This window comes from Lepidochelys kempii, chromosome 2 (genome assembly GCF_965140285.1).
Source record: "Lepidochelys kempii isolate rLepKem1 chromosome 2, rLepKem1.hap1, whole genome shotgun sequence".
Lineage (NCBI taxonomy): Eukaryota > Metazoa > Chordata > Testudines > Cheloniidae > Lepidochelys > Lepidochelys kempii.
The window spans coordinates 208,272,663-208,402,557 of record NC_136381.1 but is presented as its reverse complement, the minus strand read 5'-3'; the positions used below and the strand labels follow the sequence as shown (position 1 = coordinate 208,402,557).

At 42.7% G+C, this 129,895-nt stretch overlaps 2 protein-coding genes and 1 long non-coding RNA gene across 8 annotated transcripts; all 3 read left to right on the top strand.

The window, feature by feature from the left end:
- Positions 1-16,925: 16,925 nt before the first annotated feature.
- LOC140907518 (uncharacterized) lies at positions 16,926-22,942 on the top strand. Its single transcript, XM_073333662.2, has 2 exons — positions 16,926-21,673; positions 22,342-22,942. The coding sequence occupies exons 1-2, from the start codon at positions 21,172-21,174 to the stop codon at positions 22,587-22,589; spliced, it is 750 nt and encodes a 249-aa protein (XP_073189763.2). The 5' UTR covers positions 16,926-21,171; the 3' UTR covers positions 22,590-22,942.
- Positions 22,943-30,584: 7,642 nt separating this feature from the next.
- SNX10 (sorting nexin 10) lies at positions 30,585-97,025 on the top strand. 4 transcript variants are annotated; one of them, XM_073333652.2, is made up of 8 exons: positions 30,591-30,777; positions 61,011-61,060; positions 66,003-66,213; positions 77,177-77,263; positions 80,779-80,879; positions 81,789-81,887; positions 92,507-92,722; positions 93,148-97,025. In XM_073333652.2, the coding sequence occupies exons 3-8, from the start codon at positions 66,088-66,090 to the stop codon at positions 93,227-93,229; spliced, it is 711 nt and encodes a 236-aa protein (XP_073189753.1). In that variant the 5' UTR covers positions 30,591-30,777; positions 61,011-61,060; positions 66,003-66,087; the 3' UTR covers positions 93,230-97,025. The 4 variants fall into 4 exon arrangements, with proteins under 4 accessions (XP_073189754.1, XP_073189753.1, XP_078707893.1 ...); XM_078851767.1 differs by lacking the exon at positions 66,003-66,213 and adding an exon at positions 41,948-42,060; XM_073333653.2 differs by lacking the exon at positions 81,789-81,887 and having other exon boundaries at positions 30,585-30,777.
- Positions 97,026-97,889: 864 nt separating this feature from the next.
- On the top strand, positions 97,890-106,275 carry LOC140907515 (uncharacterized). Of its 3 annotated transcripts, none has more exons than XR_012157512.2 (5): positions 97,890-98,064; positions 98,863-98,929; positions 101,743-101,775; positions 102,839-102,934; positions 103,549-106,275. It is a non-coding gene; the product is annotated as an uncharacterized LOC140907515 (long non-coding RNA). The 3 variants fall into 3 exon arrangements; XR_012157510.2 differs by having other exon boundaries at positions 101,685-101,775; XR_012157511.2 differs by lacking the exon at positions 98,863-98,929 and having other exon boundaries at positions 101,685-101,775.
- Positions 106,276-129,895: the final 23,620 nt, after the last annotated feature.

The window sequence follows — 129,895 nt, the reverse complement described above, 5'->3', positions numbered from 1 at the left end:
GAGACTAACCAATTTATTTGAGCATGAGCTTTCGTGAGCTACAGCTCAAGTAGCTCACGAAAGCTCATGCTCAAATAAATTGGTTAGTCTCTAAGGTGCCACAAGTACTCCTTTTCTTTTTGTGAATACAGACTAACACGGCTGTTACTCTGAAACCACTCAGTGCTTGTTTCCCAAGCCCAAAAGCAGCGTTCCACTGTGGTCAGCACCTCCTTAAATGCCACAAGCAATCTCGTGTCGTAGCTACTACGCGTGGCGAGATCAATGTCTCACTTCTCTTGCCCTTGTAGTTTAAGGAATAACTCCACTGCTACTCATGATTTGTTGGTCAGAGCGAGCAACATACTGGTCAGCAGTTCGGAATCCCGAAAGAGGCAGGGCACGCAGTACACAAACCGTGGAAAGATAGTGCCAAATGCGGACAGAAGCACAAGGATTGCTGGGATGCAAAGCAGTGCATCACAGGGCCTTGGGACAGGACCCACGATGCCCCGCAACCCCCTCCCACAAGTCTTTGTGGCAAAAGAGAAAGAGGTGCTCTGTGGGATAGCTGTCCAGAGTGCGCCGCTCCGAATAGTGCTGCAGGTGTGAACATGCTATTACGCAGGCAGCTGTCAGTGTGAACACACAACAGCGGTTTTCCTTCTGCGCTCTCTGAGCGGCTCTCTAACTTTGTCAGTGTAGAGGTGCCCTTACTCTGGGTATTTACACTGGAGTTATAAATAATCTTACAACTGGAAAAATTATGTGTTTAGTGGATTAGGGGAGATGCTCTGGGCACCCTGCTGGCTCATGTGCTTGACTACTGCTTTCTGAAGAAAGCTTTCCTTATTGGAGTTTCCAGTGGGGTACAGTGTTCCCATCTGCTACTGCTTTTTGTTGCCTGATTCTCTTTCTCATAAGCTGAAAGCTCTCGCTAACTTCCTTTCCCAGTTCTACAACACCAAACTTATTTTCAAAGTGACTTAGAGGAGGAGAATATACTTTTTTTTCCTTCTGTGTAACATATAAGGAATGCTTGAAATTCCCACACCATTATAATAAAAAGAGATGGTGGTGGATGGTAGCTTTGTTGGGTTTTCTTTACAAATATCAAATCTTGTCTCCCCTATGTTTGCTTAAAAATTAGAGAACTGAAGCCTGGAGCTCTGTCAACTCTCAATTTAGGTGCATAGTAGCAGGCTCTTGAATCATTGCCTTACATATTTGCAAGGGGGTTGAGTTAATTAACAAAAACAAAATTTTGAACTAAACCTATCTTTGTGTCTCAGTTCAGCTTTCATGTCATCATCCTGTTGTTCAGCAAAACCAGGGGAGATAAGCCTGATATTTTTAGTGCACCAAAAAGCCATGCTAAAATAGTCTATTACCTGGATGCTTCCACTGTTGCAATCAGCTGAGAAATATTTAAATGTCATTATTTTAATAGTAATAGGCTTCATTATTAGCATTCAGGTGAGATGGGTGTGCTTAGTGCTGTTGTTCAGTTTGCTTACTTGAAAGGACTATATTGGTATACCTCTTACAATTCCATAGAAAACCTTAGGGAGATCCCAAATTCTCAGAATTTATGGATTTTTTTCCCTTTCCTGTGAATTTTTCCTTTTATAGTCATGTATCTTAAGATAGCATCCATGTGGATTGATCTTCCATGGGAGGCTGCTGACAGCACATATACTATCTCAATTAAAAAAAGAAAATCTAAACCAGTACTTATGATTGTTTGTTTGCTGACCTCTTTCCCTCGCTCTCCTTTTTACTCCTCTGAAGAATGTTGTCATTCATGGATAGTTTGAAATACAGTAGTTGCTGGGTTTGGGCATTTAAGCAAGTAGGATAATGTATCTCCAGGACAGCTGTTTTTGATACAAATGCTATCCAATTACAAAGTCTAACCAAAACATTTCAGGCAATGATGGGGAGTATGCAGTAGATGGCTCTCTTCTCTGGGAGACATATACTTGCCTGTTCCCAGTCCCAGACTTCAGTTGTTTCTGTCACCAGTAGGTGGAGTATCAGTGCCCTTACTGGACTGAGCAAAAGAGAAAATGGACTAGACCACACAGAATTTTGGCTTTTGTTGCACAAGAGACCAACAGCTCGCACTTGGTTTGTGTCAGCCCTCCAAGAACTGCAACAATGGTTCAAAAAAGAGCTAGTTAAACTCATATAGGATAGGTCCATCAATGGCTATTAGCCAGGATGGGCAGGGATGGTGTCCCTAGCCCAGAGGTCTCAAACATGCAGCTCGCAGAGTTATTTCCTGAGGCCTGCCATAGCTCCCCTGCCTCCGCCCCCTCCCCCCCCCCGAGTGCTGTGTCCCCGCTCCTCTGCCTACCTCCCAGCACTTCCCGCCACCCAACAGCTGTTTGGCGGCACTTAGGACTTTCCAGGGGGGAAGAGCGGGGATGGAGCACGCTCAGGGGTGGAGGTAGAGAAGAGGCGGTGGTGGGGATTTGGGGAAGGGGTTGGAATAGGAGCGGGGAAAGGGTGGGAAGAGGTAGGGTGGGGCCTCATGGAAGGGGTGGAGTGGGGGCAGGGGCAGAGCAGGGGGCTTTTGAATCTTTATATGAAAAGGTGACAGTGATGTCGCCCTCAGGCCAATGTACTAGTCCTCTTGTGGCCCTCGTGGTGATTTGAGATTGAGATCACTGCCCTAGCCTCTGTTTGCCAGAAGCTGTGAAAGGGTGATGGGATGGATCACTTGATGATGACCTGTTCTGTTCATTCTGTCTGGGGCACCTGGCACTGGCCACTGTCAGAAGATAGGACACTGGGCTAGATGGACTTTTGATCTGACCCAGTACAGGTTTCAGAGTAGCAGCCGTGTTAGTCTGTATCCACAAAAAGAAAAGGAGGACCTGTGGCACCTTAGAGACTAACCAATTTATTTGAGCATAAGCTTTCGTGAGCTACAAGTACTCCTTTTCTTTTGACCCAGTACAGTTGTTCTTATGTAACATGCATGGCTCTTCTAGGAGCTCCAAAGCTAGGAAGTGCCCATGCTGCCAGACTTCCACAGAAAGCAGCCCACCAGTGTGGTTTTCCTCCTCTTGCTGGCTGCGTTGGAGCTGGGGGGAGGTGTAGAGGAATGGAAGGGTTTTTCAAAGCAAAACAACAAGGTGAGGGCCAAGCATTATGTGTTTTGCTAGGAGAGTAAAGAGCTTCAAGCCCTGCCTGTGAAGAACTACACCTGATTTTTTCCCCAAGGCAAAGCCATTGTTAGAACGGTTCTGTGCTTTATACAGAAGACAACGCCATCCTTTCACCTAAACCAGGATATCGTATTGCTGTCCTGCTCCAGTCTCCGTAACCGTTTTGAAACTCGGACCCACTATCTGATTCTTACAGGACTGCTATGAATCTCTTGAAAGGGCTGTAGGACTGCACAGAGTTCAGGTCCATTCTCTTCAACTGGATAAAGCTCCTTGTCAAGGAACTACTTTTCAGCTCAAGCAAACAAGTCCTGATGCTTTCAAAGTCCAAGTTGAAAGTTGGCTCTGTCCTGGGTGGCAAAGTTGTGTGCATCATTACTGGAGATATGCGAGGCAGCCACCAGGAATATTTGTTTACATTTTCTAAATACCATCAATTCATGCATTTTTCAGTAAGAAAGTGCTTCTCTCTAACGTATGGCACAGCACTCTTTTGGGAGATCAGAAGTATCTAGGTTTGCCAAAACAATTGAAGAGAGGGAAATTTGCCTTTGTTAAATTTTTTTCCCCAAGAAGTCTATGCAGTGTGACTGTGTATATTAAATTTCTGTTTGTTTTTGACATTTCAAGTCAGAGTTGTGAATTGCTTTGAACTATGGGAGTCAGTAAGCCCCTTCTATACAGGGGTTGACATCACCAAAAGGTCTCAATGGACTGTCTCCACCTTCTGGCAGGGAGGAGCTGTGCAGACTAGCACAGAAGATCTGGAAAAAAGAAAATGTTCCTCTTTTTGCCCAATACAATTTGGTTAATTGTGCTGCATAATTTGTACATTGCACCAAGCAATATCAGACTCCTTGGTGTCCCTTCTCAAATGCACTTTTTCCACCTACTGTCCTATCCTTAACCTCCACTTTGATGTCATTCTGCCCTGAGTCCCCACATATTTCAATACTTTTTTTTAAAAAATGCATTACATAACTGTACATAAATCTTTAGTTATTGTAACCCTTGACCTCCTATGCCCCTACTTCTTGCCCCTTTGTCATCCCTTGTTGTGGTGATATCTGGTTTACACTGCAAGCTTCTCTTGGGAAGGACTGAACATCTCTTAATTGTCTGCAAAGCATCAGTGGTTCTGAACTAATAGTAATGGCTTGTCTACACTTACAATGCTACATCACCAACCTAGCACTGTTTACACCAGGGGTTAGGTCTGCTTAACTACATCACTCAGGGATATGGATTTTTCACACCCCTGGGTGATGTAGCTGGGTGCAACTAACTATTTAGTGTAGACCAGGCTTTAGTCATGGTTGCAGTAGTCAAAGTTCAAATTCATCTAGTTGCCAGTTGGCTATGTTCAACATTTGCTCTAAAGCAGTGATACTCATACTTCAGGGGCTCAGGAGCTAACTTAGCCATCAATACGATTTGAGGACTTCAATAGCTCAGACATAGGTGAGAGGTTTTTCGCAGGAGTGGGTGGGTGAGATTCTGTGGCCTGCGTTGTGCAGGAGGTCAGACTAGATGATCATAATGGTCCCTTCTGACCTTAGTATCTATGAACATTACCCAAAAGAGCCACAGTAGTGTGAATTCATGGTTTAATTTACTATATCTATTTTTTCTCAACAGCAAAATAACTGACCAAGTATTATTATAACCAACTACAATTGGTTAATAACATAGTAAAGGCATCCTGATTGGTTAATGACTTAGATTGGTTAATAATTAAATTGCAGTGTTTAAGGACTTGGCTACATTTGCAGATATAGAGCACTTTGAGTTAAAGCAGCCTTCGGAAAGCGCAGTAGGGAAAGCGCTGCAGTCTGTCCACACTGACAGCTACAACCGTACTGGCATGGTCACACTTGCAGCACTTGCAGCAGCATTGGGAGCGGTGCATTATGGGCAGCTATCCCAGCGTTCAGGTGGCTGCAATGGGCTTTTCGAATGGTGGGGGTGGAGTGTGACAGGGAGTGTGTTGTGTGTATGTGGGGGAAGAGAGTGGGTTTTTGGGGTGCTGAGAGTGTGTCAGCATGCTGTCTTGTAAGTTCAAATCCCCCCCCGCCTCTGTCTCTCTCACTCACTCAAAGCAAATATAAATGTTTGCTTTTTTCTCAGTCCAGATAAGCAGCCGCTGTCTGAAACTGAGCTTTGAAAGGGCACTTCTGCATTCCTGCAGCCGATTTCACAGCAATGGGAAGAGTGGCCACTTGGCTTAAGGGGATTATGGGATATTTCTGGAGGTCAATCAGAGCGCAGTAATGTAACTCCTTATTCACGCTGGGGCATCTCAGGCAATACGCATCAGACATTATTCCTCTCACTGAGGTGGATTACCAGGAGCGCTCTAGCCAGGGAGTCAGAGCGCTCTACGTGCCTTGCCAGTGTGGACGGGGAGCGAGGAAGAGCGCTCTGGGTGGCTTTATTGCGGTATAACGTGCAAATGTAGCCAAGCCCTTACTATCATGTGCTGCAAAGAGCTGCAGGAGACACATTAAAGAGCCACTTGCGGCTCCCGAGCCTCAGTTTGAATATTGCTGCTCTAAAGTATCCTTCAGCAAGCACATAGTGGATAATCAAATTCAACTGTGGCCATAATACCTGCTAATGGGTGATCTGGGCCTTTTAGAAGAGTTCAGGTACTGGCTGTGTGTAACTGTGACTAGTCCTTGATCAGTAGACTACCACAAGGCTTGCTGAGAGAGGAAGTGGGAATAAAACCAAACCATATTCTCAATGCGAGACTTTTTTCTAATATCTTCTCACAAGTGCCAATTTTTATAAGAACCATTCTGAGAAATCTGGATGATAAGAGCTATGCTATGAAGTAGATGTGAATACATATTAAGTTGTATATAATTTAGAGATGGAGAAGATCTCTCAGAGACTGTTTTTGTATGTATTTGTGCATTAGCTAGCACAGCAGGGTCCCAGTCCTGACGGGCCTCTCAGAGCTACTGTGATGTAAATATTAAGTAGAAATAATAAGTAATCTGAAATGCTCACAACCACCAGTGAAGAATTGTTCCCTACAGTATATTATCTAGTGCTTCAAACAAACCTAGAACTAGGAGTAACCTGAATATTGCTGCAATTCTTGGTTTTAAGAGCCATCTATCACAAAGAGAAAAGGAGTACTTGTGGCACCTTAGAGACTAACCAATTTATTAGAGCATAAGCTTTCGTGAGCTACAGCTCACTTCCTCAGATGCATATCGTGGAAACTGCAGCAGGCTTTATATATACACAGAGAATATGAAACAATACCTCCTCCCACCCCACTGTCCTGCTGGTAATAGCTTATCTAAAGTGATCATCAGGTGGGCCATTTCCAGCACAAATCCAGGTTTTCTCACCCTCCACCCCCCCACACAAATTCACTCTCCTGCTGGTGATAGCCCATCCAAAGTGACAACTCTTTACACAATGTGCATGACAATCAAGTTGGGCTATTTCCTGCACAAATCCAGGTTTTCTCACATCCCCTCCACCCATGCATCTGAGGAAGTGAGCTGTAGCTCACGAAAGCTTATGCTCTAATAAATTGGTTAGTCTCTAAGGTGCCACAAGTACTCCTTTTCTTTTTGCGAATACAGACTAACACGGCTGTTACTCTGAAACCTATCACAAAGATACACTCACCTGAGTGGCAAGACAGACCGGAGTATACAATGGGACTGTGTGTGGCTCTGTTTAAGGCTGATAATATGCCTGAGGAGTTTGCACTTGGTGGACTTGGTTGGTGAAATCTAAGTTTTCGAACTTATGACCAGTTTGGGGTTTGTGCCCTGTTTTTTTTTTTAAATAACAGACTGCCCTGAGATTGGTCCTCATGCTCTTGTGGGAGCATCACAACATGGTGGAGCTTCCCAAATTGTATTGGATCCATTGATGGGACCCATGTGCCTATTATTTTCCCACCACCAGGCCTTAGAATTTGTCCACAGAAAGAGATACTTTCTCCATGATGATGCAAAGTCTGGTTGGTCACCAATGTTAATGTGTGCTGATCTGGAAAGGTCCATGACACCAGGATCTTAGACACTTATTCTTATTTTATGCAATGAAAAAATGAATTTTTCCTGCCAAGACATTAATAATATTGTGATTCCCCCCTGTCATTCTGGGAAACATAGCCAGCTTACCCTCTGCTTCTCTGGCTTATGAACCCTTTAATAAAGCACTTGGATAGGAGAAAGGAGCTGTTTAACTGTACCCAGAGTAGCTGCAGAACCGCAGTGGAGTGTGTATTCTGAAGGTGGAGGTGTCTAATGATAAGACTGGATGTTTCTGAGAAATAACTGCCTTGTGTTATAGCTGCTTGCTATGTTTTCCACAACATCTGTGAGAGTAGGGGGGAGAGAGGTAGGCTTGTGGTGGTTCTCCTTGTTATGGGGGATAAAATAGCATGGGAAGGGCCTGCCCTTTGTAGCTGGAGGATTTAAAAGGGGCTTTCAGTATCCTGTGTTCTCAACCATCTGCAGAACACTACTAGGTTGCAATGAGCAACAGTGTTCTCCAGAGGTTGGTCTGCTTCTGCATCATGCCTAGCATCTTTTCCTGAATGACCCTTTTTCTGTCCATACGTTTCCTTGATGGCTCCCTATTCTTATTCCAGAGCATGAAACCTTCCCTCCACTCTTCTGTCTTTTTGGCCCTCTGCTAGGATGCTGTGACAAGGTCAGCAAATATGTCCTTCATCCTCTCTCTTTGCCAGGTGTTCAGCAACTGATAATGCCTCTCTCTGTGAGGTCTGTGGTGCATCAGGTGCCAGGAGAAGAGAAAAATCTTACATTATTAGCTATTGTCCCAATACTAGTGTTCAGGGCAAGAATGAAAATATATTGCTTTTTTTCTCCATGTAGAATTCCTTTTCCTTCTGCTCTTCCCAGGCCACATCTACACCACAGCGGCTACAGAGGCATAGCTTCGGCACTGCAGCTACACTGCTACACTGACAGAAGGGGCTTTTCCATTGCTGTAGTTAATCGCCTCTCTGGGAGGTAGTAGCTAGGTCAACAAAATAATTCATTGTTCTTTGCAAGCTGCTCCTGTCTCAGACCTGACAAACTCACTACACCTAATACCCTGTTTTTATGGTATTTATCCATAAAGGATAGTATGTGAGGTCTCTACTGAAAGCTTGTAACTTAAAGATATTCATAATCATTATGAGATGTGTTTATGGGTAATATTTAAGGAATAATGCAATTATATTAAGAATTATGCTCTTATCTTGGAGTGAAAGTGCATCAGCAGGAAATATGTCTTGGTCATGGCCCATTCAAGCGGAAAGGAGTTGTTGGGGCCCTCCCTGGCTAGCTGATGCTCATGCTCATGATGCTCAAAGCTCATGCTCAAATAAATTGGTTAGTCTCTAAGGTGCCACAAGTACTCCTTTTCTTTTTGCGAATACAGACTAACACGGCTGTTACTCTGAAACCTGATTATATAATGTATTGCTCAATTGTCTACCTTTGCACCAATCTGGAGAAGTCAATGGAAAGCCATCAAACACAAACGATAAACATTAAAACCATTTGGAAAAGAACAGGAAAGCTTTGACAGGGAGGGGATCTGTGAATAAAGACAAAAGACAAAAGATTCAGTATATCAGAGGGTGGAGAAAGACACTCTATTCTGGATCCATTCTCTGAGATACCCTGATGAGTGGGGGTGCTTCATGAAAAACTGGGTCCTCCTATATAATGCCTGCATCTGTAATTTTCACTCCATGCATCTGAAGAAGTGGTTTTTTATCCACAGAACTGTTGCCAGCACAGAGTGCCCGAGGCAAGCAACAGTTGGGTTTGTTGTCCGGTGTGCGTCGCGCCAATGACCACAACGGGGTGGAGAAGCAGAAAGTTTTATTTGAAGCTTCAGATAGGGCGCAGGGAGACTGAACTGTCTTAAATCCTACAGCCCCGCATGCAGATTCCAGTATACATTTTATACCTTTTTTTATTTTACTATATAAGCTTATGCAACTAATTATTTGTTGCCCCGTACAATACCGTAGCCAATCAGCTAAAGCAGTCAGTTATGTTATTTCTTAGTAGCATTGCCCGAGCCTTGCTTTATTTGGTTCTATTTGTTACTGGTTTTTGCTACACATTTTTGTCTTATTTATACGTTTCTTAGGCCGAAGCTGGCCTTGGCTAGCGAGCCATGTGCAAACCTGTCTGTTTGTGTGCTAGCTTCCTCATAGTCGGACAGGGTCACAAAAAGTTCAAGGAGCGGAGGGGCTTCAGTTTGCCTGGGCCTAGAGCAAGAGGGCTTCCTCGACACTCGTGGTCTTCCGCCCTCCCGAGTTACCTAGAGTAGTGCCCAGTGTCACCAACAAAAGCTTATGCCCAAATAAATCTGTTAGTCTTTAAGGTGCCACGGGACTCCATGTTGTTTTTGTGGGTCCTCCTAGTTCCTTGGGGCTTGCAAGTACTGCAAAAGACTGAACTTTGGAGTGAGAAGCTATTAGATAGGAAAGGTAGCTATTAATAAGTAAAGGTCCTAGTTTGTGTTTTATGGTTTTGTTTTATAGTTGTTTTCCAAGCACTCAGACTTGTTTCTATCTGAATGTCTACTCTTTCTTAAATTTCATTTTGTTTTACTATAATTGAACTCAAGTGCTGTGTGGGATACAGGACCTGGGGGCTAAGATGAAACTGTAAACTGGAGGATACTATTCCTTTGGGAACAGAGGATCTGGGACTTCTAAGGGATATCCAGTAATCAGGGGCTTGATACCACAGGGGAACACTTTTAAGGGATTAGGGGGCTAGGGCGCATCTGTTGTCACCCTGCAAGGAAAAGACAGACAGGGCTTGTATAGTCCAGAGGAGAGTGCTTCCTTGAGTGGCTGACAGGCTAATTGTTTTAGGGAGCTAACATCTAGTGGGCACAGGCAAGATTCCCTCCTCACCTGCTGGAGGCAGGTGCCAACAAGGTGACTCTCAGTCCTGGGTGCCCCGAGAAGTGTATACGGGTTCCCAAGGTTAATCCCAAGATTAGTAATTGCACATGCTCATCTGCAGGCTATCCTGGAGGATGTTACCCTGAGGTGTGTCTCCAAGAGGCAGAAAAGGATCCTGTTAAAGAAGGCAGTGGGCAAACCAGGACGTATGCAGCCTTGCTATAACTGACATGAGTTAGCTGTCTCCCTGTAAAATCCTAGTGGAAACAAGACACAGTTGTTATTTTGAGGTAGCTAAGTGAGGTTGACACTGTAACCCTTATCCAGAGTTGACCTCACCTAGCTACATCAAGGTAAAAACTACCTGTGTCTTGTCTCTACTAGGATTTTAACACTGGCTCCAATAAAACAAAACAACCCCAGTAATTCTTCGGGCTGAGAATCCAATAGGTTTTGTCTACTCAAAAAAATTCCCACCAGCGCCCCCTCTGGTTTGGTTGCACTAATATTGGCATTGGTGGTTATCAGATGATTTTAAATGCCCCCAAACTGCCAGAGCCTTTTTATACTAAGGATTTAATTAGTGCTGCCAAATATTTTTTTTCCTAGAAGACCTAACGAAGACATGGCTGTAGAGTTTTGGGATTTGTAATCTGAGATAGGTAAATCAAACCATATTTTGAAAGTGATGAATCAATGAACTGTCTGAAAGAATGGATAGCTAAGGAATATTTACACACCTAAAATATTCCTTGGCCTGAAAGTCTTTGGCCAGCTAAGACAATATCAAACAAACCTCTAAGCAAGTAATTTAGAGCAGACAAAGCAACAGTCTGTGTTATCGTAGCAATGCAAAGTACACCACCTCCTTTGATGTGACTCTTCATATCAGAGGATATCAGGCAATAGAATTCCTGGCTTTGTAATGATTCATGTGGTGATGAGATATTGCTGCACCTTAGGCAATTCGGCTCAGAAAGTTTAGTCCCATCACTACCAAAAAGAGGCAATAGTCCAGCATCACACATGCCCTAAACTGTTATTGCACTTATAAAATGGCCATGCAAACATTTACGTGAGGAAAAATCCTATTACATATTTTCATAAATGGTGTGTGGCCTTGTGCCATAAAAGCCAGAGGTTAAGTAAAAACTAATTATTAAAATTATTCTTTAAGAACTGTCCTAATTCTCTGCGATAGCCTCTGTGGGACAGGAGAATATGGAGTCATTCTCCTAAGATGTACGTGATACATGGACAGTACTGATAGCGCAGTTTATCTGACAATAGCAGGCTTGTGGCACTGTACTGTTTCTGATGCAGATGACCTGTTATGTAGCCAAGACCTCTGTGAAGGGAACTTGAAACGTGCTGCTGAGAGGATTCTAAAAAGAGGTAGTTCCCAATAACAACTTAGGGCATTTCAGCTTGCCTCCTCCTCCCTGCTAAAACAAGCCAGCTGAATCAGAATGCACTATTTTCAGGTTTCAGAGTAGCAGCCATGTTAGTCTGTATCCGCAAAAAGAACAGGAGTACTTGTGGCACCTATTCCCCTTCATACTTACCCCCTTGAGGTGTTAATATTGTAACTGAGGTGTTAATACCATCATTTAACTACAGCCATTTAAATGTTCATGTTAAATTCAGCAGCCAAAAAGCTTGTCTACATATACAAGTTGTAACACTTTAACTATATCTGTATAGGTAATGTGGTACAACTTCCGACGAAGTGAGCTGTAGCTCACGAAAGCTTATGCTCAAATAAATTTATTAGTCTCTAAGGTGCCACAAGTACTCCTGTTCTTTTTACGGATACAGACTAACACGGCTGCTACTCTGAAACTCCTCTAATGTGGAGGCAATTATATTGGTGTAGAAGGGTCTTATGTTTGTGTATATTCTGTCCATCAGGGAAAGAAAATAAACTGAACCAGTCCAAGGTACCTTTTTCTAGTAAAGCTCCATCCATATCTGGGGTTGTACCAGTGCAACTATTTGGGTAAAAACGTCACACCTGTAACTAAAATAGTTATAGCAGTACAAAAATTGAGTGTAGAAACAAACATGCTCCTCAGAGCAGGTGATCTGTTCTTATTTGTATTATAAATCATTATACACATGTAGGGTAAACACACCTTTACCCTAGTCTAAAGAACAATAGCCTGGACTGTGTGGGGAATATCCACTCTAGCTTTACAAACTTTGTTATGTACTCAAGTTACTTGACAATCCATTAAGTCAAGATAAAAACAATCGTATGGAGCTATGTATCAGTGGTTCTCAAATTTTCGTATTGGTGACCCCTTACACACCGCAAGCCTATGTGTGTGAACCCCCTTATAAATTAAAAACACTTTTTTTATATTTAACACTATTATAAATGCTGGAGGCACAGCAGGGTTTGGTGGTGAAGGCTGACAGCTTGCGACCCACCCCCCCCACGTAATAACCTCGTGACCCCTCCAGTTTGATATAATGAATAAACTAATAATAAAAATCAACATTAAGGGCACATTTAAAGGTGGTTTGCTTTATGCCCTCGCCCTATAATTTTGTTAGAATGGACTCTTCATCCTTGTGTTCCCTAAATCAGAAATGTTCTGTGTGCTGGTGTGGGAAAGGGACAGTTTCCCTGCCAATGCACCCATGGAATTGTTTTCCTTTTTACCAGGAGAACAACTGTACTCTTCTAAGTTGTGATGGATACCAGCCTTTTCCCCAATCCATGTAGTAATGCAGCCATTTTATCTGACAAACTTTGTTGAGGTTCTGCCCAATAGTTCCAGGCTCTGGCCTTCCCCCAAACTCCCCTCCATAACTGACATCTCTGCTTTCCTGGGTGCTCTCCCAGCTCCAGCATTTCCTGTCTCTCTGCCCTAATCACAGCTTCCCAAAGCAACCTGGTCAGTAAGCCTGCATGTTCTTCTCAATTCCACCCCTCCCAGGAAACACGCTCATCCCAGACTTCAGAGGAACAGCCGTGTTAGTCTGTATTCGCAAAAAGAAAAGGAGTACTTGTGGCACCTTAGAGACTAACCAATTTATTTGAGCATGAGCTTTCGTGAGCTACAGCTCACTTCATCAGATGTTTACCGTGGTAAACATCAGATGTTTACGCTCATCCCAGACTCAGTGTATCACTCAGCACCTTCCTCAACAAGTCTTCCTGTTTTCCTTTATCTCTCCTCAGAAAAACATTTTCCCCCTCCGTCTGTTCCCCACTATAGGCTCCCCCTGTGCTCTCTCCATAATAATCCTGTAGACTCTGACACCCAGCTGAGTTTTCTGTCCTGGGACAGTGAAAGCTTGTCTTAGCAACAGTAATTAGATAGGCACTAGTGAGGTGGCTAACATAGGGTGGTTAGAACTGCCATATTGGATGAGATCAGTTGTCCATCTAGCCCAATATCCTGTCTCTGGCAGTGGCCAGTTCCAGGGGAAAGTTCAAGAAACCCTGTAGTGGAAAATCAGAGTAACCTGCCATGTTGAAGAGATCTTCATTTAGAAATGCATCTGTAAAACAGATTTAAAAGCAGCTCTTTTTTGAAGGTTTGTAAGGTACGATTAATCACAAAATTCTGCAGATTGAGGGCAACATCTCAGCAGAAGTTTCTTCAAATTCCATTGGCTCCACTGCCTTAAAGGAAACAAAGGACAAATACATGTGGTAGCCTGGGCCTTTGGGCTCCCTGACAGACCACCAGACTGTTGGTGGCTTGTTCTTATTCTTTCTTACTCTTACTATCTCTGAAGACATCAGGACTGTGGTGTGAGACAAATGATGGACCACTCTCCCATATTATCTTCAAATCCCATGCATGTTTTCCTCTGCTGAGATGCCAGCTTATTGGAATGCCACTTTCAGTTGCTCCATGTGAAACTGTATCCTCAAGAAATCCTGTTGTTCAATGTTTTGTTTAGTAAGGGAATATGGACTGAGATCAGCAGTGGACCATATCTTTCCTAACACTCCCACCAAGAAGATGACCCATGAAGAGCGCAGTAGGGAATAGGCCTAGCTGCCTATTCTTCCTGTCCTTCGACTAGTGGATGTCTACTACACAGAACCAGAGGTAGGAGAACTAGGGAGGAAGGGGGACTGGGAGGTAGAGGAGAAGCCCCTGTCCTTTTTCTTGAACAAAAACAGCCAAAGCATTGATCTAAAGTTCTGCAAAATACAAACACAGAAACTATTTATTTGGGATGTAATAAGAAACTTCTGGATAAATTAAATAGCACCTAAACCACACAAATTTGATTAACAGACATTATTTTATATGATAATAGTCTGATTTGTTATTGTCACAAAAGTGAAAATTGAATTGAAGCATACATATTTTATCATTTTCACTTGCTGTTTGTTTACTTATGTTTGTGACTAATAGATAAGTAAGGCTGTAAGAAAATCACTAACTTTCAACACACACTGCAACTTTTTTGCAACAGCACTCACTGAAATTTGGCCCGAGTGCGCCTCCATCATAATGGAGAGGCAGCTGGGCCAAATTTTAGTAAGTGGTGTTGTGACCTATGCATGGGATGGGGACAGTGGTGGATGAGGAGGAAGACAGGGCCGGGGACCCATATGGGGTGAGACCTGACTCTCCAGGGAGCTCCTCAGAGGTGGCAGATAGCTAGGGCTAGAAGGGACTCAGTCCCATGCCAATCTGAGTTACCCTACTACCCCCACACACAGGCCAGCTTGGGAGGCAAAGCCCTGCCACTCGCAGCATCAGGGCCTGCTTGGCGCTGAGCCTCCTGGCTGCGCAGCAGCAAGACAAGGGAGAGTTACTAGAGCCTGGTGACCGGCAGCGAGATGAGTCTGCAGCACAATATGGTGCTGTGGACAGAGGCTGTCCTGAGTGAAGACAGCTCCCAGCAAGCCAGCCCTGTCCCTGGTGCAGCGGGCCAGCAATCCGTCCTTCCCAGGTGCTTTCAAGTGAAGTCTGGGGTTGGGGTCAGGGCCATGGAGTGAGTAAATGAGACAGATGGAGGAGAGGAGAGGGGGAATGACTGTGGATGAGGGAGCCAGGCACAGCCATAGCTAGCTGTGGCCACCGGTACCATCACATAGCTCCCTGTGGCTCCCAGCCCCTCCAACAGCTTCCCACCCAACCCCTCCACCCTGCTATAAACCCCCAACCCACCCCGTTCCCACAGCCCCACACAACCCCCAGCTCCTGTTTAAACCCATTCAACCCCCTGCTACCCCATCCCCAAATAAACACACCCAGTTGGAATTATTAATATTTGAAATTATTAATATGGGAAACCACCAAACACTAATGTAAAGGACTTATACAATTGTTCTAAATGTGCCTAAAAAGCCTAAACAATAAGCAATTTACTACATCCGAAAAGTAACAAAACATTCATAAGCATTTTATCAAGATACTTACACATGGGCTAATTCCAGGGGTGTTTAGATCCATATTGGCCCCAGTGTGATCAGGCAGATACTAGCAATGAAGCCTTTAAGAGTTTACTTTTTTACCCCCTTCAGCAAACAAGGTATGTCATTCTGACCTCATCTAAAAACCAATTTGAGTTCACCTTTATTTCCAGTCTTAATCCAGATAAGATTTACAACCTCCATTCTTCCCAAGGCCTTTCCTCCCCTCCTTCTTGCTGTTCGTTTTTCCATTGCAGGTGGGTTCACATCAGCTTTAACACTGGTGTGGGGGTTGGGAAGGTCCATGTTAGCACAGGCGCTGATTTTCCAATCAGCCGGGGGTGTGTGTGCACCCCTTCCCACCCCATTCCGCCCCCTCCCCCAAGCACACTACATCCTTGCTCCTCCCCTCTCCCCCCCCAGAGCTTCTTGCATACTGCAAAACAGCTAATCTCGGTGGGCAGGAGGCACGGGGAGGGAGGGGAAGGCACTGATCAGCAGGGCTGCCGGCAGGCGGAAGGCACTGGCTGGGGGGGAGCTGATATGGTGCTTCTAGTGGGTGCTCAGCACCCATCATTTTTTCCCCATAGGTGTTCCAGCCCCGAAGCACCCTCCTAGTTGGCGCCTATGCACGTTGGCTCATTTTGAGACCGGTTCTCTTTGTTTATTTAAAATCATCTGCAGTTACCCCTGTTGGTCAGAGGCCTTCTTTTTAGAAACTTCTCCTTATCTCATTAGTTATTCTTTGAACCAGATATCCTCCCTACTTTATTCCATCTGGCCTTCCACTTATTATTTTCAAGGCCTTCCTTCTACTTGCTAGTCAGGGCCTTTCTTTACAACACATATATATTTCCTTAACCAAACTTAAGCTAACTCTAATTCTTTAATTTCATATTTATCCTACACACCCCAACTCCCTCCCAGGCCTCAGATAAACCCAAACCATGGGCGGTGGGTGAACCATGGGTGCGGGGAGGGCTAGTCCCTGCCCCCGCTCGCCCGTTCCACCTGAGGCCCTGCTCCTCCCACCCCCCTTCCCCTGCCAAAGCCCAGAGAGTTCCCCCCCACGGCCACCAGGCCATCCCCCCCAGCCCTGGGCCACACGAGCGCCTCCAACCCTGGAGTGCCGTGTGGGTGGGTGATGCACCCCACCCCCTGAAAGAGCACGAGGCGGTGTTGCCCCAGTGCTACCCCAACTCCCAGTCTCAGCCCCAGCCCCACCCAGTAGGCTTCCCAGAAGAGGAGGCAGCCTGCCTGGGCTGGGGTGTGGGGCAACTAGTGGCCAGCAGGAGGGGGCCTTGGGGTGGAACATGGTCGGAGCCACGTGGAGCTGTTTGGGGAGGCACAGCCATCCCCAGCCTAAGCTACGTGCCGCCCATGTCCCAAACCCTCCTCCTGCCACAGTCTCCTGTTGCACAACCCTCCCAGTAAATGCCCCCAGTAAAACATCGCCGGGCCAAAACCCTCCCCCACCCCTTTTCTCCACTCCCCAAAGCCCCACATTCCCACCCCCAACCCTCCCCTGCTGCTGCCTACCATTTCTCTAAGCCCCATTCCCCAATAAAGGGAAGGCCACGGTGAATGGGGCTGGGCAGAGGCTGGGGCTTGTGCTTCCTGCTGGATGCAGGACTGGGATAGGGCAGCCCTGACAGTGCTAGAACTGCACAGGGCCTCCAGGGGTCTCTGAGGTGGGGCTGGCTCTAGGGCTTGCGGTCATGCCCCCCCACCCTGGGGACTGAAGGAATAGGGGAGCATCCAGTCCCTGTTGGAGGATTAAGGATGCTGCTGCCAACTCAACAGCCAGTCAGTTACAACATGAGTTTATGTTCTGCATCCTCCAAGCCACCAACACGCCTAAAAGTCCGGTGGAAGGAGGACCTGCACCTCCACACCACCTTTTATGGAACTGAATTGACCACACGGAACCCATCACTTTAACAAACTATGGCCACAACTTTTGAACCAAGAAATCTGTACAATTCAACTCAGTATTTATGTGTGTGGGTTTGTTAAAAGTGATGTGCAAAAACAGACAGAGAGAATATCATTGCTCGTCTTCCCTCTTTGCTGGAGGACTCTGTGGAGTACCTGAGAGCTGGAGTTGGAGCTTTCATAGCTCTCAGGGAAGGAGGTAGGGATGTTGAATCTTTCCTAAAGTGTTAGTCTGCTGTTTGAATTAAATGGGTGATCACAAAATTAAGTTTTCATTAAACAATTTTTCCTCTCTCCATTGCTCAGTTTCTTCTCTTCAGACTAGTGGTGTCATATTTCTACTAGTTATCAAGTCTTCCATGGAGTAATCCAAGAATAATAGGGTACATAAGATTGGAATTCCTAATGTAAAAAAACCAAGCAGATTTTAAAAACCAAAACAACCCCTTTTCATGCTCTTAAAAAAATAAGGCAAACAAAACAGACCACAAACACACAAACTCTTTTATTTCTAATGCAGGGCGCCTTTAAGACTGCAAGTTTGGGGTTACTGTTTAAACACACATGGTGTTTCACTTGAAAAAGTAATTTGAGTCAGGTGCATTTCTGTCATTAGAATTTCTAGTAACTGTGTATCTTAAAAAACTTGTTTGTCCTCTGTCCTATTCAAAACCCTCCCCCAGTCACAAACGCACACAAAGACAAAACAAGGCCAACAGCTTTATGCCTCCAGCAATTTTAGATACAAGATTATCTGTCAAAACAGTTCGATGGAATGAGTTATTTTGTGGTTATATTATCCAACTGCTTTCAGTTCCTTTCTTCTATTTTTGTATATTTCTGAAAATAGGATAAAAATATATATATGAGTCAGACACACGGAATAAACCGAATGTGTCCTGCTTGTTTCGTGCTTGTTTAAATGAAAACAAACAACGTGAATCACTATTCGCCAAATGCAAAGGGCAAAATTGTTGAGGGAAAGCGTTTTCAGCTATTGAACAATAATAAATATAAAGCATTTGACAAGGTTCCCTTTGAATTAAACAAACTGCTACATTCTTTTCTATTCAGATTCTTATACCATGGATGACCATATCTACAGGCCTTCCAGAAATGCATTAAGCAGTGTGACTATTATATTTTTTGAATTACAGTAGTGCCTAGGAGCCACAGTCTCAGACCAAGACCCTATTGTGCTAGGCACTGTACAAAAACAGAACAAAAGATTAATATTTGTCATGTATGATTCCCTCTTTCTCTCTTCAAGGGCAAGAGAGAGAGTTTTTTCATTTTGTTTTTATTTAATATGTATTATGCTGTGTGTGTTTGTTATTGAAGGCAAGGTCAAAGAAGTACAGCTTGCCCATATATGAACTGGTGCATATGAGATGGATCCTGTAAAGTGATCAACCAGGCACCAATGTGGCATTTTTCGGGTGCATGGGATCGACACTGATAGAACACAATTGAAGGGACAATTGGCAGTTCAGGCAAGGTATTAATGAGTCACAGAGTTGAAGGCTAGAAGGGACCACCAGATCATCAAGTCTGACCTCCACCAACACCACTCAGTGCCCACCCATCACACCTGACAACAGTGGCATTTCAACCACTGTGATACTTAGGGCTTTTCTACATGGGGAATATGACCGGCATAGTGATATCTTTGCCAATATTATTTTATTCCTGAATCAAAGTGACCTTTTCCAGAATAACTACTCTGAGTGGATGCAGTATTGGTGTAGCTGTGCTGGTCCCAGTATAGTAGAGACACAAGGTGGGTGAGGTAAAATATTTTATTGAACCAACTTCAGCTAGTGAAAGAGACAAGCTTTTGAGCTTACACAGAGCTCTTCTTCAGGTCACTCTGAGTAGAGTAATTACAATTATTCTGCTATAGTTTTGCTGGTCAGTTTCCCCATGTAGACAAGCCCTTCACACAGTGGGTTGGAAAAGGGGTGGTTAAAAACACCAACAGCTCGTCTACATCATTTCTATGACAGCTGGAGCTGCACTTGTGACAGAACGTCACAAAAATTTTGGTGTAGACACAGTTTTAGGCAGCTGTGTCTATGCAAAATCTGTCAGGTACAAAAAGTCTGACAAAAATAGTGATATCTGAAGAACAGTTGTTTCCTTTTTGCAAACTTTAAATATTGCTGTAAATATTCCCCATGCAAAACTTGTCCACAAACACAGTCGTCTTCTGCTTAACCCCAACTGAATTAATTTTCCCTCCTCCACCACTTCTATCCCTCCCTACAATCCATTAATTCCCCCTCTTCTTCCACTCTATTAGGCCTAAATCCATAAAGATATTTAAGCACCTACCTCACATTAATGGGAGTTAGGTGACTAAATACCATTGAGCATCTGGGCCTTAGTCCTTCCCCAGACCCTCAGTTTTTTTCCTCCAGCCCCCTCAGCCCTTCCCACCATTTCCCCCACGTGAATCCACATGGGCTAGGTGGGGCCCCTTACTTAGCAGCTGCAGGAGCTCCTTCTACTTTTGCAGTTTTGCTCCTGGCTCCCTTCCTTGGTACAGGTCAGTGGTTCCTACTCTGAGTTCTTCCCCGCAACATCCTCTGAGTCTCTCACTGGAGATCATGAAAGAGTTGAAGGCAGCCTGACTGGCTGGCAGGAGAAGGAAGGAATGCAGGTTGAGCCAATGGCCCCAACCCATCCACAGCTAACTAAAAGCCTGAGATGGTGGTGGCTGAAGAACAGAATATAAAGTTGGAGCCACCAGCCAAAAGCTGGAGATAGGCATGTGTGGTCTACACTGGCAAAAACAGGATGCATAATTCACCACCAGTGCAGGATAATAGCAATGGCAAAAGCAGTAGGGTCATGTGTGTTTACTGTAGATCCCTCGGAATCCATGAGGTTTGGAAGCAGAATGCTGTCCAAACCCTACCCTTCCTCCTCTTGTTGAGGAAACTCATCAAGGAGATCCTGGTGCAGTCTTCCACTCCATGAACACTGTACCCTCCATGGACCCTGTATTTTGTAATGAGGGAATGATTTGGCCCAGGTCCTTTTATAGCATAGGAGTATGAAAGAGCAAAATAGTCCTATAGGAAAGTTTGTATAGTTCACAAGTACATTCTGTAGCTCACTTCATACAGTCATCTGAGTCCTGATGTTTTCCAACCTCTGTTCCATCTGGAAAATGTCTGCAATCCCTATCCTTATAGCAAAATGTAGTGCACAGTTCCAATTCAAAATGATGTGCAAGAGAGACAGAATATAAAAATCTGAAACAGGAATAAAATAAATTACATTAAAAACAAGTAAATACTGAAAGTGGTACTTGAAGGACAATTGCTGCAAGTGAAAAATACTTTTCTTTAAGTGTCATAAGTTCTTCCTACGGGCATGGCTACACTTGCGAGTTAGAGTGCATTAAAGCAGCCCTGGGCGCCCTAACTCCCGACGCATCTGCACTGGCAAGGCACGTAGAACGCCCAGACTCCACGGCTGGAGCACTCCTGGTAATCCACCTCAACGAGAAGCATAACACTTGCTGAGCACCAGCTGGAGCGCCGCGGCGCCAGTGTGGACGCCCTGGTCTATTAATGCGCTCTGATAGGCCTCCAGAGGTGTCCCACAATGCCTGTTCTAGCCACTCTGGTCGTCACTTTGAACTCTACTGCCCTGCCCTCATGTGACCAACTGTCAGACCCGCCCTTTAAATTCTCTGAAAATCCCCTTCCTGTTTGCTCAGCCAGGCATGGAGTGCTGTCAGCGAATCTTTCCCGGTGACCATGCCTCCACACACCAGGCGATCCCCAGTATGGAGCAATGGCGAGGTGCTGGACCTCATCAGTGTTTGGGGGGAGGAAGCTGTCCAGTCCCAGCTGCGTTCCAGCTGTAGGAATTATGATACCTTCAGGCAGATACCAAGGGACATGATGGAAAGGGCCCATGACTGGGACGCACTGCAGTGCAGGGTTAAAGTGAAGGAGCTGCAGAATGCCTACCACAAAGCCCATGAGGCAAACTGCCGCTCCGGTGCTGCCCCCACGACCTGCCATTTCCACAAAGAGCTGGACGCAATACTTGGGGGCGACACCACCTCCACTCCGAGGACCACCATGGACATGTCAGAGCCCAGTTCAATAAGGCAGGAGGAGGAGGAGGAGGAGGAGGGAGACAGCCCAGCCTCCCTAGATGCATGCAGCCAGGAGCTGTTCTCAAGCCAGGAGGAAGGTAGCCAGTCGCAGCAGATGGTGCGTGGGGAAGGACAAACACCAGAGGAGGTTCCCAGTAAGCGGCTTTTAGTTTGGGAAGGAAGTTGTTCAGTGTGGGCTCTTGGGGTAAGGAGAGTTAGGGCTGCATGTATGCCTAGATGCGGAATAGGGCGTTGAGGTGCTCTCTCATATCACGGTAATCGGCTTCAGTGATCTCTTCAAAGGTCTCATGCAGAAGCTGGGAAATGAACTTGTGCAGGTTCCTTTCCAGAGCTACTGTGCTCCTTGTCCCAGTCAGGCTAACATGTCTGCGCCACTGTGTCATGAGGGGCGGGGGGACCACTGCTGCACACAGGCAAGCTGCATATGGGCCAGGGTGGAAGCCACTTTGTAGTAGAAGACCATCCCTTGCTTCCCAGGTCACCCTCAGCAGCGAGATATCTTCCAGGACAAACTCCTGTGGAAAATGTGGGGACAGTGTTCAGTATAGGGGCCCCCTGCAGCTGTTAGTTCTCCCCAAGGCACAGAACCCCAGAGGACAGTACAGCTGTGAAACAATCAGTCCCCCTTGCCCCTGTGCTTACTCACCATTTTGGGGATCCTGTGGGTTATGTGCACTCGCTTTGGGATGGGCAAATTCTGCTATTGTGTAGACTGTGCTTGTCTTTTAAGTACGGGGGAATCATTGCTCTGGGGGCTGTGAACAATGCTGCCTCTGTTAAGTGTTGCATTTTGGCTTTACAGATGCAACTCTGAGATCTCAGCTGTCCTTGTTATCACCAACTGAAAAACTCCAAAGAATTAGGAAGCGGCCACGTAGAAGCAAAGAGGACATGCTGCATGAAGTAATGCGGCAGTCCCTTAATGAAAATCAGAAAGCGCAGGAGTGGTGGGAGAGTGGAAAGAGGGTCCGCCAGCAGAATGCGGATCGCCGGCACCAAAGCACGGAGCAGCTGCAAAGCATTATGGAGCGCTGTAGAAATGCAGGCTGAGAACTACCATGCCCGCTGCCCCCCCCCAGCCCTTGTCCCAAAACTCTTTCCCTTGTGTCCCCATGTCACCTCCAACCCACTTTCTTATCGCCACCAGCTGCCTCCAATACCTGTAGTTTCACCACCCAGCCCTGCAAACTATGACCCTTACCCACTGCAACTCCCATCACTATGCATTTTAGCCAGCCTGAAGTGCAGCACTCATTGCACAGCACTCCAGACAGGAAGTCTGAGTATTATACCAGGACATACGCAAATCTGTGATTGAACCGTTCCCCACCCCACCCCCTGGCCCTTTCTGTTTCCCAAGCAGTTGTGTTTCTTTTCAATAAATGGATTTTTGGCTTTGAAAACATTCTTTATTATTGCATTAAGTTAAAGATACCTTAGCCCAGGAAAGCTACAGGCACTGCAAGTCAATGTAGCAAACACCGATTCCTACTAACATTGGAACCACTGCTTTTCACTCTTGTGCAGGGCAACAAACATTTCTGGTGATTTTCAGCCTCAAATTGCTCCCTCGAGGCATCCCTAATCCTTGCAGCCCCGTGCTGGGCCCCTCTAATAGCCCTGCTCTCTGGCTGTTCAAATTCAGCCTCCAGGTGTTGAACCTCCACGTTCCATGCCTAAGTGAACCTTTCACCCTTCCCTTCACAAATGTTATGGAGGGTACAGCACGCGGATATAACTGTGGGGATGTTGTCATTGGCCAGGTCCAGCTTCCCATACAGATAGTGCCAGTGGCCCTTTAAACAGCCAAAAGCACACTCCACAGTCATTTTGCACCGACTCAGCCTGTTGCTGAACCACTCCTTGCTGTTGTCAAGGCTCCCTGTGTAGGGTTTCATGAGCCACGGCATTAAAGGGTAAGCAGGGTCTCCAAGGATCACAATGGGCATTTCGACTTCCCCTATGGTGATCGTCTGGTCTGGGACAAAAATCGCAGCTTGCAGCTTCCTGAACAGGCCAGTGTTCTGAAAGATGCATGTGTCATGCACCTTTCCGGGACAGCCTGCGTTAATGTTAATGAAACGTCCACAGTGATCCACAAGCACCTGGAGAACCATAGAGAAATACCCTTCCAATTAACGTACTCAGAGGCTAAGTGGGCTGGTGCCAGAATTGGAATATGTGTCCCATCTATCGCCTCTCCGCAGTTAGGGAAACCCATTTATGCAAAGACAGCCACAATGTCATTCACGTTACCCAGAGTCATGGTTCTTCTGAGCAGCATGCAATTAATGGTCCTGCAAACTTGCGTCAACACGATTCCAGTGGTCGACTTTCCCACTCCAAACTGGTTAGTGACCGATTGGTAGCTGTCTGGAGTTGCCAGCTTCCAGATTGCAATAGCCACCCACTTCTCCACCATCAGGGCAACTCTCAATCTCATGTCCTTGCGCTGCAGGGTAGGGGCGAGCTCATCACACAGTCCCATGAAAGTGACTTTTCTCATCCGAAAGTTCTGCAGCCAGTGCTCGTCATCCCAGACTTGCACGACGATGTGCTCCCACCACTCATTTTCCGAGCCCAAAAGCAGCGTTCCACGGTGGTGAGCATGTCCATGAATGCCACAAGCAATCTCATGTCATATGCGTTATGCGAGTCGACATTGTCGTCGGACTCCTCACTGTCAGTTTGTAGCTTAAGGAGTAACTCGACTGCCAAACGTGACGTGCTGGCAAGACCCATCAGCATATTCCTCAGCACTTCGGGATCCATTCCTGCAGACTGAAAGGGAAGACAGCACACGCAGTACAAAAAATGTTGAAAGATGGTGCCAAATGTGGATGGAAGCACAGGGACTGCTGGGATGCGAAGTGATGCATCATGGGGCATTGGGACAGGACCCAGAATGTCCCACCGTCCCTGTCCATGACTGTTTTTTCCACCGAATGCATCCGATGAAGTAAGCTGTAGCTCACGAAAGCTTATGCTCAAATAAATTTGTTAGTCTCTAAGGTGCCCCAAGTACTCCTTTTCTTTTTGCGAATAAAGACTAACACGGCTGTTACTCTGAAACCCCTAGTGTGGATAAAGATATAGCAGTATATAGACGCTTTATACTAGTGTAGCTATTCTTGTATGGGAATGGGGGAATAACTATATTGATAAGTTACCTTTATACCAGTATATCTGCGTCCACATTAGTGTGTTTTCCAGTATAACTGTATCAGTTAAAAAAAAAAAATCACGCTGCCAACCAACATAGTTATACTAGTAAAACTTTTAAGTGTAGACCATGCCTTAGGCTATACCAGCAGAACTGCTTAGCAGAGATGCAGCTAATTCCAGGTTCATTTACCAGTATAGCTTTTACCAGTTCTCTGAATGAAATAAGCTAAACTGGCAAAAGACTTTTTTGCCGATATATCTGCATCAACCTCGGGCTTTTGCTGGCACAGCGATGCCGGTTAGGGGTGTGATTTTTTTCATACTTTTAACTGACATAGCTATGCCAACAGAACTTTTTAAGTGTAGACCAGGCCTGAATCACCAAACTGAAACTACCATTGCCAGAATAATCCACTGCAAGGGCAGAAAATGGGACCAAATGACTCACAGGTGGCCAGTGGGGGATTACCGGTCTCAAGGAGATTTCTGGTTTATTTAAGCCATATTCAAAAATTGACTTGAAACCTGAATTGTGCACATAGCTAGTGTACGTAACTCTGTGTCCCTGTCAGTGTTAGGGCTTATCTACACAGTGCTTTAGTCTGTACCAGAGGGGTGTAAATTTTAGTCCACATTAAGGTGTTGTGCACTAACTGACCCAGGTAGACTCTGCTATTGGCCTGCCCTAAAAATTCCCTAGTATGTGGCAAAGTTGGGAGCCTTCATGCAGACAAGGTGCAGATGAACATCAGTGCTTTTACCATCATATCATATAAACCTACACTGAGCAGGGTTACAGGATGCAGTGATTTAAAATCCCAGAAGTCACCTAGAACCCTGCCTAGTGTTCCCATCATTGCTAACACTGCATCAGCTTTAGCAATAACGGCAAATTTTTCAGAAAAAGAGACTGATGTAAACACAAGCTGGGTGTTGCACTGTTTACATCCACTGCAAGTCTTTGGGGCAGGGAGTATCTCTTGTTAGGGCCCAGATTCTCATACCTTTACTCATTCTGGATAGCATGTTGCTTCATAAGTAATCACAATTAAGTCACCTTTGTTCACATTTGTCCCTAAGGGTTTGCACAGTGCCTGACCTAATGGTACCTTGATCTGATTGAAACTTCTGCGTACTACTGTCATTCAAATTAATAATAACCATCTTCTTTCTATTGTCTGAGGCCACACAACATAGTTTCCCCCTAGAACTTGATTCAATTCAATGTCTTACAGGAAAGATCAGATCATATTTGATATAAGCACTAAGTAAGAAAACAAAGGATCCCAGGCCTCCCTATATTCAGAACTAAATTCACAACTCATCTCTTGCCTTCAGTGATGGAGTCTCTGTTGAGTTTGATAGACTTGCACAGAGAGTTGTTTAAAATGATACTAGGTCATGCACAACTAGTCACACTCTCTCATCCTTGTTGGCCATTTTGTCCACTGGAGCAAAAGGTTGTAATGAGTTGGCAGACAAAGATGCAGCACTTTTGTGCATTGCTAGTGAGACAATAAAGGCAATAGCAAGTAGAACGCATTGAAGGCCAAGGTGCCCACACCACATCCCAGTGCCTGGGCTGTGCAGCAGTGCCGAAGCTTGCTTGCTAACGCTACTGCAAACTGAAGCAGAATCACTAACAAGCCCACCAGCTTTTTTTCCCCTCTGTCCCCTGTGACTGGAGAGGTGTTAACGGACCACTTCACCTTGAATGGTCCCATGAGATATGCGCAGGGCCCTTCAATTTCAGTTTTTATTTTATTTAATTTTTCTTGGGAATTTATCGGTGTTTATTACTGCAAAAACAAAAACAGGTGAAAATCAGGGCAAAAAACTATTAATAATTTTCCTGGGTAAATATTGGGATTTATTTTAGTGGATGGAAAGATGGGGGGGGGAAGTGTTCAGTAGATTAATGCTTTGAATTCTGATCATCAATGTGGTTTGCTGCAGAACTAAAACAGAACTCAAAACACAAGGCCAATTCTGAGTTTAAAAAAACAAGATACCTCTAATCCCCAAATAAAACTTTTCATTTGAATAAACAGTTTATTGTGGTAGATTTAGAACTATTAGCCTATAACTATTTACATTTAATTGGGCCACACCATTTGCTGCGCATACACTCAACTTCATCCTTTTCTCCTATTTTTGTTTTTTTTTTAACTTTTGAATACTACCTTATGTTCTGAAATGTATTCTGATACAGATTTTTGTTTTCTTCCCATTTTAGTGTGTCAAATCTTTAAACTGTTATCTGCGAACAGCTTGAAATGTGTACGTGGTGGGTGTGAGATTCATCAGTACATTCAGATGCACACGCACTTCAGAGCTCGCATGCCTGCCTGTTTGTTTATTGTGTGCACCTTCTAGACTAATACATAGCCTTACTTCAACAGGCAGCTTTGCATATACACACAGACTAATGTATTACTGATATAGACGATATCTCATGCAATGTATTGTATTTTCTTAATAAAACAAGTTATTTTTGTATATTTGAATGATACAAAAGTAGGGTGAAAATCAGAAAAAAATGAATAATACCTTTTGTAAAACCCGGGGACTTTTTGGTAAAAATTGGTTTAAGCTGAAAACGAAGGGGCTTAGATATGTGCTAACTCCTTCTGCTAAACAACCTGTTCCACCTTGTATTTAGCTGTGACACTCAATTCAGGTTTCAAGTCAATTTTTTAATATGGCTTAAATAAACCAGAAATCTTAGAGACTCAAAACCTCTCTGATGTTAATAGCAACCCTCTGGGTTCCTCTGACAGCCCTAGCATCTGGCTGTTCAAACTGTGCAGCCAAGCGCTCTGCCTCAGTGCTCCACACCTGAGCAAACATTTCACTCTTAGATTCACACAGATTATGCAAAGTGCAGCATGCAGCTATGACCACGGGAATATTTTTATCCTTGGTAAGGTCTAGCCCGCCATTTAAACACCTCCAGCGAGCTTTCAAACGGCCAAAGGCACATTTGACTACCATGCGGCACCTGCTCAGCCTGTTGTTAAAATGCTCCTTGCTGCTGTCCAGGTGCCCTGTGTAAGGTTTCATGAGCCAGGGCTGTAAGGGGTAAGACCGGTCTCCCAGGATTACCATGGGCATTTCCACATCCCGCACTGTGAACTTGTGAACTGGTAAGAAAGTCCCCGCCTGCAGCTTTCTGTACAGGCCACTGTTCCTGAAGATGCATGCATCATGTGTCTTTCCAGACCAGCCTGCACTGATGTCCGTGAAACACCCCCGGTGATCCACAAGCACCTGCAACACTATGGAGAAGTATCCCTTCCTATTGATGTATTCAGAGGCAAGGTGGTCTGGCGCTAAAATTGGAATGTGTGTGCCATCAATCGCCCCGCCACAGTTAGGGAAACCCATCTCTGCAGAGCCATCCACTATTTCATGCACATTTCCCAGAGTCATGGTCCTATGCAGCAGGATGTGATTTATTGCTCTGCACACTGGGAGTAATACAGCCCCAACAGTGGACTTTCCTACTCCAAACTGATTTGCAACTGACCGGTAGCAGTCTGGATTCACCAGCTTCTACACAGTGATTGCAACATGCTTCTCTACCGGAAGGGCAGCTCTCAATCTGGTGTCCTTGTGCCGCAGGTTGGGGGATAGCTCAGCACGTAACTCCAGGAAACGTAACTCCAGGAAGGTTGCTTTATGCATCCTAAAGTTCTGTACCCATTGATCGTCATCCCACACCTGCATGACAATGTGATCCCACCAATCAGTGCTTGTTTCCCTAGCCCAAAAGCGACGGTCTACCATACTCAGCTGCTCTGTGAATGCACAAAGCACTGATAAGTTGCTGCCGTCCATATCACACTCGGGTGCCTGCGATTCATCTTCTGCTAACTTTGCGAGTAACTGTGCTGCCATGCGCGATGTCCTCACGACAGCTGACAGCTAACAGCACATAGGAGAGAAGTGCGGGATTCATCCTCTCTCACTGCAGATGCTGGCGCACACTACAAAAGAATGACAGTTGGAAAAACAGTGCGAAAGGAATCCAAAGACCTGTGGAGGGCTGGGACACAAAGCGGTGCATGATGGTACATTTTGCACATCCCAGGATGCGCCATGCTCCGTTTCCGCATTCCCACAACACCTAGTGACGGATGGTGCCGCCAGGCATTGTGGGATACATACCCATAGTCCATTGTTCTCACTGTCAACAAAGGTGCCCAGAATGTGGACACAATCTGTCGACAGAGGGAGAAAATGTAGACACACTTTGGTGACTTTGCTTTTGTCGATTTTTCCTTGGTGACATTAGTTTAATCAAAAAAACTTGCCAGTGTAGACAAGTCCCAAGTCCCTGGACTCTACACTATACGTCCCACCCCTTAGCTGATCACTGGCTTATGGGCCCATCTGAATTCCTTGCTTACTGCTCTTCCTTCATTTGCAGAAGTTGCTAGATTACAACATCTAGGGTAACAACTGGGGTAGATTCCTGAAATGTGGTTTTTGTGGCTTGCCTCTGCCTTTCTTCACTGACAGCTACTACTGTTGCCATCCTGAGTTCATAATGGATTCCTCCCCAAAATCTATTTTTAAATTAAAATGAGCTGGAGGTGTCTCTCTTAAATTCACTTTTCTTTTTTCTTAAATAAAAGACTTAAAAAACCCAGCTTTTCTTGAAGAGGGAATAAAGGGAAGTTTGATTTGCTGGACTCCTAGAAGAAAAGATGTTCTGCCTTGATACATTTGAGAGATTCAGAGTGCTAGTATGCCTGAGTGAAATCTCTACGTATGAAGGCATCTGCAGTCTTGGGTCATTTATTTTATATCTAAGATAGAAAGTCTTTTGTTCCTTAATTCTGTTTGTCACAACCTGACCTCGTACAGTCTGGTACACTGTATGGTCCCCAGTCTGTTGTGGTCCCATGTACTTCTAAGCCCCCAAATGGGCCTAACTCACCAGAAATAAAATATGTGACCTCTATCCCAGGGCACGTAACTGGCCATTTCACAACTATGTGCTTAGCAAAAGGCTAGCTGAATGGGATAAGCCTTGCATGCTGCACCTAAGGTGGCAAAACTCAGGCTCTAGAGGTTGTAAATTTCATGGAGGCAATAAATTCCACAGCTGAGAGTACCTGTCCCCAATCTGGGGTTCATCTGCCTTATTGCCCCCTTGAAAACGTTGAAGACAAGAAGCGGGATCCTGAAATGGGTGGTTAGGCAACCAGAGTGGAGTGCAGAATATCAAAGGTTTCAGAGTAACAGCCGTGTTAGTCTGTATTTGCAAAAAGAAAAGGAGGACTTGTGGCACCTTAGAGACTAACCAATTTATTTGAGCATGAGCTTTCGTGAGCTGTAAAGCTCATGCTCAAATAAATTGGTTAGTCTCTAAGGTGCCACAAGTACTCCTTTTCTTTTTGCAGAATATCAAAGGGATGTTTTAAAGAGAAGGTGGGTGAGGTAATATCTGTTAGTGGCCCAACTTCTGTTGGTGAGAGAGACAAGCTTTGGCTTGCAGAGAGCCCTTTAAGTTCCCAGAATATTTTATTACTGAACTTTGCTTTATGCTAAATCAGATCAGGTGACCAGATAGCAAGTGAGAAAAATCAGGACACTTTTTTGTTTTGTTTTTGTTTTTTGTTCAGAGGGAGGGGGGTATAGTTGCATGTCTAAACCAAAGCCCCTAATATCCGGATGTGGTGAGGTCATCCTCAGCCTGATTCACACAGGACACCCAGCCAGAGGCACCTGCTGTCATCCCCCCGCGGAAGCACAGCTGCAGCAGCCGCAGGATGGCGTGACTGACTGTGCAGCCGCAGACGCCGGCGCCCAGCAGACCCCATCCGCCTCCAGCGCGGACGAGTGTCCTCCTTCCCGCCTCCCCCAGCCACCCACGCGCCCTCCCAGCGGGTCCCGCCCGCCCGCCAAGCCGGCCCTGGCGGCAGCCGCAGCTCCTCCCGCGGCGGGACACGTGAGCGCCGAGTCCCCGCCCGTGGCTGGCTCGGACTAGGTGTGCGGCTGTGGCCGGGCTGCCGAGCCTGTGCCGACGCCGCGGCTGGGGAGCGCGGGAGCCGCCGCTGTTGGTGTGAGTAGGGCAGGCGCGGCTGCTGGCCGAGAGCGGGGCCCGGCTGGGGTTCGTTCCCGAGCGGCGGCTAGGAGCGGCCGCTCCGAGTGGACAGGACAAGCGGGGCACGCGGGGGCCCCAGCTGCGCTGTCCGGCGGGCGGGCGGGCGGGCTCCCTGGCCCCGCGGGGGAGGAGGACCGGGGGCGGGAGCGGCGGGGCGTCATGTCGCTCTCTGCTCTGCCCGGGCCGGCGCTTGGCGGCTCTGTCACCCTGCGGCGCTCGGGTGCCCGTGGGGAGGAGGCAGACGCACCGGGTAGCCTGAGTCTGGGGCTCCGCGCCAGCCGGGCATGGGGATGTCGGGGTGTGTGGAGACGGGGGATCCTCGTTCACAACCCTCTGGGTCCAAGGGAGCCGCCTTTGCTTTCGGGTGGCCTAGGAGGGGAGTCATTGGCTCCCCTGCTCAAGCGGGAGGGGCGGCCGGTGAGATTTAGCGCGTCCCCCCTCGACCAGCCCTTACTGTCTTGAGTTGTCTGGGAAGCGCCAAAAGGGATAATGAATTTCTTGATATGTGTTCGAGTGGATGTTAAGGCACCGCTGCCCCAACACTGCCGCTTAATGGGGACGGTCATAGGAGATGCCACGGGCTGTATAGTCTGGTATTCGCTCTTCGAGTCCATGCCTACCGTGGCAATTTTAGGTAGCTCTCCCCCTGTTGCAGTAGCAGTGGTGAGGGAAAACGTGTACCTTGGTTATTTGTATTCATACCACTAAGTCAGGTGAGGGGGGATCCCCTGAGCCCAGCTAGCCACGGGTCTAGGCTAGTACTCTCACCAGCAATACTAGTGCTAGTGTAATGAGTGGGAGATTTTAAGAAAATCTTAGTGCAGACCCAGTCTGGGCTATGGATTGGGGCAAATGATACAATAATTGTACTACAGGTACCATAGTTGCAACAGGATTTGGTCTTGTGCATGCAGGAAAACCAAACCGTACTGTAACACAATCAAGGCACTACTGTATAGTAGTAGTATAGATCAGTACATAGTGGTTATTGCCAGACCCAGTTCCTGCAGAATGGGCCGCTGGTTTGGGCGGGCTTACTGGAGTGAAGGGATGCAGTTTTTAATGAAATTTAGGTGAATGAATTAGATTTGAGCTATTGCCACCTTTGGGGACGCTGGCTATAGCAGTATGTGCCGAAGGGTGTGATTGTTATATGTACACTGGGGACTTTTTCCATTTGAGATCCCACATTTGGTATAAAACTATTACTGATTCCCTTTCAGAATATGCCTTTCTTGCAAATTTGTTAGCTATCACAGGACTTGCTTCTCCAGTATAGTATAAAGTACTAATTGGAGCAACAGAGAAATAATTTCTCCCTGTCCTAGGCTGTTAAGCAAAATTATATCACACAGAACACTGTTACTGTGATTTCATAGGGTTTTTTTCTTTGATAAACTGCTGCTGTTGACTATAAATAAGAAGTCCTGTACTATGCCCAGCATTATCTAATAAGGCTTTAATTCCACTGAGCTTTTCTAAAAACATTGTAAGTGGTATGTTCACGTCACCAAGGCACCAGATGGGTTTATAAAGCTTGAGCCTTATTCTGCTCTCTCATCCTTCAGTGTAAAGCAGTAAATAGTAAACTTAGAGCATAAGTGAGATCAGAATCAGGCCCCTTAAAATATAATAATAATAATTAGTGTAGTATCTGGAATCCCCACTTATGGACCAGAACCATTGTGCTAGGCACTGTACAAACAGAACAAAAAGACAGGTTTCAGAGTAACAGCCGTGTTAGTCTGTATTCGCAAAAAGAAAAGGAGGACTTGTGGCACCTTAGAGACTAACCAATTTATTTGAGCATAAGCTTTCGTGAGCTACAGCTCGCTTCCTCAGATGCATATCGTGGAAACTGCAGCAGGCTTTATATATACACAGATTTCAGAGGAACAGCCGTGTTAGTCTGTATTCGCAAAAAGAAAAGGAGTACTTGTGGCACCTTAGAGACTAACCAATTTATTTGAGCATGAGCTTTCGTGAGCTCATGCTCAAATAAATTGGTTAGTCTCTAAGGTGCCACAAGTACTCCTTTTCTTTTTGTATATACACAGAGAATATGAAACAATACCTCCTCCCACCCCACTGTCCTGCTGGTAATAGCTTATCTAAAGTGATCATCAGGTGGGCCATTTCCAGCACAAATCCAGGTTTTCTCACCTGCGAGAAACTGCTGAATTGGAATTCATTTGCAAATTGGATACTATTAATTTAGGCTTAAATAGAGACTGGGAGTGGCTAAGTCATTATGCAAGGTAGCCTGTTTCCTCTTGTTTTTTCCTAATCCCCCCCCCCCCCCAGATGTTCTGGTTTAACTTGGATTTAAACTTGAAGAGTGGTCAGTTTGGATGAGCTATTACCAGCAGGAGAGTGAGTTTGTGTGTGTATGGGGGTGGGGGGGGATGTGAGAAAACCTGGATTTGTGTAGGAAATAGCCCAACTTGATTGTCATGCACATTGTGTAAAGAGTTGTCACTTTGGATGGGCTATCACCAGCAGGAGAGTGAATTTGTGTGGGGGGGTGGAGGGTGAGAAAACCTGGATTTGTGCTGGAAATGGCCCACCTGATGATCACTTTAGATAAGCTATTACCAGCAGGACAGTGGGGTGGGAGGAGGTATTGTTTCATATTCTCTGTGTATATATAAAGCCTGCTGCAGTTTCCACGATATGCATCTGAGGAAGTGAGCTGTAGCTCACGAAAGCTTATGCTCTAATAAATTGGTTAGTCTCTAAGGTGCCACAAGTACTCCTTTTCTTTTTAGAACAAAAAGACAGTTCCTGGCTCAAAGAGCTCACAATCTAATGTAAGAGACATCTGATGGATAGACAGACAAATATATTCATTACTTACAACGTAACTTTTTAACTTCCCCTATATTTAATTTTGCCTCCACCCACACATTTCTGCTCTCTTCTTTCCCATCTTGATTTTTTTAAAACAGCCATGTTAGTTTTCACAAATTCATACAAAGTTGTTCACTTTTCTATCATTTTCTTATAAATCCAATACTGGACACTAGTATTAGTTTGTTTTAATATGGCATATAGTATATCCACAACTGTTCATAACACTGAAAATTCATTAAGAAATTCTACCAGCATTTTAATACATTTTGAATTTATATACCTAAATAAAAAATACAGCTGTATTACTTGAATGTATTTATACTAATTCTAGGTGAGTTCATAAGGAGAGGTCCAAAGTTCCAGATATGGCAGTTAATCGATAACCACCAGTGAAATTTTGCTTGTGTATTCTAAAATCCCCATTTTCTTCCTATTTGGCTGCAACATGAACTGCTAGAGTTAGAGATTAATGCTTTTATACTACCTGAAAGAAGTAGTTCCCAGCTTTCACATTATAAAGTTACAAGTATTACTTCCTAGATCTAGCTGTTTTGAGATTGTGATGGCTGAAATACTGTCTTCTTTAAAGTGCACGTTTGACAAAGATAGTAATTAGAATTATGTGATTTTTAAGGTGCATTTTGCCCACAATCTGTTACCATCCCAATGGAAAAACATCACTTCTTTTTTGTCCTTGTGGTACATAAGCATAATATTTCAAGTCTGATCCCCTATAAACTTTCAGTTTTCTGGTTTCTCCTTGCTCCCGATTTTGTGATGTGGCTGGCTAAATATTATCTTTATCCTTCATGGTCTCTCTCAGGGCTTGTTGACACTTGAAAGTTGTTTCAGATTGTTTGTTTGTGTTAACTGATTAGGAACAAAAAGAAAAGGAGGACTTGTGGCACCTTAGAGACTAACCAATTTATTAGAGCATAAGCTTTCGTGAGCTACAGCTCACTTCTTCAGATGCATATCGTGGAAACTGCAGCAGGCTTTATATATACACAGAGAATATGAAACAATACCTATTCCCACCCCACTGTCCTGCTGGTAATAGCTTATCTAAAGTGATTTCCAGCACAAATCCAGGTTTTCTCACCCTCCACCCCCCCACACAAATTCACTCTCCTGCTGGTGATAGCCCATCCAAAGTGATAACTCTTTACACAATGTGCATGACAATTAAGCTGGGCTATTTCCTGCATAAATCCAGGTTCTCACATCCCCCCCACCCCCATACACACACAAACTCACTCTCCTGCTGGTAATAGCTCATACAAACTGACCACTCTTCAAGTTAAAATCCAAGTTAAACCAGAACATCTGGGGGGGGGGGGTAGGAGCAGCTTGTCCTCACTGCTTTATGCCCGTTAAAGCTGGTTGCTTTTTGAATCATCTTGTCCCTATGGTGCTGTGTTTTACTGAAATATGTGCACAGCATTCAGGGCAGAAATCCCATGGTGCAATGTTCTGCTGCTAGGCTCAATGCATTTGGGGATTTTTCTTGTGGCACGTAATAGGATACCTACTAGAAGCCACTGGAATTCTGGGACTTGGGGGTCAAATGAAAAAATTCCCATGATTCCTCTCCTTTTATCCTATTATTCATCTGGATTTTGGAAGCCAGTGCCATTGTCAGACTGCTGTCAGGCAGCATGCGGGGAGACATGGCTGAGTGCTGTGATCCTGATGGTAGTTAATACAAACTGGCAGATGCACATGTATTGGCAGTCATGCTTTGGGTAACTTGAGAGACAGCCATGGTGGTGCTGTGGCAATATGAGCACAGGAGGAGGATGAAATTGAGCAGTGACCTCTGTACAATCTTTTCTAGGAGCAAGGGCTTCTCTTAGTGAGCTGCCACTTCTGGACTCAGGCAACCAGCACTTCCTAGTGAGCAGGATAGTGCTGCAGACCTGGGAAGACTAGCAATGGTACTGGTACTTAAGGATGAGAAAGCCCACTCTACTAGAAATCTGTGCAGAGCTCACTCAATGCTATAGTAGTGGAACACATACATGACAGCTCCCTTCAGCATGGAGACGCATGTGGCTATTGCTGTCTGGAAGCTTGCCATCACGATTGCGAGTGGTCTTTCGTTAACCAGTTTGGTATTGGTAGATCAACTGTGGAGCTGTTGTCCTGGAGGTATGTGCGGCTATCAAGAAGTACCAGCTCCTTTTTATAACTTGTTTTAATGAAACTCCTCTTAATTCTATCCCTGATGACCTTCGTGTGGGACACCACAAACTCCTACATGTTTGTCATATCTCTTTTGTAATTTCTTGACATTTGGAAGAAAAGAAGGAAACATTTCTCTGGCTGGTTGATTTAAAAACAAAACAAAAAACCGCAACAACTTGTTAGAAGTTGATCAGAGGTGTGGAATGTTTTAAGTAATCCTGGCCCAAATGGAGAAGTTGACAGAGGGCAGGTGACTAATTCAATGTGGCATGTTTCTGCAATATATTGATATCACTTCCTCATATGTGATCTATAGCATGCATAGGCTCTTGGTTTTGGAATCAAGGAAAGGTGCTGCATCTGGATAATTTAAGATCAGGTGATCTTTTTCCTAGTTAAATATTCTGCTAAAACCTATTTAATCACAGGAAAATAACTCTGCAGCTTATTTTTTCTGATACTAAAAGTAAATGGGCCCAGATCCTCAAAGGTATTTAGGCACCTAACTTCCATAAAAACCAGTGGAAGTTAGGAGCCTGTATTTCTTTGAGGATCTGAGCCTAGGAGAAAACTGTAGCTGTATCCTACAGGAATTCCAGGCTCCAGACAAAATAAATCTTGATATTGAGTGTTAAATCCTGCTCATCTTACTCATTCACTCAAAAGGCCCTAATGAAGCCAAAGGGGCTATGTGTAAGAATTTAGCCCCAAATCTATCTGTCTAGGTATTTATATTGTCCAGTCAATATAATATCTAAATTCTGCCCACTATTTAAAAATAGAAACAATTAATCTCTCTTTCTCCTTTCCCAGCCTGTAAAAATAGATTGGTTAATGTATATGGTTTTGAAACATGTATTTGTTTGTGTGGGGGAAGAATTTATTGAAGCTGAGCTATATCAAGGAAATGAGTTTGGCATTTAGCTTTCGGAAATGGGTAGGCCTGTGGCCACTCCTGTCACTGAGTTAGATCTATTAATTAGGTGCATATCTCATATGAAAACCTTCCTCTGCTGGTCATCAGGATGAATGTTCCATTGAAACTAGTGTGGAGAGAGAAAGAGAGGAGGTAATTTGGTCAGCTATGAACAGTCCTAACTGAGGGCTCTGAACATCAAGACAGGATCTTGAACCAAATTCTGTATTCAATGGGAAATCATTGCAGAGAGTGGAGCATTGCAATGACTTATTAACAGTGACTTGTGATGCTAAGGAAACTGGCTGCTGCTTTTTATATGAGCTGGAGCTTTATTCTTATATATGAGATGAAGTGATCAAGCCAAATGGTAATGAATTCATGGATCTCTATGGGCAGCCTACATCCACTGGGATGGGACACAATCTTCTGTCCATTTGCAGATGGAAGCAGACACTGTTTACCCCCATGGCTATTAGGGCACCCATTGGCCCTAAGAATTGCAAAAAGATCCCAAACCCTGAAAACCAGTTTGACAATCCAAGGACAGATCAGGCCCTCATCAGTGAGGAATGTTACAGAAGAAGCAAGTTCTTTGAAGCCTTCTCCTCTTCTTACCAGCATTGTCTGAATCTTACCTGAGCTCAGCTTTAGCCAGTTGCTCTTCATCCAGGTCCTGATTTCTTCCTGACATAAAGATAACTGGAAGATGGCTTTTGTAGCAGGATTCAGTCCCAGAGCGCACCCCCTCAGGGCATGGTAAGGCACTACAGGCACCCTGCCTTCAATTCCCTCAGGTTTTTCCCCAATAATTCATTCGCAGTGTAGAATACTAAAACTACATGTTCCCTCTTGGGACCTAATTTGTTAAGTCCTTACATATTACAGTCCCCTTTGGCCCTTCTGAGCCATTATCCTTCCTTCTCTGGGCTTCCAGTTCACTCTTGTTCCAGGGCTTCAGGTCCCAGTTCCTCTGACCCTGGAGAGCTGACTGTCATGCTCCAGCTCCTGACCTCTCTGGGGAGTCTTTCCCACAGTTTCCTTGTACCCTGGTCTTTAGACTCTCAAACTTCTTACCCCTGGTTCAGGGGCTCCACAGCCCTCCTTCCTGTGGCTGGGCTGTGATTCAGTCAAGCTTCCTCATCCCACCAGCATCTGAGTTCTGATCCTGCTCCAAGAAGCTTCCCTTGGTCTCTGGACTCACGCTCTATTTCTCCTTGGTTCTGGGGCTGTACTGTAACTTATGGCTAGGGCCCTTTGTTTTCAGTTTTCAGTTTTCATTTTAATATTTCCTGGGAATTTATCAGTTCATTACCACAACAATAAAAACAGGTGAAAAGCAGTGCAAAAAAACTATTAATTTTTCTGAGTAAATATTGGGGTTTATCTTGATGAATGGAAAGATGGGGGGTAAAAGTATTCAGTAGCTTTGAATTCCATTCACCAATGTGGTTTGCTGCAGAACTAAAACAGAACTCAAAACACAATACCACCTCTGAGTTTAAGAAAACAATATATCTCTAATTTCCAAATAAAACTTTTCATTTGAATAAACCATTTACTTAGAACTATTAGCCCATAAATATTTAATAATTGGGCCGCACCATTTGCAGCGAATACACTCAACTTTATCCTTTTCTCCTGTTTTTGTTTTTTTAAAGCTTTTGAATACTTTCTTATGTTCTGAAACATATTCTGATACAGATTTTTGTTTTCCCATTTTAGTGTGTCAAATCTTTAAATTGTTATCTGTGAACAGCTTGAAATGTGTACATGTTGGGCATGTGAGTCATCGGCACATTCAGATGCACACACACTTCAGAGCTTGTGTACATACCTGTTTGTTTATAGTGTGTATCTTCTAAACCAATACATAGCCTTACTTCAACAGGCAGCTTTGCATAAAGACACAGACTAATGCGTGTGAGATACATGTATTACGATAATATAAGGTATTTATTTTCCTAATAAAGCAAGTTGGTTTTTTAAATATATTTGAATGATACAAAAGCAGGGTGAAAATCAGAAAAAACTGAATAATACTTTTTGTAAAACCCAGGAATTTTTCTGTAAAAATTGGTTTAAACTGAAAACAAAAGGGCTTACTTATGGCAGATATCCTCAGCCCACCAACATGCAGATGCTGGTTCCCATCCAGGAACCCTTTCCACAGGCCCTAACCCCATGCTTCTGCTTCTCTTCCGCAGCTCAGTACTGGGTTTTATCATGTCAAGAGGCATCTGATTAACACCTGGCCCCATTCCCAGCTTGGCTGCTGATCCCTAGAACACTGGTTTTCATAAAGAGGGCACATCATGGAACAGGGGTTGGCTGGCCCCCAGGCTCCATTGCTCATAAAGTGGACAGACCACCTTGTTACAGAGCTGTTTACATTTGCTGTAAAAGAGGTGCATTGTAGGGTACTGTCTGCATCCTGCTGGCACGTCAGACTCTCTCCCTCAGTAGCTTCAATGACTAGATATTAAATAGTAAGAGCAAGAGGATTGAACTTTGCAGGAGAGGGCTCATAACAACCCTATAGTCTTGGCCTGAAAGAAAGGACTTAAGCCATTTCAAATGAGTTTCTGTTTGCTCCTGCATCATCTTAGAGACAGGATTTATTTGTGTTCAGTGGCATACAATGCCACAGAGAGGTCTAGCAGGATGTGTGCTGGTGTATTTCCATTGTCTAAGAACAAACGAACACTGAAACATAAGGGTTCTGTACCATAAGATCTTCCATAAGATGTCTTGGGGAATTCTGAGTGTGAAATGAAAACATGTCTTGTGAGCATGATGATGATTTTTTCCTTGCTGTTGCCTTGTATCACGTGTCTTGAAGTGTCTGTCCTTTAGTATTTTGGGGGTTTTCTGGCTTAAGAAAATACTTTTTTTTTCCCTACCAGAGTGGACAGATGGAAGAGAAACACCCACTTTACTGGAATGTGAACAGTGTTTCATTTAGGGGAGAAACACTGTGACCTTTCCGTGTATGTGCAGCCAACAAATTATCGGAATCTTAATTCCAGCTTCCTGCTGCTCCTTTCCCTCAAGGTCCTAACTCCTAGCCAATTCTTTGTATACACACAATAATTATAATATAATTGGGTGTCTATTAATAAACTTGTCATTTTTAATCACTTGTGTAGTCGGAATGTAAGTTTTGGATTAGTCATAATTTTGGTATCTGTTGTAATGAGATCTTGGTCACGTTCTGGGAATGGGAATTTTTATTTCACCCAAGATGTTTTACTCAGACCGGGGGAGAAAGAGGTTCTAAAAATCCAGAATTAAAGGGTAAATTCAAAAGCTGAATGGAAGACAGTACTTTACAGGGGGAAGGGCAATAGCTAAGTAACATATGTAGGCATATGCCTTGTTGATAAAAGAGCATTTTGGCAGTGTCAACATGTCTAACGTGCCTATGACATCCCCACTCACAAGAATTTGCAACCGTGCACAAGTGTTCACAACTGCCATTGTGACTGAACTTGCTTTCAGCAAGGCTAAATTCTCTAACTTTGTCCACACTAGTGGTGTAGCTAGGAATGGAAATTTGGGTGGGTCCCAATTTGTGGTGGATAGGCAATGACCAAAGGTCTGATATCACAGCAGCCCGTAGCCTCTAGGGCAGGTAACCAGTCCCAAGCTTCCTCCTTTTTCCACCCAGGGTGACCTGAAGTGCTCTCATCTTGGCTGCAGAGTGTCATCTTGCACAGCTCCTTGCACTTCCTTGCCTCCTTCAGATAGGGATGGGTCTAGCCTGCCTTGGTCTCCCTTCCCTGTATTCGCAAAAAGAAAAGGAGTACTTGTGGCACCTTAGAGACTAACAAATTTATTTGAGCATAAGCTTTCGTGAGCTACAGCTCACTGCATCCGATGAAGTGAGCTGTAGCTCACGAAAGCTTATGCTCAAATAAATTTGTTAGTCTCTAAGGTGCCACAAGTACTCCTTTTCTTTTTGCGAAAACAGACTAATACGGCTGCTACTCTGAAACCTTCCCTGTAGTGGCTTTGGGCACAGGCCAAAGCTGACCAGTGCCACCCACTGAGGAGGTACCTGTAGGAGGCTGGCTGGAACAGGTGGTGTTTGAGATTTACTAATTTGGGTTTAGCTTAAAGTTGATGCTTAAAATAAAGTAAAATAAGCCACTCAAACTGAAATAATGTTCACACAGGGGTTTGCACTTGTTTAAATAATTTTTAAAAACTGATTTAAACTAGTGAAGTTTATTGTATAGACGAGGCCCAATTTGCTACCTCTCCCAAACATACAGGAGTAAACTTGAGAACTCTGGAACAACGCAGGTATGAGATGTGCCCCCAGTTTGCAGGGAAGCTACTTGTCTGACGCCTTGGATGCTGTACTTTATTATTGATATTCAGAGGTGCCTAAAAGTATGCTAAGTGCTGTGCTAACAAATATAGGAAGGCATAGTCCAACTCAGTGAGCTTTCAGTCTAAAATGACAGACTGATGAACGGTGTAGGAAAGAGTTGGTACGTACCAGTAAAGTGGTCAAAGTAATGATTAGCCAAGTCTTCACATCTCTCTTTGTTCTTTTTAAAATTATAAGATATTCTCAACTAGCCTTTTACCGCCTCGTATTATTTAACTAATATCTCCTCGGAGGTCAAAGGGTATGTCTCACTGGGATCGGCAGTGTGACTGCCGCTCAGATAGGTATACCCTCAGCAGTTTTAATCTAGCTAGTTCAACTAAAAATAGCAATGAAGATGCAGCAGCATGTACCATATAAGCCTGCCCAGAACCCTGGTATGTCCATGCGTTACTAACCCATGCCAGGATCTGTGGTACTGTATCTTCATTGTTCTTTTAGCTGGGTGAAATTCTAAGGTCTGTGTCATACAGGAGCTCACAGTAGATCATTATAATGGTTCCTTCTGGCCTTAAAGCATAAGAATTGGTAAATTAAGTTTATCCTAGAAGCACAGCGACTTGAAGTAGAGCTGATCAAAATGCACAGAGAGCTGACTTCACTCACTAAACTCTTTTTCTTATCTTTCCTCATACTTTGTGGTGCAATTGTGTAAGCTGTTTGGGATTGGTCAGTCTCAGGGAAGTGTAGTGGATGCTGTCATTCAAGAGATGAGAACCTTTGCATTTATTATGGTTATTTTACTTTACAATATATATACCCTGTCTCCTCAGACCACTGATATTGGGCTGGCAGTTCTAGTTCTGGACTTCAGAGCAGGCGTCTCCTTTTCATTTTACTTCGTTGGTCTCAGGAAACAGACCAGATTGTAGCACACTTCCTACAGGTGACTAGACCCTGCTTCTCAAAAATACCAGTTTTGACACACCATGCAAAACAGAACAAGGAAGGTTGTTTAAAAAAAAAAAAAGATTATGTAACTCTTTGGAAAGGCAATTCAAAGTAGCAGAAATCTTAAATACAGAAAACATAAATTAGATGAGAAGTTTAAGAAATGATTGGAGCTAGGCCCGAGCTGGGACCTCAGATCACAAAGTATGCAAAAGGTTCAGAACGTTAAAAGGAGAAAGTGTGGAGGGGAAGGATGAGATGGTGGCAGCTTTTGCATGTGTGAGTCTATTTGAAAAAGTAGTGTTGCAGTAAGCATGCACTGTGTTCACTAGCTTCTGCTCTGCTCAATTAGCATTAAAAGGACAGCATTTGGTCCTCCCTTACAAGGAGGGTTGTTATTCTAGAGACATACTTTGAGAAAGTAATACTTTTCAGAATAGACTTAATTTACATTTATAATATGTAATAACTCCTTAGACATGCCCATATTGTTTCTGACATAGGTTCAAGATCTTCCTTCTAACCAAGGATTTTGGCCAAGGCTCCAGGATGCTGATAGGTCACGCCCACATCCCCTAATCTATTTGTGTAACTAACTGACTTCCTTTGAGGATCCAGGTCTCAGTCTCTATTTATCTGCATGGGATCCTTGCTGCTGCCTCTCTTTCCAACTATAAGTATAAGTGACAAAGTGTATAAGTGACAAAGCTCCAGTTTAGTTGTTTGTAACTGCATCATACAAAAATGTCTGCCTTAGGGTCTTATACTGCTGCCCATCACCCATAGCATTTGAGCACCTGATCTCTGTGTGTGTGTGTGTGTGTGTGTATATATCTATATCTATATCTATAATTTATTTATGCATATTTGTATTTATAAGTGTATATATGCACATCTATGTATTTGTATTTTGTAACTGAATATAAATAATCAACACACGTTTGACTCCCTACACTAAACTTTTGATTTTACGTGGAAGATGCTCAGATACTGAAGCAATAGGTGCCAGGATAAAGCTGTAAGATAAGATTAAAAACAGCATTTTCTCTCAGGGTACAGAAAAGGGAATCACAAACATTTTCATAAGGCAAGAATACATATTAACAGAGAAATAGTCTTGTGAGCTACCAGCCCTTCTGTTTGTGGAGATCTCTCCTCTCATAGACCATTGTCTAATACCCTTCTGACAACTACAGCAATTGCTTACACAGAAAAGTAACTTTAGGAAATTTATTTAATGTAGTTAGTGGCTGTTGCAAACAAGTAGCAGAGCCCACATTATGTGACAATCCATCTCTCTGTGGACCAGTAGTACGTTCTGCATGGAGCACTGTTGGAGAGCTGGAGCTATAGAAGAAGAATTTTGAAGGCTTCCAGAATGACTGCAACAAACTCACATCCTTCCCCAGTGAATAGCCAGTTGTCATGATGAAAACTGACACACATCACAAAATCAGTCCCACCACCCATGCCTACCATCTCCAATAGTTGCCTAATAATTGGCATAGCTCTGGCCTTTTGAGTGTTCTCTAACCAAGATTAGACTGACGTAATGGGTAAGCAACCAGATGAAATAGCAGAAAGTGTATGAGATCCCTTGATGGAGCTTATGTCTGTTATCTGAGGACTCTACAATGGGAAGATGGGAGAAAAAGAAAATACATTGTAGGCTGTGTATGAATGTCTTGTTTTTTAAATTATGGCCATCTTGAAGCTTCTCAGAGGTTTGGAATGTGAGTCATTCTGCAGCTAGAGAGGGATTATTAGACAGAGTGCAGGTGACACAGTCAGACTTGCTTAATAAATTTCATTTGCAGAGTCATGTAATATCACCTGTCTGTCACTGCCACGTGCTGGTGTGTGTATAATTATTTTTTGGGGGAGGGCTGATGATGATCAAGTTTGATTAGTTAAATTAATGGCTCTTTGATTCCCAGGTTCCTGAGTAATGCATGACATTCTCCTAGATAAATGTTTTTTAGGTGATTTCAATTCATTTTCTGATAGAGCAGTTCTTGATAGCAAGGATGCTTGCCACATAGTAGAATGGTGAGCATGCTTGATTGGAAGTAGGCATCATGACGTTAAAGAGAAATCTTTGTATAAGATGAGCATTTCATCAGCCATTGAGCTGAAGTCCTGCATGAATGTGAGCAGTTTCACCTCGGCCTCTTGGCAGTGGCTGCTCAAAGTCCAGATTTCAGGAGGAACTCTGTAACTTGCTTCAGCATGCTTTACCAAAGGGCTGTTTTTGAAATTGTCCCTCATTGCTGGCTTATGGCCAGTGCTTAAATTGTAATGAAAGAGGTGCCGGGGCTCAAGCAATTTTTTTTACATTCATAACCAATGCAGCAAACCCAGAGGTGCTGGGGCTATGAACTGCCAAGCCTAGAGATGCTGGGGCTGAGCCCCAGCACAAATTAAACACTGGTTGTGGCTGCCGAAATCCTGCTGATAATATGGAGTCCCTTATGGAAAAGTGCCCAGTTTCGTTTGAAACTGTCCTTGTTTCCTTTTAATAGCCACGTCAACGAAGTGCTTTTGCTGCTGGTGTGGAAGACCATGACTGGAATGTGTATTGGCAACCTGAGGCACAAGGACAGCTGGTCCTCATGGATCTTTAATTTGGTTAAATTAATATCTGAATACTGCATAGAATTAAGATACATTTATTTTCCTTTGATTATTTCCTCATATTTTCAATGGGGCAGTGCTCTAGTAACCACAGCTCCACTGCAGCTTGGCAGCAAAAGAAGGACAAGTTGATGCTGTGAATGCCAAACTGAGGTATGAGAGAGAAGCAGAGATCCTGTTTGGACAAACAGAAATGGACATGTCCATGGCCTAGAGTAATGGACAAAATCCTTTGTCTGTGGGAAGAACGATTCAGACCTAGGCACAAATGCCCCATATGTCTCTGTTAAAAATTTTAATACTAAGTTGTTTCCTTGTTTCAGGAAGTAACTTATTGTATGTTTTATGTAAGTAGTCTTGTGTCTTTTAACATATTAGTGATGGGGTCCATCTGCATCTATCCCAGCTGATTCGCTAAGGCCACGGGAATGATCCAAGATTTGGAAAACATGCCTTATAGTGAAAGTTTCAAGGAGCTCATTCTGTTCACCTTAACAAGGTAAAGAGGTGACTTGATCGTAGTCAATAAGTACCTTCCTATGGAAATTTGATAATAGAGGGCTCTTCAGTCTCGCAGACAAAGCTATAACAAGATCCAGTGGCTGAGAGTTGAAGCTAGACAAGTTCAGAGTAGAAATAAGGCAAAAAAATTTAAGTGAGGGATAATTAACTATTGGAACAACTCAGGAGGTTGTGATGGATTCTCCATCACTAGAAATTTTTAAATCAAGATTGGATGTTTTTCTAAAAGAGATGCTGTAGTTCAAACAGGAATTAATCCAGGGAAATCCTATGGACTATGTTAGGCAGGAGGTCAGACTATATGATTACAGTGGTCGCTTCTGATTTTATACTCTATGAAAGAATAGCTTGACTTCAGCTGGCAGCTTGAAGTGAGTATTTTCACAATCCCACTTGAGTGTCATAGGCTATAGCCAAAAGGGAACTAGCAACCCTACTTATTAATACACTGAGGGTCATATTCATTGCTGGTATAACACTGGTTGAAGTCAATAGCTTACACCAGAGCTGAATTGATTCAAAATTGTCTAGAGAGATCTGCATGTGGAGTAATGGAAGCACATGTGAATGAAACATAAGAGGAAGTGAAATTGAAACAGGAGAGCTTATTGTGATGTGAGGAGTTGCTGGTTAATGCAGTGTATTTCTTGTGTGTGTGTGAATTTTATGTTGAATATAGAGAGGCCAGTGACACTGGATCCCTGCAAGTGTAAGGAAGACTACAGTCCTGGCAGGGCAGGACCTAGCCAGAGGTGGAGGACAAGCCCCCATTTGGGGGAGGCTACCTGGCTGATGAATGACTCCTACCCAGGGACTGAGCCATTCAGCCTCAGAGTGGCCTCCTGCCACCCTAGCGGCGGTGGCTCCTTGCACTACTGGCCAGAGGTCTCTGCCCTGGAAGGAGCATCCTCAGCCTGCCTGGACCTTGTGCCTGCAGGGATCAGGTGTCACTGCAGGGAACTTTCTGCAGCCCTGCTGTCATGGGGGTCTCCGCTGTGCCCCACGACAACCACAACCTTCCTTGTACCTGCCGGCCTGGGTATTGCCAGCCTTGTTGCAGCACAGGGAGCACTCTGCAGCTCCGCACAGCTCCACTCACTCACCTTAGGGCAGCAGGATTGCGGAGGGCTCTCTGCATTGCCACAGGACCGGTGACAACCAATCCCTGAAGGCGTGTGTGTGGGGTGGGGGGTGAGGCTGAACTTGCTTGTTACCAATGGATATTTTTTGTTGTTGATTTCAGTGTGTCAGCTGAAACCCATGTTTGCTAATATCTATTGATTTATATCGAATCCTGCCTAGCCTAAATGTCTAGTACCTGTAAAAGGTGCCAGACTGGTAACATTGGAAACCAAAGCTCTTTAATAAACAGAAATAGTCCTGCTTTGGGCAGTGCCAAGTCATTTCCCACCTCTTCTCTCCATTGTGCTGCAAACTCTGTTATTCTGAAAGGACTACTCTAGGGGTGAGAGGGTAGTCCCAGTGCCACACCCTTTGCCTCTGCTGAAATTAGCAGTGGTGGCTACAGTGACCTGAACAGATACTACCAACTCACTTCACATAGGACAATTAGCTTCCACCTGTAGGTAAGCCTCTGTAAAAAGTGGAACTCATTCTTCCTGAAATGTCTTTTATACCCCTAATGTGGTCCTGAGATGATAGACAATAGTTCTGCAATAGGTACATATCCCAGTTCTATAAAAGATTTAATGGTGGTATGATCCATTTACTCCTTTATAGAAGTTCAAAAGTTTGTCTTTCACCAACAGAAGTTGGTCCAATAAGATATTACCTCACCCACCTTGTCTCACTTTATAGAATGTGCATTTTATAAATCTAATTACATTTAGATGTCTAAATTTTGAAAATACTTGGCCATTGAACAACTGTGTTCAATAACCGGGTAAGATATTGCTTCCCATTTCTTCTGATCTATTAACAGTGAGCTGGAAGAACATCCAGTGCATACCCCTGCCTGACATGTGGTCTTTGAGGATATGTTTATGCTGCAATTAAAAATCCAAGTGTAGACTCTTGGGTTGGAGCACAGGCTCTAGGGCTCTGCAAGGTGGGAGGCTCACAGAGCTCGGGGTGCAGCCCAATACTGAACATCTATACTGCAATTAAACAGCCCCTTAGCCTGAATCCCACGAGCCTGAGTCAGCTGGCATGAGCCAGCTGTGAGTGTTTAATTGCAGTGTCGACATACCCTTAGAAATAGCCCTGAGCCTGGGCCTTAAGCAAAAGCAATAGTCAGTCACTCCCAGAAGGAGGCCCTGGATGTCCTGTGTTCCGTGTATAGGACTTCTGACTCCTCACAAAAAATGTCCCAGTAACACAATCACCTGTGAAATAGCCAGCTCTATTATCCCTTTTTTATTTTAAAATTAAGCTCCTCCCCTCCTGTTTGCTCACTTTTTCTCTCAGTATCTGCATTTTCTTTACAAATCCCCATGGAAGATCCTTCATTCTGGAACATAGTAAATTCAGTGTGCATTTGAGTTTTATAGGTTATTTGGAATGGAATCCACATGAAGATAAAATTTAAACATTAGTTGTTCCCTCATCATGACTACAGTAAAATGGCAAGGATCATTTTATATTTGTAGAGATACTCAAAATAACTTGTCATCCTTGCAATTTTTCAAAGTCAGGGAGAAAGGAGAATACAGTGAGCGTTAAGTATTGTTAGAGATTTAATTATGATCTGTCACAGGGAACCCTAGAAGGAAAATTCTGTGAAATAACTACCAGAAAATGCGTATGAGGGCTTTGGTTGTATGTGGTAGATTTTGGTAGTGAATGGTCAACTGTTACCCAGGTCTGAAAACAAAATTACTCTTCCGTAGCAACAATTGAAGTTGGTTGTTTGGATATCTCTAAAGGAGCCAACATAAGATGGATGGATGTATATTGAATAGGGGATCAGTGTTTCTTGTTTACGGGAAGCATAACAAGAGGATTTGTGGAATGGACTAGAGGTTTGTGAATAATATCAGAACACTTAAAAGAACCAGCAGATGCCACCAAATAACAAAAGGCTGATCATACAATTGCCATATAATCGAATATAAATACAACCTAAGCTGTTGGGAGAGGTGAGAGATTTCTCTCTCCTTTATTCCATATTCTGCTGCCAGTGATTTAGAGGCTGCCAATCCCTGAGTGAGTTGCAGAACTTGAATAGGATGCTGGGGCAGAAAGCAATTGGTTCTTTTGATCATGTTTATTTGCTTTATTTGCTCAGGCCATCCCTGAGTACTCACACTGGCAATTTTTTGTGCCTATATAGTATTGCTTTAAGTTTGGCTATTAGTTAGGTTTGGGAGTGTAGGGAAATTGTTACTGTCAGCCTGTCCTGCAGTGGCTCAAGAGTGTATCAATCTCAGGGGAGACTGTTAAGAAGCAGAGTACAAACACCAAATTGGTTGAGAGTTCTGTGCTTAGATTTCACCAGCCAGTTATCAAGTGTAAACTCTTCAAGCACTGTAACAGCCTAACTCTGAAGTCAGACAGTCCTCTTGGGAACCTGATGTTTCTCACCATCTAAACAAGCTTGCCTTTGTGATAGATGGTCCCTTACACCAAAAATCACAACAGTATACTTCAAAGAGAAACTGCTGAGCTTCAGTTTATTTGCAAATTTGACACCATCAGCTCAGGATTAAACAAAGACTGTGAATGGCTAGCCAACTACAAAAGCAGTTTCTCCTCCCTTGGTGTTCACACCTCAACTGCTAGAAGAGGGCCTCATCCTCCCTGATTCCTTGCATATTTATATCTGCCTCTGGAAATTTCCACTACATGAATCCGACAAAGTGGGTATTCACCCATGAAAGCTTATGCTCCGATACGTCTTAGTATATAAGATGCCACAGGACTCTCTGCCGCTTTTACAGATCCAGACTAACACAGTTACCCTTCTGATACTTAACAATATTTAGGCTACATCCACTCCCAAAGGACCAGTCACTTATCTTAGGTGCAACTGACCTGGGGTCTCACACCAAAGACAACACTTGTAGTCAATCCTACAATAAACTATCTGAAGATGTATTAACTAGGAAAAGGAAATGAGTTATTTGTAGGGTTAAAGCAGGTAAACATACACACAAATGAGTTAGTTTTAAGTTTCAAAAGGTAATAGAAGCTTCTATAATAAGCAAGCTCTATATGTTCCCTGGGGCTAATCCAGACTTAACACTGGGGATCTCTTGTTTATGCCGAGAAAACCTTGCTCTCTGGAGTCCAAGCAGCATAGAGATGCTGTTCCTCCTTTCTAGGACTTTTTATTCCTTTCCCCCTTCTGCTTTGAGTTGCAAACTTAGCTGATGGGAGGAATTCACTTGCATGTCTCCTTTTCATGGAGGGGTGCGATGGGGGCGGAGTGCAATCAACAAAGTCTTTTGTTCTCTGATGTTCCACAGTAATTTATCTGGTGTTGATGGGCTTTCTCTGGCAGGACCTAACACAGGGGTGGGCAAACTTTTTGGCCCGAGGGCCACATCTGGGTATTGGTATGGAAATTGTATGGTGGGCCATCAATGCTCACAAAATTAACAATTCAGAGATAGTCAAACAAACTTTATTAAATAAAGATACATTCTAGTGTGAAAAAAACAAAAACCTTATTATAAATATACCATCGTAACAACGTATTACAATAATTAAACCAAACTTACCCCCTTTCCACGCCCTCTCTCTCTAGCCCGGATTTGTTGGGCATCAGCTTCCAGTCATTGGAACTCATTGAGATTCACCAGCCCCCTGCCCTCAGAAATCTCCTTCTCCTCCACGTAGGTTCTGACAGCCCATAACTTTGAAACAGCCACAGAGCACTCCCTGGCCAACTACTCTTTGTTTTATCCTCAATAATGGAAAATTAACACTACTAAAACATAAGCGTCACCTAAGCCAACAAGTAGCAGGCATGTGGGCTTGCATGTTCCAGGCTCTGACGGTGCATGAGGTGCGTCTGGGTTATGCAGCTGGAGTAACGTGTCCCCTCACGCCCATCATGCAGGTCCTGAACACGCTGGAGCGCTGGGCTCACGCAGCGGGGCAAGCCCCTGACCCCGTTCCCCGGCCGAAGCGAGGCAATGGAGCTTCAGGGCTGAATCCAAAGGTCTGATGGGCCGGAGTTTGCCTGCCCCTGACCTGACACCTTCTTTTGGATGCCAGCATTTCACAGTAGTTAGTATCTGTTTCCTGTCTGGTGATTTACGCAGTTTTAGAGGCTTACAAAGCAAATGCTCACACATTACCTTACAATATATAATACAGAGGTTATAAGTGAGATTAATGCATGCAACAACTTACAAACATTCAGTAAAAGCTAAACATGTTTTTATAATTCTTATACCCATTTTAACAATACTAACACACAGGTGAACCAGACTGATTCCAGCTATGTGTTTGTCAGTATTCAAGTGAGGCATGGGAACCTTGGCATAAGCTGGCACCTGGTTTGCCAGTGTCATAGCTATTCATCTAATAGCAAAACTTAGTTTTCAAGATAGTGATATTCCTGGGAATGTTCTATTGCAGGGGTCAGCAAACTTTTTGGTCCGAGGGCCATGTCTGGGTGGGGAAATTGCATGCAGGGCCATGAATGTAGGGCTGGGGCAAGGGTTTGGGGTGCTGGAGGGAGTGCAGGGTGTGGGAGTGGGTGCGGTGTGCAGAAAGGGGCTCAGGGCAAGGGATTGGGGCAGAGGAGGGTGCAGGGTGTACAAGGGGGCTCAGAAGGGGGTTGGGGTGCAGGAGGGGGTTCACAGTGTGGGAGGGGAGCCTCTGGGAAGGAGAAGATCCTGTGATCCTTGAAACACATGCAGCTGGTAGAGGAAAAAAAAAAGGGACAGTGGTATTTAAAAAGACACATTTTATAGAACAATGGGTACACTCGTTCACGGTAAACCTTGCTGTTAACGTTACATACACAGCACATGTGCTTTCGTTCCAAGGTCGCATTTTGCCTCCCCTCAGCGCGTGGCTAGCCCCTTCCCCCTCCCCGTGGCTAACAGCGGGGAACATTTCTGTTCAGCCACAGGCAAACAGCCCAGCAGGAATGGGCACCTCTGAATGTCCCCTTAAAAAAGCACCCTATTTCAACCAGGTGACCATGAATGATATCACTCTCCTGAGGATAACATAGAGAGATAAAGAATGGATATTGCTTGAATGCCAACAAACATACACTGCAATGCTTTGTTCTACAATGATTCCTGAGTACGTGCTACTGGCCTGGTGTGGTAAAGTGTCCTACCATGGTGGACAGAATAAGGCTGCCCTCCCCAGAAACCTTTTGCAAAGGCTTTGGGAGTACATCCAGGAGAGCCCCAAATGCCAGGGCAAATTAATCATTAAACATGCTTGCTTTTAAACCATGTATACTATTTTAAAAGGTTTCAGAGAAACAGCCGTGTTAGTCTGTATTCGCAAAAAGAAAAGGAGTACTTGTGGCACCTTAGAGACTAACCAATTTATTTGAGCATGAGCTTTCGTGAGCTACAGCTCACTTCATCAGATGCATGCCGTGGAAACTGCAGCAGACTTTATATATACACATATCTACACATACATACACATACATATCTAAGGTGCCACAAGTACTCCTTTTATTTTAAAAGGTACACTCACCAGAGGTCCCTTCTCCACCTGGCAGGTCCGGGAGGCAGCCTTGGGTGGGTTCGGGGGGTACTGGCTCCAGGTCTAGGGTGAGAAACAGTTCCTGGCTGTCAGGAAAACTGGTTTCTCCGCTTGCTTGCTGTGAGCTATCATCTTCCTCGTCCCCAAAACCTGCTTCTGTGTTGCCTCCATCTCCATTGAAGGAGTCAAACAACACGGCTGGGGTAGTGGTGGCTGAACCCCCTAAAATAGCATGCAGCTCATCATAGAAGCGGCATGTTTGGGGCTCTGACCCGGAGCGGCCGTTCGCCTCTCTGGTTTTCTGGTTGGCTTGCCTCAGCTCCTTAAGTTTCATGCGGCACTGCTTCGGGTCCCTGTTATGACCTCTGTCCTTCATGCCCTGGGAGATTTTGACAAATGTTTTGGCATTTTGAAAACTGGAACGGAGTTCTGATAGCACGGATTCCTCTCACCATACAGCGATCAGATCCCGTACCTCCCGTTCGGTCCATGCTGGAGCTCTTTTGTGATTCTGGGACTCCATCATTGTCACCTCTGCTGATGAGCTCTGCATGGTCACCTCTGCTGATGAGCTCTGGCCAGCATGGCAAGCTGCAGGTGACCATGCAAACAGGAAATTGAAATTCAAAAGTTTGCGGGCCTTTTCCTGTCTACCTGGCCAGTGCATCTGAGTTGAGAGTGCTGTCCAGAGCGGTCACAATAGAGCACTCTGGGATACCTTTTGGAGGCCAATACCGTCTAATTGTGTCCACAGTACCCCAAATTCGACCCGGCAAGGCCTATTTAAGCGCTAATCCCCTTGTCGGGGGTGGAGTAAGGAAAATAGATTTTAAGAGCTCTTTAAGTCGAAAAAAAGAGCTTCATCGTGTGGACAGGTGCAGGGTTAAATCGATTTAATGCTGCTAAATTCGACTTCAACTCCTAGTGTAGACCAGAGCTGAGAGAACTAGCAGCTTTCTGCTTTGTTTCTGTAGGCCATATCCGTCACAACTGTGGTTTTTTAAAACAGGATCTTGGCTTAAGCAAACATTTGAACTGTTGACTCCTGCACTCAGTGCTTCAGTGAGTCTTGCACTTGCTAGAAAACTGCAGTATATATCAAATGCCTTTATCGAATTACAGAAGAAGAAAAATCACTATCTTTTTCAAAATGTTTAAAATTTTATGAATGAAATCTTGGCCCCATTTAAGTCAAATCAATGTTGCTGTCTTGCTGGCATGACTATGTAATTTGTGAAATGGGAAATGCAATTTGCTATTTGAATGCAAGAAATTGTTAAAAATTGTTGCAAGTTTTAGTGTTTAAAGTTTCTAATACAAAAGGTCCCGTCATAATACTAGTAGTAATAGTAATTGCATTACAAAAGTTTGGAAGGCTTCTTCCTTTTCTCATGCATTCAAATGCCAAGAGCTTTGGCTGATTTCCAACTTTATAGGATTTTCCTTGTTTCCGACTACTTTTTTGGTTTATGCCAGGGTAGTCAACTATTTTTTGTCAAGGTCTAAATGTTTTGGTCAAGGTACAGTCAAGGTCCAGACTTCGGAGAAAATAATAATAAAAAAAAGTTAGTAAATAAAATGATTTCGGGGACTGTTCAAAAGCATCTGGCAGTCTGGATTTGGCTTGTGGTCCACCTGTAGACTACCTCTATGCTCAATAGATTTAGTGACGTACCAAGCATATATGACATACTTGCTCTTCATACAATTCCTGCTGTTAACTTATCTGAATTTTTCAATTAAAAAAAAATCAGCTGCCCCATAGAAATGGGATCCCACTGTAGCCCACGCTTGCTGGAGTGAGCAAGCAGTAATACCTCTCATTTTCTGCTGAACTTTCAGGTTAGCTTTATGGTAGGCTTACTGTAATAGACAGTAAGAGTCATGGAGTAGATACTTCATCATAAAGCAAATTTTTTTAAAATGGGATACTAGGTCTGATTCTGCACTAATTTATACTAGCGTATATGGAGTAACTCCCCTGAAGTCAAGGCAATTACATTGGTAAAAAACTGATGGAAGGGAAAGCAGAATCAGACCCTGGGTTTTTAAAGGCATTTGAATATTGCAATTATTTTTAATCAGTCTCTCTCTTATCTTTACAATTGCCAATAAAATATTATTGTTGAAAACTGAAATGGGGTCTGAGCTGCTTATCTGGGGATAGCCAGCATCTGACACAGAGTGAACAGTCTCTGGCCTCCCAAAAGGGATGAAGGAAGCAGATAGAATTGCCTGGGTACAAGTCCTGGGGAGGCAGAAAGGTGCAGCTTTTCTCCCCGATATACTGCTACAATAGGGTTGGTGAAGGTGGCAAATGGGCACATAGAGAGCCAGCTGGTTTGAAAGGTACTAGCCACAGATATAGTCAGTGTTAAAGTACAGGTGATGGAGGAGATGGCATTGCAGCTTCCTGGTCTTAGAAACAAATATTTGGCTTCATTCTAGTCCTCTCAGACTATTTATTGAAACCTGAGTTCAAACACTGGCTGCTGAAGACAGAAGTTCTCTCTAGAGATTCAGGTTTGTATGAATTGCTTGTGTAACCCAACTTGCACAAGCTTCTGGTCCCAGACTGTGGAACTGACTGCCACAGGAAGTAAGGCCCAATGCAAACCTTACTACCTTCTGGTCCACTTCCTCATCCTTGCCTTCACTAACGCATTTAACAGCCTGTACATATTTATACATATAAAAACCTAATCAAAATTACCAAAATGCTACATTGTGCACACAGCTTCCCCCATGAGGAGAGGATGAGAGAGAAAAATGAACCACGGATGTTAGTCCTGTTGCTTAATGCACTATTGAAAGTTGTTCAGATGCTGTGGTGATGAGGGTGGTGTCACCGTGCCTCAGTGGGTCACAGCTGAGAATACCAGATTCAGGTTAAACTGCTGAGAAATAAGGCAGACTCACCCGCAAACTGGTGGTTATTCTACCATTAGATATACCAAGCCAGAAACAGAAGTAAGCTTCTGTCTCACCACACTGGTTAACAAGAAGTCAAAAATGGAAAAGAAGCCCTAGAGGGATTTCACTTATGATTTCAACAATTTCCATCCCACCATCAACCTCAGCCTAGATCAATCCACATAAGCAGTCCATTTCCGGGACACTACTGTGCTAATAAGCGATGGTTACACAAACACCACTCTATACCGGAAACCTACTGACCACTATACTTACCTGCATGCCTCCAGCTTCCATCCAGAACACACCACACGATCCATTGTCTACAGCCAAGCTCTAAGATAAAACTGCATTTGCTCCTATCCCTCAGACAGAGACAAACACCTACAAGATCTCTATCAAGCATTCTTAAAACTACAATACCCACCTGCTGAAATGAAAAAACAAATTGACAGAGGCAGAAGAGTACCCAGAAGTCACCTACTACAGGACAGGCCCAACAAAGAAAATAGCAGAATGCCACTCGCCGTCACCTTCAGCCCCCAACTAAAACCTCTCCAGCGCATCATCAAAGATTTACAACTTATCCTGAAAAACGATCTGTCACTCTCACAGATCTTGGGAGACAGACCAGTCCTCGCTTACAGACAGCCCCCCAACCTGAAAAAAATACTCTCCAGCAACCACACGCCACACAACAAAAACACTAACCCAGGAACCTATCCTTGCAACAAAGCCCGATGCCAAATGTGTCCACGTATTTATTCAAGTGACACCATCATAGGACCTGTCAAGGTTCCTCCCCCACTCTGAACTCTAGGGTACAGATGTGGGGACCTGCATGAAAAACCTCCTAAGCTTATCTTTACCAGCTTAGGTCAAAACTTCCCCAAGGTACAAAATATTACCCCCGTTATCCTTGGACTGGCCGCTACCACCACCAAACTAATACTGGTTACTGGGGAAGAGCTGTTTGGACGCGTCCTTCCCCCCAAAATACTTCCCAAAACCTTGCACCCCACTTCCTGGACAAGGTTTGGTAAAAAGCCTCACCAATTTGCATAGGTGACCACAGACCCAAACCCTTGGATCTGAAAACAATGAAAAAGCATTCAGTGTTTTACAAGAAGACTTTTAATAAAAAATAGAAGTAAATAGAAATAAAGAAATCCCCCCTGTAAAATCAGGATGGTAGATATCTTACAGGGTAATTAGATTCAAAAACATAGAGAACCCCTCTAGGCAAAACCTTAAGTTACAAAAAAGATACACAGACAGAAATAGTTATTCTATTCAGCACAATTCTTTTCTCAGCCATTTAAAGAAATCATAATCTAACACATACCTAGCTAGATTACTTACTAAAAGTTCTAAGACTCCATTCCTGTTCTGTCCCCGGCCAAGACGACTACAGACCGACACAGACCCTTTGTTTCTCTCCCTCCTCCCAGCTTTTGAAAGTATCTTGTCTCCTCATTGGTCATTTTGGTCAGGTGCCAGCGAGGTTACCTTTAGCTTCTTAACCCTTTACAGGTGAGAGGAGCTTTCCCCTGGCCAGGAGGGATTTCAAAGGGGTTTACCCTTCCCTTTATATTTATGACAGGACCTAATCACAGCCACGCCATCAGGGGCTCGTTCACCTGCACATCTACCAATATGATATATGCCATCATGTGCCAGCAATGCCCCTCTGCCATGTACATTGGCCAAACTGGACAGTCTCTATGCAAAAGAATAAATGGACACAAATCTGACATCAGGAATCATAACATTCAAAAACCAATAGGAGAACACTTCAACCTCTCTGGCCACTCAGTAAAAGACTTAAGGGTGGCAATTTTGCAACAGAAAAGCTTCAATAACAGACTCGAGCAAGAAACTGCTAAGTTTGAATTAATATGCAAACTAGATACCATTAACTTGGGTTTGAATAGAGACTGGGAGTGGCTGGGTCATTACACATATTGAATCTATATCCCTATGTTAAGTATCCTCACACCTTGTCAACTGTCTAAATGGGTCATCTTGATTATCACTACAAAAGTTTTTTTTCCTCCCGCTGATAATAGCTTATCTTAATAAATTAGTATCTTACAGTTTGTATGGCAACTTCCACCTTATCTGAATGTGTGTGTGTGTGTGTGTATATATATACACACACGCACACTATATGTTCCATTCTATGCATCCGATGAAGTGAGCTGTAGCCCACAAAAGCTTATGTTCTAATAAATTTGTTCGTATCTAAGGTGCCACAAGTACTCCTGTTCTAAAAGCAGTCTCCTTAGGCATTCCAGCACTTATTTCACCACCCAGACACTAGATGATCACTTTAGATAAGCTATTATCAGCAGGACAGTGGGGTGGGAGGAGGTATTGTTTCATATTCTCTGTGTATATATAAAGCCTGCTGCAGTTTCCACGATATGCATCTGAGGAAGTGAGCTGTAGCTCACGAAAGCTTATGCTCTAATAAATTGGTTAGTCTCTAAGGTGCCACAAGTACTCCTTTTCTTTTTTAGACTTTAAATGGTTATTGAAAACCAGTTTAAACCAGTTCTTCTGATCTCAAGAGATCAGCCACATTGCCAAGTCAATATATAACTCAGATCTTACCCAATAATCATGCTGCTTCCAATCCTTTCATAACTAAAATCTAAAGGTTTAAGAGAAAAGAAGAGAGGTTAAAATGGTATACTCACACAATCATTCCTTTGGATCAGGTTTGTAGCAGTGGTGTTACAGACTGTTGGCTTGAAAAGTCTCTGGTAGCTTCCAAAAGATTGGAAGGTCTTCAGTCCATAGTCAGAGTGCTCCTTTTAGTTATATGTCCAGAGTATTAGAACAGGAAAGAGGCAACATGGAGATGTTCCAGGCGTCTTTTATATCCTCTGTCATGTGGATGGAATTTTACTATCTCAAACAAAGCTCATAGCCTAGTTTATGGAAAGATACTGGCACAAGATGGAGTCCAGGGTCACCTGATTATGTCACATGCCCTTACATGGCTTGCTGACTCACAGGTGCAGCCACTGGCCATTTGGAATCTACAGGAAGATCCATCTGGGCAGAATGAGTTTCTTCAATGGCCCATTGTGAGAGTTAATTGCCTTTTGATGGGCCATCAACACAAAGCTGTCTGTCTTCAATGTAGATTTTACCAGGAGGGTGTTAGCTCAGGAACAAACACATTTGGGATATAGATCTATAGCCAATATTTATAACTTCAGATAAAGTGGTGATACATGGATTTAAAGAAGATAATCATCTTTAATGAATCATAACTTTTCCATTGACTCCTTACATGATATACTTTGTACAAGTTTTGTTGTACTTGTCTAACTGGCAATATTAATGACATAAATGGTTATATTTCAATCATACAGCATCACAAGTGGTATAAGAACCTATATAATAGAACCTACTGACTTCACAAATAGAGCAGCTTGAAATACGTATTGTAAACATTTTCACAGAATTCCCCACTGCCACTCTTATTTTTGAAATTATTTTGTTCAACCCTAGTTCTCATCATAAATGATGGGGTCACCTCATCTTAATGATGTAATAAAATAATTTTTCCTCCAAACTGGTTTGGACATGTTGGTAATGGGTGAAACATGTTATCTTATGTCTGCTTTGAAGGACAACTTTCACCTTCAGAGTATCAAAACACAATATGCTAATCAGTTCCGCCCGCAGGCATGTTAATAAAACCTTTATGTTAAACAACATCATCATATACTATGTATATGCCATATGTTGCAGAAAAAGTATTTTTGGAATATTGTAGAGGTTTTTAAAATATATTGGGACTACATTTTTGTATCTCACTGCTGTGAATTCAACTATACGGACTTTCGGGGCAGGGAAAATAAAACTAAGGCCTTATTTACACAGAAATTGGAACTGAAATAACTAAATTTGTTGTAATTCACTTTTGCTATTTCAGTGAAGGCTTGAGTCTGGACACTCTTATTCCAAAATAAGGCCCTGACCCTGAAATGACTTACACTTATACTTAATCTTGCTATTATGAGTGATTGCATTGAAATCAATGGAACTACTCAGTGTAGTAAAGTTAAGTATGTGTGTAAGCAGGATCGGGACCTAAGAATGTCCACATACAGACTTGTACCTAAATAATTAGAGGTGTGAATTAGGTACAATTTAGTTATTTTGGTTCTAGTTTCCATATGGATAAGGTTCAATTTAATAAACGTGTAAGACTCTCTTCTAAAATTACTAGTAGTATATTTTCTAGATATAACGTGCAGTGACTGGAAAGTCTGATAGCTCAGGAGATTCCAGAGTGAGACGCAAGTGCTGTCCATATCCTTTGGAAGGTACCAATGATGTGGTGGTCTACCCTTTCTAATGGTATAAGCTCCTGTTTTTGGTCTTTAAGTATGTGAAATTGAAACTGAAACCTTTCACTGGTGCACAGATAAATATTGTCCATTGTGGGCTGTGGGTAATCCTGAGGGAGAAATAGCACTCTCTCTCAGGTAGATTTGGAAAGAAAAAGTTGTTTTGAAACTACTCAGAGATTTGGAATGTATTCCCGGAAGAGACTAGGTTAGTGGGTAGAGTGTAGGTGCAATGGTCAGAGGTGCATGCAACATTGTAGAGCCATATGCATTATAACTTAATTTTGGACATGGGCACCACTTCCACATAGGGGTTTGTGTGTAGCTATATAAACTGCATACAACCCAGTCTAGCTTTTCAGCGGTATTCATCTATCCTGAACACATTCACTAATTTTAGAGAAGAACTTAACACCCCCCCCACACACACACAACATAACTCTGACTCCATGAAATCTACCCACACCTAAAGCTTGTATTCTGGAAGGTCGCTCATAGTGTGCGAAGATTTTTCTTTACAACCATGTTCTAGACTAGGTTATCTATAGCATGTTTTAAGACATATTTATGAAAAAAATCCCTATATCAATCCTAATGCAGATGTTCTTTGTCTTATTCCCTAATGTATAATATGATTCCAAAAATAGTTCTGCACTCTAATTCATATCGGTGTGCTTCTTTATGATCCATATTGTGCCTATAGGTATGACCTTATGAATCATGAGAATGGATTATGTAATTTATAGCACAGTTTTATAATTTTGTGAGAAGCAGGGAAAGTCCCACATTACTTTTCATACTATCTGTTTTGCACAGTATTTATTAACATTTAATCTGTCTCAAAAAGTTACTCTAGTGATTTTATACTGTGGCTGGGGGGCAGGTGGGGAGGGAAGGACCCCTTTCTACCCTCCTTAGGGAAGCTGTGCTGGAATCCAGATAACAACAACCCTATGTCATGGTTCTTGCTGGCATGGTTCCAGTTTTAGTGTGGACAAGATCTTGGTAATATTCTGGTATAATTGGACTGAGCATATTATGTGATTCACCAAGTAAGGCTGTAGGCAGTTATGAAATAAGATATCACAATACATTTTGCAAAATGCTTTTCCAGTTCCTGTTTCAGAGCAGGGGGAGGGATAGCTCAGTGGTTTGAGCATTGGCCTGCTAAACCCAGGATTGTGAGTTCAATCTCTTAGGGGGGAAAAAAATTGGGAATTGTGCCTGCTTTGAGCAGGGGGTTGGACCAGATGATCTCCTGAGGTCCCTTCCAACTCTGATATTCTATGATTCTATGAATACTTATAAATTATTGTGCAAAGAAAGTTAATGGGTCAGGTAATCTACTTAATCCAGATCATCCTGGACACAGCAGAAGAGAGTGTCAGGAAGCCATTTGCAGCTCCTCGAGTTTCTGCTTGGCCCCAGCTCCAAGGTTGCAGTTTAGACCCCAGTTTTTGCTGTAGTTCCTCAAAGGACCATCTGTAGCTGGATGGAGTGTATCGTGTCCTCCACTCCCCCAACCCAGGCACACAGGACTGTGCAGAGGCTGCAGGGAGAAAGGCATAGGCAGCACCTACTCCATCTCTGTCTACAAAGGACTCCTGCGTGCCAGAGAAATGCCCATGAGGGAACTTGCACTGTGCCTCCACTCCATTTGTTGACGTTTTCCATCTGAAGTGTATAGTTTTAGGTAGGGGTTCAAGCCACTTGTTTATTCTCTCAGAGACCCCCTAGCTATAACCCTAGGCACCATATTATATAGAACCTGATCTGGCCTGTTCTCTTGTGGCAGAAGGATTACATAGCCCTATTTTACAGTAAGTTAAGGGCTAACTAGTTTTCCCATTTTGTTTTACAGGTTGATTTTTAGCTTCTGTTTTGAGGATGACCCCAAAACATGAAAAACAGGTATGTGACTTTAACGATAATAAATAAATGCCAAGTTTGATGGTGAGTATTGATAGAATTTTACTGTACAAAGCCGTGTAGACTGGAGCTTGGAAGATCATAGGGGCAAGCTAACTTGTTGGGTAACCATTAGAGCAGTGGTGTGCAAACTTTTCCAGTTGTGCCCCCACTCCGCCCCACCATCAACGGAATCTGTCTGTGTCCCCCCTCCATTACTACACAACCAAGGCTTCCTCAGCAGTAGAGCCTGGGCTGAAGGCAGAGCTGGGAATGGGGGAGAAGCTGGGCCTAGAGATGGAGTTGGTCTGGGGCAGAGAGGGAATGAAGGCAGAGCTGGGTTGGGGGTGGAATGGGTCAGGGGGTGGATCTGGCCTGAAGGTGAAGCTGGGCCAGAGGGAGAGCAGGACTAGGGGCTGAATGGGGGTGGTGGCAAAGCTGGGTTTGGGGCATGGCGCTCCCTTCCCGGCCCCCATGGGGGCTCTCCTGGGCCTGGAGGCAGAGCAGGACTGGGGGCTGAACGGGGTTGTGGGAGGAGCGAGGCTGGGGTGGAGAAGGGATGGAAGTGTGGTGCTCCCGCCCCACCCCCTGTGAGGGCTGGCCTGGGTCTGGCCACATGGCACCCTGAACATTCCTCTGTGACCCTCTAGGGGGCATGTCCCACAGTTTGGGGACCATTAGAGCTGAGTGACCAATGGAAAACTGACAATAGAAAAGGGGTATATGGTAGTGGAGGAAGAGGGGGATACATCTGTGAAAGTCCAGGCACCTCAAGAATAAAAAACGAAGGTTTAACCCCCCACCCCAAATAAGCAGTTAAACCAACTATTTGCATACTGTGATATTTAATTGTCAGAGTATATTGAGTAAGCTCTTTTATGAAAGCTTGTAATGCACTGAGCTCAATAGTCACGATGAGATGTGAATACAGGTTACGGTGATGAACGTATGTGTGCGTATTTTTATACATATAATATGATGAAGAAAATTGTAATTGCAACTGTGGTGCAACTTCTTCAGCATCACCTTATAACAGGGCAGTGAAGTTATCAGTTGGAGAGGGGCAACCTCCCCAAAAAGATACAACTGGCTTCAAGCACCTAGCTAATGTTAGCCCAGGAAAAAACAATGAGGAACCATCAGAGCAAATGGGAACAGCTTAAAACTGAAAAGAAAACTTCAGTCTTCAAAAATTAAGATAGGATGGAGCTTTCCCCACTTTAAATATCTATAGTGACTGAAGAAAAAATCCCTGCAAACGCTTTTGAAATGGAAGGTGTTTGAACTGAAGGGTATCCAGATCTTGGTGAAAAAGAGGTGGGAGGCTGTCCAGGAACTCTGGATCCCTCTTATAGCTACAGGTACACGGGGAAACTGTTCGACGGCAGTGGTTCTAATAGTTATTTGTTTGCACCCCTCTTCCATGTGTCTGTAATAATTTACACCCCCAGGTGCCCGGCCAGCAGCCACTGCTCTCCAGTTGCCCAGCTCTGAAGGCAGAGTGGAGAGTGGCAGCTGCTGGCCGGGTGCCCAGCTCTGAAGGCAGAGTGGAGAGTGGCAGCTGCTGGCCGGGTGCCCAGCTCTGAAGGCAGAGTGGCAGCTGCTGGCCGGGTGCCCAGCTCTGAAGGCAGAGTGGCAGCTGCTGGCCGGGTGCCCAGCTCTGAAGGCAGAGTGGCAGCTGCTGGCCGGGTGCCCAGCTCTGAAGGCAGAGTGGCAGCTGCTGGCCGGGTGCCCAGCTCTGAAGGCAGAGTGGCAGCTGCTGGCCGGGTGCCCAGCTCTGAAGGCAGTGCCGCTGCCAGTAGCAGCACAGAAGGAAGGGTGGCGTAGTATGGTATTGCCACCTTTCTCTGCTTCTGCTGGCAGTGATGATGCCTTCAGAGCTGGGCACCTGGCCAGCAGCTGCTATGCTCTGAAGGCAGTGTGGAAGTAAGGTTGATAATATTGCAACCCTCACCCCAATAGGCTTGGGGCCCACTTTTGGGTCAGGATCCCCACTTTGAGAAATGCTGTGTACTTCTGTATACTTTTACCCTACTTTTTTTGTGTAAGAGTACACAAAAGGCCAGATTTTACAGTCCGTGACGTGATTCTCATGGTCATGAATTTGATAGACCCCTATGTACGGGTGTTTTTCTTATTTATTATTAGACATTAAAATGAATTCATAGATTAATTCATGCACACAGCTTTAATTTACAATTAAAATATATATCTATGGTTATGGGTTTGAATGACAACTAATCTATTGGCCCAAACTAAATCAACATTTCTGTTTAATGTGACAGAACAAAAACACAAACCATGAGAAAGTTGAGTTGCTATAACTGAAAAATAAACATAGCAGGCAGTTTTGCTGTACGATTCCTTGGAGATTTATATTGCTTCCATTATTGTGGCTCCTGCCATGAAGTACCATGCTGGTATTTTTTTCTGTTGAGTGGCTTGCCTAATGAGTGTATTTTTAGAGGTACATTATTGAAATATTTCCCTTTTAAACTGATGAACGCTGCAAATTGCATGTTCCCGCTAATGGCTAGTGACTTGAACTATAAGCTCACGCAGGGGGGATCAGAGAGTAAGAATCAGGACTACCCAGGTCTTGGATTGAGGCACACAAGAGTAAGCCAGTGCTCATGCCTGCTGCTCCCTGCACTCAGAGCAGGTAGGTGGGGATTGGGTGGAGTCTTGGCTCTATTTCCAATGCTGTGCAGGTGAACTGGTCTGGGGCACTTGTAATTTGCTGCTGGGATGGGTGCACTGGCATTTTGCTTAGACAAGCCAAGACCAAACTGTTTCATCATAATCAGGGGACTTTTGTGTTATAGAAGAATCCCCAAAAATGATAATGTTTGCTGTGTAGGCAGCTCTTATGCTCCACTGCATTGGCCTAGAACAAAATTGGGAAGCTATGTTTGAAGAGCTATAAATCTCATGCCTGGAATATTGATATAAAGGGGTATGGCTTGCTCAGGAAGGACATGTAGGAGAAAAAAGGGAGGAGGTGTTGCTTTGTACATCAAGAATATATACACTTGTTCTGAGGTTCAGAAAGAGGTGAGAGTCAGACCAGTTGAAAGTGTCTGGGTGAAGATATAAGGGGGGGAAAATAGGGGTGATGTAATGGTAGGAGTCTACTATAGACCACCAAACCAGGAGATGGATGAGGGTTTTCTAGAATAACAAATATCGAAAACACAAGACTTGGTGATAATTGGGGAATTTAACTACCAGATATGTGCTGCAAAAGTAATAAAGCAAAACTCAAAATGTCCAATGAGTTCTTGGAATGTGTTGGTGTCATGGGGACCTGTACTCATCACCGGAGTACCTCCTTCTGGCCATGTCTGGGGAGTAGCTCTGCCAGCCTGAGAGTCTCTTCTTGCAGTTGTTAGGCCCGTCATCTCACGCTCTCGCTCTGTGGCCTTTCTCTTGCTCCTCAGGAGCTGCTACACCTCATCTTCGTGCCTTAGCCCTCCAGCCAGGTCACAGCAGTCCTCCCCATCTGGAGTACTGTCAGTCTTCCACACCGCCCCAGGCAGTCCTTAACTCCACTGCCTTAGCTGAGCCACTCCCTCAGTGACTAGAATGAACGGTCCTAGACAGTCGTCAAATTCATTGACCAGATTGTGCCACTCACTCAGTGGCTGGTAGGGGAACCCAGGCTCATCCCCTATACTGGTTTCAGCCCAGGGGCCCTGTCTCCAGCAGCTAAGGTCAATACTACCACAAACCTTCCTGTCATGCCCCAGAACTAGTTCCTGTGTTGCCTATCCCAAGCTTGCATTGTCTGCCCGACTAGCTAAACCCCTGTCTCTGAGTCTGCTAGACAAACTCTTCCTTGTCCCAGGGAAAGTGACTACAGCTCTCCTCCCTGCAGCCCCCTTTCTGCTACCTGCAGCGCTGTCCTTAGAGGGGTGCAGGGTCCAGGACAAATCAGCCTGTATGGGCTCCCATTAACATTTTTTATACGGGTTAAATCTGGTGTGGGGCGGGGACACCAGTGCCAGGGGGCGAGGGATGATGGAGAGTTGCAGGGTGGCACATGTGCTAGGGGCGAGGGGGCCCCCTATTCTGGTGGGGGGGGGTCCCAGAAAAGGGAGGGATCGGGGTGGAAGGGCAATGGATGGGGTCAGCCTGGCGCTGGTGTGTTCCAGTGGCGCTAGGATGCTGGCGCCTGGTGCAGCGGCGGTTGATGCTGGGAGCCAGCGGGGCTGGGCTGGGGTCACTGCTGGAGACTGAGCCCTGCGATGCCAAGCAAGAAAAAGAAATACAATGTGCTGGAGGGTGCTCCCTGCTGGTGAGTGCAGGCCCGACCCTTGCTTCCAGCGCCAGGCCCCCCGCTGCCAGCCGGCCTGGCCTCCCCAAACTCCTAATCCCACCTCCCAGGCTGGTCTGGCCCCCCAGGCACCCCTAACCTCACCTGACCCAGGCTGACCTAGCGCCCCCACACACACACACTGAAGCGCAGGGCCCGGAGCAGTCGCCCCTATTCGCTGTACCCAAGGGGCGGCTCTGGCTACCAGCTCCGTGGTCTTATAGAAGCCCTGTCTGTTCCCGCACAGGTGAGTGGCCATTAATTAGGGCTCTCCTCTCAAGGTAAATGTCTCACGGTTTGCAGTCTATTAGGTTAATTGCACCCTCTGGCCTATGTTAATCCCTTCAGGGTGAGTGTGGGGAGCACATCTCCATCACAGCTGGGGACAACTTCTTGTTTCAGGTTTCAGAGTGGTAGTCGTGTTAGTCTGTATCAGCAAAAACAACGAGGAGTCCTTGTGGCACCTTAGAGACTAACAAATTTTTTGGGCATAAGCTTTTGTGGGCTAAAACTGACTTCACCTGTGCATCTGATGAAGTGGGTTCTAGCCCACGTAAGCTTATGCCCAGATAAATTTGTTAATCTCTAAGGTGCCACAAGGACTCCTCATTGTTTTTCTTCTTGTTTCAGAAGATGGAGGAAGTAACAAGTGAGGCAGTCATAGATTCTGACCAACAGAGAGGAATTGTTTGCAGATCTGAAGGTGAAAGGCAACATGAGTGAAAGTGATCATGAAATGTCTGAGTTCGAGATTTTAAGGCAAGGAAGAAATGAGAGCATAAGGACATGGGAACCAACTCTGTGGATGCCTTGGGACTGGAGCACCCACAGGGGAAAAATGGTGGGTACTGAGCACTCACCCGTAGCCCCCCATTACCTCACTTTCCCCAGCCCCTCCTATTTGCTGTTGGCCCCCGCTGATCAACAGCTCCCCCTTCCTTCCCAGTGCCTCCTGCCTGCTGCGATCAGCTATTTCGTGGCATGCAGGAGGCGCTTGGAGGGAGTGGGGAGGAACGAGGGCATGGTGTACTTGGGGGAGGGGGCAGAACGGGGCAGGAAGAGATGGGGTGGAAGAGGTAGGGTGGGGGTTGGGACAGAGCTGGTGGGGTCAAGCATGCCCTGGCATATTGGAAATTCGGCGCCTCTGCATAAGGACAATGGACTTCAAAAAAAGCGTACTTTAACAAACTCAGACAACTGGTAGATAAGGTCCCATGGGAAGAAGAACTAAGGGAAAAAGTAGTTCAGGAGAGCTGGCAGTTCCTCAAAGGGACAATATTACAGACAGGACAACAAACTATCCTAATGCGAAGGAAAGATAGGAAGAATAAGAAGAGGCTAATATGGCTTCCACAAGAGCTCTTTAATGACCTCAGAATCAAAAAGGAATCTTACAAAGGGTGGAAACATGAACAAATTGCTAAGGAGGAGTACAAAAGAATAGCACAAGCATGTAAGGACAAATTGAGTTGCACCTAACAAAGGCAGTAAGAAAAGGTTTTATAATTAGGAGTGAGAGAAAGATGTAGGAGAGTGTAGATCCCCTCTTTAGTGGAGCTAATAACAGATGACCGAGAAGGCTGAGGAGTTTAATGCCTATTTTGCTTCAGTCTTCACTAAAAAGGTTAACGGTGACAGATGCTTACACAATTAATACTAACAACAATGTGGAAGGAACACAAACCAGAATAGGGAAAGAACAGGTTAAAGAATATTTAGATAAGTTAGATGTATTCAGGTGGGCAGGATCTGATGATTTGGGGGTCATGGTGGATAATCAGCTGAACATGAACTCCCAGTGTGAATTTATGGCCAAAAGAGCTAATGTGATCCTAGGATACGTAAATAGGGGAATCTTGAGTAGGAGTAGAGAGATTATTTTACCTCTGTATTTGATACTGGTGCAAGCACTGCTGGAATACTGTGTCCAGTTCTGGTGCCCACAATTCAAGAAGGATGTTGATAAATTGGAGAGGGTTCGGAGAAGAGCCATGAGAATGAGTAAAGGATTAGAAACAATGCCTTATAGTGATAGACTCAGGGAGCTCAGTCTATTTAGCTTAACAGAGAAGGTTAAGGGGTGACTTGATTAGTCTGTAAGTACCTACATGGGGAACAAATGTTTGATAATGGGCTTTTCAGTCTATCAGAGAAAGGTATAACATGATCCAATGGCTGGAAGTTCAAGCTAGACAAATTCAGACTGTGAATAAGGTATACAGTTTTAATGGTAAAAGTAAAAACAAAAACAAAAAAACCACCAATGGAACAATTTACCGAGGATTGTGGTGGATTCTCCATTATTGGAAATTTAAAAATTAAGATTTGAAGTTTTTCTAAAATATATGTTCCAGGAATAATTTTGGGGAAGTTTTATGGACTGTATTATACAGGAGTTCAGTCTAGATGATCACAATGCTTCCTTTTGGCCTTGAAATCTATGAAATTCACTCTAGGGTATTTAAAGACCTAGCTGAAGCAATCTTGGAACCATTAATGATTACCTTCGAGAACTCCTGGAGGATGGTTAAGGTCCCAAGGACTGGAGAAGAACAAACATAGTTGTGACATATCCAGGGTACAATCCAGACTAATGAGTAGCTATGTCCCCCTGCCCTCTAACGTGGGGTGCCCTTTACACTGCTTTGCTGTTGTAGCCTCCAGTCTGGACTGCTCACAAATAGGCCTCCAGCATGTAAGTCACTCCCAGTTTTGTGTGTGTGTGTGTGTGCTGCAGCCAGCCACACATTGACTCTTACCCATTTTGTTTATACTGCAGGGTGACTCCAACACACTCCGAGTCTTAGATTTCCCCACAGAAATGTATGTCCTGTACTGCCCTGCCCTCACCTGAACAGTACAAGCTTATAAAATGTCTGTCATTTAATTAATAGAAATGGAGTTTCCCGGACACTTCAATTCAAACACGCTGGATTAGATAAAACAATAAAACAAGTTCATTAACTACGGAGAGAGAGAGATTTTAAGTGAGTACAAGTAATGAGGCATAAAAGTCAAAAATGGTTACAAGCAAAATAAAGATAAAACACAATTGGTGCCTAACTTAACAAACTATATTAAATTCAAAGCAAGGTTTTCTCACCACATGCTTTAGTAGATTACTGGCCATACTCTTAGGTCAGGACTTCTCTCCCTGTCCAGTGCTGCTTCCTTTGTCCTTCAGGTTCTGTGGGCAGAGAGCGAGAGAGAGGGGGGCACTCTTGGGGTATCTCCCCTTTCTCTCTATAGTCCTCTTCCCCACTTTGAGAAGCCTCTCCAGCTGGGAGCATGGTGACAGGCAGTCTGTGTGGATGGGAACCCTATGCTGTTTCTTTGCTAAGATGTAAATTTTTTTGTGCCCTGTTTCCTATCAAAGAAAGGCCATTTAGCAGGTAATGGCCCATTGGCCTTGTTTACACCTGGCTGAGGTGCCAGCTTGACTTTGTCTCTGAGGAACTGGTTTGGCCACTACCCAGACTTGGAACATGTGTTAGAAACACCATACAGTGGAATTTTATAATTTTACATTAAACAGTGTTGCCACACATATTTTACCAGAACAATAATGACCAGCATTATTGACCATAATGACCAAAACTGTAAATTTTCAAATGATACCTCAGAAGGCATACCTTGCACAAAGACTTACAATAGTGTGCAAGGGGTGAATACAGGGGTACAGTCTGTCACAGTAGATTCTGTCTTTAAAAAGGGAAACAAAAAGGACCAGGGAATTATAGGTCAGGCAGCCTAACTTCTATACCCAGAAAGATACTGCAACAAATTATAACAATACGTTTGTGATCACCTAGAGAATAATAGGCCAACATTGATTTGTCAAGAACAAATCATGCCAAACCAACCTAATTTTCTTCTTTGACAGGGTTACTGGCCTACTTGATGGGGAAGCAGTAAATATGATATATCTTGATTTTTAGTAAGGTTTTTGATACGGTCCCACATCACATTCTCATAAGCAAACTAAGGAAGTATGATCAGATATAATTACTATAAAGTGAGTGCACAACTGGTTGGAAGACCATACTCCTAGAGTAATTATCGGTGGTTCACCCTCTGACTGGGAGGATGTATCCAGAGAGGTCCTACAGAGATCTTTCTTTGGTCTGGTACTATTCAATATTTTCATTAATGATTTAGATAATGGAGTGGAAAGCATACTTATAAAATTTGTGGATGACACCAAGCTAGGAGGGGTGGCAAGCACTTTAGAGGACAGGACTGGAATTCAAAATGATCTTGTTAAGTTGGAGAATTGGTCTGAAACTCAAGATGAACATGAATAAAAACAAGTGAAAAGTACTAGAATCAGGAAAGAAAAAGCAAATGCATAAGTACAAAAATGGGGAATGACTGGCTAGGCAGTAGTATTGCATAAAGGATCTGGGATTTATAGGGGATCCGAAATTGGATATGAGTCTACAATGTGATGCAGTTTCAAAAAAGACTAATATTCTGCTAGGGTCTACTAGCAGGAATGTTGTATGCAAGACTAGAGGTAATTGTTGTGCTCTACTCTGAACTGGTGAGGCCTCAGCTGGAGTATTGTGTCAAGTTTTGTGTACCACACTTTAAGGAAGATATGGACAAACTGCGGAGTCCAGAAGAGAGCAACAAAAATGATAAAAGGTTTAGAAAGGTATGACCTATGAGGAAAGGCTAAAAAAACTGGGCGTGTTTAGTCTTCAGAAAAGAAGAATGAAGATGGACATAATAACAGTCTTCAAATATGTTAAGGGCTGTGATAAAGAGGATAGTAATCAAGTGTTCTCCATGTCCACTGAATGTAGGACAAGATGTAATCAGCCTGATCTGCAGCAAGGGAAATTTAAGTTATTAGGAAAACTTTTCTAACTATGAGGACAGTTAAGTGCTAGAATAGATTACCTAAGGAGGTTGTAGAATCCCCATCACTGGAGGTTTTGAAGAAGAGGTTAGATAGACATCTATTATGGATTGTCTAGGTATACTTAGTCTACCTTAGCATGGGGGTGTGGACTAGATGACCTCTCAAGGTCTCTTCCAGCTCTAAATTTCTGTGATTCTTTGTCCAGGACTTCGGCACAATTTGGAAAACAATTAAAACACAGTTAGGACCTGTATGCAATACAAGACCAAATTCTTTTGGAACCGATCCTCCTTTTTCACCCATTGTTTTGTTGTGTTTGAGGTGGTGAAATAGCAGATTCCACTATGTATGTCAAAGTAGTTCCATTGGCTAATTTGGAGGGCAATATGAGACATTTGAATTTTTAAAGTATGAATTAGATCTGTTAGGTGAGAGACTCACTAAAGAGAATTGAACGTGTAATATAACAATAACAGGAGTGCTGGGATGCATTGGAGAAATGTGATGGCTACGTAGCCATTTTCATCCTTGAAGTTATGTCATTGGTTTGCTAATAATAGGCAGACTGATTGGAAGAACTTTTTTTTTTTTTAAGGGAGCTTCATGGAAAATGACTGGACTGGAGTTAGTGAATAAGTAGATGAGTACCAGTTGTGGTTTCAGACACTCTAAAACATGAGGTTATCACCTGATATTTCCCTCATTACAGTGATTTGACTGAAATCACAACTGAGTAGATGAAGTAAATAGCTAAACAATGAGAGGGTTTCTTTTATCCTTCATAGTAATTTTTACTATTTTAAAGATAGCTATTTCCATGGCAGACATCCTATTTTACAATTAAAAGTATAAAAACCCACCACAATTCTTCATGTTATTTATGCTTTCTCAGAGACCTAGTGCTTTTGCTCTCAAACTTTGTACAGAGCACCTGGTTTGCCAGTTATTGCGAAGCAACATGCTTTATTGTGAACAAATGAAATTGGCAGCAGAAGCAAACCTTAAGAATATTTCTTGCATTTGCTTCAGTTCCTTTTGCAACGTATTCTCCTGTTTATGGCTAATCGTAACAAGAAGACTCCTGATACCTTCAGCTTTCAGTGGTTGTGTCTATATTAGCCTTTTCCCCCTACATATTTCCCACCGTTGCCAACACCAATGCAGCTCCACCATGGGAAGCAGCAGTGAGAGTGCTAGTGTAGAAAAGCCACCTGCACTATCTTGATCGCTGTGTCATGCACATGTATCCCTACATGTCTGGAATGCCCCCATTCCAGACAACATGTTAGTAATAACGTCACTGGTGCCTTGTTTACACTTATCAGTGGAGCTGCACCAATCTTTGCAATGGAGAGAAATATTTGGATGAAAAGGGTGGTATAGACAAAGGCAGAGAGGCATTGAAGTGCATTTATGGTCAGAAGAGAGGGTATGCTGGTACCTGCTTATTAAATAGCTAGGACTTCTTAGTATTCCAAGCCCTGTCTGCTTGCTGTTCTGAAAGATATGTTAGCCCTCTGTAGCTATTTCAGATATAGGAAAGTAAGCTGAGGTTGCATTCTTCCTCATAATCAACAATATTCTTAACTAAGACCTTGTCTACACAGGAAAGTTATACTGGTATAAGGTATCAAGTATCAGAAGGGTAGCCGTGTTAGTCTGGATCTGTAAAAGTGGCAAAGAATCCTGTGGCACCTTATAGACGAACAGACGTATTGGAGCATAAGCTTTCGTGGGATGCATCTGACAAAGTGGGCATTCACCCACGAAAGCTTATGCTCCAATATGTCTGTTAGTCTATAAGGTACCACAGGACTCTTTGCTGGTGTAAGGTATGAATTTATACCTCTATAGTTATACTGGCAGTTCCCTACATTGAATAAGAGTGACTTTTTCTGGGTCAGCTTATGTCACTTTGGAAGTAGCTTAAGCAATACCAGAAAAAGCCATTTTTATGCTGGAATTAGGGAGTTATGCAAGTGTAACTATATCAGTATAGTTGTACCGGTGTAATTTTGCCACTTAATTTCCCTGTGTAGATGAGTCCTAAATTCTAATTGCAGAATTTGTACTGCTGGCCATGGTATCTGAGCCAGAAAACACCAAGCATGACTGTTGGATCCCAGGTGAAGGTTACAGGACTGGCAGTTAGGGGAAAAAAATGTTTTATTTGTTAACTTAGCTATTTGTTATAAAGTTACTCAAAGAGAATAAATGAGAACCTCATGATGCCATTTTTCCCATTGTCTTTTTGTTATGTTTGACCAGTTCCTAGCACGTTGGGGCCTCTCATCCCTGAATATGGCTTTCAGGTGCTACTGCATCACAAATAATTATACTTTTAAGAATATAACAGCACCTTAAGCATATATTCTGTGAAACATTTGTGATGTAATAATCATAAGGCAGCCTCAATTTACAGCACCAATATTTTTTGTTGAAGATTGGCCATTTTTAAGTCTGTTGTTGAGTGTCCAGGGAGGTTAAAGTGTTCTCCTACTCGTTTTTGAATGTTACAATTCTTGATGTCTGGTTTGTGTATATTTATTCTTTTACGTAGAGACTGTCCAGTTTGGCCAATGTACATGGCAGACGGGCATTGCTGGAACATGATGGCATATATCACATTTAAAAGTGGCCATTCTTCAACAAAAAAACTTTAGAAACAGACTTCAGTGAGAAACTGCAGAACTGGAATTAATTTGCAAACTTCACACCATCAGATTAGGCCTAAATAAAGACTGGGAGTGGCTAGGTCACTACAAAAAGTAATTTTCCCTCTGATACTCACACCTTCTTGTTTACTGTTGGGAATGAGCCACACCCACCCTGATTGAATTGGCCTCCTTAGCACTGACCTACCACTTGGTAAGGCTACTCCCATCTTTTCATGTGCTGTATATTTATACCTACCTACTGTATTTTTCACTCAATGCATCTGATGAAGTGGGTTATACCCACGAAAGCTTATGCCCAAATAAATTTGTTAGTTTCTAAGGTGCCACAAGGACCCCTCATTGTTTTTGCTGATACAGACTAACATGGCTACCCCTCTGAAACTTTTAATTAGACTGGTATACATAAATCAGTACAACTTTCTAGTGTAGACAGTGCCTACGAGTTGAGAGGGGTGGGGGCATTCTAAGCATTCAGTTCCTGGCTCAAAGGAGCACTGACTGCAACAATAGCTGTGGTTTGCTCACCGCTTGTTGGAGTCAAGTCACTAATATTGAAAATTTCATAGATCTTGGGAAATGCTGTACATTTTCTTTTCTTCCCATTAGTTAATATTTGTCTTGCTTCCTTCTTTCCTTTTCGCCTTGGTATTTTTGTTGTTGTTGTGTTTTTTTGTTTTTTTTTTTTTTTAAAACCCTGCTACATGTTGTTAGCTTGAGATTGTGGTGTTCATAAGTGAAAGTCACACTGTGTTCATTAAAATGATATAATTAGATGAGCTTTGAGTTAGCTCTTTGCCACACTTCCTCATCGGAAAATGGTACAGTTTATGATGAACCCAGTAGCTACTAATGTACATAGTAACTACAGAAGCCAGTTCTTGTTTTGTTAGTTATACAAATAGAATGTGAAAGATGTTAGCTGGCCTATTACTGCCCTACTATGGGATCATAGAGGTTAGGGCTGAATCAAACTTTGGGCATAAAATGTTTGGGGTGTTGGTTTGGGGGTATTTGGAGGTATTTACCCTAAATGGTCAATACTTTGGAATAACAGATTTTGAAAGCAACATTTTACTTACATGGCTTTTTTGATCTGTTGCAAAGGGGCTGGCGGGGGAGTTAAAGTTTATTGGGAAATAATATAATTTAGGGGACCTATGTATAAGGAGGTATAATGGGCAGGTTATACGAAGAATGGTGAAGGGAAAGGAATCAAAGGTCAGATTGCAAGAAGACGTCAACCCACTTTGCCCCCCGGGGTGGAAGCCTTTTGTGGAAGGTAAGAACAGTGACCCAGTTCCTGATGGAGACCTCTTCTTTCAGCTAGCTGAAGCTATGTATTTGGGGGTGGGGAAAGAAAGGGAACAGCATGTAGGAGAAGAGTAAAAGAGTACATGGCACTAAAATGGAGCAGGGAGATAAGGCTGAGGAGCAGAGGAAAAACTCAAACAAGAGAAGACAAAACAAGATTAAGAAACAGAAAATCTAGCAGGAGAAGAGCAAAATGTAAGCATGGGGAGCAAGATATGCAGACAGTAAAATAGGATTAGACTGGGAGAGTGAAAATGCAGTATAGACATTTGAGACTGGGAGATTAACTTTTCTCCTGCCCTGGTTTTTACTTGATAAGTCGAGTTCTTCTGTTTTGGAGAGGGAGTGTTCATTCCCATCCAACTCTCCCATTGCATGTTCCAGCTGTGTGTTTTTCTTTCAGTTTAAACCTGTGGTTACCCTACAGGTGATAGATCTGCAAACTAAGAGCCAGGTCCTCAGCTGGTTGAAATAATCGTCATAGCGCTATTGACTTCAGTGGAGCTGTGCCAGTTTACATTGCTGAGAATCTGGCCCTAAAGGTTATGGTCTCTGATGGCTCTGCACTGTGCCATTGACATGTGTGTAAAATGCCACCAGATCAGAATCCAGATGGCACTAGCGTTAAAAGCTACACAAGGTGCAAGGCAATGGAGAATTAGGTCCTGAATGTTTCTATGGTGCTGAAGAGGAAATGGAATCACCATGAAAACAGTTGTTCAATCTGATGAATTATTTAATCCAGACCACAAATGTCTTTTTGCACATGTGATGCACAAATGTTCTTTCAATCTGAACACACCCTTTCCTGTCACAGATGTCACAATTCTTAAAACATCCACTTGTTTATCTAGTTAGCAGTTTACAGGTGGGAGTATATGGGTTGGATGGGTTGGAGGCAGAGAAGAATTCAGTTGAAGAACTAAGCAGTCTTTTCCGGTATCTGTGGGTTGGTGGTAGAAGTATTCTTGGGAGCGCTCTGTGTCAGTACTTTTGGTTTCTGAAAAGAAAAGTATAAATTAGTCTATAAATAACACTGAGTTCAGAATTCTGGGCCAGACCCATAGCAGATGTCAATCAGGGTGGCTCTCGATTGAAGTAAAAATTACATCAGCTGACAGTCTAGTCTTCTGTATGCAACATTTTTTTTAAATAGATCATTGCATTTTTAACACCATCTTCTTCTAAAATAAGTTAGTTTGTCAGTAACTCTGCCCCTTTTCCCAGAATTGTTTCACTTACCAACAGAGCTGATGCAATTCTCCCCTTCCTGTTCTTCCCCTGCCACTCAAAAAGTATAGCTTAAAGTGATTTTTTTTTGTTTCTATATGTAATTTAGAGCATTTCTAAAGTGTATTATCACCACACATGCAGTCATGGGACATAGTCAGTTCTCCATCTTGGAGGCTTGTCTAACACGGTATTTTCTCTGATTTTACTAAACTGATAGGAAAAAATGATTTAGTTAAATCAGTGCAACCCTTTAGTGTGGATGAAATTACAGTGGTATTTACAGAGATATTTATATCAGTATAGCTTGTTTTGGCTCAAACACTAATATAAACACATTTATACCAGTATAACTATCCATACTAGAGACTAAATCGTTGCAACAACTATGTGTAGACAAGCTCTTAATGTATTCATATGTCTTTGAGCATCCTGTCCAGTTTTTCCTCTCTATTTTGGGCTCTTTTCTGGGGGAATGATTTGGTTCAGTAACTATCCTCCAAAAGCTGAACAGGTTATTAAATTACCATACAAACACATTAGTTAGATACACTGCCAAATATTTATATTTTAAAGGATACTTTAATATTCACATATGAATTTAGGGCTTGCTATGCCAATTTCCTTAACATGATGTAGGATCTTCCAGAGATGTTAGCTGAAAGTGTCTGCATTTCTTCAATCTCATACGGCTGTTATTAGCAGTACATGTTTATAGTGTAGAATTGCCCAAAGGCCTCAGTCCTGACTGGAACTCCATTCTGCTGGGCACTGGATAAATACTGGGCCACATCATGGTCCATTCCACAAGCCAGCCCAGGGACTTGAGGGGGCATGTGTCCCTTATTCCCTTGGACCAATACACTGTACCACCGCTTCCTGTGTGTAGGGAGAAGTGGGCTCTGAAGAGCTGCTACGTTCAGGTAGGTGGGAAAGAGCCTTGACTCGGCTCCCCTCCAGTGTGCCCAATTATGCAGTTTCACTGGTGCATCAGGGAGCATGTGCTGTGACGGGTGTAGGCCTCCCTCCACAGAGCAGCTAGGAGAGAGATTGTGACTTTGCAAGGCAAAATCTCTCCACTTGTGTTGCTCCTGGAGTAGCCTGTGATGTGCTCCCCTTACTCTGGTGTGGATCACAAAGAGATGATCTTCTAGACCATAGGAAAAAGACAATTCCTGCCTCCTTGGGCTGGTGTTAAGCATTTATATAACTTAATTTCAGATATTTTGATTTAAGAAAAATTGTACAGAGTGGTGAGGAAACATAGATTCAGCAGCATGCTAATAAAATGTAGTAGTCATTCTATACCATGGAGTATTTTTTGTAAAGCCTCTTTTATTTAATGAAATGATTGGCATTTGAAAAAACTTCTACACAACTATTTTTAGTCGGTGATTTACAAGTTAGATAATCAGTTTGTCGCCACTCAGATCACTGAGTCCCCATGAATATAGTGTGTTTGACAGTTAAAAAATCTACAATATTATTTAATTTTAAAAATTCCCTTTTTAGCTAGCTGTGTGGCAAGGAGTTTTCCGGACATGTACTGTAGTTCAGATGATTCATTGGTTTTTGCTTCTCCTTTTAAAGGATTGCAACTTTCTATAAAGCAGCAGTTTAGCTTTTAGTCTGAACACAGAAAAGCAAAACAATCAAAGAATCTTTCAGGCTCCGTTCTTATTCTAAAACTAATTGCTTGATTTATTATGCACTTACAGGAATTTGTAACCGTCCTGGTACGGGACCCTAGGATACAGAAGGAAGACTCTTGGCATTCACATATAAACTATGAGATATTCATTCATGTAAGTATGAAAATAACATAGTAAAAATACTTTGCACTTATGTAGCACATCTATTCAAGGCTGTGATCACTTCAGAAATATTAATGATTTAAGCCATACAGCACCACTGGGACATTAGCAGGTATTTTTATGCAGATGGAGAAACAAAGCAATGGATAAAGTGGCTTGGCCAAAGTCATGCAACAAATCAGTGACAGAGCTGGGAATTTAATCATGATACACACTGGCTCACATTTGTGTGCTCTAGTATGCTCTGTTCTCTGGCAGATACTGTTCATGGTTCAAATTCTTAGCAAGACGACCAATGTGGCAGACTTTTCATAGTCACTGGTTTTATCATAGTAAGAAAAACCATTGGATTTCAAGCATCTGTGTTTATACAACTCTCTTTTCAATGAATAATCCAGTTATTTGCTTCATAATCAAAATTCCTGAAGCTGTTTTATCTGTCAAGCTATTTGATTGTCATAACTGTGTAAATGTTCAATGTGGCTAGACATTTATATTGTGCCCAGTTCTGTGGTATCTGGGTACTTCAAGTGTTTTTCTTAATGCTTATAATTTTAGTGTACTGCATTTTAATAAGGATACGTTTGAAATTGTGATTCTATCATATCCTAAATCTGCCATACATTTCATTTAATTAAATATTGCTGATTATTCTTCCATTACCACACTTTGCTGGATGAAACATTGAAGGGATTATAATAATTTCCTCAATCTAGATCCTGAGATTGAAAAATATGATGTATGAAAAATTTCGTTCTTCCCCTCATGTTGGCAGGATTACTGGGTTCAGCCTATTACTGTTTTGAGTGTAAAGTGTCCCCTACAATATTGGCTATCAGACAAACATGGATCACGTTGGAGAAAAGTGAAATTACATCTTTTGTCACACATTGATGCTGTACTTTGGGGAAGCCCATTGTTGGAAAATTGACAAGAAACTGGTAATGTGGACAGAGTGAATGCATAAGAGGATAATTTGGGTCTCTCAGAGGTTCGGTTTCTGCCATTCCAAGCACTCCAACAGCAGTACACCATACCTTGTCCAGCTCTCTGCCATTACCTTCGGCTTAAGCCTCTCTTGAAGGATTTATTTGATCCTGTTATACTGGAAGCACTAGAGACTCCAGAATTGTTGCAGATATGGAGAGTACTCCATAGGTTCACCTGACCAGTTATAGCTTCTTACGACTTTGTGGCCCAAAAACCCCTCCTTAATTTAGATTGCTAGCAACAAGCATTGAACAAAGATTTGTATATATTCTTGAAAACTAGCCAACGGAGAAATACCTTACAAAGCATTAAAAACTGTATGTATCTACAGTTGAGGCTGATTCAACAGAAAATTTATATTTCATTCACACTGGTCACTGCACAGCTTACAATGCTTTGCCAAAACAAACTGCTGTTGGAGATGTGGGTCTCCCAGAGCTCAGATGTTTTGGGACTGTCCCAGGATACAATCCTTTTGGCTAGAAGTGGGCAGGAGGATTAATATGATAATGGATATCTCTTTATAAATTACTTCCCAGAACTGTGTTTTGGGATATATCGCATCATCTTGGAAACTTTCCACCTCATGGAAAACTTGTTCTCTAGAGCAGTGCTGGTAGCCAAATGTCTCATACTGCTTAGGTGGCAGGGCAGACTGCCTTCAGGGCTAGAAGCTTGGCTCAGCAACTGGGCTGACCTAGCAGCTAAAGAGCAGGTAACATTTCTGAGAAGAAGGACCTCAAACAGATTTGAACAGATTTGGTCCGACTTTTTAGAAGTCTTTGATTAACTCATAGTGGATGGAAACTGAGATAATACTCTCCTCTCCTTCCCTGCTCCACTCCCTTCCTTTCTTTTCCCTCCCTTTTTTTCTTTTCTTATTTTTTGGGTGGAAAATATAAATTAAAAAAATCTTGCTTAATTACTCAAATATTGAGGTGAGAGTTTGAGAGCATAAAGTCATATGATTGCTAAATAAAGCCACAAGTCTGTCAGCACTTATTACTTGTGTGTGGGAGGAAAGCATTCATCTTAGTAAGGGCAAACAATCAAGTGACTGGTAACTAAGGGCCCAATCATTACATCTGCTTTTCCCTGTGTAGCAAGTATTCATGCTAGTCCTCTTGATAGAGCCCTGCGCATGCGATCCGCAAAAATTATCTGCGGATGCGGATATCCGCAGATTTGCAGAGCTCTACATTGGGGGCTGAACTGAGGCTCCGAGGCACCCCCCGTCTGGAGCCCGGTCGGGGAGAGATGCGCTGGCAGCTGTGGGGGGCCATGATGGACCGTCCATCTATCCTGGGTAGGGAGCAGTGTTCCCTCAAATTTTTCCCACCCATGTGCGGAATGAATTTTGTTATGTAAAGCAATATGGAGGTGATGTGAGGGGGTGCAGAAGGGTGCTCTGGGGCTATGATGGGGAGAGAGGACTCCCCTGAGCTCTCTCTCCCCACAGCAGCATCTGGGCTGGGGAAGAAGAGGTGCTTCTTCCCTCTGCAGCAGCTTCGGAGCTAGGGCGGCAGTATAGGTGCTCCTTCCCCAGCAGGTCCAGGCTGGGGCTGGGTTCAGGCCATGGGAGGGCTGCTGTGGCAGAGTTGGGGCCGGGGGAAGGGCGTCCCGGCCGCAGCAGGTTGGGTGCCGGGCTAGGTTGTGGCCTTCCCTGGCTGCGGCAGGTCCCTGGGTGGGTTCTCTGAGCGCCTGCGCTGTGCAAAGAAGGCTGCTGGACGGAGACACAGCTTACAGTGAACTTAGCCAGGGGCCCAAGCAGCCCCCCACCCAGGACTTGTGGAGGGACCCAAGGTCTCCACAGCTGCCAGCGCAGCTCTCCCCAGCCGGGCTCCGGCCAGGAAGGGGGGTAGCTCGGAGCTGCAGACCAGCCACAATAACAGCTGGGCAGGCAGCTGTGGGGAGCTGCGGTGGACCCTCCACCTGCATTGGGCATGGGACCCAAGCAGCCCATGAATCCTGTCCCTACTCCCAAGGCAGGTGGAGGATCCGCGCCACATTGCAGATACTGTCAGAGCCTTTCCGCATCTGCAATGGTATCTGCAGATATAGTCCATGGATACAAAGTGGTTACCCATGGATTTGCAGGGCTCTTCCTATTGATTTAACTGGGACTATGCATGCTTGGAAGGAGTAAGTGTTTGCAAGGTAGTGACCAAAGCTATTTTAAAAAAAACACCCTTTTTTAAATGCAAAAATTGGAGTTTTCTGTTGGAAGTCATTTTCTGACAAACTTTTTCACCTGATGTAATTGATGTCTTCATTCTGATCATTCTTTGCTTTTAAAACAAAGTGAAGAAAAATATATTTCCCTGAGAAGTTAGAAACTGATCCTGATCTGGTTCAAGATGCAACTGTTTACATAGCTATTATACTGAACTGAATAGAAGTCAGTCCTTCAGCTTTCAGGGAGAGAATTCTCAGTGCCTTTTTTTAGTATGAAATATCTATGCTGTTTTCTTAAGTCTAAAGGATTTACAGGTAAAGTGAGTCTCATTTCCCAACAGACAAATAGCATGTGCTTTACAAGGAAAACATCTTGTGTTAGACGACGCTTTCGAGAATTTGTATGGCTGCGGCAGAGACTTCAGAAGAATGCTGTGCTACTGTGAGTGACTTTTTTTTTTTTTTTTTAATTTACCTTCTTCCATCAAATACAAATTTAATACTCTGAAGATGACACGCAGGTAGGGTTTTTATCTGTTCGGAACTATTACTAAAGAATCATATAAGTTAGAGTTGGGCAAGACTTTAGCCCATATCCTCTGTACCCTACCAGTGCAAGGTTGTTTTCCACAATATATTTTCTAGTGGTTTGCGGGTACTTCTACACAGTAATAAAAATTTTGTGGCTGACCTGGCCTCTGGGACTGAAAAACTGCTATGTAGCTGTTCGGGCTCAGGCTGTAACCATTGCAAGGTCCCAGAGCTTGGGTTTTAGCCTAAGCCTGAATGTCTACACAGCAGTTTTTCAGCCAAGAACCCAAGCCAGCTGACAGTTTTTTTTATCACTGTGTAGACGTACCCCTGCCTTGCCTGGAGTTAAACATCTCAAGTAGTGGGGCTTCCACTATTACCTTTTGGTAACTATTCCCCAAACTAGTAAGGCTTAACGTATTTAATCTTATATTTTGTTGTATACGAGTTTGAACAGCTAGTGCTCTTGATGAACCATTAAAGATAACAAAAATGTAAATTACACTGTTCTACATTTTCCTGACCCAACTGTTCATCCTTGGAGTCTAGGTGTCTATATACCAAGGTTCTCATATGGTCCTTATCACTGTGGTATCTGAGCACCTCCCAAAATGACAAAATGTGTACACAAAGATACATTTCTCTCTCTCTCTCTCTTCCCTCCATTCATCAGAGACTGGCTTTGCTTTATATTTGTCCAAGATATTTTTTCCTTTGGCCTGATGTTGTAATTTATCCTCCTAAACTTAGATCACTCGCATAAACTATTTTTCTCAGCCACTTCATTTTTGGTTTTAACTCTGTATTTTATTTTTTAAAGCCAATTACCTGAACTTCCATCTAAAACTCCCTTTTTTAATATGAATAATCCCCATCATGTGGACCATCGTCGACAGGGCCTACAAGAATTTCTTGAGAAGTAAGTACTGCATCTTAGTGTGTTTTTATTGAAGTCACTAATTTGCTGTATTAGACAGCTCATCTCTTGTACGGGAGAGCCATCTTGTGGTGAGCATTATATATTGCTCTTTTAGATTTCCTCTGTCTCTCATGGACACATTTTTGTATATACCACTTCAGCTGAACTGTTGCTACCAAATTTCAGCTGAAGTTCTGCACATTTCAGTGTATTGATTAGAAATTGGCATTTTTGTGAAGCATCAGTGTTTAAATTATTTCATGGCCTTATTTTGGTTAAAAATGCTCTTCTGGTAAAATCTGTTATCTTTCAAGAATGAGATAACTATGTTAAAACAAAGAAACAGGTTTACAGTGGTGAGGAAACTAGTGTTAACACCTCTCTAGCAAACTCTGCTTAAACACAATGGGCTTTGGGAAACACTTTGTAATAAGGAATCATTAAAAAAAAATATCCCTCTCATACTACAGCTGGTTTAGCTGAGCTGGGGTTAATACCTATATTTGGGTCCCCTAGTGTAGATAAGGCAATCTCACAATTGGCACCATTTTTACCACTTTGCCAAATAAGTTTTATTCCAGCAAGCATAACTAAAACAGTGATCAAAATAATCTCCCAGCAGCACCAACACTCCTTCACCCGAACTGGTGACACCACCAGTGGAAATTTTTTGGTAAATTTCTCCAGTGTAGACTTGGACAGTAGAACCAGGCCCTGTCTCTTCTTGCAAGGGACATGGTTTATGAAAACATTGTTTAAAGGGATGGAGCAAAAGAATTTTTTAAAATAGTCTCCTAGGCTAGGGTCCAACCTGAGCTAGAAAAAGGTTTTAAGAACGGTTTTAACATGGCATTTAGCTCAACACTCTTGCTGTTTAATAATACCTAGCTCTTATACAACACTTTTCATCTGTAGATCTCAAGCACTTTACAAAGCAGGTTAGTATCATTATCTGTGTTTTGCAGATGGGGAAACTGAGGCACAGAGACCTGTTCAAAATCATCCAGCAGCTAGCTGCAGAGCTGGGACCCAGGTCCCCTGAGTCCAAGCCTAGCATTCTAGCCACTAGATCAGGGTGGGCAAACTTTTTGGCCCGAGGGCCACATCGGGGAATAGAAATTGTATGGCAGGCCATGAATGCTCACAAAATTGGGGTTGCGGTGCGGGAGGGGGTGAGGGCTCTGGTTGGGGGTGCAGGCTCTGGTGTGGGGCGGGGGTGAGGAGTTTGGGGTGTAGCAGGGTGCTCTGGGCTGGGACCGAGGGGTTCGGAGGACAGGAGGGAGATCAGGGGTGTGGGAAGGGGTGCAGGTTCCAGCTGGAGGGTGTGCGTTCTGGGGTGGGGCTGGGGATGAGAGGTTTGGGGTTCAGGAGGGTGCTCCAGGCTGGAATTGAGGGGTTTGGAGAGCAGGACGGGGATCAGGGCTGGGGCAGAGAGTTGGGGCATGGGGAGAGGCTCAGGAGTACAGGCTCCAAGCGGCGCTTACCTCACCTAAAGTGACTCCCGGAAGCAGTGGCATCTCCCTTTTCCGGCTCCTATGCAGAGGGGTGGCCATGTGGCTCTACAAGCTGCCCATCTGCAGGCATGCCAGAGGGGTTATTGGAGCACATAGGAGCCGGAGCGGGGCCATGCTGCGGCTTCCAGAACCTGCGTGGTGTGGCCCATGACCCAGCGCCCCGGCTGGAGCGTCGGAGAAGCCCCTGACCCAGTGCCCTGGCTGGAGCGGGGCTGAGCTGCATAGTGTGGCCCTGACCCTGCACCATGGCCAGAGCGCTGGAGCAGGGCCGAGCCGCGTGATCCGGCTCCTGACCCAGCACCCCGGCTGGAGCGAGGCCAAGCCATGTGGTGCAGCCCTGACCCTGTTCCCCAGTGGGAGCTCACGGGCCAGCTTAAAACGGCTCACGGACCCATAGTTTGCCCACCTCTGCACTAGACCAACCATGTTTGTACCATCTTGTGGCTTTTTCTACCATTTGTAAAATGTCCTACCATTGCTGTCACTGGTGCAGCTCCATTTGTGGCTGCAGTGGTAGGAGCACTAGTAAGTCAGGCTGCTACCAGCCACCAGCTTTTTATCCATTGTTTTGTTTAGAGCTACTCTGAGCATGGGTAGATGACATGAGAGTTACAATGCTAGTCTCCGTAGAACTTACCGGTGTGGACCTCTACTAGTAGTAGCAAAGGCAGGAATTTTTAAGCAAGTTACTATGCTTTTTGGTGCATGCTCTTCCTGGCCAGTGTCACGTAGCTTTAAGCGGAGTCCTTTGCTCCTAGTTTGGGAAAAGCAAGGGAAGATCTGTGTTAGCAGTGTGCTCAATAACTGGCAAGAGGGTGTGTGTCTACTGTGACCCCATTAGTCATTTCAGGAACAGTCTTGTCTGTTCCTGCATAGAGTCATATCTAATCTTTGTTGGCCAGGACTTTAGTCATGACACTGCTTGAGGGTACATGACACTAATACAGAGAGTGGAGGAGGATTTAGGGATTGCCCCTCAATCTCACTGATTAAAAACAACTCAAGAGTTGGGAATACTGATGGTTTGGACAAAGCCTGTGGTTGTTCAGGTATCCATGTGTGAGCTCTCAGCTTTCTCTGTGCCATGATGTGGATAATTGTTATTTTTTAAAAATACTCTAATTTTAAAATGAAACTTGCAGGAATGGTGATCAGCCCAAACTGCTCCAAAGTGACTTTTATTACAGGACACACAGTATTTCCATCCAGTGGCTATGTTTCCAGAAATGACATTAAAACAGAAATGTACTTTCTTTTAGCTTTTTGGATACTTGTAGTTAAACTGAGTACTGGGATAGGAGAATGTTGAGCATTTCAAGCATATTGCTCCATGAACATTAAAATGATTAGTGTTCGGTGCATCAAAGTTTTTAAACCGGGTTTTTCCTCTTATAGTAATGATTTAAATGTTTGTGCTTCAGTGCTGCATGAAAGGTGGCATCGTTCTCCCAGACATTCTCAGCCACAGGGGAAAACTAGACTTGAAAGGAGTTTTTAAAAATATGGATGTGTTAGGATAAATTGGCTTGGCATTGACATCCTGTGGCGCTGCCCTCTGCTGGATGGAATGTCAGACGTCCCAGTTTGCAGAAAAGTTCTCTCCATTAGCTGAACTAGAATGCTGCTCCGGACGCCTCTATTTTGGAGATTGTGAGTTTTTTCTTTTTTTAGAACATAATGTCATGAATTCTTTCCCTGAAGCTGTATTTATGTGACTCGTTGACAAGCATGAGATCTGCATAATTCCAGCACTGGATCACTGCAGATTTTTTTTTTGTATGACACATGCTCCAACAATTTAAAATAGTGGCACTGACATATGGTTAGTCTGAGGCCTTTCAGATTCCTCTGTCTTGATTTTATGTACATTTATGGACTTTTTTTTTTTTTTTTTTGACATTGCTTAGTACTTTAGGTCTAAATTCTGCCCCACAGTGCCTATAGCACAGAGCCCTCAGCAGCTCCCTAGGGCCGCCAGGCTGTGCATCTGTAAACAACCACTTCCTGTGGGAGACGGAACATCCTTTGAGACAGCAAGGTAGCACTTATACAGATGCTCTGTGCTTTTATACACCCCCACACAGCAGTTTGGTGCCTCCAGTGTTCCAGGGGGAGCAATAGGGGAAATCAGTCATGGAGAAACTGAATGGGACCCTACAGGCCAAAACAGCAAAAGTGAGCTATTAGCCAGGGCAAGGAGACAGGTGCCTGTCAGGCAGAATGACACAAAGCGTGCCTCCCCCCCGGGCCTGGCAATTTCTTCTGGGAGCGAGCAGAACAGAGATCACAAGCCACACGTGCTAACCAGCTTGAGGAAGATGGGGCCATGGTAAAATTTTCAAAAACCCTCCTTGAATCTTAGGCTTCTAAGTCTCTTCTGAAAATGTGACCTATGCTCCTAAATCACTTATTTGCTTTTGAAAATGTAATGCACCATCCCTAGCTCTTTTCTTTTTTTTCCTCTCCTCCATCCACCTCTCTGTGTGGGAAGGTTACTGCAGCAGCTCCCAGGGCACCCACGGAAGACAGAGGGGCGAGAATTTATGGAGGGCTGGTGGGGAGAGGAGGCTCATTTGCATGAGGTTCCTACCCTGCACCGTTGAAGCACTCTGTACTACCCAGCTGGAGAGTGGATGTGGATCTTCGTTGTTCCCCACCTCCACACACCATCCTCTGGATTAGTTAACTCTGAACAGCTAGTTACTTAGACATACAGGGTTTCTGCAGCTCTTCCTGATGCATAAATCAGGGCCAGGATTTGACCCTTAGTTTGAAACAGAAGTAAAGCATTATAATTCATGTTGGAAGATGAGGTTGGATGAATCTGGCTTTATCATATATTTCCAGCACTGATCCCATTTGTTTTATAGGGGATTATCATTTTGATTGACAAAAGAACTGTATAACTCAGTCCTTGTTACTGTCAAGTTCAATGTTTGAGAACTCTGCCTCCATTAGCTAGACGTCAGATTGCTAATTTTCAGTCATCAATTGCTTTTTGGGAATGAGGAAAACTACACATTTCCCATTGGAAATATTCCTGAAGACATATTGTGATGCTGATGAATTCTCCTTTAAATTCAAACAAGAAAGCTTATTACTGAATTGAAAAAAAATCAAAAATTATCTTTACTAATACTAAGTTTTGTTAGACCCTCTTCCTTTTCACCCATTTGTTCTGCACAAAATTTAATTTTGGGGCCTAAAATTACCTAAAATGATTATTTGCATTCCTGTTTATAACAACTCCAATATGTATTTACCAAAAGCAATTTATTGTATTTAAGTTGCATTCCATTATTTTGCTTTAATTGAATGAAACTGGAGTTATTTGCTCATTACCAATGTGTGGTTTAGAAAAAAAGGTAAATATCTATTAGTAATCTCTTGAGAGTGGCTATTCCTGGAAATTACAACTGGGAAACATGCTTTAATATTACATCTCCTGACAAGAGATTAATATGGAAATAGATTTAAATAATGTTTTTAAAAGTCCACTTCTGATTCGCCAAACCAGTTCCTAATCCTGCCTCCCTACCTTGCATGCGTAAATATTATGTGTGTAGTCCCAATGGGCCTGGTTCACTTTTGCCCTGTACCTTGTGTAGTCATTTGCATCACTGCAAAGTGGATATTAAACACTAATATTCTGATCTGGTTGTACTTTACTCTCACTTTGCACTGTATAAATGACTACACAAGGTACAGGAAAATAGTGAACCAGGTCCATTGACTACCTGTAAGGTTTACTCAGGCTAATAAGGGATGCAGAATTGGGCCCCATCTTTCTATTAGCATTATTCTTAATAGAATGCTCCAAATATTTCAAATTTGATGAGTTGTGCTGAAATGAGTAACACTTAGTATGGGATCCAGCAGCCCCTCGTAGCTGCTCTATTTAGTTAAATTCTCTTTCATATTCCCAACTAGCACCTGCTGCCTTTCACACTGGCCTATTTTCAGTACTGTTTCCTCTTTTATAAAAAGTATGAAGAAATATAGGACATTTTGCAAATGAGGAAATAGAGCTTTTTTGACTGTGGCCTGTATTTCCCCATTCTCTGTGTTTGAATATGTGTGTGTGTTCAATAGAGGGCACCAGAACACAGGCTGTGATCAGTTGTTTCTGGTAAGTTTTATTTTTCCCCCTCTCGTGATCTGATGTAAGTGGGCAGAGTAAATTTGCTGAAAACGAAATCAGAGTGTTAACCTTCCACACACATTCAAGTGGGCATCTGTCATTGTATTAGGTTACAGTAGATACAGGAAATCTTTAGTTAGGATTAAGTTGTACTGTTCAGCCATATGCTGTTCTCCTCCAGCAGAACAATGTATAATATACCTAATAAAATCACATTGAAGAAAACCAGATTTTGGCCTTTGTCCAAATCAGACACACCACATGTTTTGCCTTTTGTAAATGTTCTCTCTTTAGCTTGGGCGAGGGAACAGTCCCCATGTAGCATACAGCATCTCCTCAAAAGCTATGCGCTTTCTTTTGTGTATCAATTGGAATTTTATTAGAGGTCTGCTCGGGTCTAATTTTAAAGGTCATCTAGACCACAGCTGACCTGAATCCACTCTGAATCTGAGAGTCTCAAGTCATTTTCATAATTGACCTGACCCTTATAGTCAGGCCATGTCAGGTTGCAAGGTCAGGGATGGAGTGGCAGGAACCAGAGCTAGCATAGCAGCATGTCCAGGATGCTGCAAAGAGACCCAGGTGTTTCTGCCATTCAGAAACCTGGCCCACACCCCTTCTCTCCCCTGCAGCTGCGCCAAGAAGCCCAGGGTTGCCCATACCTCAGTGAAGCCTCAGTCCCCCAAACTCCCAGCCAGGGCAGCCACACGGCAGGACAGACCCATTGCCAGGCACAGGGCAGCTCCCCTTCTCTCCTCCACTGCCACCTCCTGCCTGGCCCTACTGCAGGGTGGGTGGGGGCATGGGCCCAGGGGTGATGCAGGGAGGGTACCCATCTGCAGACCCCAATGAAAGCCTTCTGCTGTGCAGGAGGGGTGAGGTGCAGGGCAGGTAGTGCCTGGTGTGGGGTCCCAGCCAGCTTGTTGTTTCTCTCTGTTCACACCTGAACCGCACCCATGTGTGTCCTAAGGCAGCTGATGTGAATACAGCACCACCTCTCCTGGTGGCAGCACCTCCACCAGTCATTGACCCATGTAGACAAAGGACTGTTTACCACCACCCTACCAAGCCATCCCTACGGCTGCCTGTGACCCTGCGCCTGCCCCCAGTCTGCTGTGGCCTAATTTTAAAGCCTGACCCGAACCCAATCTAAGCATGTCAACTCATTTTCGTCTTCAAACTGACCTGAACCCAACACCTATAGTTAGGTCCCATTGGGTTTCGGTCGGGTTGCAAGACTACGTATTTTATGCCCTCTTTCTGTAAAGGTCGAGATATTATAAATTTTTACCAAGACTGCTTACAAACCAAGATCCTTGTGACAACAAATAAAAAAGATTTTATTATCTCTAATTCAAACATAGGGCCTGGTTCCACAAACCCTTACTCATGTAAGGGAGTTCTTATGTGAGAGTAATGACTACTCACATGGGGAAAGGTTTGCAGGATTAGGACATTAATTTCTATCCTAGGTAGGCATAGGAAAAGTTTGACTTTCCTTTAAATCTGCCTACTCAGTTTTTTTCGGGTGATACTAGAATCATCAGTGTGAGCTGTGATTTTTTTTTTTTTTTAAAATAGACTAACTGTGTGGGCCAGATTTTGATCTCATTACCGTAGATTTATACCAGAGCTGCCGAGGTCAGAATCTGTTCCTGTATTGGTACTTGCAATAATGAACAGGCTGATGTTCATTGAACATTGTGATAATTGCTGATTGGCTAAAAATTGCACACATGGTTAGTCACTGCTGCCGCATCCTAATTGTATGTTACCTCCCCCTGCCTCCTCCACTTCTTCCTGCCTAGTTGTTTGTCTCATCTACATGTCATGTCTTGTCGTTTAGACTGGACGCTCTTTGGGGCAGGGACTGTCATTTTTTATGTGCTTGTACAGCACCTAGCACAATGGGGCCCCAACCTAGTTGGGGCCCCTGAGGGCTACTGTAATAATATTCACCAATACTAACAACAACAGGTGACGAAGCTTGCATGTCCTTGTTTGGAGGTATGAATATTTTGAACATAAAAACAAAAAGTTAGAACTTGGATAGTGTAGACACTTTATTTTTCATTTTGATTGCTTTTTAATTACATCCTTCAAGCAATATAAATGGCTGGTGCAGAAGGAAAAAAAGCAGAAGTTGTCATTTCTCAATTAAAGAGTAGACCAGGCATTCCAAGGGCATACCTAGGTGAAGAGTGCGTATATGACTGCTCACATGTTGGCTTACAGTGGTTGGTAAAGAACTCTAAATGTTTTCCCTTACAGATGTGGTGTGTGTGATTGGTTCAATGAACATCTTTCTCTAATTCTTCCTCTCTGTGTGTCTTCACTCATTTAACCTCCAGATGGCACTATTAAGCAGAAGAGAAAATAACTGTGAAATAATGAGTCCAATGTACAGTAAAATTGGAAATTGAATTATAGCTGCTGAAAAAGGACAGTAGCCTTGAGGTTCTGATCAACCTGTACCCTTATCAGTTTTGTTTGCTGTTGCCATGTGTTAGGTTACCAGCAAGTTAATAATAGTGCTTCAGCAGTTCAAGGCTTAGTAGAATTGCTGTGGACATGAAATAAAGCTAAAATGAATTTGTGTCCAATATCATTGACATTAGTGCTCATTACTTCTGTGGTGTAAAGCCTCAAACCATCTAAAATCAATTTTAAAGATTATCCATTATTTTATAAAGAAAAGAAAATACATTTCAAGCAGCAACAAAGCTGCAAGTATAGCGTAATCTCATGAACAGTTAGTTACTTGCGCTTTAGCCTGGGTGGCAGGAAGCTACTAAAGGTACAATACAGGAAAATCTTTAGGGAGACTAAAGCTTATGCACGTTGAATTTAATGGGCTGGCTTTTTACTATATTACTCTGAATTAGAAATGCAGACATTAGTATTGCAAAAATGTGAATCTCCTCACTGTTATCTGTTTTTAAACCTGGAACATAAATCCCAGTAAGATTTACTTTAAGGAAACAAAAGGAATGAGTTTACGCCTCCAGTGCTTACGCTATGAATCTGTATTAATTGTGTGGTATGGTTGGGTTTTTTTTTTTCCTTTTTGTTTCATGATGTTTGTGTCATTTCTTGTTTGGGATTTCACGTTGACCAGGAGTGGCCAATGAATGATGGCTTTTCAAACTGTATTCATGAAGTTGTTGCTGTCGAGGAGGGAGGTGTGTGGGTTTGTAGGTTCTGTGGCTTGATTCATTTTTGTACACTATTAGGTGGTTTCTTTTGGGTTACTGAGAAGATATTTTTAAATGTACTGTGCATTAATACTTTGTAGGCATGGATTTTAAGAAAGACTATATTTGCGATGTCTATTTTTAAGAAAATTATCAGAATAAAAGCTGAGTTTTATCAATGTTTAAAAATGTCCTTATCTTGGACAGTAGCCAAAAGTGATCTCTGTTGCAGCCCCACTCTCTCAGATATATATAATTTCACATGGAATGTGATAGATCATTATGGGCCACTGCAAATATTTTTCATTACTGCAAACTTATCAATTTCAAGTGTGTGTGCAAACACACACAATACCCCAAAAATTAAAGTTTAATATTATAGGTCTATTTTCATTTTGCTTTCCTTTAACAGAAAGACAGAAATCCTTAAGTATATTACCATAATTAAAAATTATTAGTATATTGGTCACAATAGAGAACAATTTTCAGAGTTCATTTATATTTAAAATATTACAGTCCAAACACATGGTTAAAATTGGAAGAACCAGTCTGTTATACCCTTCATGTTAATTAGGGTATTTATAATACAGTTGATTTTTATTTATTTTTGCTTTCACCAGTTCTTATGTTATTGTCTTGTATCCGATTATATTCAGTAATGTTGCCAAATAAATGGAAAAGATATTGATAACTAAAAACTAACTTAAATATTTGTAAGTAGGCGAACATTAATTCTGAATGGTTCTGGCTTGCTTAAATATACTGCAGTAAATTTGCACGCAATGTTAGTTGTTAGTGTCATAGGCCTTATATTGCAAATGCTGAGTATTCCCATTGAGCTCAAAAAGACTACTCCCATGAGTAAAGTTATGCATGCACATCAGCATTTTGTAGATATAGACCCTTATTGTCGTCTGCTGATCATGTTAGAATAGATCTATTGTGTAATTTGTTCCTTATACAAATATTGCAGGAGCGTTGCATTTTCAGAGTAGCAATGCTAATACTCAGATTTCAGTCCTTGTAGAGAAACTCTTAATTTTCCAGTTTTTTTTGAATGCATTGTACTTGGATTACACAGTTCACATGATTAAACAGGTTATGCTAAATGCATTTGAAGGCTTATTTTCACAAACATAAACTACAGTTGAAGACAGACTTTTTCAAAAAACAGCTAAAATGAAGAGTATTGTCAGAACTTACTGAAAACATTTTATAAGCAGATTTAAATCAATGTACATCAATGGCATTTTTACTATCCCTTAAATATATATAAATTTGTAAAAGTGTAAATATGTACTTCTAGTTTTTGTTGGTGCACATGCATTCTATTTCACAAGTATGTCAAAGTCCTGACTTTTCATGCTTCTAAACTCCTTTACCTTCTTCCACTCCCCCAAGAGAAATCAGGCAATTGAAATTTTAAAGTAGTTTAGTATTTTTAAATATAGACAATTCTTGAATGTAGACCAAATTTCCATAAGTGCATGTGCCTTTGCCCCCCCCTTACAATCATTAATTGATCCACATGGTAATAACAGATGGTTAAATGGAAGAAACGCCCTTGAAGTTATTCTTAAAACAGATGTTCTTAACTATTAACTTCATGTTTTTACTCGCCTAAAATTCCAGATAATGTAATAAAAAGGTAACACATGCCTAATCATTTTATTATGTGCAGTGCATTCTGAAGCTAATTTGGGATTCATTTAAAAGCAGGACACCTTTGAGAAATTGTTCTAGTCATTGTGTGTTTTTCTTTTTTTAAAGGATCCTACAAAATGCATTATTGCTTTCGGACAGTAGACTTCACCTCTTCTTACAGACTCAGCTAAGTCCAGAAGATATTGAGGCTTGTGTATCTGGACAGACAAAATATTCCGTTGCTGATGCGATTCATAAGTTTGCCTCTTTGAAACGACGTTTTCCTATTGAAGAGGAAGAGAGAAAAAGAGGAAAAAATGATGCAGATTCTGATTCAGAGAGGTTATTTTCTTCCTTACATTCCGATATACATACATATATACATACACAGACTTCACTTTTTTGTTGATGTAATACTAAGATAATGAAAAAATTAATTGACTGAGATTTTATTGAGCTGTGACAGCTCATCATAGAAGTCTTCACACACACCTCCACACTGAATTAATGAATGCAGTAGAAATTCAATTATCTGCATTCTGATTATGTGAATTTCATTTAGTCAGACTTGAATTATTCGCGTTTAAATTATCTTGCTAAAAAAATATCCAACTGCACTCCAAATGGCTAATTAAAAGTCCAAATTTCCTGTCTCTCTTTGTGACTGGAGATAATTAAAGTTCTCCTCTGTTACTCAGGCTTCGAGTGTGTTGTGAAAACCAATTTCCTTTCTTTATTTTTTATTTTTTTTGTCCCCTTCTCTGTAGTTCATCCTCCGGGCTTGGACACACCAGTGATGACAGCATTTCACATAGATGTAAAGCAAGCACAGTCCCCGAAGAATCCTGAAAAATCATTTGTATATTGCCATCTTAAGACCAGCAAAATAATGTGTTCTCTCTCAATTTTCAAACAGCTTTGAAACTGTTTCTTTGTTTGTTGCTTTTATTAAATTGCACTGATTTATATTTACATGTCGCCTACTGTATTTAGGTTTATGCAGCCATTAAAATCTTGACAAATATTGGGCCATTGTTGCTTTATTGCCAAGTATGGCTGATAAAATATTTCCCTGGGTGACTCTGTATTTTAGATCTTAAAAAAGTAAAGGTATTTTACATTAGTTTAAAAGTTGTGTATTAAATTAAAATATACTCAAAGCAACTTTGTGTACTTTATACCAGAGAAGTTTCATTCTAAACAGTTGTGTAACATTGGTAATGAAGTTATATAGACCACAGTATTAACTTTTTAAAACAGCATGGTGACTTAAGGAAAACAGAATCTGTACTGTATTTGTTGCTGACCATTGAAGATATAGACTTTCTCCAATATTTATGGAAAACTTGCTCTTATCATGCACAAGAGCCAGAGGCCAACATTTTCAAACATAGATGCCTAAAGTTAGGCACATAAATGTGAAATGATTTCCAGGGGTGCTGAAAACCTTCAGCTCTCATGGAAGGTAGCAGGAGTTATGATTGCTCCCTCCCTGTGAAAATCTGGCCCCACTGAAGTCAATGGGGCATTTTGCACTGACTTCAACGGAGCCAACATTTCACTCTCGGTATCAAACTGAGGGACCTATGTCTGAAAATGTTAGCTAAGTTGTTCTAGATTAACATTTTAAAGGAAGTGAAACTGTCTTTCCAAAACAGGGCTGCCCAGCGGGGGGAGGGTGGCAAGTGGGGCAATTTGCCCTGGGTCCCAGAGGGGCCCCCACGAGAGTTTTCAGTGGCACTTTGGCGGCGGGTCCTTCAGTGCCGCCGAACACACGCGGAGTGAAGGACCCGCTGCCGCAGACCTGCCGCTGCTTCTTCCGCTCTGGGTCTTCGGCGGCAATGGTCCTGCCGCTCCATGTCTTTGGCGAAGTGCCCCGAAGACCCCAGGCCCCCTGAATCCTCTGGATGGCCCTGTTCCAAAAGGCTGATAGTCACATAGCTATAACACATTGTTCAAATATAGAACGCTAAGCTGTTGGGTACAAACTGAAATAACTGGAGTTTTTTATTTCACTTTTACTGTAGTCAACACATTGAAATATTGACTTTTTCACAAATGGCAGGCCTGGACACAACTTTTTAACCACAAACATTTGTTATAATCTACTTTGCTCTTTATAGCAGCAACTATGAGTTGGCTTGTCCCAGAGCCTGTCAATACAAGGAAGAAACCATTGAAAAGATGCAAGAATAGAATGGTCTCCTGTGTGTCACCCACTAAATTTGTTAGTCTCTAAGGTGCCGCAAGTAGTCCTGTTCTTTTTGCGGATACAGACTAACACGGCTGCTACTCTGAAACCCATTAAAAGAACTGCTAAAAAAAAAAATTAAAGATGTTTCAATGTTTGTTTATATTTGATGTTTAACTGTTATTAAAAACAACGCAGTGGGTCTGATCCTGTTCCCATTGAAATAATGGCAAAACTCCCCTGGATTTCAGTGCTGCAAGTTCAGGTCCAGTATGGATTTTGTCTCTGACAAAGATGCGGTAGTTAGTATCTTTTAACCTGTGAATTACAGAAACAATATATAATTAATTGGCCAGCTAATAAAAGTGAGTGTGGATGTGTTTTTAAATCATCCAGCTGGGAATCTGTATAGTTTTAGAAAGGTGTATCTTAAGATCTTGAGGATAACATCTCATCTCTTAGGTAGTTACTCTGACCCAGTTTTCTCTTCATGGTAGCACTTTCATAAGATAAATATCTGTTTCTTTTGCTCAGTTTTGTTGAATTGCACAAATATATCTAGTTGCCATCTCTGCTTGTGTGTAGAAGAGTCAACAAAATATTTTCATATCACAGCACTAGCATTAATTAAAGCAACAAGTTATCATGGCAAGATAGCTGCTATTGCAAAGTGCGGACTTCTTTTGGAATATATTGCCTCATTGATAGACTTATTATTTAGCAAAGATGCCCAAAACATCAGTGAAAAAATCTTGAAATGAACAAAAACTGAGAACTGGAATAATTTTTAGAGAAGGAAATTAATTATCACTTTGTTTACCATACTATTGGGGGTTGGGTTTTTTTTTTTTTTTTTAATGTTGAGCTAGATCATTGAATGCACTTTACGCTTTGTGGCCTGCTAACACACATCCTGACTGTCTGTTTGAAAGTAAAACAAATGTAAGAGTTGGAGAATCTTTGTGACTACTTTCTATAATTCAGGGATCTTGTCTTTTGTGTATTAAAGAGATTTTGCAAAGCAGCCTGTTTCAGTGATAAATACTTGGGATTCATAATAATTGTATTATTAACTTTATCACACTCTTCACAAGTTATATCTGTGCTCTAAAATCTATTGCATTACCTTCTTCCTATCCTGCATGGAAATTAATTTAAAATGTTACTCTTTTGAGTTCTCTGTATACCTATTATTAGTGGAAACGTTCATGTTAAATGATAATGAAGAATATTCTGTTCTAGGGTTTGTTATGTAGCAAGAAAAAATTGTAAACATTGTAAATGTTTTAGGATATGTTTATTTTGTGAAATTCAAAAATTTTAAGAAGTTTTATATTTAATTAGTGTGTGTTGTGATTTTAGCACTACATCAAATATTTTTTTTCTACAAGAAACATCTTTTTGAGGTTTTGATTCTTGGTTTTTGTTGTTTTTGACTATAAGTGACATTTCTGTCTAGTTTTTCAGTCAGGGTTTTTAATGTGCCACTCCTGCATCCAAAACCTTACATCACTTTAATTGTTCCTCTTTTGCTGCTTTGCTACACTTACACTTTTATAAGAAAGTTTAGTAGAAACAGAACTTTAAGTAATTAAATGACAAAAATAAATTGCTCTGTTTTAACTTGTAAATGAGATTTATTTTATTTTTAAAATCCATTTCCTAATTTATTTTTGTCATGACTTTTAGTAACTCTCCACAGTTTTCTGTTTCTCACATATTTTTGTGTTTGCTATGTTGTTAAACAAACATAAATAGCTCCAGTCATTTACATTTTTGAATTGTAATGCATATTTAACTTAAGGATATTCTAAATCAGCATTCCAACAACCTGTTACTCATAATGCAACTGAAACATTTCTATAAACAAGGTAACAAAAATCCTCTTTTAAAAGAAAACCATTCAATAACAGACAACTCCGTTTTTATAAACATTAAGAGTAAGAAACTTGACAGTTATTTTCTCAACACACATTTCTAAATTCTGTACCCCCCTTTTCCAAATTCTGTGCATTTTTGTTTCTAGAAATATTTTTGTGATTTGTTGAAGATAGGTTTTCAGAACTATATTAAAAAGTATCCAATTATATTTTTGACATTATCTGTTTGTAATACAAGAAGCGTGTAAAGTTAGCAACCCTTTTAAGGGCTGGGTAAAATAAAACCATACATTTCTAAGTAGTTATAACAACAGTAGTAGGATCAATAATGATGATCAATGTTTATCCCAAAAAGGTGGGGTTTTTGTTGTTGTTAAACTACTTTTACAATGCTGCACTCTTTCTTTTAAACACAAAAATGTAATTCAGTACTTCCACTGTCAAGACTGATTCTGCTCATGCAAGGCCTTCAATACTTAAAGAAAGATAGACTTTCCCTCTTAAAATTAAAAATATTCCATTGTAGGTTAAACTGCTTTTTTGCCTATTTGAATAAACCATATTTAGAAGATAACTGAATTATCTTTTGTAACAGGAACCAAAAATACTCCTTTTGGTTTGGAACATTTAGAGTTCTTGAATTGTGAGATACCCATAACGTATATGTATATATTTCTAAGTATTCCTAATCCTATCAATTTTCCATGAGCAATTATACAATATTATGTTTTGCAGTTTTGCTATTTTATTGTAGGATTGCTGGTGGAAAGTTAAATAATAATGCCTGGTTGATACGATAACTCTACAATCTAAGTTTGCAATTACAATATATACTACTTAAAATCATCATCTACAGTTTGGCAAATACAAAACTGTTCCAGTTCCATGAGGAAATCTCTGCAAGTACTAAGGCAAAGCTGAGCACATCTGCTGGAAATCATATTTAAAAACCTGCAAATCAGAAACTTTCCCAACCCAAATATACTTTCCAAAACCTTGCTCTCTCTTGGTAGCTGTATGTTAGTAAGCAGTTCCTCTTGCCTACAGAATGGCAAACCTTTCACTAACTGATCCTGTAACTAAACCTTTTCCTAATTGTTAGGAACACAGTTCCCCCAGTTTTTTTTACATTTGCCACCAATTGATCTAGCAGCACAAACTCTTCCAGCGCCTGCTCCTTTCCTCTCCTTGCCTGTGCTCTCCCGCAAGGCCGCCGTGAAGCTTTCAAGCTACCTTTTCCTGCCATGAATTCCTAACTTTATAAATTCCCCTCACTAGCCATCTGGCTCCATGCTAAGAGGCAAACAGTTCCTCCAACAAGTGCCGAGTCATCAGCAGCCTCCCCCCCCCCCCCCCGCCCCCCAATCGCCTCCTGCCTTTCCTCCGGGAGGCAGCATTGGCAGCCCTTTCAGTTGAGTTTTGCTAGTTTCTTACCTCAGGGCCTTCATCCTCTCTTCCCCCCCACCCCACTTGCTGTGGCTTTTCCTGCAGCTGCAAGCCCAGACTGACTGTGTGTGCAGGGGGCTCGCGCGGCAGCTCGCTCCCTCCCCGCCCGGGAGTGTGTGTTCCAGGCGCCTCCATGCGCCCGGCCTCTGCCGGGGGCTGTTTGTCAGGTAAAGAAGCTCGCCGGCCTTGATCCGGTAACTCGTAGCAACCGCAACCCATAGCAACAGTGGGGGAAGGAGGGGGGGGGCCGGGATGGAAAAGGGAGGAGAGGGAGACGCAGCAAGTTGCCGCTTCTCCGCCCCCAGAGCCAGAACCCCGGAGTCTCGTGCGTGAGATCTGGGTCTCCACACCCACCCGCCCCCACTTGCAAAATACAAAAGCACCAGGAGATGCTGCCGCCTGGGGGGGGGGGGGGGATAGAGGGGGGAGCCAGCAGCATCCCCCTCAACACCCAAGGAAGCAGAGTTTGGAGGAGCGTGGTGGGGGGCGGGGGTGGTGCCTGGGGAGCTCTGCAGAGATCGAACATTTTCAGGGCGCTGCTGATTTATTCTTAAATGTATCTTCCTCCCCCCGCCCCGAATGTAAAACAAAAGGCTGGGAGGGGGGCGCGTGCGTGCGAGCCAGGCTGGGAGAATGGGAGGCGGCCTCTAGTGCCAGTCCCTGGGCCGGTGGGATTCTTTGGTAGGCAGAAGCCCAGGGGGCTGGGCTCCTCGGGGCAGGCTGGAGGAGGCTCCGAGCCAGAGGAAACCGTGTTGGTGTTGTTTTTTAGGGGGGGGGTGTGGGTGTGTACAGGAGTGCGGGATCCGAAAGGAGTGTGCCGGTCCCTTCGTTTTGGGGTAGCCCGCTCCTCTCTGCAGTTACATTTCAAATCCCAATCAACGCAATTACCAGAGCGTGGCCAACACTTTCCTGTTTGCTGCCCTCAATATCCCCACCTTCCATCAAATCTTTATGGCTTTATCTAGTTGCAGCGACACTTGTGTCCCCACGAATTCTTTCCCCCGGGACTGGAAGGAACTGATGCTTTGTGAGGTGGGTTTTTTTGTTTTTAGGGACTAGCAAAATAACCTCTGTGCATTGCTCACATGACCACAAGCCAATGCAATTTGGTCAGTCCTTCCTTTACATTAGATTAGAAAACCTAGTGCCTGCAATGGGAGTGCAGAGTCTGAGACTCTGCTGGGAAGAGAGCGTCGCCTCTGTGCATGATGATGGGGAGACTCTATCCTGCCTGGGCATGAGGCAGGCATTGCTTCCCACCACCAAGTTTGCCTGACCCGATTGGGCCGAGGGACCTCTTGGTACCTCTGTGTGTAATGCACCTACCGGCCGGAGGGAGGCGCTGCCAGGCGGAGAGCCCGCCCGGGGAGATTGAAGGGGCTGGGAGCAGAGCTCAAAGCTGAGCCACCGCCACCTGCCCTTCCCTGGGACATTCCACTCCAGCAATCTGTTCCCCAGCCCCTCTTAACAATGCATTAAATCTCTGTGGTGGGTGACAGGGCCCTTCTGGTTTGTATGGGACCCTCCCAAGAGGTGGAGATTAGGAGTATGCACCAGACACAGAGAGCTTAATGAGTTCATTGCATTTAAAACACACAGGCACACACACACAACCCAGCCAGTTCCCAAACCTGGGCATCTCTTTAGCCAAGGAAAAGGATCCATTGCTACAAAATACATATAGATCCACCTTCCCCATGTGCAGTGGCAGTGTGCTGGGGTGTTAGATTGTGTGTGAGCAGAGACAATGGCTTTCTGAGGGGCCCACTCCTTAATCCTCCCCCCCATACACACACAGCAGCTCTAAGCCCTTTAATTAATTTATTTTTTTTAACAAAAGCAATTACAGAAAAGTGAAAATCTAACGCGTGACATTTAACACTTCGCTGTGGCAGGCAGGCTGCCTTTAAATGGGGGCCTTTCTGCAGAACAACAAGAGCCAAAAGGCCCTGTGTCATGGAGTAATGTAAGACACAATCTTGCCTGCAAATGCACAATGAATCGGGAAGGATTTATGTAATTAATTGACCAGTCTTAACCTGTTATCGTGATGTAAGGAATTTGGAACTCATTAATTTGGGCTCTGACAGATTTCATATTAGAGCTGGCAAATATGGATTGAACCTCTTATTCTTGCAGCAGCTGGAGTTTCCATGACAGTGAGGATTAGTGAAGAAGACCTATTGCTGGAGTCAAACTGCCTCTTTTGTAATCAGCAGCCCTGCTCTGCGTTAAAGGGATAATGGGTGATAGGGGAGACAAAAAAAGTGTGTGTGTGCGTGTGTGGGGAGGGAGAGAAGATATTACCCTGGTGGTGTAGGGAAGAGTGGCCCTTTTGCTCACTCTGCTAATATTTATATAGGTCCCAAGCATTTGCAGCTGAATGAAAACCTTAATACCCATCACAACGAGAGTGCAGCTACCCGGAGCTAAAAGGAGAGGACAAGGCCACAGGCTGAAGATGTTCTGGGGGAAGTTTAAGGTTTAAAATGTGAGGAGGCAGGCGTTTCTGCAAAACATTCTCTGCCTGTAGCGCAGAGCCTGAGAGTCAAAGGCTGCAGAAGCCAGGAGATTCTAGGTTTAGGCCAAAAGGGAGTTGGTGCAATGCTTTAATTGTAAGTGAGCACACCAGGGCAACTCATAATGCAGGCTGGCCTTCCCTGGAGCACACTTACTGTCTCCTAGACAGTGGGCTACACACAGTCTTGTGCAAAAATAATGAATCTGTTGAGGTTCCTGTACTTTAATATGTGCCTTAGTCCCTCTGTGCAGAATTTATGAGTCATCTCTTAAGCAGTGTGAAAAGGTAGTTTAATGGTTAAGGGATTGGATCAAGAGATCTAGGTTAAATTTCTGGCGTGTCCACAGACTACTGGTGTGACCTTAGCAAAGCTTTTAATTCGTCTGTGCCTCAGTTTCCTATTTGTAAAACGGAGGATAATAATACTGCCTTTCCCACCCTTTGTCTGTTTTCCCTATTTAGGGACTGTCTCTGACTATGTGTTTGCACAGTGTGTAGCATAAAGAGGCCCCAATCTCCATTGTGGTCTCTGGGCACTAATGTAATAATAAGGTATCCAGACTCCGGTTTATATCTGGAAGAAAACAGTCTTAGACCTTTTATCTTTCCGTGGCAAGTCATAAATTATTGCGCAGAAAACCAATAAAGTTCTTAGAAGGAACACTAAATGCACTGAACCAGATCCCATCTACTTAAAAATCACATTTCTGTCTATAAAGTTTTTACCTACTATTGTTACTAATACAATTTACTGAAAGACGTTAAAGAAAAAACATTTCTCCCTTTTTTCTGATTTCTCTACTTTGTGCATTTGACAGCAAGTTTTGTATCTAGTCACTTTCAGTGTTTCCCCAGCATAGTCAGTGCACTAGGTCTCTCTTTCATTTGTGTGGGTCTTCTGCACAATAGCAAAAGAGAGAGAACAGCATTAAAAATAGGCAAATATGGCTGTGAAACCACAACATTTGACAGGGGGCAAATGTGGTGCCAAAAATACAGTTAGATTTGTGCTCTTTAAGCAGACCTATCATTTATTATGCATTTGGATAGTGCTTAGCACAATGGTGGCCTTTAGCCTGCCCATATAAATGTTAGATAATAATAGTGATAATAGGTTTAACTCATTTTATTTAAAAAAGACCAGATTGCAAGTTGATCATGCCCCTTTAAAGTGTATCTTTTTATTGCTTCCTGATAAATTAATCTTAACATATGCCATGGAGATTTTTATTTATCCACAGGTAAGACAACATTTATCTTTTACAGATTTACATGAATCTGTCCTAATAGTCGCTTAATCGATTCTGTACTTGCTTTTCTTAAGTGATCAAGAACAGCAAACGGCTCAGTTTACACTGTAAGTATACATTTTACCAAATTTTTACTCTCATTAAGTGTTGATCAAGTGTAACTAATTTCCTTGTTAAATTAAATGCGCTGGCATATGGTGAAGCTTAACGTTATTTAAAAACAACAAAACAAAGCATGTTTAAGGCTTTGTTTATTTGTAGGTCCTGTATTTTTAAGTATTTTCATCCTCTTTGATTCTCTCAGGTGACCAAATTCAAAGTATGAATCATTTACATTCTTTTCTTAATATTACCTTATATTTTGGATGCTTGCAAAATGAAAATTAGTGGTTATTATTAGTAATAGTGAAGGTTTTTGCAAGATATATGTTGATTAAAAAAACAAACATCATGTCATAGAAACTTTGAGATCAGATTTTTATTTTGTTTTGAGATGATTAACATACAATGCAAGGCAAAAACTATGTATATTATAATTCAGTATAGTCAAACCTTCCAGACTAATTCGTTTTTGCTTCAGATATTTTGTACCTGAAGAATACAAACATATATGGCTCATTAAAAGTTTAGTTTATTTATAGAGGGTAAATACAAATTTCTGTCTAGACCCAATGAAGGATGAAATGGTGGCCCCATTGAAGTCAATGGCCAAACTTCCATTGATTTCTGTGGGGCCAGGATTTCATTCAAATGGTGGATTTTTACCATTATTAGTACCACCTTGTTTGCTGCTTACGCTCAAATTGAAAAAGTGCCCTTTCCTACATGCAGCTTAGGTTAAAATTATGTCCTCTTTGAACCAACAGGTGGCCTTTTGAATGTAGTTAGTTTTTGCCTGTAAAACCGATGAAAGTCTGATTCAAGTTTAGGTATATTTTCAAATACTATCAGGATGTATTTTTATTTATGCAAAACATGGTAGACAAACTTTTGATTATTTTGTTTTCTAATCTGTATTGTAATGCAATTGATTTCATGCAGTAAACGTTTTTAGATGTCTACTTTTTCTCTTGGTCCTGGTTCTTGAATGTTGAATAATAAATAGTAATGATGATGAGTAAGGCTGTAAACACCATTCTCATTTCTGTTTCTCATATTTCTTCTCTCAAGTTACATCTATCTATGCTCTTCACTGCAGCGTATAGCTACCCATTGTTACCCTAAGATCATGCCAGTGCCAGAGGGCAAGGACCTCACTGGTATCAGGTAATGAGTTTCAGCTGGCCTGACCAATTCAGTGTACCCCAACTCATTATGGTTATAAACTATATCTAAAAGGTATAATGTAATATGTCATTGGAAATCTAATAACTCACTGATCATTAATATTCTTGTGTGGTGTATGTTGTGGTGTGTATTAAGAGTTATGGACATATGCTGAAATTATGACTAAAGTGTGTTTAAACCAGGCATGTCATGGGGAGTTGGTAAACAGGTCTATTCTAGACAAAGGAAAGTGTTTGCTTCTCTGACCAGTCTGGTCTTCAGGCAGACACCATTTACATAAAAGGTAAACAAAACTAACAAGAGGGGAAGGAGACAGCTTGGCAAGATGTCTACACACCAGCAGTAGAGAGAAATTTTATCTGAGCTATCAAGAGAGGGGTCTGAACCTCAAGTGACAAGCAACTGACTCACCTGATTATGTACATATTACTGTACAATAAAAGTTTAACGAGTGAAGTGTTTTCTGAAAGTTTAAAACCCACTGATGATTCATATAATTGTTAATTCTATGTATTAATACTACATAAAGAATTATGAATACTTCTTTCTGTTATGCTTTACACTCTGTGACCAAACAAACATGTCTCTCCCAGACAGAAGGGACCATCACAGCAATCTATATGTCACCAATGAAATTAAGTAAGGTGTGACAACAACAATGGAAGCTTCATTTACATTAAATCAGCAAAGGAATGGGAAGCCCACAGGAAGGGAAGACCAGCATGAGGTCAACCTGCCTCTTGAAACAAGATCACTAAACTGTGAGAGATTTAAGCAGAGAGAGAAAGCCATTTTGTCATCCATCACTGGACAGACACAAGAGGCCAGAGCTCTTGCAAGCTGAGAAAGATGGGTCCTTCAACTAAGGAGGGATTGCAGTCTCTGAGAACTGAATATAGGTGAGAAACCTGCATTGGCAAAGATTTTTCACCTTGGAAGACAAGGGAACCTAGCACCTTGTGCTTCTGTGGAAGGTTCTGATTGAAGGAAAGTCAGCCATGGCTGGGAAGAAGAATGACTGTCAGGAGGAACCATCTTGAACAAAGCCTGTACTGTGCTAGATTTTAAGTTTTAGACTACGCGTTTTCACTTTTATTTGCTTGTAACTATCTCTATTTTTATTTCTTTCACTTGGCATCACTTAACCATGTCCTATTGTTAACAAATCTGTTTTATTTTTACTATAAACCAACTCTGTGTTTTCTGTGGGAAAAGTGTATTTACCTCAGTCAAGTTAATAAGCTGTAATGTACTTTTGTCACTTGCAGAGCACACGGTTTGGGAAAACTTGGGACTGGAAGTGTGTTGAGGTCACCCTGTAAGAAGTAACTAAGGCTGGTGGTGGCCAGGGTGGGGCTGTTGTGCTATAGACAGGATGCTGGAGCCGGAGTTGCTGATCCAGGGATGTACAGCACACAGACACTTGGGTGTGACCTGCATGTTTTTCTGCTGGCTGCTAGTGTCTAGGCTGTGAGCTACAGTAGCGGGTCATTTCATGGACCCAGGGTTACAGGGCAGGTTGTGACTCAACCCCTCACTGGTTTGGATTGCACCCCATACACTACACACTATGCCAGTAGTGTGCAGTGTAGATGGAGCCCTAATGTGGAATCAGAGTGTTTCCTCCCCCCCCCGCCCAGGGGATAGTATGGAATGGCTATTGCAGTTTTAATGCATACGCTAGCTGTTTCACACTAACTAACCTGTGAATTCCCCATGTAGACAAGCCCTCAGTGTTTTTTGTAGACACAGGACTATATTTTGCTTTTTGTGGTATTTAGCAATATTTGGGACCCATTTCTTCTCCCTGGGGAATTTAGTATAAGTCTAGATGGGTTGTAAAGTAACACAGCATGTAGTACCTTCGCCCGCACTCTCAGAGTGAAATCCTAACTCCATGGAAGACAATGGGAATTTTACTACATTGATTTCACCAAGCATCAAGATACAGCTTCATCCATACTGTGTACCTTATGTATAGCAGCTGGTTGGATAGTTTCATAGTATAGGGCTGGAAAATGCATTAGACACGCTGTTCATGTTAAGCTTCCCAATAATTGCTACTTCTTGGTGATATAAAAGATCGCACTTCAGTGTCCTTTGTTATTGCTGCTTTGTAAAGGCTAAGGAAATGGGGAAAGAAGCAGAATATGACTTCATCTATCCAGATCAGGAAAATCATTCTTGGCCCATAAAATACAGAACTGTTGTTAAAAAAACCTTGACCACTGTATACTATCAGTTGATCTTGGTGATTGAGTTTTGACAGCAGATCTAAAACACCTTTTTGTTTGAGTATCTTCACATCACTGACATGTGATGCTGAAGGAGGGATACAGGGCAATTAATAAAAATACTTTATATTTCCTCTAATGCTTTCCATCCAAAGATCTCAAAGCACTTTGCAAACAATTAATCAAGTCTCAAAACACCTCAGGAGGTAGGTACTATTGTTTTACAGATGGGAAAACTGAGCCATAGAGCAGTTAAGTGACTTGCCCATGGTTGCACAGAAAGTCTGTTGCGATCTTGGAAAGGAATAGCAATTGTCCGTTGCCTATTTCTGTGTTATAAAGGACTTCCCAATGGGAGATGCTAGGTAACAAGCTCTTTTGAGAATCTGGCCACAATTGTGGATGCAGAGTACTTTTAAAAATATGATTTCTGGGGCCTCAATTTTTGAATGCCCAACTCAAGACATCTCAAAAACACCTAATTTTCAGAGGGCAATGAGTACCCATCCACTCAAAATCAGGTCCCTTTTGGTGCATTTCAGGTTGGGCACTCAAACACCAGGGCATCTAAAATCACTAGTCACATTTGATAACATTGGCCAAAGTATTTTTCAGGCTACAGCACCCATAGTAGAGTTCTGTGTTTATTTTGGGGAAGCGAGAAGCAGCGTACGCACCTTGCTGATTACAGAGTCAGAGAAGGGGAGAGAAGACGGAGGTAATTAGTGTATGCTTCTACATATTGGTTAAATGGGCAGCATCAACAGAATTTCCATTTAGGGAAACTAGTAGCAATGTTGTAGTCTTGTTAATATCAATTGGAATTGGTGCCTGAGAAAGCAGGATTGGTGTTGATTAGAAATTGCAGGAAAGATATTGATTTTGGGCCAATCCTGCAGTCATTAGTAGCCCCTAATAACGTTATTGGGACTACTAGCATAAGTAAGGACTACTCATTGAGTAAGTGTCTTAAATATATCTTATAATAAATATGGGCCACACTGGGCTGTTAATTTCAAGCAGAACTCCCCATAAGTGGGAGTTCTGTTGTTCAAATTATGCTATCATATGGCCCTCCATTATTATTTCCTCATGTTATAATAAAATTAGTTCTTGAAAATTGATCTTATTTTACAACTTATCATTTTAGAGATATAAAACTTGGTAGCATATGACAATCAATTTAACCAAATATATTGAAAATGTATTGAGATATATATTTTCTTTTCTGAAAAGGTCTTTTCCCCTTAATGCCATTTGTACAGGTTTCTGGCCAGGAAGAATTATGCAAACAGCTTGTATATAAAAACAAAACAAAATCTTGTTTCTTATTTCACAGGTATGTGTTGCATGTTACCAGAAATCACATGCACTTACAGAGTAAGATTTTTGTCTTCCATTGCTAACAGAGAGGCCATCAAGCAATTACAGAGAAACATATTTTCTTGTTCATACTTAAGACACATTTCTGCAACTTTGACTGACAGAAAGAGTCCTTATGCCTATGACTAAGACACCCTTGAATAGGATTTTACAGGATTGGCCCTGATTTTGTATTCTTCACATAAAACAATACAGCTTCTTTTCATTAGCATTAAACTATGCCGGGGCTGGCATAAAGACAGCCTGAGACTGAAGGAACAATTGACTCCTTTACTCCCGCCCACCCTCTGCTGTGCCCATTGGTGTCAGGGGCTGCATCTGAGGACTTCAGATGCTTTGCCATATGTCTGTCTGTCTCCCTATCTAATCACAGTGGCCTCTGAATGCATTACAATAAATTTAATAAAGGCCGGAATCTTAAATAATTGGACTCTTGTTCTCTCCCTCTATTCCATGAGCCTGTAGTAAGAGGCTCTCTTCTTTCCCTTGAGTAACATCCATTCGCTTAGTATGATTTTCATATTAGTCTTCCCCTCTTTGTTTCCCATCTCCCTGGGTGGGGTTGGTTCTGGTGGGAAAGATATGAGTCTTACATTTCCTTCTGAAGATTCACTTGCTTAAGTGCTTTGCTGGCTCAGGGTCAGAGAGTTCAACATTTGCAGGATTGAAACCATAAAGATCAAGGCCAAAACTTGGAGTTCTATCCAAAATTCTTTGGGAAGTCAGTGCAGTATGCAGAAAGCATTGAGGGGCTGTGTTTGCATTCACCTGTGTTACTTAACAGGGTAGTTGTCATATTGTGCACCAGCTGAAGTTTCTTCAAAGACATTGGATTAATTCCCAGCTACAGTGCATTGCAGTAACAGGCAGGAGGTCACAAATGTGTGGATCATTGTGGCTTGGTCTATGTCTGTTTAGATGAGGTTTAGCCTTTTGGCTAGCAGGAGGAAGATGTTTCTGGTTTAGAATGACCCAGAGACTGTTCATTCTCTGAATGACTGGAGGAGCAACACCCTCAGTTGTTATCATTTTGGCCAGTTCTCTGAACTCTTTCCCTGTTTCACTAAACTCATGTCTGTGTTGCTTTGGTTTAGCTTTCACTGGCTGTTTTTCAACTGCATGCTAATTTTGGGATCCCTGATGGGAGCGATGTCTAAGATCTGGGTGTTGTCTGCATGTTTCTGGCATGTGAGTCCATGATGTTTCACAGTCTCTCCCAGGCTGAAGTCTCAGAGCTCTCCTGTCATGTAGGAAGGTACCAATAGTATATGAATGTAGAAACTTGAAGTACAGAGAGTTCAAGGGTTTGACTTACCTAAGATCACATGGCAAGAGACAAATCCTCCCTTTACTTACAAGATTTAGAAAACCCTAGGGGTCAGTATGACTGTTCAAGTGAGAAAGGCAAGCAGGACTTCCTGAGATGTGCAAAAATTATCTTCTGTTAGAGGTGAAGGTACTCATTTCCTTCCAGGACGCCCTCAGCATCTTTCAGGATTAGGTGTATACATTGTAAGTTCTTCTGGGCACGGACCTTGTCCTTGTCTGTGAAACACACATTTGATGCTATGTATGGTAAATAATAAATAATGACTTTAGACACCTGCTGCACATGGGATTATGAACTGATTCTCCCCCCTGATTAATTTCCCTTTCCAAGATGCCAACTGTGCGGTTTTCCTGGAATATGTCAGTAGCTGGTATGACGGCCTCTGCTACTTTCTTTTACACTATACAGCATTAACTGTTGGGGTACTGTCATCTGCCATATACAACATATTTTACAGCACAGAAGAAGAATTTTAATAAGACCTCCAAGGGGCTTGCTGCCATTTTTTAGTGGAAAGGTTTCCTACAAAGAAAGTGCACTGAAGTTCCCAAGAGACAGCAGGAGAAAACACTCCCACTGAGAAGAGCCTGTGTCATCCCATTTTATTGTCTATATGTCACTACAACACTAACATGATTCTGACAAGCTGTTCTTTTCTGCCTTAGCTAGTGCTGCTTAATGTCATTTTCTTGGTTGAACATCTTCATTTCAGACTTGTTACAAGGCATTAACTAGTTTCTAGGTTTCCGCATGTTGGCTGTATGTTGCTTTGAATAACATTCTCCTTTCTCCTTCATATAAGGTAAACCGCACATTTCCTTGATCCACATTTTTTGTAGCACATCACAGAAGGAAAAGCTCTGTGATGTCTCCATCCAGATTAAGCATTTTAGGATCACATAAATGTGTTTGACGGGCAAACTAGACAACACTATTTCAATGAGTTACAAATAACTGGTAAAAGAACATTGTCCATGCAGTGACGCCAAATACTATACATTTAGGCCATCAGTGTACTACAGTAATATTATTCTCTCTCATTGGTAAACTACCAGCTAGTCCATTTCTTAGTGCAAAATTACTGAGAATATCCTTTGAAAAGCAATGGGCAGCTCATCCAAGTGTTTCTCTTATTTTTGCCTGTGTATACGGTGAGTACATCATGTTTGTATCATTCTAAATGTTGTTTGTTTTGTTTTGGACTTAAAACTGTTACAGGAGAAGTGGATCATTCTGAGAGTTGGTAATCAATAACCTGGACCTTACTCAGAGAAGCAATCCCATTGAGGCCCCTCCTATAAACATGCATGTGGGTGGTCCTTATGGGTCCTAGTCTGATACCTTTACTTGCTCAATAGCACATGATTTCACAAATAATCCTATTGACGTCAAGGGGTCTATATGTGGAGTAAAGTATTGGACATGAATAAAGGTATCAGGACCTGGCTCTGTTTAATTCAGAGAGACTGTTGTGAGTACATGTTTGCAGGATCTGATCCTACCCTAAGTGATGAACCTTGTTTGCAAAACAAATGCAATGAGCTTTTAAAATTAAAGGGCCGAATGCTGCAAGGAGTGGCTTCGTTGAGATGAACGTACCCTCTCCCCCTCCACGGAGATGGAGTGGGGGATGGCGTTCTGCCTTGGCTGGTGCCTAGCAGCTGACTTAGAACTGGTGCACACCCCTGAGTGACATAAGTTATATTGACATAAATGGTAGTGTAGACAGTTAGCAGGTGTGCTTCAGCACCTCTTTGGCTTGTACCAAATGTGCACAACAGAGTAGGGTCTCATTTTTGGGGCCTGATCCTTACTTGCCTCAGAGTTATCTTTTGAAGTCAAGGAGATTACTCACATAAGAACTGCGCATGTGAATATGGGTTTGCAGAGTGGGTTTGTGTTCCTGAACTAATATTGCTTCACACCTCAATTATAGTCAGCAGCTATAGGGTTAACCAACAAATTCTCTTCTTTCTCACATTGCAGTGCTCATTCATTCTTCACTAAAATATATATTGTAAGAAACTGAATGCTTTAGAAAGTTTGACCAAAAGCTGATAAATCAACTGTTTTCCAGATTTAACTTTTAATAGGGAACAGTGATATTTTTTGTGCATTCAGATAACAAACTCCTAACTACTAAATTAGGCACATTGAGTTTTTGTTTCATTTTGCTTTTAAATTGAACCTGAGAAGCTGATGTACATGAGTTGCCCTGTTCTGAATCTTTGTCATCTCAGACAGCTCTGCTTATTGCCTGCTCATTTCACAGAGATCTATTTCAAATCAACTCATAAATTATTAATCATACAAGTGTAGGTCAGAGAGACACTAACCCTGACAATCACACCCTAAGATTCTCTCTTTCGCATCAGAAATAAGAAAGGAGATAGGAATAATCAATATTCAACAACCGAGGTATATCTCACACAGATATGGTTATGTGCACTCAGAAAAAAAAAATCGTATCTTTACAAAACCTGTCAGGTTGGCATTAATCTTGCATGATGAATAATGTGGCAATTTATGAATTTTTAACACCTTTAAAATGATGAAATTGTGGGAGGTGATATCCAAAAGTAAATTTGATCAAATCCGAGAATATTTCTGATCAAATGGAGAGATTGAATAATGTGTAGAAAAATATTTAAACATCAATTTAGCTCACACAGCAAGCAAGAGAGTTCAGACAGGTTTGTTACTGGGAAGAAGTTCTGGTCACAAATAATTCACTTGAATATTTAATTATAATGTAAAGCTAAAGCAGTAAAAGGTAACAAACTAAATCCTGTAAGGTGTTGAGTGCCTCCCGTGACTGGGAGTTAAGGGCGCTAGCAATTCACAGGAGGCAGGCTGTACCATATAGGCTGTTGGGCCAGACGGTGCTACCTTGACTCCCACTATGTAGTACCTTACTTCACGGAAAGCCCCACTGGTTTCAGTGGAACTCCTTGCAGAGTAAGATACTAATCAGAGTGAATAAGGGGACGGAGGGAGAATCTGGCCCTTTATTAATACTGGGGTATGAACCTGAGAGGTGCTAAGCACCTGTGACTCCTATTGACTTCACTGCGAGTTGTGGGCATTCAGCACAGAATCAGGTCTTTGTTCTGATGAAAGAAAACACCAGATCATTTGCCTACACATTTATTTATTCATTTTTGAGAGAGGCACAAATTATTGCTATTGGCTAATAATGAAAACTATGGGACCAATCCTGTGCCAGCTGAGGAGTTTGCCATCGACTTTAATGGGAGTAGGGTCAGACCTTATCTTTTAAATTCCCTAACTTTGAAATTGCCTGACAAATACCAAACCAAAATGTTTAATTTATTAGCTGTCAGGAAGGAATTACTAACATTTTATGATTATTAAAAATAGTTACAAGTTTTCCAGGAACCATGGAACAGTTGTACATTTTAAGTTTTCATTGTAAGTAAAATAAAAATGAAAATCAAGAATTTTATTTAGTAACAAAAAGCATCAACCCTTCAAAATGCAAACATTTTATTCAGTATTTGTTGAACAGAAAATAAAATGTGTTTGTTTCCACAGATTTGAGGAGAATTAACATGTGTCTGATTGTTAATATTTGATCCTTCTTTAATTATTTATGATGCCAAGGAATGAATCTGTCAAGTAAATAATGAAATGCGTACATGCAGCATATGTAATTAGGTTAGGTGCATAAATCCAAAGTGTTCACTTTGTAGTTGTCAGTGCAAAATTTATTAATAATGAGAAATGCTAAATGAAGAAAATCTCTAAGTCTACTCATTAGCGTAGGTTTGAGAAGTTGCTGAAAAAGAAAGTGACCATTGGTCCTCTTTAGCTGCAGTTCATAGTTTAAAAACGTTGGTAAACTGCTGTCCATTTTGATTTTCCCTGCTTTGAACTTGTAACAGGAGCATCCTCTAAGAAGGGTGTTGAGAATGCATATTTTAATTTCACTTTGTAAATAAATGTACTGCTATCTGACTATAGTAATGTATAGGTAGAGATTTTCTGCATCCACCCAGCACTTAAAATTCAATAGACTACTGCATGTTTTATTTCTTACGAGACTGAAGTTCCAATAAACACTAAAATAAAGCAAACCAACATTTGGGTGTTAGAATGTTAGGATCAGAAATGTGCAATAAATTCTCATATTTCAAAAACAACAACAGGAACAATACTGCACACAGACTCATGAGTGGAGTGATGCTTGCCATGTTATGTACTTGCTTGCATTGTGTTCTGTGCACTAGACAGAATACGTCACACATAGGAGTGTGTGTCTGTGTGACCTGTGTAGTTCATTTAAAATACCTCTTAATTGTGGAGCAATGAAAATCCTCCTTTAGCTCACAGTCCGAGTCTGTAGCCAGTTATAACCTGACTCCACAAGCTATGTTTAGCTGAATGAAGACTAGAGCATCTGGATATAAGTATTAGGCCATTGGGTAGTTGTGTCCACATAATCAAAAAATTTAATGTATCACTTTATTAGCATGCTTTCAACTTGATGTCTAGCTGCCTCTACCTTTTGTGTGGGAAAACAAAAAATGGTTCTATTTAACAATAACAAAAAAAAGCTATGAGTTCATGTATATTGGGGTACCACAAAAAGTGAGAGAAATACCTTTTGGAGACAAACACCTGTAATTGTGGGACTCAGAATGAACATTTGTCAATCCCCAAATAATATTCTGAGCTTAACTGCTAAATTTATGTTTAAAACATCTTTCAATATGATGTCTGAAGCACATAATTAGCACAGGCAAATAATAAGACAATTATCTACACATGAGATGCTAACACATCAGTGGCATTCTGTTGTATTTTAATACACAATATATCATATGAACCTCATTGTTGAACCAAGTCATATTTTGGGATCCAGAATGAAAATCATCTCAGGATGGCCATAAGAGATAAATATTTCAGCCTATCTAAATGACCCTAGCTAAGAGCATATGCTTTCTTTTTCAAGGCATCAAAATATCACGACCACCAAAAGAAAACTGGTAGCCACACATTCAACTCTGTAGCAAAAAGTTAGTTTGCAACTCCAACTTTATGCTTCAGAATCACAAATCCTGTTATCTGTCATCAGGGCTACTTCCAGGACTAATGTTTCTTTGTCTCACATCAGATACTACAATATTGATGTCCGCTAACCAAACCTAGAAGTTCATTGACTTGTCCATCCATAAAATCAGGAACAGGCATTTAGTGATACAAAATGGTCGTGCTAAGACCTAATACCTGAGGGGCAGATCACTCATATCAGACTCCCAGTTCTGCCTGAAAAAGACCAATTAGGTTATCCTGTCTCTATTCCACTACCAGTCCAGGACTGCTCCCAACAGAATATTCCCTAGTGCTTTACGCAATCTAATTTTAAATTACTCAAGTGCAAGGGCTTCTATCACCTCCCTTGGGGGACTATTACAGTCTCAGGTCTCACTGGTAGGAAATCTTTCCTGTTATTCTGCCAACATTTTCCTGTGCTCTTTCATCCCATCACTCCTAGTTACACCTTCTTGGACAACCTTAAATTCCCCTTTTTCCTTGGTAGTTTCACCATTCCAAAATGTAATGACAGTTACCCTAATCCCTTGCAGCATTAATTGGCAAAGCTCTTTAAGTTCTCCTTAGTTGTTTTAAACTTTCAGCAGGAGCGGCAGAACCAGAATGCCTAAGCTAAACCCTCCCTAGTTTGTTCTGTGCCCCCTCTGCCGCCTTGGGCTGGATTTTTGTTCCCCCCCCCCCCGTGTCCTGTTGTCACTACCCTTCCCCTGTGTTATCAGACAGGCAGAAGTGGGAGCCTGAGAGCCAACCGAGGAGCCATAGCCTGACATTTCTGTCTGCAATAAGTAACCTATTGATGGGGGTGCCCATCCCTTATGCAGCGGTTCAAGGTGATAAATCCTAGCTGCAGAATGATATGCTGCTGACATTTCTAGGATATTAATTAGATCCACCTTGTCAGGCTGGAGGGAATTTGCTTAACATTCATTAGGAATTTCTTACAGCGAGAGATAGGCATCTCCCCCGCTTTCCTCCCCTGTCTTTCGGCTTTGATTGACAGATGAGGTCAGGCCCGAGCCAGGTCTCCCCCCCGAGCCGGGCCGGAAGAGCCGGGCCCCGGGGGGGTGTGTGTGTGGGGGGGTGTGTGTGTGTGTGGGGGGGAGGCGTATGAGCTCATTACACGGGACAAAAGCTCGGCTGCCTCGGGGTCCCTGCCGCAGCCCGCGCGCACCGGGCAAGCAGGCGAGGGCGCAGGCGAGGGCGCGGCGCAAAAGCCATTTGCGTCCCCGGCAGTCCGTTTTCCACGCGAGTCGAGTTGACCCTGCCGGCGTCCCCTCCCACCGCCGCCGCCACCGCGGCTCTGCCGCCGAGCCCCGCCGCCCGGGCTCCTGCTGCGCGCGCACTCTTGGGCAGGGGGCCGCGGGCGCGCGGGCGGCTCCCTTTGGCGGCGGGCGCTGCTGCCGGCCGGGCCGGGCCGGGCCGGGCCGGGGCTGTCGTTGGGGAGCCCGCTGAGTGCGCCGGGCTCGGTGGGAGCGGGGCAGCGGGTGTCAGTGGGGCAACCCGTGAGCGCCGGGCAGAAACTGGGCGGCGTTTTATGACGGGCCCGGGGCGAGGCGGTTTTACTCGGGGCAGTGGGCGGAGCCGTCGGGTTCCCGCCGGAGCCGGTGCTGGGCGCAGCCGCGCTCTCCGGGGGGTTTGGCCGCTCGACTGCGCGCGTGCTCCCGCCGGCTCCCACAAACCGCCGGCCGCGGGAAGGCAGCAGCCACGTGACGCCCGGCGGGGGCAGCCGGCTGTCGTGTTGAGGGTGGTAAAAGGGTGGGTGTTTTGGCTGCTCCCCTACGCGCAGCCAGTGCCATGTGAGGGGCTGAGACGTGATGCCAAGGCAGATCAGACTGGGCGCTGGTGGGTTTTTTTTTTTTTTTAAGATCATATTTGGAAAAACTCCCTCCTGATCAGATGGCCCTGGAATTCTATATATTGACATCCGCATGAAGGGGGTGGCAGCCCTGCTAGCATTGGAAACCCGTTACTCCAAATCTGAAGCCAGATCTTCAGCTGGTGTCGGTGGCATAGCTCCCTTGAAGTCAATGGAATGACGCTGATTGACACCAGATGAGGATCAGGTGCTTGATTTTGAGGCCACTGAGGGACACAGTTTTAAAGGGAGCTCAGTCTCTCTTCCAGTTTTGTAGTTGGCATCTGTTGTGATTACAAAATTGCAGGTGCAAATGATCACATTTAGACAACAAACTGATTGGTTTGCAGATTCAGTCAGGGTGTTAGAAATCTACATTCTTTACTTTGGGCCTGTAATTGATAGAGGGTGCAAAATTAGGGCTAATAAAAACTGAACCCACTGATAAGTATTTATCTGCCATCATATTCTCATCTTTGGATCACCAATTTATTCATTATTTTCAGGAAAGAGTATTTTCTGTGCCCTTATGAAAATGATCAATGATCCTTTAGCACAGAAGACTCATGGGAGTAATTTATTTTGTAAGCAGTATTTTTAAAACAATGGTTTCAAGCATTTTAAAAGGTACAGAAGGCTAAAAAAAATTCAGTTAGCTGCTGTTTTGTTCTGCCTTTGTTCTTACAATGAGATTTTGGAGATCCCTAGAAATTTGGGAGGTCCATGGATTTACAGTGCATGATACATAGTAGTGAAACTAGCAGTGTTTATGCCTTTAGGATTTTCTTTTTTCACAACTTAAATTCATTGGAAATGTATATACACTAAAACAAGTTTCAGAGTAGCAGCCGTGTTAGTCTGTATCCGTAAAAAGAAAAGGAGGATTTGTAGCACCTTAGAGACTAACAAATTTATTAGCGCATAAGCTTTCGTGAGCTACAGTTCACTTCATCGGATGCATCCGATGAAGTGAGCTTATACACTAAAACAACTATTCCATCTGTATTTTTAGGATACAGAGTTACTCTGTATGCACAGACCTGTCGGTTAAAGGCTCCGCAAATATACTTTGACATGATGCACTGTAAATGATCCACAAATGGTGGAGTCCCTAAGTGTGCATTGACTCGCTACACCATAGCAGCTCCTACTGAGATTTTACAGTATAGCATGCCAATGATCCATGGACTGAGGACTCCCTAAGTACACACTGACATGATAGACCAAAACAACTCCAGTCTATCGTATCAATTATTCAGGGATAATGACAGTGTCTTGCGCATATCTATTGAGACTGGAGTGGTTATGGAAGAAACAAAATTGTTCAACTCTAGTCATATTGCCCTTCTTGGGTGCCCTAGAAGCTTGGTGTATGTTCCCATACTTCATAACACATCCAAGGTGCGTATACAACACTGTTACTGGCCTGCCTGCCTTCTACGCTTGGGTATATGTTTAGAGTAATGCTACTGAGATGCATATAGCTTTCTTCAGCTAGATTACCACAGAATATCAATGTTTTTATACAGAAAGTCTATCGTAATTTAAAGAGGAGAGTTGGGTTTTTAGGGAAAATTTAGTGAGGAAATGACATTCAAAGTGAATGTCAAGCAGATGAGTAGCACTAGCATCAGAGAAAACTCCCCTCCATCCCTGGTGCAGAGAATAATGGGAAGGTGAATGAGTTAAGATAAATAACAATAATATTTTACAGTTATACAGTGCTGTTCATCTTCAAACTGCTTCCTCAACAATAACTAACTAATCCTTACAACACCCTAAGAAGGTGCTAAGTAAACATTCTTATTCCCATTTTACTGATGGGGAAACTAAAATGTAGAGAGGTTAAATGGCTTGTCAAGGCCAGTGGCACATCCGAAGCTTGAATGCAGAAATTACTGGCCTTCACCTCTAGACCAAGCTTAAACAGGCTGGGAAGTAGATTATATGAGCCAAGGTTGACATGTGCATAGAGCGTTTTGAAAACTAGCAGGACAACACGGAACTGGATTTGGAGATGGAAAAGAAGTCAATGGTCAATAGTGTTCTTCCTCCAGCAAGAAAGTAGTCTGCTGTTGTCAGGATCTAGATACCTCCTGAAGTTTAGTCAATAGGGATTTAAAAGCCCAGAAAATAAAGAAATTTAGTAGTCAGGGTGGATCAGAAGAGATAAAGGTATAAATAGGATTTCAGCAGAGGCAGAGTCAAAGTGAGGATGATTTCTAACAATGTCCTGGAAGTAGAGATAAGGAAGTTTAGGGTCAGATTATCTATTAGCCTGATAGGATCGGTGTCCAGAGCCCTAAGGTTTCTTCCAAGCATTGGGACTCCTGAAGAATTTGGTGACCCCATTTTTAAACCAGCCTCTGTGTTCGGAGTCTGTCTTTTGATGCTGCTCAATTAGAAGGTTACGAGGAAAATGAGATTCCTGTGTTGAAAGCAGACTTTCAGTTGTATACATTTTTCTTTTTCTTCAAAAGAAAGAAAGTAGTAAACTGCTCACATTGTTCATTAAAGACAGGGATGGAAGAAAAAGTGTATGTGTTGGGGGGGAAGGGTAGAAATGGGCAGGAAGCAAGGGCTGGAAATCAGGAGCTGGCACAGACACTGTAGTCATCTTTACCTTCACTGGTGATTGCGGAGAGAACCTGGCTTTTCCCACTAAAAAAGCAGCTTCTGCAGTCCTAGTGCTCTGGTTTGTACCATCATCTCACTGTCTCTGACTCTAGACTCCAGTATGTGAAACCTGAGCTGATTTATATAGCAGAGTGATGTGCGGGATACAGTGCAAAATTGCATGGAATTAAGTTGGCACAGGGTAGAATGATAGGTTTCAGAGTAACAGCCATGTTAGTCTGTATTCGCAAAAAGAAAAGGAGTACTTGTGGCACCTTAGAGACTAACCAATTTATTTGAGCATAAGCTTTCGTGAGCTACAGCTCACTTCATCGGATGCATACTGTGGAAAGTACAGAAGATCTTTTATACACACAAAGCATGAAAAAATACCTCCCCCCACCCTACTCTCCTGCTGGTAATAGCTTATCTAAAGTGATCACTCTCCTTAGAATGTGTATGATAATCAAGTTGGGCCATTTCCAGCACAAATCCAGGGTTTAACAAGAATGTCTGAGGGGGGAGGGGGGTAAGGAAAAAACAAGGGGAAATAGGTTACCTTGTATAATGACTTAGCCACTCCCAGTCTCTATTCAAGCCTAAGTTAATTGTATCCAATTTGCAAATGAATTCCAATTCAACAGTCTCTCGCTGGAGTCTGGTTTTGAAGTTTTTTTGTTGTAATATCGCAAGTTTCATGTCTGTAATCGCGTGACCAGAGAGATTGAAGTATTCTTGAATATCATACACATTGTAAGGAGAGTGATCACTTTAGATAAGCTATTACCAGCAGGAGAGTGGGGTGGGGGGAGAGAAAACCTTTTATAGTGGTAAACACCCATTTTTTCATGCTTTGTGTTTATAAAAGATCTTCTATACTTTCCACAGTATGCATCAGGTAGAATTATAGATATCAGTGTTTCAAGGAATAGAATCAGATGAGTGATTAGGGTGATTTGTTGAGAAAGAGTCAATGTATCTAGGTGCTTTATGGAATAATGAGTGTAACATGTAACTGTTATGAAAAATGCATCTTGTTTCTCCTGAGTAATGAAAATTCATTTGATCTTCAAACAAACATTCACTGGATTCCCATCCATTTCTGAATGCAGCTTTTAGATTAAGCCATTCACATGTTAGAAGTCCTGGCCACAACGCCATCTGAAGTCAATGGGAGCTCCTACTGTTCAGCATCTCTAAAATTGGGCCCTAAATGCCTGCTATCAAAGCTGGTAGGTCAAAAGTGTGAGTCACCCATTGTGTTTTGGACTGTAGATGTTGACACACGCTTGCTCAGCTCCCTGTGCCTGATGACTTTGTTTTTGTGAGAGTAGGAGGGGCCTCGGACAGTTTGAGTGTACTGGTGACTGCTAAGAGTGGAGCAGTCAGACCCTTAAGAATAAGTGGCATGAGCACGTGCATACCTCTGTCATACTAATACACATTTAGTGAACCACGGGATGTTTTGAATTTTGTAGGGTCACTCAGAAGTGCTGGAATTGTTCTTCTGAGTTCAAAAATGCACTAAAGTGCTCAGTTATTTTGAATAAAAAAACTATATTGCAGGTTTCAGAAGGTCAACAGGAAAGGAAATGTAACATTTTAAATGTAGAAATACAATCTGAGGCTTACCAACCTCCACAGAGCTCATAATAATTTGAATTCATTTAATTGAAAAAGAGAGAACCTCTTTGACTCTGATTATGATTTAAACGAATACATTATACATTGACTACCAGGCCCTTTGGTGAAAGGCTGCTTAGCTGCAATATATTGGTTTTTCAGGTCCAATGAAGTTCATCATAAACGTTCCCATTATAATATACTCTTCTTTGTAATGCTTAAATTCCTTGACTTCCAACAGTCCAAGAAAAAAGGTGTTGTGTGCATATTAAATGTGTTTTTAGGGCTATTTTCAATTTTATTTTCAATTTTACATTAATGGAAACCTAAACCCTACCTAACTCTGTCTTCTGAGGGAAAATGTACACTATTGAGACCTAAAGAAAACTGAATAAGGTCCAGATTTCATTAATAATGTTCATGTGCCTAAATGCTGATCAATTTTTCAGTTTACAACCTTGCAATGGCAAAGCTCTGATATATGCAACTTCACTGGAAAATGTTACTGTATTTGTAGCAGGCGTGATCTTACTCCCATCAAATTCAAAAGGGTTCAGATACAGTATTTCTTAATGCAACACATAAGAGTTTATTAGTCAGTGTTCATTCTCAAGAATTATCATTTAATTGTGGGCAGGAAATAAAAATCCCTGAAATTTTTGGGTGACAAATGTTGGGATTTGAAATTTAACAGTTGAGGAACACCACTAAAAGATTTTTTGGGAAAAATTATCTCAATGTGTTAAGTTTTTTTTAAAGCTGCTCTACTTCCAGCTATTACAGTTATTCAGATTCTGGATGGCATTCAGCTCTTATATAAACTCCAGTTGCTGAACTGCCAATGAAGCCTCCAGCCACAATGGGAGGAAATATAATGGAGGACCTGGCCCAGCTGCAGGCAGCTAACACAAGTTGGGGAGAACAGAATAGAGGAATCTTCCCACAAACACCCTTGCTAGCAACAACAGCTCTTCTGACACAAAGCGGAAGTAACATGGTGAGAATGAAGGGAGACCCAAGGGACACCCGTGTACCCCGAATCTCAACAGTAGCAAAAGTTGGCTTTATTAAGGTAGGCATATTTGGGAGTTGAATAGAATAGAAACCCCATAAAGAAGCAAAGATTAAATGAGGCACGATGGGAGGGGGCGCAGAAGAGAGAACGGAGTCTGACCTCTGGAGGGAAAGAGATGGGATTGTGTGGAGGAGCAGGGAGAGGCAGTGGATTTAAGAGATGGAAGGAAACAGAGAAGGGAATGCAGGGAGCAAAGGGAGTAAAGAACAGAAAAAGGGGAATGTATGTAATGGGATCTACACTGGCCCTCTAAGAAAACTATTGCTCAAGCATGGCCTAAAAAAAAGTATTCTGGGGAATGTAGTCTGGATGGGAAGTGTAGTCCAGGAACCGTGTTAACTGTGGGTTGGGGCTGTATAAGTCAAACTTCTTTCTTAATTTAGGGTGATCAGGGATGAAGAATATTTTACAGCTGAGAAAGCAGCCTGGGGAGGGGGCTGTGAGAAAATTCCTGGAGAGAAGCATAGATAGGACTCTTGGGTGGAATGAAATAAACGAAAGAAGGGCATATGGGCAAAGGAGTATAGATGGCTCGGGATAGGAACTGAGCATTGGCTTGCAGCTTTAGGCTCACGGCTGGGGCTTCCGGAGAGGATATGAGGAAGTTCCACTTGTCTTACACCAACTGGGGGAAGCTGAGCCCTGGGAAGGGACAAAGAAGAAGCTGTTTAGTCCAGAAAAGGCCAAACTCCTCTTTGAATGGAGAAACTGTGTCATGGACAGGTGACCTGATTTCAGAAGGGTAAGGGAACCTGCCATAGGGAGCCTTGAGAAAATAGACTTTTGATCTAGCCTCATCGTCCACCCCTCACCACTTTGAATCCTTACACCGACTTCCCCTTTCTATTTATGTTCAAGCTACCTTGTCATTGCTTCAAAGATCTGTATAGCTCTGCTCTTACCTTGCTTATTGCAATGCCACTCCTGCTGCCAATACAGCCGTTCCTGAGTGCTCATTTGTCCACTTCTGCAGACCTCTTTTGATGCTGATCTTCGTGAATGGAACAGTAGGACAACTATCAAAATCCTTCATGACTCACCTCTATCCTGATGCCTGCAAGAAATCAGTCAACTAATAAGGGCAGGATTGAGGAGACTATGGGCTATATGAATTACAAATGTTGGCAGTCTTTGGAAAGGACCACAAATTTTCTGTGGTATTTAGCAGAAAATCACTGAGACAAATTTTCAGCCCGGAGATAGGTTTATGTACGTATTTTGCATACTAATACAAACATCCGAAGATAAATCTGCTTGAATATTTGCTCCAAATAACTGAACATAGAATTTTATGTGCCCGACTGCTTCATCCCCACTAACATTAGTTCTGTCTAGCCAAAACCCACAGCATTATAGTAGGACACTAGAAAAAAATGTAAAAACTTCAGAAAGTCCTTGCAGTCATCCATTATGGTCAAATGTGAAGAAAATATACTGATATTCATAGATTTCATAGAGTTTAAGGCCAGAAGGGCCTATTAGATCACCTAATGTGACCTATCACAGGCCATTTAATTTCACCTAGTTACCCTTGTTTAACTTGAATTTGACTTTAGCATAATGTGTGCTTGGCTAACGTGTATCTTCCAAAAAGGCATCCAGTCTTGATTTGAAGACATCAAGAGATGGGAAAATCTACTACTTCCCTTGGTAGTTTGTTCCAGTGGTAAATCACCCTCACGGTTAAAAAATTGTGCCAAATTTCTATTTTGAATTTGTTTGGCTTCAGCTTCTAGCCATTGATTCTTGTTATACCTTTCTTTGCTACAATAAAAAGCCCCTTAATACCCGGTATCTTCTTCCCCTGAAGGTACTTATACATTGTAATCAAGTCACCTCTCAATCTTAAATGAAACTGAGCTCTTTAAGACTGTCACTGATAGGTATTTTCTCCCAGCCTTCAATGTGCAAGAAGATGTACTAAGGAGATGACCCAAACCCAATGAAATCAAAGTAAACATTCCTATTGACTTCAATGGGCTTTGGGTAAGGCCCTAAAATTGTACCAATTCCCATTGAGAATGACTAAGCTCTCAAAGATATGATGAATAAGATGAGGCTGTCCTGAATATCTATCTGCTCCCCAGATATATTAAGCTAATATCTTTTTCTAAAAATTAGTGTTCTCCTTGAATTTGAGCCCTGGTTTGGTGGTGTCATTTTAGTATAGTGAATATTTGTGCATCTCTTAGCACAGTTCTCTGTCTTGGCTCAAAAGAATTCCAGGACCAGCTGAGCAGTAGTATTGCAAGTCAAGATGTATGGTGCACCAACAGGACTTTGTGGAGGGAAGCTTGCACAGCACCTACCTGCATTGCTCTTTGACGTAACCAGTGCCATCAAACCCCTTCATAGCCCCATTTATACCCATAGAATTTACTTCCATATTTTTTATAGTGTAACCCTTCTGCCCGTCAGAGTTGGCAGCAACAAGGGCTGGGTTCAATATCTAGGGGATCCATTCGAATAACACAATGCAAACCAGCTCGAGCCCCCACCCAGTGACCTGGGACAAATATATACCACCCCCTTGGGCGCCTCCAAGAGGCAATACTTCCCCTCTCGCAAGCACATAGTCTGAGTGTAGCAAAAGCCTTTTAATAACAGAGAGAAACAATATGGCATTATGTTGGGGAAACACCACCAACAGGATTCATAACACAACCCATGAGCAAAAAAAAACCCACCCCAAGCAAATTGGGGCATGCCCTTTTCCCTTTGGTTCTTGAGTCCAGCAACCCCAAATCACCCAAAGTCCCAAAAGTCCAATGCCCCAAAAGTCTCTGTCCCTGGTCAGGGCAGCCCCAGAGTTCAAAAGTTTATCTGCGGAGCTTTACCTCCCAACCTGGGTGGAAATGGGACAGGGGTAAGAGGCACCTTACATGATCTGAAGCTGACCGCCCCATAGCTCCATAGCAGTGCTCCGCTCCGCCAGCCGCCCCACAAACTCCTTCGCTCAGCTGCTCTCCGCTCTGCCAGCCGCCCCACGAACTCCTTCACTCAGCTCCACGGCCCACAAGCAGCTCCTGCCATCCACAAACTGCTCCACGTCGAACTGCTTCACCAGCCGGTCCGCAAGGCACTCCAGCCGTCCCGCAAACTGCTCCACAATATATCTTCAGGCTCCCCCACTACTTAACACAACACTCAGTGATTTCAGCTCTTAGGTGAATTCAGCTTGTAGTAGGGGAGCCCCAGTGCTGGTACACTGTCAGCCCAAAATGAGCTCAGCAGCCTATAACTAGACTTCTAATGAAATCAAAATTAGCTCTGATATTCCACAGTGAAGAGAGGAGGAAGTGCAATTAGCATGTAAGGCCCTCACCAAGGGCATTAATACTTGTCCCCAGCCTCTCTCTATTCACACAGTTTTGGAACCCATGACCCTTGCCTAGCGAGTGCTACTTAGTTGATGGTGAATCCCTCCATCATAACAAAAGGCCACATACAGTTCCAAGCACAGTTCCCATAATCAGGGTAATAACAATTTATTCTTCCTGCCCCAATAACAGAGACACTGGGGATCCCACAGCAGCCAAAGTGACCATTTGGGCAGCTATGGTCTCATTCTAGGTGTGGTGGGTGTGCCTATGCAAATGAGATCAGCCCCTGAAGTTCTTTTCCACAACTTGCCACACCTCACCACCAGATGTCAGGGTGGAGCTCATCCTGACTCTGCTTACAATAGTAAACTCCCATGTAAGCTAAGAAACTATCTGTTGAAGACAAACTCTTTCTTCACCCTGAAGTCTGTTTGATAGGCGTTTTGTAGTGGTGCTGAAAGTGTGGATGGGTGAAAACCATTAATATCATTGGTTCTAGGTGACACACTGATGACCACCATTGTCAGCAATGAGTCAGTGTTGTTATGTTGATAGTGTAATGGGTCGAAAGGACATTCATCCAACTTTAGTAGGCCCGAAACTCTGCCCTATTCTTCTTTATTATACCTGTTTGCAAAATCCACATAGAAATTTTTAAAAACCAAATGGTTCAATTCTTGTATTTCTAAAAGTAAGCAAAAGTAAGCAGTCTAGTGTTCCTGAGTAACCCTGCAATAACCAATCAGTGTGTTTCATACAGTAGAAGAAGACAATATAGTTAAGGAAATATATTGCATTTTCAAGCTTTGTACAACTATTACCAACAACTGTGAACTTGTTTTAAAAAGGTTAACGATTAGGAAAAACACGCTGGTCATAGTATTTGACTCTTACAAATAGAATGTCTATAACAGGGGCAACATGTACATTTTTGGGGACAGGGACTGTCTCTGTTCTGTGTTCCTATTATGGACTATGACTGGGTGGTACAGTAATACAAATAAATAATAATAATCACATGTTTAATCCCTCAAAATTGTCTTAAAGGACGATACATCCCATGTGAAATGCCTGGTGGATATGGGCTGACACTTTTGTGCATTTGCTATCTGGGACAAACTCATTCATTACAAAGTCATGACATTACTGCACTCTCAAACCTCACCAGGATGGGGCTGAATCAAAATATCTTCAGGATGATATTTCTCCGGCATAATGATGTTTTTCAGATCCTGAAATTTGTTTATGGACTTGTGATCCCATGTGGCAATGGCCCAACAACAGTATGGTTCATCCTAGAAACTAAGGGCCGGGATAACTCTATTGAAAGATGCCATTTGATATTTTTAAAAAGAGTCTAAGAGTTTATGAAAGCATTGTTTTAAATCTTAGCAACCGAAACAGTGTGTGAGTGTGAAATGCATGTGTGTGCAACCCAAACAATGTGTGTATGAGTACAGTTTTCTGTTCAAAACATTTTCTAGGGATGCTAAGTTTGCTTTTCTTTTACACATACATTTTCTCCAAACTTTTGGAGAAACTATTTAGTACTTGCACAACTAATACTTGCACAGAGCCTGATCCAAATTGAAGTCCGGGTTTTTTTTCATTGACTTGAATGGGCAGTGTGTCAGACTGAGGCAATTAATGTGTGAGGCTCCAATCTTACAATATGATGCATATAGGCAGCCCCCAGGTCCTGCACAAAGCTTGGGCAATAGGAGTCTGTGTGGGCACATGCACTTGCTTGTATGCATCACTTTGGTAGATTGGGGCTTTAACACATGTAGGTTATAACTGTGGTAATGAGCCCCCATTATTTCAATACACATAACTGAGATGAATATACGTAGTAAAATTCCCCTGTTCTTTAATTTAGAGGTAAAAGGAACCTGGCTTTTTACACCGAGAAAAGGTATGTCCAACTTTTCGCAGGTGAAGGATCTTTCAAACATTGGTTGAATGATTTTTGTCCATTTGGCCATTCAGCTAATTGCTTTAGTACATCTTCCCCCTGCATTTCTTCACAAGTAGTCAGACCTTTGTAGTAAAATATTACGGTCAAAATATATTTTGGAGGAAAGGTATAATAATCCTGTTAATGGATTTCTTTAAATTTTCTATGTATTTTTCTATGAAATAAGCATATCTATAGCATTTTTTTTAAAGTTGTGCTTAAGGATTTATATACTCTCAATGGATAGAGATTATTTCTCTGGATAATATAAATATCCTAAAGATTTAATGAAGCCATAAAGACATTAATAAGACTTCTGTAATTTAGAATGATGGTTACAAAAGCTTCAGAGTGCTAAATACACTGGTAATATTTCATTTTTTCAAGTTTTTAGTAAACAAGCTTAGTGTGAGAGACCTATACAGGAGCTGGAGAGATGTAATTGCCCTCCCAGCCTGGTGGTGGGGCACACAGCACCAGTGTACACATTAGGGTGGGTTATCACCAGAGAAGCTAGTGGCCATACCCCAGCCACTCTCCCAGATCATGCCCGACTCGTCCACAGCCTCCCTTTGTACACTGCTGCAGCATATGCCACAGTGGAATACTGCTAAACAGGGACATGGATTCTCCATCTTTGACTTCTCCATGTTCTGTCTCCAGCACATAGTAGCCGAACCACAGTTTCACTGTTGTTGAGATCTTGTGCAGCCATGCAAATGTGGGGACACAATCTGACCCTGAGCTCCCATGGCCATCTCTCTCTCTCTCTCTCTCTATTTAATGAGTGTTACTACTCAAACAATTTCTGCTGTGTTGATCCATTGGATATTTTGATTGTATGCAAATGTTTTGTCTGTTTGCTATGCAAAGAACAACAATGACACAGAATCCAATGATGATGGCACAGAATCCAATCAGAAAACCGGCATAAAGATTAAAGGTCTTCCCAATGAGAAGTGAACTTGCTAAACTACACCTTTCAATGAATTTGGACAAAACTGAAAAATGTTGTTGGTATCAGATCCTTAGGCTGATTACTGAAGCGTTCGATTTTTCAGTGTGTCAATTCATCACTGTCTACCTGGTTATATTTAACATTTTCTCCTGTTTCCATTGTGTCTGCAGAGATAGGCAATCTCTGTCACATGATATCTGCTTCACAAGAAGGTCAATAGACCATTGTGGAGGCCCATGATTCCTGCTCTCAAGCTGGCTTGATTCTTTCCATGATACTGCTGAAAGCGGATGGAACCTCCATGTCTTGCAGCTTCTAAAATATTAATAATATTAGAGCTTTTATCCCTCAGACAGTTGAGCATTTCCTTTTTGGTGCTCTGCAAATAGCCAGCCTGTCAATGTAAAGCAAGGGCTCTATAACAATATTTGGTAACTCTGACTGGTAATACCAAAATGCTATACTGTACCCACCAGTAAATTTCCTGTTTATCTAGTTAAAATGATACTCCATATTTTAAAACATCCTTAGAAAGAGTTAAGTTTATGTTGAAGATGCTAAGCTTAGTGTAATTCTGTCTGAAGTTGAGAGGTTATGGATGCAATTTGGTAAGTATTTTGGTCCAGATCTACACATATGGCCAAAATGCACAAAGTGTGAGGCATGGGATGGGTGGTGTGCAAAGGTGGCTTAAAGCACCCCGTTCACTGAGCTGCTTATGGTGCTGTGTTAGAGCAACCTAAAGGTTGCTCTAAACTTACACCCTGCCTGTAATTTCCACAGGGAGCCAAAATGAAGTGCAGGATTGACATGGCATAGAAATGTCCTGATCACACCCTTTCCCTCTGCCATCCTCAGGGCATAGAATCCATTTACATTGCATCTTTGATCCTGCAGGATCAGTCTTGCACTATGTACCACTGTCTCTGAGCTGGATAAGACAGAGTTTATAGCTAGAGTATATTGATAGTTTAGTACAAAGCTGTTGCATTTCATCCAAAGAGCTAGATCATTATCTAGGTGTGGACCTGAACCAAAACTCTGGATCTGACCACGTCTGAATTTTAGGGGATTTGGAATCTGAACTCAGACCTTTTTTGCCTCAGTTTCCCCATCAGTGATGCTTACCCACCTTTGTAAAGTGCTTTGAGATCTACAGATGGAAAGCACTATAGGAGTTTTTTCCTTAAAGGGCCTATCCTTAAATGCTTGTTGAAGAATCAGTATTTATAAATATGCATAGCCCTCTGGTGTAGAATTTTGCCTGTTCTTTTCCGAATACATAAGCCCAGCTGTCATTCACTCTTCCCTTTTTAGAATCAACAATTAAATTGCACAGCACTGCTGTGTTTTACCAATTAAAATAACTACTGTCTATTTGGCAGTCCTTTAATGGGAAATGAAATTCCCGTTTAGGCATATATCATGCCAATGCATATATCATATGGTATACAATTTAGATAATTTTCGAGGACAGTAACTGTATTAGTTTACACTCCCCCTACCCAGTCCTGCTGATGAGCATCAATTTTGTTAATTAAGAATTTTAAGCTGTAAATTTATTGTACAATTATGTTTTACTTCACACGTAGAAGGTCTTTACCCCCCTTACCACTATTAACAAAATATCCACTTACATTATTTGCTGACGGTTTCAAAGGCTGGTGAATTTTATATGAAGATTTACCATTTATTTCTCAGCCTTGCTCACTGAGTATCAGCTGTTTGTCAGCAAAACGTAACAGTGAAGACTTTTGACTTAAATCTTTTTTTTTTTTTTAAAAGAAAAGGCCATTCATCAGGTAGGAAAAGACTGCTGCTCACAGTCTCAAGTTCTGCCAGAGACAAATGGCTGTAAAAATTTAAAATCAATCATTAACAGATTAGCTGTTGGTCCAAAGTAAATAGCAATCAGCTTATTAGGCATCAGGCAGAGTGAGATAAAGGGGAAGAGTTATTGAAAATGAGGATGTTTGCTGGAGCTGTGCTGATGGAGCAGAACAGGAAAAGGCTGTTTCTTTGTTGCTCTAATTACAAATGGAAAAGAACCTACAGTGCTGAACAAGTTGAGCTCCCTAGTTGAATTGAATGGAGCATGGTGCTTATGTTCTACGTCATGGCTTGATTTATCTTGATTAGCATAGAAGTTTGCTTCACTTTTTTCCCCCCTCCTCACAAGGCCCAATTCTGTATTCCCTCTGCGCCTAAAACTACCACTGAAGTCAATGGAATTTTTGTACTGAAGGGGTTGGCGCAACATGTGCTAACTGGTTTGAGCTCCAAACCGACGTCAATGGTGCACAGCCTGTTGCCACACTAAAACATTGGTGACGTTTGCAAATCTAGTTCTTGCACCAGGGATTCCCCGCAGGAAGAGGTGGAATTTTTCTCCCAACAGGGTTTAATTCTGGCTAGCTGACAAGCTGTTGAGGACTAAGCCGTAGACAGCATTGTGTCAGCTAACTTGACAGCTACGTTGGAACATGGCAAAATTGTGTAATGTAGACAATTCAGAAAGGAAGGTAGGTTGTAAGACATAGAGAAGAGAAAAGAACGAATGGGAAAGAAGAAGAGCAGAGGAACAATGAAAGTTAAAAAAGAGTTGAGAGGAAGGAGGGAGGAGAAACAGTAGGAGAAATGTCCAGGAGGAGAGAAGGGGAAATCTGGAGGAAATGAAATAAACAGAGAAGTGAAAATCCTGACTCAATTGAAGTCAATGGCAAAGCTCTCCTTGACTTCAGTGGAGCCAGAATTTCAGCCACAGTGTCTTTTTTATGATGTGTTCAGCTGATCCAATTGGATGCCTCAGCATATGTAAGTACCTGAGTGTACTTTATTTTCTGCCCCCTTGGGTTAGGAAGAATGAACTGAGTGAACATAGTGACTTACTATGTTAATTCAGTTCATTTTGATATTTGGAGTTGGGGTTTTTCTTTTAAGCGACTGAATGTGATGCTTATGAAAATGAGGGATGATTAATACTGGCTAGATTTAAGTATAATGAAGGCCTTGTGTAAACTTCCACACTTTCCTTTTCTAATGCTTACTGGTTCCAACTTGCAGCATTCGCTGGTTTTCTAGTTCTACATCTCTGTTTTTATCAATTTAATTTGGTTCTTGCTAGATTCATCACATCAGCTGCCCTGCAAACGAAAGTGCATTAGTTCAGTCTCCCTGTCCACTCATATTCCTTGTGTCGCTGCTGAGAATGCCAACAAAGGTGCCAGCTTGGTAGGTTTTGTGATTGTAATGAAATGTCCACTGGGCCCTAGGCAAAGCCCACAAGTTCACTCCCACTGGAGATCTAGCAAGATGTCAGTACAAGTTGGGTTTATGCTGTACGGTCAGCTGTAGAACTGTGCCAAATATTTGCTGGAAAAGTGAAAGCATTTGAAATTTGACCTTTAGAGTTCACAGAGTCTCAAAAATACAGCAGTGCATGTGGACTTTTCTGTGAAAGCAAACATTTTGTAGAAATTGAGCACAACATCTTTTATCATCCATCTGGCG

Excerpts from the sequence above, each read along its gene's own strand:
- LOC140907518 (XM_073333662.2), top strand. The coding sequence starts at position 21,172 with ATGCCTCCACACACCAGGCGATCCCCAGTATGGAGCAATGGCGAGGTG. Across the intron at positions 21,674-22,341 it reads AACACCAGAGGAGGTTCCCA|ATGCAACTCTGAGATCTCAG; the intron begins GTAAGCGGCTTT and ends TTGGCTTTACAG.
- SNX10 (XM_073333652.2), top strand. The coding sequence starts at position 66,088 with ATGAGTGAAAGTGATCATGAAATGTCTGAGTTCGAGATTTTAAGGCAA. Across the intron at positions 81,888-92,506 it reads CTACAAGAATTTCTTGAGAA|GATCCTACAAAATGCATTAT; the intron begins GTAAGTACTGCA and ends CTTTTTTTAAAG. Across the intron at positions 92,723-93,147 it reads GCAGATTCTGATTCAGAGAG|TTCATCCTCCGGGCTTGGAC; the intron begins GTTATTTTCTTC and ends CCTTCTCTGTAG.